Genomic DNA, 118310 nt, shown 5'->3' with positions numbered 1-118310 from the left:
CTGGGCCACCTCCTCGCCCCTTTTTTCTTTTTTTTTTTTTTTTTTTTTTTTTTTCCTCACTCGGAACCAACTGTCGACAAACACGGGACATGCAAAGGACAACAAACAAAGGTGTGTTTGTAAGAGTGGGTTTTGGGATTTGGTCATTTTCATTCATGCACCTCTCAATACCGGAGCCGCGGTTGGACGCGCTTAGGCGCATGACTCTTTTGCTTGTAGCTTGTAAATTCTGCACTCCTCCTTTTTTTTTTTGAGCCAGCGAGGAGTAGCCCGATGCGGCCGGGCGACATCCCCATTCTTGGCAGCATAACTTCCGGTCCGAGGTTATCCAACCAAAAATGCAGACAGATCAAACACTGTTATGGACAGAGTATGGATGTTCATACTTTGGTTCGAGTATCGTGCAGCCGCTGTGATGACGACGTTTCGGGGACATCTGTCGTTTGCTATGTATGCCCAGCATGCACGACGTGAATCGCAGCAAAAGATTATTACAGACAGTGATAGAGAGTACCAAGTGTGTACAGAGTAACTACTGGGAAGAATTTCTGGGCAGAGAAAGGCATCCACTGGGATAGTTAACAACCCTGAGCCCAGAAGCTAGAAAAGATTCACTAAGCCCTGCCTTTTGTTTATTAAAAAAAAAAAAAAAAAGGAAAGAAAAAAGAAAAACACCTTTTGCTTCCATCCCACCCCCCACCACCATGTCGTGAGCAAGGGTTGTTCTCGTGCGGCTTGGCCGCCCGGCCGCCTTTCTTTCCACTGAACAGCGCCGTCTCTCACCCGTGGGCGCTAGCGAGGAATAAGCGTGCATCGGCAGACGGAGAATCCGCCGATTCCGCTAGGCCCCAGGCCGCTTCTGGGCTAGAGCCAACTCAGTCTGCATGATTTTCGGGTTTGCCTCCGCTCTTGAATGCCCTTTGCGGGCGTAACTGGACCTTCACCCATCGATACAGACAGCGGTGTTTGTGGCTTGGGATAACCATTGCGGTTTCAAGACCCCTTTCCAATACCAACAAAAAGAGAATGTCCTTCCGAAGCAATACATGGATATTCCCTCAGATAGTTACATGAGAGAGTCGCTCATCGTAACGACAGCCGTGGTCTCCTGAATTGATGACGTTGTCCAGGCATGGAAGAATGCCGTGTGCAAAAAGAAAACCCTGCCTTGATCTTTCAGGGTCCGCATACGGTGTAGTATTCCTTGGAGCAGCGGCCTTTTGTGACTCGTCAATTGTTTCTTCACCGTTTCCCTGTTGCTTGGATGTCCATCCCAACTCCGTATCCTTGTTGGGTGGTGCGATTTGTAGGGTGCATGTTTCTGCCCATGTCCTGACTTCTGCTTTTAGCAGCCGCTCACACCTCGCAGGCAGCGATTGGAACCCCGTGCCCTTTAACGTCGACCGGACACGGCCATGGAATGATCGCGGATCTGTCATACCCATCTTCCCCGTTCTTGAGCACCTTTCAAGTCAAGCAAGGACGAAAACAGTGGCCCGGCGCTTTGGGACAGGTTTCGTTACACAATTCTAAAAAACGTGCACAGCTCGATTTCTGCTCTTCTTCACCAGAGGAGTCATTCACCTTTGCGAGGTCGTATTATTATTATTCTTCTTGTCCTTTCCTTTAAACTTCTGGTCTGAATGCAGAACTATGGAATACGGACTATTAGCCCTCCAGGCGTTTCATCGTCCGACCCCGACCATAATCCGCTCAGGATATACCCACCAAGGGTCCACTAGGTTAATAGGGCTTTCGAAGGATCAACCCAACCCCCGAACGGGAACCCTAGCCCGTGGCCATCGCTGAACTGCAAATGCTGTCATAGTGCAGGTAACGCGACGTTTCTCCCAAGAGCATTGTGTGTCAATAAGAGGGACAAAAGGGCCTAAAGGGCCTGTCCCTGAGAAATGGTTTCGTCCAGATGTCCCATTGCTTTTTCTGCATTTCCACCATTCACCCATGCAAGTCTCCCAATGTGTATCGTTCAAGGACCCCGCCCCTGAGCGCCCACTGCCATGCAGAGATGTATGTACTCATTATCCTGCACAGAACCTCGAATACTTATGGCTCATGTACCTTATGGACACAAGCTATTGATCCACGTCTGATCTCCAATACCCGCAAAAAGCAAAATACCCAAAAGGCCACAAAAACAAAATGCCCCCCTCTCAAGCATCCGATGGCTCACAAAGCCCAACAGACCATAAGCCGAATACTTCTGTCCTACCCTGTTTCAGTAGTGTAACAAACAAGACCGGCAAAATACCGAAAGGGCCAGAAGACGGTTAAAAAACCAACTCCACAGGAGCTGCTGCAAGCTGCCCAATATTCGATGTACATTTCATAATGGCCTCCCAAACCTCTCAGCCCCTCTATCCATAGCAGCTGCGGCGTATCCGTTAGAGTGCCATCAATGATTCAAGGGGATCTCAGAAAACCTTCCCATATCTCTTTCACCGTTTCACATATTTTGTTATGTTTTTGTTGTAGTGTATAAGTTATAATGGATGTACTATCCCGCGCTTCCGTTGAACCCAGTTGTTTCGATAACCTGAGGAATCTTTTTTGGGCCCTTGTTCTCTTCGCGGGATGATACCACGATTCTGTTCCGCGCTGAGAGCTCCCGAGGCTCTTGATTATATGCCAACGTTACCTGGCATATGCATAATTCCGCAATTTCAGATCAAGGACCAGAATCCTCAGACCAAAATCTCTCGTTCCCGCCATACGTGTGTTTCCAGAGCCCTTCGCCCCGACTCCTAGTTCCTTTTTCTTCTTTTTTTTTTTTTTTTTTTTTTTTTTTTTTTTTTTTTTTTTTCCCGCAGATTTAACCGTCCCCCCTCATTTTTTTTATTTCTTTTCTTTTCTTTCCCCTTTCCTTTCTCCGCTTTTCCCTTGTGCTATTTTCGTTTCGCAGGATATCGGTATTGGTTCGGATCCAATAGAAGCTTTAAAAAATCGAGAATTGAAAAAAAAAAAAAAGAAAGAAAAAGGATTGGTTCTTTAATTTATTAGTTTATTTCGAGGAGACTGTTCACGGGGTTGCAATCGATAAACACTGAAAGAATTGGTAGGTACCATCATTGAGGAAACATAGGTGGCTGGGAGCCTGAGTATGAGATATGAATTGTTTGGGTATTTAACGGGACACAGTGCCTCACTTCGCAATGCCAATCTCAGGCACCCGACCAGCGTGGAAGGTGCAGGTCGCCAAGAGTAACTCAAAACCAGATGCTTCAAGAAAAAAGAATTTTTTGTGTTATCTGCAATCGTAAACCATACAAAATGACTCGTGATTGATCTGGACACAGAACAGTCTGTTATTCAGTTTTCCGTACATTGCATGCAAGTGCAATGCAATAATCCGAATTCCTTTTTGGATACAAGCTCACAGCCATGTCCAATAGAAGAGTATCTGAGCGGGTTAACGGCATGAGTATTGAACGACCGGAAGGCCCTTTCGGGTCGACGCATTGCTGCCGCCAGTCGGTCAACGAAGCGGTTACCTCCGTCTGAACCAATCATCCCTCCTTTCTATCGGTTCCGCGAGGAATTGGCCCCGTCTTTCCCAGCACTCCTCGGGATAAGGGTATTTAGACGGCCGGCGCATAGAGACTAGTTTACATAACCATGCTTATCTCTTTATAATTGTGACTGATAGTACAGGTTAGCATAGCGAAGTTGACTCGAGATTCGGGGACATTGGGTAGTAGGCGTACTGATATCTTCATCTTCGAGTTGGTGGCTAAGCCCTACTCTCTGCGGCTGATGCTTTACAGAACGACCATAAACGATGGCATGCTTGAACTGCTCCACTATAGATTTGTGGATGGCATTGCACTGCAGTAAAAATAAAGGATTAGCAAAGTGACTCGTTAAATCCGGGGAAGGAAGATTCTTACAAAATCTTCCACCGTGCAATTGTTGGATTTCAGGACGACAGGTGCTGTATAATCTGGAGCTTTGCCCTTGGGCTTCGTGTAGATCCGCTTGAGGTTAAGCTTTTCCCACATTTGCTCTAGAAGCTCATCGACGTTCCATCCGTGCTCTGCACTGATCGGGCATGCATTAGGGATGCGGTAAAGCAAGTCCAATTCCTCAATTGATATGGAGTCAATTTTGTTCAAGGCATATATGACTGGAATATAGCTTCGACTTTTAGCTTCAAGGACGTCTATTAGATCATCGATGGTCGCATCGCAGCGAATGGCAATATCCGCGGAGGAAATTCGATACTCGCTCATGACAGCCTTTATTTCCTGTTATCGGTCAGCACTACCCCACAAGCGATAATTGGTCGGTCCATACTTACATCATGATCAATGTGAGTCAAGGGCACCGTGCTGGTAATCGAAATTCCACCTTTATCTTTCTTCTTGAAAACAATGTTTGGTGGAGACTTGTTTATTCTGATACCAAAGCCTTCCAATTCCGCTTCAATGATCCTTTTATCCGTTAAAGGTTTGTTCACGTCAAGAACGATAAAGATAAGGTGACATGTCTTTGCAACGGCAATAACCTGCCGCCCTCGTCCTTTACCATCCTTTGCACCCTGAATAATTCCGGGGAGATCGAGAATCTGGATTTTTGCACCGTTATATAGGACCTGACCGGGAACCGTCGTCAGGGTTGTGAATTCGTAAGCGGCGGCTGTAAAATGTAACGTAAGCGATATTCCATGATGTAGAATATGAGTAAAGTCAACATACCTTCAGAGTGTTGACCAGTCAACTTGCTCATCAGGGTACTTTTGCCGACAGACGGGAAGCCAATAAAACCACTACAAGGAGGTGAGCTAGAGCTCATCCCTGCGCTAGACGAGGGTCCAAAACTTACACGCTTGCTACACCGGTACGGGCAACATCGAAACCGGCTACAATCAGAGTGTCAAACGCGGCCTTTGCCGAAAAGTCATACGATCATATCACGCACCTCCGCCGCCACCACCACCCCCGCTCGGTGTGAGCAGTTCTCTTTTTAATTTGGCAAGCTTAGCCTTTAACTGTCCTATGTAGCAAGTATTGTCAGCGCCCAATCGCCCGACCTATGAGTTGAGCGGCCGTTATGCCAATTTCCGGGACATACCCAAGTGAAAGGATGTAGCTTTGTTCTTCTGAGTTCGCGCCATCTGTGAGAGGGTCAGATTAGCGATTCACGGAAGTGAAGCGGGATAAGGTAGTCTAACTTCGGCCTCGATCTCCTTGATCTATACATTCTCAATCTGTTAGCATCGTCGCTCGACGGTAACATCGCCTGCAGAAAACGAGGGCGCGCAAACCTTGTCCACGGTAGTCGCCATGACTGCTCGGTTTTGGGTGTTAGCCCGATGGGAGATTGGAGATACGAGAGTGCAAATTAAATGCAAGAAGGATTAGCGGTCTCTCAGCGCCTCGTTTTTCTTCCGATACTAGTTAGTTGAAACAGCAATCAACAGCTGGATTTGGGACCACCGACGCTCTGAGAGCCTATGGCCTTTGTGGGGTTTGATGTTGATAACAAATTGAACAAGGTTTGATATCGGAATAACATTTCTTCCATAGAGGCTGACTAACAAGCTCACTAGCGCGCCGCCGGCAGATAAACTCGCTGGTCAAATTTTTGGATGCCGAATCACCCACAGCACGACCCAAAACCATGACAATTGAGACACACAAACCAATAAGTACTACTATTTTGGGGCAAGAGTATTGTTTCAAAGGGCTCAACATGCAAATTCCGAACCGCGGATTCTTCGCAGTGGCTTGGCGGCCACCAGGGTAGTAGTGAGTCGCCAAGTCGCGAGAAACGGATGCCACTGAGCAAACCGTTACGTAATCGGCGATAAAGGTACCCGGCGAGGCGGATAAAAGTTGGTCATAGTAATCAAGAATCGCAGCTGCGCGGTCTCGTGGCAGCGAGTTGACTATGTAATTGTTCTAGCCAAGTGTTGCACTTCCTCCGCCCAACCCCGATCTTCCTCCACAGAACCACCCAATCTCCCCCAACCTCGTCCCTTTTGAAATCAACGGCCATATCCTCAAAACCACCACCTTTCTCCCAATTCATATTTCTTAACCTCACGTATTGTTATCCTGATAGGATCATTCGATCTTGGTAACCACACACGACACCTAATCACCTAAAGTCATCTTCGTCCAGTCCATCAGTCTCCCGAACCCCACTTCACACAATGCCGTTCCTCGACAACGAGTCCCCAGAGAGGACACCTGTCGTCAACAAATTCCCATCCGATCCCTTCCACAAATTGGTCCAAGATCTCAGCGACGTCCTTGGACCAAGCTCGGGGCTCGATTCAGACGATGTAGATCCCATGGACATCCAACGACTGATGGAAGGGTACACCTCCAACCATAGCGAGTGGTTGCACTATGCCTTGGCGGACCCGAGCAGAGCCTATACCAGAAATCTCGTCGACGAAGGCAATGGAAAGAGTAACCTAGTAAGCACTCCCTCTCATCCGACCCGAAGACATGACTAATGTACGGTAAAGCTCATCCTCGTATGGTCTCCGGGACGGAGTAGCCCGATCCACGACCATGCAAACGCACATTGTGTCATGAAGGTAAGACAGGATAGCATCAGCGACGGTCATCGAGCATCAATTGATGGATCCAATCGTAGATATTGAAAGGATCCCTAAAGGAAACGCTGTATGATTGGCCGGATCAGGAGAAGACGGACGCCGGCGAGGCCGCTCCCATGAAGGTAACCAGAGAGAGGGTGTACGGTGAGAACCAAGTCACCTACATGTCTGACAAGGTAAGTGTAGTGAGCTTGCTCCAGTGAAACAAGTGCTCACTCCCGGTTAGCTTGGCCTGCACAAGATTACCAACCCTGATCCAAATGAATATGCCATCTCACTCCACCGTAAGTCTCGAATCACCATCGGTTGCTATACCAGTGCTTTGGTCTAACGAGATATAGTTTATACCCCGCCGAACGCAGCGCATTTTGGATGTTCTCTCTTTGATGAGCGGACAGGCAAGTCGCGCCATATCAAACAGTGCACTTTCTTCTCTCGAGGAGGACAGAAACTTTGAGGCGGATTCGCGGCTAAAAGTGCCCCAGATATGCCCCTCTCGACGGGACGGGTCACGTTAGTACTCAGTTGTATTCTGAAGTGTTCTTTGATACCATATGTAGCCGTGTTGTTCAGCAAGATGCATCTTCCTTCGATGAATTGATAGTTTGTGCACCGACTGAATTTGTTCTCCTTCCTTCATTTATTTTTAGGGGGTAGGAAACACTCCGCTCAGGCATGAAATGAAGGGTCGTTTCTTGAAAAATTCTTCCGCAATTTGCATGGAGGATGAAAGTCCTCGTGTTTTCAGGGCCCCGGGGGGCTTTTGTATGATATCGCCCATTTTTGTGGGGTTAAGGTTGAGCACGCAATCCGCGCTAAAAGCACGTCATCCCGACTAGTAAATTCTAAATTTTCAATGTTCACACCACCACCACCACCAACAACTGGCTTCCATGACGGGAATGCTGGGCTGGATTTTCCGCCGGATGGCTTTGGTGAATCCCTGAATCTTCATTCGTGGGCTTGATGGGCTGTTGTTGGATGCCCAACCCCGCTGGGCGCAAAGCGTCCGAAAGCTTCCAACGGGATCTTAAGTCTGTTGCAGGACATGCCTTCCTTTGCTCTTGGAAGTCCGCAAAGCTTTCTTCTGAAACCCAAGGAGCAGCAAGGTTAAAGGGAACTTGCGGAGGTTTTGGTTAAGGAATGTGGTCCAGCACACTTCCCGCTCAGTGGAGAATTCATAGGGCTGATATTGACTCTTCGCCTCCTACGGAGTAGATGGCTGCAAATATTCCCACTTCTCTATCCAAGATCCATCTGCGGAGGACCAAGCATTCATTTCTTGAGAATCATTCTCAGTCTTGTTGCTGTAAACGACCTGCAGGGATTGCGGTTGACGTGAGCAACGCAACGGTGAAGCCATGTCGAGGGCACCAACGAATGTACTCCGAATACAGTTCATACAATACATACACCGCGAGAGGATCATGGGTTAAACAGGTCGAGTAGTCCGATCGGGCTGCCGCACGTATTGAGAAACAATAAGAACATGATGCTGCACCTGTCTTTCACACACTTTCCGATAAACATTCATACATACAATCAGCTTGATCATAGGTTCTAGAGAGATGATGCCATGTCTAAGGTAGCATATGCCCATGAAAAAAAAAATAAAAATAAAAATAAAAAATTCATTCCTCAAGAGCATCTTCAAGGGCTTCGAGGAATTGATCGAAGTTACGCCATACGTCACTTCATTTCACGCATGGAGTTTCCCGACGTGCTTTGTCCATGCACGGCTCGCGGAGAGTTCTGTCGCCCCAGAGCGTCCTCTGCTTTTATGGAGAGTCCAGCCCAATTGATATTAATAGAAAAGGTATCCGTGGGGAAAAGGAGCCGCAGGCTCTCTTAACATTGAAACTCAAAAGAGCTGTTGCAAATCGCATCGCACTGGAGCAACGTTCGTTGAATGCCTTGGGATCTCAGACTCCCGCCCTTGGCGATTCTCTGAGCGGCTCTTGATTGGTTTGGCGCGGTTAACGAGTCTCCCAAACCTTAATTCGCCGTGCTTCCAGACAAGGCTTTGGACATTTGCGAATTCTCTTTGTATCTTGAGGTTTTCCATGTCCTCCTTATTAAGCAGGCAATCTTTAATTCCCTGAATAACGCTTTTGTCTCAAACCACTTGCGGGAGAGGCCCGTTCCTCTCGGTCAGATTCAGGCGACGCGCGTCCACGTGGTTGGTTTAGTTAGATAACTCAGCATCACAGCTGCCGCATGGGTACGGAGTGGTTTCAACCCATGAACAGAAAAAGTTCCCTGGAGGTGAGACCGCAGCACTACTCTCTCGCAAGCTCAATCCGAATGAGTGTGTCACAGCCTGACACTATATGGGGTCGTCTACCTTCTATTCACAGGCAGCGTTGGGAATGCGATTCCACCGAGTCCTAGCTCTCCTGGGACTTGCTGTCCTTGTCTGGATTTCCCTTTCGTTGATACGCACGAAATCCGCTGCGCCCGTTATACCGGCATCCGGCAGTACGCCCAAGCACGATGAGCCGCTGCGACCCGCAAGCCCTCCCTCCCCAGCTGATAAAAAGACGCATCCAATTGCCCGGCTGATCAACCAATCCAAATCGTCGTGGGATGGTGTCAGGTCGCGACAATCGAAGACACTCAAGGAGGCTGTTGAAGAGTATCGGCGCCGATACAAGCTATCACCACCGCCAAACTTTGACGTTTGGTTCGAGTTTGCACAATCAAAAGGGGTTGAGCTGATCGATGAATACGACACAATTTATCACTCCCTACTTCCCTTTTGGAGTTTACAGCCAAAAACGATACGGGATAGAGTCAAAGAATCTCTTGGGTTCGACAATGCTCTCATCGGAGTTTTGATCAGGGACGGAAAGATCAGTCTGGTTGATGGCGGAGGAAACTCCCAGCAATGGAAGCGAGATGCATTGACTGGAATGATGCAACAATTCATACGATACCTTCCAAACATGGATTTGGCCTTCAACACCCACGACGAGCCCCGGGTGGTTTTACCGAGCGACGATCTCCAACGACTGGTATCCAATGCGCTGGATACGGTCATTCCAAAGGTCGCCAAGCACCCGGTGGACAACGCCTGGACGAGCCCTACCGATCTTAACAAGGGCGATAGAATCAACGAGACAAAAACTACAAGGTTCAATTGGTTCGCCCACCAGGCGACTTGGACGACATCGCGCAGCTCATGTCCTATCGACACACCAGTTAGGGATCTAAATGAGAACGCGCGAGATAAAATTGAGGCATACCTGTCTGGTGATTTGGGTTTCATCTACAACACCACTGCTTTCTCAGACATCTGTCTCTCCCCGTCTCTAAGATATACTTTTGGAATGTTCGAGCGGCCGAACGCCATGAGCGTTGTCCGTGATCTGTTTCCCATTTTTTCTGAAAGCAAAGTATCAAGCTTTCAAGATATCCTCTATCCAAGTCCATGGTACTGGTCTGGAAAGGTAACTTACGACCCGAAACTTGATGTCAGTTGGGATAACAAAAAAAGCCAAGTTTACTGGCGTGGTTCCACCACGGGAGGATTTTCTCGAGCCGGAGGCTGGCGGAGGCAACATCGGCAGTTATTCGTAAAGAATATCAACGCCGTGGATGATGTGAAAGTTCTTGAGAACAAAGAAGGAAACTGGACTATGCACACGGTCAAACAAAACACCTTCACACATCTGCTCAACGTGAGCTTCAGTCATGTGGGCCAGTGTGACCCGGAGGATTGCAACGCACAGTCGCACTATTTTAACATCGTAAAGCCAGACAGCCAGCATGAAGCCTGGCGTTTCAAGTATCTTGCTGATGTTGATGGGAATGCCTTCAGCGGGCGGTTCTATGCTTTACTAAAAAGCAATAGTTTGGTCTATAAACTTGCAGTTTTCCGCGAATGGCACACAGAGTGGATCCAACCCTGGGTTCATTATGTTCCATTGAGTCTCAGGGGTAACGAGCACATTGAAGCCATACGATATTTTGCTTCCGAAGAAGAGGGACAACGTCACGCCAAGTTTATTGCTCAAGGAAGTAGCAGTTGGGCCAAGAAAGCACTGAAAAACGATGCTCTTGAGGTTTGGTTTTTCCGCCTGTTGTTAGAGTGAGCATTGGTCCCCTTCCACTTATGTTCTCGTTTGGGTTCAGTGAGATTGACTTTTACTAGGTACGGACGAATTGTCGATGATAATCGGGAAAAGATAGGATTTTCATTCGGCTCATCCTAATTACGAACCGGTTATGCCGCATACGGAGTGGCGCTATGCGCTGCATCCATGCATGGCGATAGAACAGCATTTGGGATAACGTGCGCCGGCGTATGATCCTTCGATTTTTCCTTCTGGTTGAATGTATTATACTGCAAGGACTCATATTTCATATGGAGCAGGAGCATGTCAGTTATGGTCTTAATGTTGAATACATACACACATTTGAAATGGCCTAGGAGGCAGGGGGATGTCGAATGGGTATATTTCATCAAGACACTACCAGCAGTTTGCATTCATATGCACAGAGTATGCCACACAATAAATAACCCTTCGACATCATACTGTTGGCGGGATTCGGCGCGGAGCGCAGAATCCTTCGTGAGCCATCAATTAAACTTTCGATGTGCTGATCGTCGTCCACAGATGGCCAACTGGCCCATGAGCGTTTTAAGGACGTTAGGGCATGACATCAGCATCGCATCTTGGCCAAGGCGAAAAAAAAAAAGGCCCAGCTTGGATTGCTGTAGCAAGGTTGCGGACTCTATTATTCATCCTGGCACGAGCGACGGAAAACGCCCTTGCTTGGAGGCAAATGTGGATTATCCGACCAACGTCGAAAGGAAGCGAGGAGCGACTCAATAATCCCTCTCATTTGCTAGTATGGGCGTTACTTAAAGGCTGGCCAGTCCCAGAAGCCTGCCTGTTTCTTGCAAAAGAGGTGAGCATGTGAATTGACACTGGTGATCAAAGATCAGTTTGTCGCCTGTTGTTGTTTCAACTATGAAGTCGGGGACGGATGCTCTTACAAGCAAATATCGATCCCCAAGGCCTGCGTTTTGCTGAGTTGTAGCCTGTGCTCTGCTGACAATCAAAATGTCCATTCTGGGGTATTTGGGCCTGTTTCTGGTGTTAGCTTATGGGGTGTTTACTTTCATATTGTATGGGATTACTGCTATTTGCAAAGGAACGTTCTTTCACAGACAGACTGAAAAGGAGAACCTAGAGCTGGTATTGGGTAGGTTGCGTGAGGGCTCTTACATCCCTCCATATATGTTTGATGCCATTTGTTCCGACATGTGCTAATAGGCATTGAGCACAGCAAGAGATCGATTCTGGAACCTCTCGAAGCCATGGGCGGGTCTCTTTCACCGATTCCTCACCCTGAGGACAGGGTTTAAATTTCACTACATCACGAGCGATGAGCCGGGAACAGCTGGACGTCAAAAATCCGACAAGCCACTTGTTATTTTCTTACATGGTTTCCCCGATAGCTGGGCCATTTGGCGACACGTCCTCGCTTCTTCCTCGATCCGCGAGTCAAGCACAGTAGTTGCAGTTGACCTTCCAGGATACGGCGGAAGTGACTCGTTAAAGAAGTATGGAGCCACTGAAGTTCTGGAGGCTTTGACAGAGTTTATTATCTCGCTCCGAGAAGAGTGCGGCGTGGATAGTCCTGACAATGAGCACCGTTCAAGAAAGGTGTTTATCGTTGCGCACGACTGGGGTGGTCTGCTGGCTTTTCGTCTAGCTGCTGAAGCTCCACAGGTGGCCGACAGATTCATCATTGTCAATGGGCCTTTGGTAAGATATGATATATTGCCTAACACAAAAGCCCTGACGACTAACTCACTAATGTAGATGGCCTTGGTGAGATCTAACATACGCCTCCTGACTGAATCTTCATCGAAAATGTTCAAAATGTTCCTACGAGAGCCGTGGCACTCCAGGTCACTTTTGTTGAAATCAGTGCAAACATTGAAACCCGTGATCCACCAGTTTTGGTGTTCTGGATACATCTTTGCCTTCCAGCTACCCATGCCTCTTGTCAGATATATGGGAACCGGCGGAAACTATTCCTTTCTGAAAGCAATCCACCGATTATCTGTCGGTGTAGCCGGCAAGTTCACACTTCGAGATGCCCAAGAGTCAATGGCGAGTACCCTCGGCCCCGGGGTACTGGAATGTGAAAGTATGACAAATGAAGGAGAAAAATACCCCCCATCAGTACTTGAGCGCGATAAATCTGGGAATTTTGGCGCTATAGTGTCATATTATCGCCATGGGGCGGCCGACGGAGTCTGGCACAAGTCACTGGAAACGATCTCGTCTGTATTCAATATATGGCCGGACGGACCACGACGAACTAGTAGCGGAACGGGCATGTTTGATATTAAGAATGGCTCACTAAAAGCCAATGCAACAGTTTTATGGGGCCAATCGGATGTTGCCCTCGACTCTCATCTTGCACTGGAAGGGATCGCGGACTATCTTGTCCACGGAAGTCAAGTGATTGTGCTTCCCAGAACTGGTCACTTTCCGCAAGTCGAAGTTGAAAGTAGGGTGGCTCTCGAGAAAGTGATCGAATGGGCCGTTCGTGGCGAGAAGGGTGATTTGGAAGCATTCGTGCGTTCTAAATATCCCGATGCCAAAGCCGTAGTCCGAAAATAAGCCGATAGGTGGACGTTTTCTTTGCAGCTTATCCGTCCTGATGATGCGCAGCATGCTAGTGGACCCTTCGCATTTCAATCAGATTGTTTCCTGCAATTATGAATGGCGCAAAGCTAGCAGTTTGTCCCTTGACAGGTGTATTCTCTGCAAATTTTCTTTATATCCTTGAGCAAATTGTACGCTTGTCCTTGAGTCGGCCAAGCAGGTTGTAGGGAAAGGAGCCTCGCGCGCTTTTAACCGGTGCTTTCTGATCACCTGTACCCTACTTGGTTCAGCACGCCTGAGGTCCTCAATGTACATGGTTCTCTTGCTTCTTAACTTGATGGCGTTTTCTCCGGTCTAGTCGAGAAGCAAATAGAGGCATTATACCTTATCAGGTGTCACAACCGCTACCAATATCAACCACGACACTTCCCAAGGTCACATCAGCCAAACCACATTGGGATATTACTTGGATCACTTGCAATAGTCAGTACTCTGATCCCTTGAACCATTGCATAAGGGTTGAACACGCATAGCTGGAGCCAATACTCCCTGCCTTGGGTCTGGTTTCAAAAACCGGGGGGCGAGATCTGACTTCCGGGCCAACCATTATTCTAGATTGATAGTCAACTCATTGATAGAATAAGGAAAGGGGCTCCGGATATGCCGTAAGGGAATATCTATCGCCGTTTATCGCGCTTTCTGAAGAACCTTCGTGGTCTCCGTTAAACCGTGGCACTCTCCAAGGCCATTATCTCGCGCGTGTTTGCCATCCCGTTCTTCGATGCGGTGCACGAATTGGAAACCGATACGGAAATAATCGTAGGATCTGGCTCGGACCAAGGCCCTTGGAAGAATTCCTTGATGCTGAAGGGTACGAGAAACAACCTTTCAGAGCTTTCCCTCTTATAAAGAATGGTTGTCACACTCGACGCAAAATATACACCTATAAGGGAGGAGAAGGTATAGTGAAAGTATCTTTTCGTTGACCTTTGATTCTCCCGTCAAGTATATGCTATTCTCCTTTTATTCGACTAGGTCAATGAACCTCATCGGCGTTTCGAAAGTCTACAGTCTTTTCCCGGTTGCTACATTTATCAAATGCGGAATACACACGCTTAGGGAGGACTAGGGGTGTGTGGGAGAAACACAAACCAAGTGGCTATGAGGTTTTCAAGGCATAATGTGGCATATTACGACACCCACAGGCCTGTACCTCCCCGCAGTGTTGGGGATCGTTACATCTGGTCAATCTAACTGGATAACCCGTGGTTCCCCGAGGGCGAGTTCGAATATACGAGGCTTTTACCGATAGATGGAATCATGATACTCCCCGATAAGTTGAGCTAGGAGTGTACCCCGGACGAAAAGGCATATTTATACGTCTACTTGTATTCGTTGGCTTGCCGGACTTCGCCAACCGTTATGTAGATAGTACGGTGGGATCTCCAATCTTAGCACATATCTTCGCATCGTCAACGGTAGAATACATTGATCCAAGGGATCTATGCTTATGGATTTCCGCCCAACTATTGCGACTTTAAAATTCAAGCAGCCAGAATCTAACCTTCAGGATCGTTCGTGAAGTGATTTCAATGCACTGGTTCCGGCTCTGCTTATCGTGTCACAGTAATTTATCACTGGTGGTGGTTGAAAATAGAAGAGCGCTTGGTTGAAACCCAGCCCGGTTTCATTAGTGCTCTTCCTAAGGGTGAATCTTTCAGGTGCCGATTACAATCTATGTACTCCGTAGATGGAGTAAGAAGGCCGATGAATAGATAGTAATGTAAGCTGGTAAGGAAGAGTTGAAGAGATGGGAAAAAAGGGGTGAGTTGCACGGATTCACAACTCGACTTAGGTGCAGTAACTACGGAGTAACCAGTTAGTACCCCATAGCTACTTTATCCAGGGCGCTGAACGACACTCCGGATTTCAAAGCTGCTTATGTCTCAATTTCGTTCTTGGCCAGCAGGGCTTTGATTCGTGCTTCTTTGGATCTTTTATTTTATACCAGACAGCGGGAGTCAGATCCTGGGATACCTTTTTTTTTTTTTTTTTTTTTTTTTTTTTTTTTTTTTTTTTTTTGGGGTGCGAGGAACGATTGCAATTCAGAGGGATGGCGGCGTTTTCAGGAAGTTAAAAGAACGTCACTCGGTTCACGGGTCGACCAAGGGGAAGGCTGATGTCACACGGTTCCTAGCCTGTTCAACCTTCAGACTTGGGCGCAACTCTCTTGACAACACCCGGTTAATGCCCCGGGTAGCTTCTTTCATGCTCCAGGCTTCCTGGAGCTGGACTTGAGGTTTTATTGTCAGCTAGGAAGGCCCAAGCAAGGCTGGATATGATTGTCCAACATGGCAGATACCAGGGAGGCTGTATACTGTACGGTGAGTGCGAGAGGAGTTCTGCGCGGGGTTGTCATCTTTGCTAATTTCTTCCAGCTCTTAATGAGTGACAATTATCTTCCAGGTCGATATACTCCCAGCTAAACCGCTCTATAACTCTACTCTTGCTAATAAGCGCTAGGCGCCATGGTCCTGGCCCATTCGTTGAGGGATAATGGCACACGGGCGAAGATCGTGGTGCTTGTCACCCCGGATAGCTTGCAAGCCTCAACTATCGAGGAGCTCAAGGTGCGCCTTGGATATACAGAGTAACACTCATTCCAGTGAATGAAGAATGGTAATTAAAGCATTGCTTTAGTCCCTTTACGATGAAGTAATCCCGGTTAGCCGGGTGGTCAACGTATCTCCAGCCAACTTGTACTTGATGGACAGACCCGATTTGATATCCACATTCACGAAGATAGAGCTTTGGAGACAGATTCAATATAGACAGATAGTCTATATTGACGCGGATGTCGTGGCCCTCAGAGCCCCAGATGAACTGCTCACACTTGATACCCAGTTCGCTGCCGTTCCAGATATCGGATGGCCGGACTGTTTTAATTCCGGGGTCCTCGTCCTTCGCCCAAGCCTACAGACATACTACTCCCTCGTCGCATTTGCGCAGCGAGGGATCAGTTTCGATGGCGCCGACCAAGGTCTTTTGAATATGCATTTTAGAAATTGGGATAGGCTGAGCTTCGCGTACAACTGCACGCCCAGCGGGCATTATCAATATATCCCTGCGTTTCGGCATTTTCAAAGTAGCATTAGTCTTGTACATTATATCGGACAGAAAAAGCCATGGAGCCTCCCGAGGCAGACTTTCCCTGTCGAAGGCCCCTATAATCAGCTGCTTGCACGATGGTGGGCAGTATACGATCGCCATTACCGACCAGCACCTCCAATGGTATGAAAGTTATCCAAGAATAGTATAGTAGTTAAATACCTAACTCAATTGATTGCTAGGCTATACCTGCGTCGATACAACCTGACTATCTCTCGACTGAGCATGGCTTGAGCCAGCCCGCTTCAACAGGGATTACAGAACCTTTCAGCCCCCCAGACAGCGGCTCTATCGCATCTTTTGGAAGCGCTGGTCTGAAATCGGCAACTGCCTCCGAGGTTTGCCCTTCGGAGATCACTACAGAATCGATGAGATCACAGGAAGCCCGGAATGCTCAGATTCCTACTTTTTTGATACCCAGATCCGCACCGGCACCTGATCTCACATTTGGTCCTGAAGGTGGGGACTTATGCCGTGCGGGCCATGAAATCCCCGTTGCAAAATTTGAACCTGCCTCAAATGTCATTCCGCAAAATATGCGGCGTGAGCAGAGCGCTTCTATCCATCACCCTCAAATTCTTCCTGTGAGCAAGCCATCTGCTCAGCCTGTTGAGTCTTACGCTAGTCGTGAAACCCCAGCACCATCCGAACCTGCTTTAAGTGCTGTTCCACAACATGCACGTGGTGAGGAGAATATTTCTGTCCACCGTCCCCAAATGCCTCCCACAGACCAGCTGTCTACCAGGTCCCAAAATGGCCCATCCCAAAACAGCAATAGAGCTTCCTTTACAGCATCTGATCTTGTTCAAAGTATTGTTCCACAGTATGTCCATGGCGAGGAGAATATTTTGGTTCACCGCCCCCGAATATCTCTTGTGGACCAGCCATCTGCGCGGTCCCAAAAAAGCCATGCGCCTTCTTTTATGATACCTGAACCTGCCTTAAGTGTTGTTCCACAATATGTGTATGGTGAGGAGAATGTCTCTGTTCACCGTCCGCAAATGCCTCCTGTGGACCAGCCATCTACTAAACTGGCTGGATCCTATACTGATATCGGCATACTGACGCCTCGGACTACTGTGCATCGCCCTGTTCAGCTTCATCAAACTTCATTGCCACCGACAGAACCTGCACCTACTGTGGATGGGAGTGGCCTGCCCAGATTTGTATCTGTGGAAGCAAAAGAAACTGCAAACAATGCCAGCACTCAACCATTGCGTGCTGTCTCTCCTCCAATGATGATCTGGGATGCCGCACGGTAGGTGCTCCGGTTTATCTGAATTAATATCGTTATCTAAAGATTTGTTTCAGCGCACCGCCGCCCCTTGACTCAAGGCCTGAAGCTGCGAATTTTCCATCTCAGACGTATGCAATGTCCAATAGCACACAATTATTCCGTCCCCCCAAGTCATATCCGAAGGTCCCGAAACATATGTATTACGAGGTTCCACCGAAGCCGCCCGTGTCGGAAGCTTTAGCTCGGATTTTTCCTTGGGAAAGCCAGGCTCCGGTCCCCTCTCGGGTGTTCTCTGATGAGGTGCAAGATAATGAAGCACCTCATCCAAGAGCTACTCTATTGGGAAAAACTAAAGGTGGGCCGTTAAAAGGCACCGGCAGAGTCCCAACAAACCCCTGGGATACACACAACCAAACGAATGCCTGGGATGAGATACCTGAGATTGAGCAGTACATGCGGTCTTTTCAGGGATCTCGAAAGGGCAGCGTTCAAGTGATTTCGGGGGCAGAATCTAGCGGAAGGAGACCTAGTTTGCGACTAACCGATTTTCCAACTGAAGCTGAGCGCCCAAGTCTTCCAGTAACTCCCGCACTTATCCGGAGGCGGTACCTCAAAGGATCCAAAGATGGCACGGAGGGTTTACGGGGCGCCAAAGGTGTCCCGCAACAGGACGAATGGGTGTGTCTTACGGTCAATGCCTTTGCGAATATCCTTCGAGTCACGTACTTATACTGGCGTTTTACAGAACCCCGCAGAGCAGCTCGAGAGGCTTCATAAGCACCATTGCAAATTTCTTGACAGCGCATTACGAAACATTCAGAAGGAGGAGGATTGACGAGACGTGACCATTTGCCAGTTTTGAAGATAATTTCTCTTCTGACCCTCCTTTTGTTTCTTCTATCTTATAGGAAAGGAAACTGATATTAGCCCTTTGGTGCAGCACAACAGCCAGATTTTCTTAAATAATTTATTTGACTTTCTCAAAATATCACCAAAACATGCAATCATACTTGCTTGATGTACAGCACATACAATATCTTGTCCTGATCCATTTCAGAGCGAGATTGGTCCTGGGTAAACAATCATCCGACCAATCCGAGCTGATATTTAGCCTTCGCTTTAGCTTTGAGATACTGGTTAAATAGTTAACGTGTTTTCTATTTTCACATCTTGGGTACTCTCTGTCTAGTTGACCTTTTTTTTATTAAAAAGACAAAGCCAGTATTATTCCACCTTTTCTTCAGTAACCTTTGCTTCCACTCCAAGCTTTTCCAATCGCATACCAACTCACATCCAGCACGTAAATGCCCACCGCCTCAAGAACATACCTCCTCACATATATAACATGAAAATACGCCACGGCGAACAAACCCATAACCATCACCACATGGCCAACATAAAACTGCCGTTTTGTGAGGCTCTTCCCTCCAGAACTCATAGACCAAATGATCCAAGCCAGAAAAATCCCAGTCACACCCCATTGCACATCTGCATCATTGATACGTTTGGAAAACAGCGACTGAAGAATGAAGAAGGCCGTATAGAGTAAGGCATGGGAGGTTAGGAGTGGAAACAACACAATACGGCCGTAGAGTCGGTGGTAGGGGGTCAGGATGGATTGCGGGAGTCCCAAGAGGCGAAGTAGAGGATTGGTGCGAGTTGAAAGCTTAGGTGAGAGGATTATTTGTAGGGGAACCGTGGCCATGGTGGTGTGTGCGAGGGACTTAGTGAGGTGAAGATAGTCTAATGAAACCCATTAGGATATTGGTTAAATACTGATTTCATATCATCAGGGTAGTTTCTTTCTGCAGAGGTTATTGATGACTCAATGTTCATCCGCAGTGTCGCCATGAGACAATCCCATGAATAATAGGGAAATTATATGGATGGCATGAGAACCATCCAAATGACCGCGAAAAACAACACAAGATCCATAAACAATCAAACCTACCATCACCAGTCCGCCATGAAGACAATCCCACAAGCCAAACCGCCCATACGATCGTAAGCAGACACTGCCTCCTTGTCTCCCTCCATCCTTTGAAAGGAGGACGATCAAGCCAAGCTTTCTCCCCTTTCTTCCCGCGAGAGGTACCCGAAGTGCTCCCCAACACCGCGTGTCTATACAGACTTACACCCACCAGCACGATCAACGCAGAAACTTGAGCAATGATGCCACGGTGATCGAGGATCTCCCGCCGTTCCTGGCTTTGAGACTGCGAGAGGGAAACAAACCGATATGGCCAGAAAGAAGATTGCATTTCTCCCCACCCCCCCTTTTCTCCTTCTCTTTTTTCTTTCGTCTCCTCTAATCTCCTGCCAGCCCTGCGAATAGAAAGTATGCCAGACAATCAAGCAACAAAATCTGGGTATCTGGAGCTGGGGCAACCTTGTCGCTCGTCTAGTCAGGCAAGTTTTGTGATAGATTTACACAGCGCACCCTGAACTGCGAACTCAGGCGATATCGCACCGAAAAGGAAAAGGACAGAAAAAATGCAAAATGAAAGGTATGAGGGTTACACTTGCTCAAAAGAAAGAATTGTGCGCCTCGACTTGCACCTTTTTAAGTAGGAATAATGTAATTATGATGGATAGGGACTTTAAAAAAAATTCCACGCCTTTGGCCCAAGTTTTTATTATTAAGCAATCCGGTTCGCATTCGCCAGCTCGAAGACGGCAACGCAGCTAATTATGTGCAGATTCACTATCCCCACAGCGCTCCCTACAGACGGCTGTTTTGAAAGCATGAGGGTCCAGGGCCAATATAGAGATGAAGAGCTGCCTATGCAAATAGTTACGTCTCTAATCTGACAAGGTCACACCTGTGTCTAAATGATGGGCCCGATCTCTCTCCGATAGGATCGATTTCCAAGACCAGGATCTACCAATGAGAAAAAAAAGGAAATAAAGGAGCAAGTGATCATGGAGACGTTTGCATGGCTTCTCCGTAATTCCCTGCTGCTGTAGTGGCAAAGTATCGCACATCTACGTCCTCATCCTGCTTAAGTTGTTCGAGATGGGGAAGGATCTGATGCTGAATGATGGATTGATTTCGTGGAGACGGGCTTTTTGCCTGATCGGATTTTTCGAGTTCGCTAATAGTGCCCTCTTCCGGTAGTCGCTGGAGAATGTCGATTAGCACTGCATACGACTTTGCTACGTTAAACCTGATATTTGGAATATCGTCTTTGGAGAGTCGGTCCAAGATTGGCAGGATTGAGCCTTCAATCATTTTGAGAGTGATGACTGGCGCAAGGGTCTGGACAATAGGTTAGCGAGGTACAAAGCAGAGTCCAGAATCTTCTTTCACTTACACTAATGGCAAAACAGGTCGTCATTCGGTACAAATAATTCGGATGCTGACCCATAGCAACAACCTTAGGGATGATCGATTCATTTGCCCAGTCAACTCCGAAGAGCTCTGTCAGTTTTTTGAGGTTCTGAGTTGCAGCTTCTCGAATCGAGAACACAGAGTCACCGAGCCAGCCAAGGCAGAGACTGTTAAGTTGTTCATCGAAAAATTTAACGCCAAGCTGGCTGGCCAGCAAGGGAATGTATTCGATAATCGCCAAACGCACACGCCATTGTTTGTCCTCAGCCAACTGAACGATTGCAGGCAGAAGGGATTGAGAAAGCAATTCAATACCAATGACTATCGCCCACCCATTAATTACAATATTCAATTGTTTTGGCACCTGGGAGTGAATTACCTTTGTTAACTAACTCCAATTTTGATATGATGTGGAGTCGGACGTCAGGGAAATCATCCTTTAGCATTTGCAAAAACATAGGAAGCAAATGAGAGATAGTCCTATCCGGTGGGTTAGACATATGGGAATGAAAATTTGAGGCAGAAAAATGGAGGCATACTCTTCCTTGCCGAGGATTGGAGCTAATCCACTGATCTGCGTACCCAATGCTGCACGAACATGCTGAGACTGGTCGGAGACAAGGTCTTCTATGCTTGTCATGATCTCATTTAAAAGTGTCTCACGATCAAGCAGAGAGCAAAAACCTAAGGACAAGTTAGACATCGCATATCGCACATATTTCTCGTGTTGAGGGTGTATACCAGGAATTTGCCCTGCTATTGCTGTTCGAACTTCGGCTTCTGTATCTTTTAGGAGCTTAACAAATGCTGGGACTAAATCACGATTCACAACTTGATCATCGACAGCTTTCGCAATCTACGAGGACTGTTAGCTATATGGTATATATTACGCAATAGGGACTCGAATTACCTTCTCGAATCTGTCAGCGACCATATATCTTACTCTCCAGCTTTTATCCTCAAACAAACTCCGAAGCGATGTAAGGAGAACGCCGTGACTTGACTGCTGTTCCTTGGGGATCTCCTCAGCAATTGAGATCAGAATTTCGACAGTAAGCAACCGGACGCTATCCTGGTCGTCGTTGGCAAGATATTGAAAAAGAGGAATCATTTCTTCTATAATAACTGGTGTTTGCATCTCCTTCACGAACTTGGCAAGATTGTTGGCCGCTTGACGTCGAACCATCGGCGTATCATCATGAACCAGCTGTCCGAATTGTTGACGCATGGCTTGCTGATGCGCGGGGGAGGCGGACTTATACGGGGCGCAGTAAAGGCCGGTAGCAGATATCTTGGAAGTAAACCAGTCTACTTTTGAAAGGCGGACGGTCAGGGGTATAAAGTGCTCTTCGATCTGCCTTGGCGACAACTGCTCGCATATCTTGTTCAGGGACTCTACGGCCTAGACAGAGAAGCTCGTCAGATTTCCATCTTCGTGCTTTGTTGAGTGAATAAGCCTTTGTAGAAACTTGTAATTCCGCACCTTTTCCCGAACCAGTGGTTCTTCAATCGCAGCCAAGTTTTCGAGAGGAGAGAGGAGAACGTGCGCGTACTCCGGACCGCCGACATATTCGACAAACCCACCTAATTCTTCGCTGAGGGCAGTCAAGACTTCATCCTCATCCTCTATGGATTCTGTCAAACAAATACGTTAGAATACGCTCATTGGCTTTGGTTTGGTTTTTTTTGTTTTTGGGTTCGTCGACGGTTTCGCGGGGAATGACGCACCGTCAAGGAAGGGAATCAGCTCGTCGCGAGTCCTTTCCGGACCGAGAGCCAAAGCAATCGTCGAGAGTCTGTGGATAGCATTTAAGCGGAGCAAAACATCATCATGCTAGATGAGATAAGGAGTCAATATCACACCATCGTCCGGAGTGCGGGGAACGGGCCGATGGACGCCAGGTACCTTGAGCTCGTCGATCAACACTGCGATAGGGTAGAGTTCGTCGTTTTCGGCTTGGCCTTCCATGATTAATGGGTGTTCTGACGCCACGATGAATACGCGGGGGGGAAGGAAGGAATTAATGCAGGAAGGGCGGATGTAAGGGGTGAATGAGAAACGAAGAAGTTAGCGCCCTGTTCGGATGTAAATACAGGGAGTCAGAAGGCGAATTAAAACAGAGAAGTCATGGAGGCTTTTCCGAACAAGTATATTCGGCCTGTTCTGAGGACAATCGGTCAGTTCGTGTAGCTTCAAGTCGCGGGCGTGGGACCGAAAGTGTTTTGGACAAGGATTCGCAGGAGAGTCTCGTGGGGTTCCCAAGGCACGAAACTGGTCAAGATCAAGCGTGCCAGTGACAATGAACGTACCTCAAGAGACCACAATTCCAAGAGGTTTGTAGTTGGAGCAAAGACAAAGCTGAGGAATCAGAAGGCAAGCTGGTGAGAAACAAAGACTGGGGGCATCGAGTGGCTGTTGGCTTTTTTTTTTAGGGGGGGGGGCGGTTTTGGTTGTGGTGGTGACGACGAAGAGAGGCAGATGGTTAACGGAGCGAGCAGGCGGTCCCAGGCCTTGCTTAGTGAGTGAGTGAATGAAGCTTTCGGCGGGCACCAGCGACTTTCTGGCGGTGGCCTGCTGTGGCTGGTGGGGCACGAACATGTGGCGGTGATGTTTGCTCGCCGGACAAACATCGCTACTGTCTTTCGTTTTGTGACTCGACGGCCGTCTCTGCTCCTTTCGCCCTCCCCGTCCAGCACGTTTTGGCCGGACTCGTCCCGTCGACAAGCTTCACAGTCAACCCAAGCTGAAAGCCCTTTGTCCCGCGGTGCCGGCCCCTGTGTTCCTCTTGTCGCATCGACGACCTTCCTCCGTCAGCGCCCAACCCCGCCAACATGCCCACTATATCCGTGGATAAAGCCGCTTTGTTCAAGGCGCTAGGTCAAGAGTGAGACATAGCCAATTGCCATTATTGCTCTGCAGCCTGTTTTCTCTAATATCTTCTCTTTTTGCTTGGCCTAGGTATACGACAGAGCAGTTCGACGAGCTGTGCTTCGAATTTGGTGAGCCCGATCGTGTGCCCCGCAGCCGGGAGCTCAGCCGCTAATACGCTATGAAATAGGTCTTGAATTGGACGAAGATGTATACTGTGCCCTCCCGTGACCCTTTGCTCGCATTTATCCGTTGCTGAAGCGTGATAGACCTCGAACTCTGAGCGGCCAATTGTCAATGGAGTCCAAGAACCCCCTCAGCTAAAACTTGACATCCCCGCGAACCGGTCCGTCAAGCTCTACCTTATTTCCGGCCTCCTAATAGCTAATTCTTTTTTATAGCTATGACCTCCTATGCTTTGAAGGCATCGCTTTGATGCTAAATATTTTCCGAGGCAAGACCGTATTACCTAACTACCGGCTCGTGACACCACCGAACGGTGCGCTGCAGACAATTGTAGTAAAGAAAGAAGTGAGCAGTGATCACGTTATTGCACAAGGATATTCGCTGAGAGAACTGGAATAGACTGCGAATATTCGGCCGTATATCTCGGGAGCGGTGTTGCGGAATATCCACTTCGACAAAGCCCGCTATGACTCTTTCATTGCTCTACAGGACAAACTGCACCAGAACCTTGCGCGGCAGCGGACGTTGGTGTCCATTGGTACCCATGATCTTGACAAGCTGCAGGGGCCCTTCAGCTACGAAGCTCTTCCCCCGAAGGACATAAACTTTGTGCCCTTGAACCAAAAGACATCCATGAATGGGGAGGAGTTGATGAACTTTTATGAGGCAAGCTTTCGTCAAACCCTACTTGATTAACATTTTCTAAAGCTGCTATAGAAAGATAAACACTTGGGCAAATTCCTCCATATTATCCGCGACTCCCCTGTATATCCGATTATCTATGATTCAAATAGAACAGTATGTTCGCTGCCTCCAATTATCAACGGCGACCACTCCAAAATTACCTTGGACACACGGAATGTCTTCATGGAGATCACCGCTACAGATAAGACCAAGGTTGAAGTTGTGAATAACATCATGGTTGCAATGTTCTCCCAATATACGTCAGAGCCGTTCACGTGAGTCTGCTTTCCGGTGTCGCCCTTGGTCTGCCTCTTAACACTGGCGCTTTAGGATCGAACCTATCCAGGTTGTATCCGAGCACAACAATGAAACTCGTCAAGTTCCCAACATTAAACCACGTTTAACTCAAGCGAGCATTTCATACATTAACCAGTGCTGTGGTCTAAATCTCTCTGCACAAGAGATCTGCGACCTCCTAAAGAAAATGGCATATATCGCGAAACATTCCAAATCATCAGCAGACCTCATCGACGTCGAAGTACCCATTACTCGTGCAGATGTGCTCCATGAAGCGGACATTATGGAGGATGTCGCTATAGCCTATGGTTTCAACGAGTTGCCAAGATCATTCCCTAGCAAATCCGGAACGATTGCCCAACCCCTGCCTGTAAACAAACTGACAGATATCATTCGGACCGAGGCTGCCATGGCAGGATGGTCCGAAGTCATGCCGTTAATTCTTTGCTCCCATGACGAGAATTTCGCGTGGTTAAATCGCAAGGATGATGGCAATACTGCAGTGAAGCTTGCAAACCCCAAGACCGTGGAGTTCCAGGTGGTTCGGACCAGCCTTCTTCCGGGACTTTTAAAAACCATCCGCGAGAATAAAAGCCACACCGTGCCAATGAGAATCTTTGAAGTAAGCGATGTGGCCTTCAAAGATATGACACTTGAACGCAAGAGTCGAAACGAGAGACATTTCGCTGCTGCTTGGTACGGAAGGACTAGTGGCTTTGAGGTTGTCCATGGTTTGCTCGACAGGGTGATGGCCATGTTGAAGAGTGCATTTATTGTCGGCGAAGAGGGACTTGATAACCCGGACGTCAGCGGTTCGCGATATTGGATTGAAGAACTAGAAGGTTGGAGTCTCACTCTTTCTGGTTATCTGTTACGATTTGCTAACGCTGTACCTAGACCCTACCTACTTCCCAGGACACGCTGCATCAATACACGTCTGTATTGGAGGCAAAGAACATGTCATCGGTACGTTCGGCATTTTGCACCCTACTGTCCTTGAAAAGTTCGAGTTGAAATATCCTGTGAGCACGCTTGAAATGAATATCGAGGTCTTTTTGTAAGACATAGACGTATTCGATTTTTTGTGTTGATGGATAGTTTTATGGAACGTGAAAAGAATAGATCGTTAGCTAGCGCTCTTGGGTTTTATGAACTGAATGCGATGATGAGAAAAATAGAACATTGCATTATTCCTGACGCTTGCTCATGATGTATTGTTTCCTTGGATCAGGAAAGCTCTCAGTAAAGTAATCGGACTTTCAGTCATTCACCAGCAGTCTGAACGCTTCCTTGGGTAGAAGTAATCTCTTTTGTGTTTAAACTACACTCCTAATCGCCAAGTTTCCGTCCATTCAGCAGAAAACGTAGAAAATTGTTGCATATTCATGATGCCCATTTTAACATTCCTAGGACAGTAGAAGAAATGTGGGGATGAAAAAGATGGGACTAGAAGAAAGGAGGAAAAAAACAGCTAATTAATTTCACTCCTGGGGGACAGCGGCAGCTTCTGCGCCTTCTTGACCTTCCTGCTCGGCCAATCGCTGTTGCTCAGCAGCCTGCTGGGCAGCAGCGGCCTTAGCACCGTAGTCCTGGCTCATGGGTTGGAGGACAGGCTGCTCCTCCTTGGGCTCGATGATGGTGACGGAGTCTGGGAGAGATTTCTGAGGACCGGACTTGCCCTCTGGGTCGCTACCGCGCATGATCTTGACCTTGATACCGAGCACACCTTGACGGAGGAGAACGTGGCGGGTGGCGCTGTCAATGAAGTCTTTGGCGGGTTGACCGGAGTGGATCATGAAACCATCCTATAAAGAAACCCCTTGTTAGCCACCAATGTAATTTACCATGGACTGTTCCCAATATACGTCGCAATGCGAAAGCGATAATCGACGGAAAGAGTCCCCCTTAAATAAACAAGAACGGCGGGCCCAAACGTACGGTGAACTTCATGCTCTTGGCACGAGCAGCTCTCAGTTTTCCAGAAACAACGACCTCGCAACCCTTGGCACCGCTCTCCATGATGAATCTGAGGACACCATAGCAGGCTCTTCGGACGGCCAAACCGTTGAGCAACTTGTATCGCAAACTTTCGCACTGAGCAACGGCAGAGAGACCACGGTTCTGGACCTTGGCGGCATAAAGGGAGACGGAGTTTTCGGGGAACTTGAAGCGCTTCTGGATGAGGGAGGTGAGTTCACGGATGCGGCGACCTTGCTCACCCAAAACTTCCTGGGTATGGGTAGCGCGGATGACTGTCAAAATAGCGAAACAAGTCAGTTATCTTGATCTTTATCCAATGTCCCACGATAATGCCATATCCTATCCCTGTCCCGAAGTTCTCTGAAAATAGCTCCTCCGCAGGAGAATTTGCGATTGGCCCTAAGAAACAGCCCAAAAATAAGAAAATCACGTACTGATATCGGTTACGGTGGGAGTAACTCTGACTTCGACACCGGAGTATCCCTCCTCAGCCAGCTCGCGCTGGAAGAACTCGTTCAATTCGGCATAGAACACACCGTCAGCCACGAACTTGCGGCGCTTGGAAATCGTTCCCTGAATAGCAGCCATATTTGCTGATTATGCTGACCCGATTGTCGAGAAATCCGCCGGGGGAACGATAAAGTCGTCTGTCGAGTGCTGGTGAGAGAGCTTCGGATTTCTGGGCAGTCGGTCCAAAAGATTGGAGGTTGATTTCGGATACCAATTTTAGTGGGGTCGACAAGCTGGGAAATTAGGGTTTAGGGTTTTCTTTCGTTGCCAGCTATAGCGCTAAACCGCTTTCGGCTGGCATCAAGTCCATGGGATTCAGGGCCATCCATCTTCTCGCGATGGTGGTAATTACGGGGGATTTGGGTACAATAAATTTCGGATTCATGATATATTTGCAACTACCATCTCTAGTCCCTAGAGAATCCTCGTGTAGCTATCTTCACCAGAGAGCACAACGCCAACCAATGAAACCAAGTCCCCCAACAAAGTCCAACTCCCCGTCCCGAATGCTGGCCCAATTCCAAAACACTGAAAGCCGTCGCTGATTTTTAAATAACCCATCGTAGTCTACCTCATCGTTACCCGCAACATGGCAGTGGAAACAATAAAATTCGCTATTATTGCATCTCTACCTCCATTTCTTTTGGTTGAACTGAGGGAGTCCCTGTTCCAGGTGTCCCGTCTCTTCCTGCTCGAAAGCCCAATCCAGAGAGCTCCGCAGCTAATGCGGCAAGTCCCGATGACGGCGCAGGGCTCAAAGAAGGCTTACTCAAGGCTCCACTACCAATCGCCTGATCAGCCGTTTCCACGCCGGTCAAGACTGGCGTTCGAATTCCACTGGACATGGCTCTGTCGCCCCGAACACTAGTGGTCCGCGCATGTGGTACATTCATTTCAGCATCTTGTCGGCCAAATGCCTCGCTCCACCACCTCACCTCGTTAGTTCGGGGAAACAATAATCTCTCCTTGCCTCTCTGGTTGTCGTCAATATTAGGATCATAGTTGGGATTCAAGAACTGCTCCCTTCTCGCGAGGAAGTAATCCCATACACTCCGCGTCATCTCTTTTGCCTTGGAGTTCACACGTTCCTTTTCACTATTGTAAAGAAATGAGCCATACTGGCAAGCGTAGAGATGATAAAGAAGCCTCCTGAGGAAACGCTCGTTGAACTGGAATCGGGTCGGATGTTGGTAGAGTAGCTGGTAGGTGGCATCGAGAAATTGATGGAAGACAGGGCTCGTCTCCTTAACTTTGGTAATTTCAACGTCGTTGGCCGGAGATTTTGAACGTGGGATGGTTCTCCTAGGATCACTGTCGGATTCCAAGGGGACGATTTCTCCGTCAGAATCCCCTAATGAATCCCGGCTAACGTTGTCCCTGTTGAAGAACCCCTTGGCACTCAAGAAGGCGTTTTCAATTGCTTTTCCCGCAGCACCGGCGTCACCAAATCCGCCCCTCACGTCACCACCAATTCGATCATTCTCAACTTGAAACCACTTTTCGCTATTCAGATGCCCCGACCTATGGCGGAACATATGGCCAAAAGAAAGCCAATCTTTCTCAACAAGTACCATGAAGCCTTCGAGTGTCCTGTAGTAAGGGTCGAGACATAATTGGCTGAGCGCACTAAGCTGGCTTGTCCTATCCCATCCATCTGAGCAATGTATCAAGACGTGGGAGTGCTGCAGTCCAACCTGTCTTGCGATTAGCGCAGCACCGTCTAGGAGGCCCGTAATATGTTTTAACCATCCGCTGCGCGCGAGCTGGTCACGATTGGGCCCCAAGGATGTCACATCGGAGTCTTTCAGGGCATCAATAACCCTATTAAGTGAATCTCGCATGACATGAATATTGTCTATACCCAAATAAACTTTTGTAGCGAATTTATAATTATCCATATTTTCTGAGCCCAGGCCGACCGCTTGCATCGCAAACGCGTTCACTGTTGGGCGAGCATCAACGATGAGATTGTGTTGCTGGGCACCGTAAACTTGTGGTTTTGGTTCTTTTGGAGCAGATTGCACCGCTGATATCACTTCATCTTCCAATTCTTCCGCGTTCGAGAAGTCAAAATCAGACTGAACACCATATTGGTCTTCTAAGCTCGAGTTCGATGATTCATGTTCCAGGGAAGGCGGCGTCCCGTTGGCAGATTTTTCTTGTCTGGAGGTAGAGAAGATCGCAGCGAGGAGCTTCTCGTCTTGAATACTTCGGTTATTGCGGACGCCAACAAGCGGTTGTGACGATCGTGTGATTGAACAATTATTTACGGGATGTAAATAGGTTAAGACCGGTATTCGAGCTCTCGAGCGATATCGACCAGCATAATTAATGGTATTATCCGATATATTCGTGGGAACAGGTAATAAACAAGGATAGGTTGGTGAGAACTAAAAGCCATCAGCGTCACGTCCAACTTCAATAAAATAGCGAATGTGGCAAGAGTGCCCACATTGTAATCTGAATTTATAGCCGATAACCTCCAACCGGACGGGGAATCCGGGTTTCCAACTCCTAGGCGTGCCCATTCTTCCCGAGGATTGTAAAGATCCCAGCCGTTGAAGCTTCGCTCAGGCAGGGGAGGTTGATACGTGAAGGCGTAAAGTTTCTCAACACGCCCAATTTTACACGTCCAAAGCTTTATACTCTCGTACGCATCTCTTGCTTGCGCTTCGTTGGGAAAAAAGAAGCACACGAATGTAAAATCTCGACATCGTATACGGATCGACGACGGCTGGCGGGAGGATATCGTTGCCGGTCTAAAGGTGCAGAAGCAAATAATCGGATACGTGATCCACAATTCGCGCGGCTTTACTGGGATATTGGCGTCTTGCGATCCTTCTGGGGCAGGAGGAATATGCGAAAATATCAAATGATGGGGAGTAAGATGAAGCGTGCCTTTAGCCCGTTCACCGCGCCTGGACAAGGTGACATTTTCCACCTAAATGCCCAAATGTCAAGTTAGCTAATATGCGAGAGACGGTGCATATATATGTCGAAGCTCAAACCTTAGCAATCCGTGTCTTTTCCATATCTGTTTCCTGGACTCTAATTTTTATTTTTCAGCCTAATAGGAGTAGTGGCTTCATGGTCTTTCAAGGAGCTGAAAGTTGGCAGAACACAATTAAGAAAGTGCTAGAAGATGAATTCTTAATCAGAGAACGGCAAGACAGCGTCAACAAAAAGCAGACCACTGTTGTAATCAGATCTTTTGAAGTCTCATAACACTGGTGTGGTAGTTCGTTACTGGACCAAGCCTGGAAGTCTCTCTCTCTCTTCGGGTCGGCCCCTCGTCGTTACGTCAGTTTAGACAGCCTCAGGTTCCCCCACAAATGTGTCAAAATCTCTGGTGATTTAGAAACAAAGGATCTTTGCTCGCAAAAATATACAGAGTTCAATTACAGCGAAGCAGAGTCTCCTTCCAACTCATTTTAATACAATAAACTTTGTGTAGCTTTCATCATTTATCCAGCCGGAAATAGGAGCTAGAATTCATGATGTCTGCAGTACAAAGTACTCGGTACTGACTTGTAGCGGCCTCCGATGGGCAATAGGCTTTGATGATGTTGGCAGCAGGGCTGTCTGGGGAGGAGGTGGATCTCGGGCTGCAGGCTGTGGATTTCTCGATGGGTCTCGAAAGGATATCACCAAAGATGGTCCAGTTGTAGTTCCACGAAATAAATTACTTTTCACCTAATAGAGACCAAACAACCATCATGTCGCATTATTATCTATCTAATGTTTGCCAGGATAAAGTGTTTTCCCCAACTCCAGAACCCCTTTCTGCCCTTATAAATTACAGCACCTCATCCTATCTGAATTCCAAAGATGCACATATATGTCTGCCATATTGACCTGCTTATAAACGCCTCACCTGCAGATAGATAACATGAAAAGAATTCTTTTCAAATCAAAAACGGTCTGCTTCATTCAGAGTCATCTGTGTTGTTCTCTCTATGTGCACTCAATTCAAAAGCCAGCTGGCATGCGCGGGTGTACAAAGGCGGGAACAGCAGCCTCAGAGATTCCCTACCCATCGCGGGAGGCGCTGAGCCGCGATTCTCTCGAGAAGCAATTAACGGTCGTAACTCATCGTCAGACCGGCCAACGGACAGACTCATATTGATGTTTTGAATTGGAAACAGAGGCCCCGTTCTTGGGTTGGAGAAGCTGAGCTCAAGGTCTTTATAATTGAACCTCGCAATTCTTGCAGCCGTAAGTGAACGCAGAGGCGGGAAGACGTACTCGCCTTCGATAAATTCTGTATCCCGAGCCGAGCCTTCCGCACCTCCTTCGGTTTCGCCCTTCTGGCCCGACGACGATTCCGACATTGCCAGCAACTTTTTGGGGAGTGAAACCTTGCAAAACAAAGGCATCGGAGGTTGATGGCGAGAAATCGGTAGCAAGTAATTCAAGCTCGCTACGCACTGTAAGAGGGATGAGTGCGAAGGATGTTTGTCGGAAATGACGGAGGCGAGTTGACTACCCTCGAGAAGGTCATAGTGAACGGTCCTGGTAAATCGAATATCCAAAGCTGTTTCTGGCAAAAGCATGTCGGCATGGTTCTCTCTGAGAATTGCGGTCGCTTTTCTAAATACCGCAGTGGCAACGAACCCGCGCCATTCCTTGGTCTGAGGAACTTCCATTTCTAACTCTAATACGGGAAAATTAACGTCATTGCTTGGAGACGGCAAAAGACGAATTCGATGAATCGCTGCGTCAGTGTCAACTGGTGAAAGTGTTTTCAGAAAAGACCAAGTATTCGGGACGTCTGCGATGAAGGTTCTCTTTGGCAATGAAGATTCAATTTCCGAGAAAGTAATCTCATCAGCCTTGAACTTGGGTTCCCTCTGGAAAAGACACTTGCCGACAGCGGCTGTAACGGTTTCGTGCGTGAAAGGCTCGATGCTACTTTGCACGGGATGGTGTTCGAGGAGTGAATCGCTGATCCTACTTTGAGGAGCGGTAGGCTCTTTGCTGTAAATATCTGCCGGCGGTCTCCTAGCTGCTCTTCCACCTTGTATGGAATTTTCGAGAAGAGGCTTGGCCCATCTAAACCAGTTTTTGTTGCGATCCGGAAAGGACATATATTCTGGGTTTATCATGGAATAGACATTCGCTGGTTGATCGCTTGGGAAGTATGTAAAAGGACGATTGGCCTGATCAAGAGGCAAAGATGTAGCAAGAGATATGCTTTTGCATACTTTTTCAGCATCCAATTTGTTTTCATCCAAATAATAGCAGACGAATTTTTTCGAGTCTTTATTTATCCGGCAAAACAATCCATGTTCCTCTTGCAGTGCCTGTATGAAAGCCTCTTCGAATTCCGCATTTTCTTCGCCTGGAAACAGGGAACCATGTTTCGGGAGATCAACTTCTTTGGAGCGAATTCGAGCCACCAACTGTTCCACAGCATTGTAAGCCTGGAGTGCGTCGGACTCGGGGCCTATTATTCTAATCCGGTTAAAGGCCTTTGTGACATCGATCTTCACGTTGTGCGCTTCCGCAACCGTCCTTAGCGGTACTGAATTGGACAAGAGAAATGTAGAGAGACAGTCGGACTGTACGTGAAGATCCGCGTGCCCAATTTCATTTCGGATCAAAAGCCCCCAGCAATCCCTCATGATCTTTTCGGCCAAATAAGCTTTTCCTTGCACATATCTTGTTTTCTTGAGTTTTGGTGAAAGGCCCTCTTGAGCTTCATGAGGTGTCCCAACTTTCCACTTCCACGTTCTTGGTCTGTCCGAGGGTACGATATCGCCGTTGGGTTTGCTCTTCGTCTTGACTTCCTCATTAGCTTCATACTCCTTAACATAACGCGCCAATTGCGGTTGCGTGAAACCATGTTGAAGAACGTCTCGGAGCTTGTCCCAGTTGACTGGAAATAGGTGATCTCCAGGTTTATGAAGCGAGCGGAGGTACTCGAAATTCGCCGATACCTCAGTCGCTCCAACTACTCTATATCGCTCTCTATCCACCTCCTCCAAGACTTCAGAGGGGCGGTTCAATCGCGGATTTTCGTCCTTCTTTTCCGTCACTTGCTTAGTGCGCTTGGCCTTTTGGTCAACGACAAGCACATGTGAAGGGTTCCCAAGAGTTATCGAATCAAGCTGCTCTATATGATAGCCCCGGCCCTTGCGACGCGTGGAGAATTTCGGGCCTTGGCTTTTAGTTGTCTCTGAATCTGCATTCTCCTCGTTGCTGCAGGCGGTCGTCTGGAATTGTCGGTTTGGCGACGGGGCGAGAGAAATGGGAGTTAAGGGTCGCCATAAGGGTCGGAGGCAATTCTGGCATCGTAGACAGAGTGCCGCATCCCTGACTGACCTCTGAAACATATGTATCGAAGAGACCGCGCTGCTAAACAGCTCGACATGCGTGTAACAAGAGCTCAACAGCTCTTAAAATTGTGCTTTTCGAGTTTTGGCTTGAATGGATGGCGCTGACGGCGTTAGGTTTTCCCGGCCCGCCCCACGCCGGAAAGTTCGCTGCCCATTAGTTAAACTCTAAATTCAACCAGCGTGAAAGGGGGCAAGGAGTAAAATTGGAGAGCGAAAGAAACAATTACGAGCGTGGGCCATGAGTATAGCAATATCGATTGACGTATGGAATGGTATTAACAACCAGATCTGCCATTAGTCAAAGTATGCATTAAAATCCCTTCAACGCCAGCCAGAATCGCCTACCATGCCATCCCTTTCGCCGTCATGGTATCATACAATATGAAAGAAAGCAATCCCAAGGCCAATGCAGAAGATTTCCGACAGTAAAAGCTGCTGAGTGAGGCTAAACTTAGAACGTATGGCAAAACAACCAATTTGGCGACCCACCGTAATTTGGAAACGCGCAGAATGAATGCAGTCATTTTGCCCATGAGATTTCCCAGCTTCTAAGATCTTCACGAACTTCAAATTCGTCCACCTCACGATTCTTTCGCCGTTTTCCTTTTCCTTTAAGGTCCTTACCGCCGACGTCGGAGCTGAAAGAGAAGTCTGAATGTTTGCTATGGCTTCGTAGATGAGTTCCCAGCGAGTCTCCCGATCTCGTACTGCGTGCAGGAGATTTATTTCGAGTCGTGCGTCGAGAATAAGTATCACTGAGATATCCAGTATCCTCCTCGTCATCATCACCGACCTTCAGGCTCGGGCGTCCCGATGCCCAACCATCCCCTCCGGCGAAAATGTCCTCGATCACTTGGTCCGGCGGCAACTCTCCAGCCTGCGAGGCCCAGGACGCTGCAAGATTACGGAAATAAAGATCATGGAGCTCGGTAAACTCCCGGGTTCTGTGGTGAAAAGAAGGAACGCGACCTGCATCCTCAGAATCTCCTTTCGCTGCATTCATGAAACCGGCGATCCCGCTGAAGACTGTGGCTGGCTTGAGAGGGGGTCTGGGAGTGTATATTAGCGGCAAGCACCCGCAGGAATAGCCCGAACGTACGCAGTGAAATTGCTTTCTCCCTCAATCTGGTGCATCATAATGCCGATCTTCACTGTAGCATTGATCTTGCTATTCTGCATCAAGTAGCGGCGGACGACACCTTCGTCTGCCTCAGCTTCTTCCACATATTCAGCAAGATTCAGATCGATATTTCCAAGCAGCGATCTATCGCTGCGGCTGTTGGGTGAGAATTCCTGGAGGATATCAAAGCGAATCCCACACTCTTGAAGCATATGGTTCCGGTCAACCATCAATCTGACGGCTAATGCCTTTTCGTAACCCCAGGTCGCCCTATGGGCCTGGAGCTGCACCTTGGCCGTTTCCCCAGAGTGTTCAGGAGAGGCCGAGGATGGTAGCTGCCATTTCACATAGGCAGTACCCACCCCAAGGGGCACATTGATGATGTCGATCACCTAGCAAGATCATCAGCACATCAGGTCGAGGAGGCACACTATTCTTAGCCACTTACGCGTAAGGTCAGTGAGAACTTGGGCTAGATCAGACAATATAAGTCGAGACCACAGATCTGGAAAACGGGGAAATGGGGCATACCCGTCTGCTCTTGGGGACTGAAAGCACATTGGTCAGCTCGCTGGCCGCAAACGCCACAGCTGCCAAGGGATTCATTTGTCAAATCCACGCGAGAGCTGCACAAGATGGAGCCGAAAGGAGAACGTGACTGGGACTCACCAAAGGCCTGCATCTTCATGCACAAAACCCAACTTTTCCCCTTTGTGAGCTAATGTTTGCTCGGCAGGCACCTGCTTCCCAACGGGGCTAGTGCTGTTTTCCTGGTGTGAGCCGCAGGATGAGTCCGGGACGCTCTTTTTGTTACCGCAAGGCCCATTACCCAAGGGCGACAGCCGCTTTCGGTCAAGATATTTGGTTGGGTTTTGCCGGTCCTGCACTTGTCATTGTGGAAGGGTGATGTTACGGGAACAAACAACAACATCAAGAATAGGAGATCTACAGACGCAAGGTTGAGCCTAATCGTGGACTCACGTGGAGACAACCAACCAAGCCCCAGAAGACTGGTACGCTAAACAGGTGAGAAGCTTAACAGCACTCTCAATCTGGGGGGTACACGGCCATCATCATTAATTTGACCACAGAAGACCTGTCCATCTAAGCACTTCAGTATTATCCACATCCGTCTCTCGCAATGAGCCAGCTGCCACTATCCCCTCCGCCGGAGCCACGGTTGGAGCCTCAACAGCCGGTCCCGCTCACTGCGAGTGTTCGTATCACCCCGATCCACGAACTCCTCCCCGACATCCGCGTGCCTGCCGAACCGCTGCCGCCTCATCGATACCATCCCGTCACCTGCGCGCCGCTCGATGTCGTCGAACTCAGCTTAGAACTGCAGCAACTTCGAAAGGAACACACCACACCCGTTGCTGCTCTGAAGGCGCAGAGGGAGCTCGCCAAAGAAGTTAAACGGCGGATGGAACAAACGGAAGCGAAAATGGACAGTATCCAAAAGCAGATGAAGAGGAAGAAAGAAGAAAGAGATACCGAAAGACGGGTATTCTCGAAAATTAAGAAGGAGAAAGAAGGAAAGATGTGATTGCTTTAAGATGACGTATTGCACCCCCTGACGGCGTTACGTTGATGCTATGATCGAGCCTACTTTATTTACGGCGGAGGCATTGTGCCAGTAGCGTCACTCAAGCCTGCGATTCGTTCGGGGTATGATTTCAAGGACCACGAGCCATCAATTCCATGGCACACGTGGGCCTGTGCAGCTCCTGGTTGAAGCGACAGCTCAGCCATCTCACCGTCGCATCTGAACCGCCAGTATAATGGCTATTCCATAAGATGTGAAGTGAAAGTACGACTTGAAGGCGTGAAGACCCGAAATTCACACAAATCCTCACCACCAACTGGAATCCTCCGAGCCTCCAAATGGATTGCTCACCACCTATGCAGACATCGTATGCAAGCGGGCTTCAGATCCGAAATCTGGGAGCGAATATCAAAGTACTGGTTGTCGGTTGACGATTTGAGCGGATAGTGCAAAGGGAACTCCCATGACTCGGTTTCTCATACGCTTATGGAGTTTCTTTTGTTGTATCTATCCATGTCTCTCCTGCACGTACGCGTTACATTTTAATCATCTCACAAGTATAATTTTGCTTTAAAGCACGTTGCAGGGAAAACAAACAAATAAATAAATAAAAAAGACAGCTACTCTCCATGTAAAGGCATGTTCCCAAGTCTTGTATCTTACCGTTTAGATTCAAGGCTGGAAACGCCTTGCTTAGCTGTCGAATGTTGGAAGAGGAAGTTTGAGGATTTGGGTGCGGTATATCAATCATTGGACTTGGTCTTGCAGAATAGATTTTTTTACTCGAGTCCAAAATCCCGGTTCTCCCAGTCATAATCACACAAGCAGATGGTTTGGACTGGAATACCCGCTTGAATGTTTCAATTTTTTTGATCCCATGCACCATACTTTGGTTCTTATCAACTGGGAACGCCAAACGGGCTTCCCCTCTTTCCCCGCCGTATAATTCAAGAACGGATGTTTCAGAAGGGATCCTACGTTTCAAGAACAGCCGGCATAACTACGCCCGCTAACATATACGAAACAGACGCGCTCGTTGACCGCCTGTCGCGAAAAAGCTTTGGAGCGCACTGCAAAAACACGCTACCAGGTGACCGCGACAGGCGTAGACGCGAGCTCCGAAAAACCTAGCGGGTAAAAGAGCGCGCGAGACAAGACGCTTGCGGCGCGCGGTTTTTTTCCCAGACCGATGATGCAACATCGGGACGGAAATGTGCGATTCCACAAGAGTTGGCCAGTTGAAACTGGAGAGTGGGGTTCAGTCGGTGAGTAGGAATCGAGACGGTGAGGGAAACCGAAAATCCACACTCGAGTCTCCCAACATTCTGCATCGCTGGGTGCAGCATCCATCCGCAGGTGGCGATATAGCCCGTAAAATAAAAAAAAAGGAAAGGGAAAAAAAAAAAAAAAAATTCTGGTGGACGCCGGTGTCCTCCGAACTTCCCTTCACCGTCTTGCTCGATGTATGGATTTCTCCAAGTGTGCCGAGGTAGCTAGTGGAGGAGTTACATAGGCAGCGCACCGCCACGGGTCGTCTGGTCAGCAAGGCGTTTTAGTTCCGTTGGTTGCATAGTTCACTAGTTATCGATAAGACACTGTGGCACACGCGTGAGGCGCAGCACTTCTTCAAGGCGAACTCACACATCGACGTGGACGAGGGCAGCGGTGGCAGCTTTTCTTTCATCCTCGACCGCAGAGCAGCCCTCGCTTTCCATCGGAAATTTTGATGACGTCTATATCTTGAGTCCTTCAGCTGTCCCTTTCCCTGCCTCCAGACCGCTTATGGTGAATTTTCCTCAGTCCCGTAAGAGATTGGTCCTGTCTCAAAAGTCGCATGATGCTTGCCATTAGTTCATTGTTATTCTCCGGGCCGCTCCTCTGGGCAGATGTCGCTGTGTCCCGCGTCACAGCTGGGAATTCGGCGACAAGCGAGAGTCACAAGCACCTCTACGCCGCAACACAGTAGCACTGGACGTAGAAGAGCCGCCCATCACCTGACTGCAGCAGATCTTGGCAGCTGAGAGATATGCAGCCTCTCAAAAATCCAGTCCATACGGAAAATGCTTTGGCGAGATGCAAAGATTGATAGACCGATCGCAGTTTAATGCTTCGGTCTTTCCGCCTGCAAATTGATGCGAAGCCCTTCAGATTCGCTGTTATGATTGATTTCTCCAGATGTTTACACGTTTGTCCCTCGTGGTGGGCCTTTCGCATTGTGTGCTCTCCCCTTTCCAGAAAGTCTGATCATAACTTCGCCACCTCCAATCAGCATGCAGAACAGGGATTTCTTGGAGTCATCGATTTTAGTCCGATAATGGTCGGCGAATCCGATGCCCAAAGTGGCCCAAGACCGCTACCCTCCATCAGCTGCGCCTTTGTGGAAGGGCAAAGTTCCTGTGAAAGGTCTTCCCACCCAGGCCCAGACTGAGCATCGATATGCCGCTTTCTGCGGCTGCTCATACATTCCAGACTCCGTATTACGAGTATGTTTCGAAACCTGGAACCCACTGGGCCATTCAGAACTGCTTGGTACAGACTCTCCGTCGACTGTTGAAGCAAGGTCGTTACAGATCTATCCATCGACGCAGCAACATTCGGTTTTCCCGACTCGGGGAGAAAGATGATGGGATCGTCCAGCCTGGCGGGTGCTGAGCCGGGTTCCTTTGTCTCCATCCGGAGAATACCTGACCGAGACACAGCACAGCGTATACATCGCGACTGTGTACCCCCAGAGGGGTAGCGCCGTTGGAGACTAGGGAAGAAAAAAATTTTTTTTACTTTCACGGACTCCTGCCGATTTCCACAACCTTTTTGGCTTCATTATTTTGTGATTCCCTTTTCTCTTCGTGTTCACATCAGGTCTCTGATCATACACAGGTAGCTTGCCCGGGCACTCAATTTCCAGGACCCGCCCTGCTGGGATGTGGGTTGCACCGAATGCCCTGTGTGGTATCTGATCACCCATAACAAAATTTCCCCTCGACCAGGAGATGCTGTCGAACACGATTTTCGCCTCTGGAGTCGGAGTTGACCTTCACTTGCCGTGTTCGTAATGTTCGGTAAATCCAATTAACGTAATTCTGCGTAACCGTGACGGCATGCTCGGCGCCGTCGAAAACGCGCGAAATGACAGGTAATTTACCCGTTAAGTGACTGTATATTACAACTATGACGCAGGCACCGTCCTGTCAATTCTCGAACAAAGTCCATGCGGCCTTCTGCGGCCGGGTGCAGGCATGGTCAGAGTCGCCAGGAAGAGTTTGCGATGGGGAACATGCAGTTTGCCCAGTTCGAATCAGCAACACGGGAGGCGAAGACCGCGCACCCCTAGGGCCACCAGCTGTGAAAATCTCAACCAGGAGAAGTGCATGCATTGTACGGAGTGCTCTGTGCTCCGTATGCATTTCCTAAAGAGCACGGTCCAGAAAAATGGCTGCTCAAGGGATCAGCTTGACCCATGCCGTTGTTTCTACGGAGAAACGGGTTTTCGTTTAGTGAATATCCTTTTTTTATTTTGTACTTTTTTTTTTTTCCCCTCCAATGACTTTTTGGCATGCAGAAAGGTTATTCTTATACAGTCACATCCCCACCCTTTTCCCCTCCGCCGACCTCTTCTGTTCTATATAATGGTCGCTGAGAATTGAAAAGGGCGGCACTTCCCTTTCGGGCTCCTCGTCGCCACTCCCACTCCCACCACCTCCGCCTCCTACTCTTCTTCCTCTTCCTCTTCTCCATCCTCTTAATCTACTTAATTCTTTGATCTCTCTAATTTATTTTCTCTTTTATTTTTCCCTTGCTCTTCTCCTCGTCTTCTCTCTGGAATCGCACCCCGAACTGTCTTTTACAGCCGCCGTCGTCCTGCGTGTGCTTCTTCTACTATACTTGGAAGTTTAGCAAACGCGCACGGCTATACGAGTGTGCTGAGCTACGTTCGTGCCATACCTTACCAATTTCGATTATATATATTTTATTCTCTTGTTGAAGACACATCTTATCATAATGGTGACAAGTCTATTACCGGCCTCCGCCGCGGCCTTTGCGCCAAGATCCTCGCCAAACGTTGTCCTACATTCGAGGGTAGAACCCTGGCTAACGATGACACTCAAGAGGGTTAACCGGGTCAAGCGCCCTTTAAATAATGTCGGCCAGCATACCAGATGTTTGACGGAGACGCTCTCATCGACAAATGCCATCTGGACTCTCTGCTCTATCATGCTACCCAAGGCACCGGAATCTGATCTACCCAAGGACGACAACCCTCTCGTGGAGGCGCTTTTCAACTACCAGCTTCTCCACATAGAAGCATACGTGGTACATGTCGACATGGTCTCTCAGAGTGAGGTTGCGTTCAAGTTGACCCCAGAGACCATCGAGTCTTTGGTTGAATACCATAAGGAGGTGTTTTCCGTGGACACTGCTGCCAGCACCTGGAACTGGGCCGAGAAAGAGATCCAATTGAAGAAGCTGCAGGAAGAGTTCGTCCAGGCTGCCAACCGGTTCGTATTCCGCACGGGCGTTCGTGTGCTTGAAGGAATGGAGGAAGAGGGAGCTGGTGAGCTCCTTGGCGGTCGGAGTGACGATGCAAAGGCGGCGGTGATGGGATTGTTTGTTCCGCTGCTTCCACCACCACCACGAGTCGTCGATGTGGTGCAACCAACTCCGCTTCTCCCAAGCTCAACCGGTCCTCAAGATTGGTGGAACAGCCCGATCCCACAAAACCCACCCGTGCCCGTTGAATCGTGGCAGGTAGTTCCTTCGAGCCCCAGCACGGCATCTTCATGTGACTCACATCAAAGCCTATGGGCTAGCATTACGATGAGTGAGATGCACTTGCCATCACCTGCTCCCTCGCAAAGTCCGCCGTTGTCTACTGCTTCGTACACTGCTGCCGAATTCTACGACCCTTCGGCCACAACTGCAGCAATGGCTCCTTTGCTCTTACCGAGTATGATTGCACAGCAGCAATGCAGCGCTTCAGCTGGAATGGGTGGCTTCGGGTGGAATGATCGCATCGTGGATCTCGCATTGCCATATGGCACCACGATGTAACTACACTTGGAGGCATGGCACCCTCAACCGTTCACACCGCAGAATGGGGTGGCCGTTCATCATATCTACGACCCAGATCACCACCCTGACACTCCTTTGACCTGCATTTACTACACGGCATGGCTTTCCATCTGGGCGAACGACCGGGTCCTCGGGGACAATGATCTTGGTTTTGAAGGCATATACCTACTTGCATGGCTTTCTTTGACATCCCTCTATTGGTGCATTTTTAGCAAGCGTTGAACTTCCTTTTTTTTATTATTATTATTCTTTATTTTTGATTTTGCATGAAGAACCGGCGGGTCGGCTGTTTGCCCTTTCCTTTTTTTTGCATGATATACACTCCCAAGTGGATGATTCCTTTCGCTTTTGTCTTACATCCGGCATTTGATGTCATCAAGACCTTGATGTGCCTCGCGGCTTGAAACGTTTTTCCTTTTTTTTATGCCTTTCATTTCTTGCGCATTATAGACTGGGCTACATATGGATGGGCATCGTGGCGGTGGTTTGGCTGGTCCTATCATCAAGCGATGACTACTCCCTGATTGCCTTTCTATTGTCTAACCACTTACATTCGGTACAGGCTGCCGAACTGGCGATCCATAATATGGATTGGGTAAGAGTTGGATCTGCGACAATGCGGCTCTGCATACATCTGGTATGGTATTGTATTCCGCAATTTGAGTTCACTCTGGTGCGCAAAGGGGCAAACCGTCATGGCCGAGGAAGGGAGAGGTGTGTCACGCCCGCTTTCTAATGTCCATCCGTGATGGCGTCTGGAATGGTGGGAGTCAGCGCTTCACAGGATCTGGGATCCCTAGTTGCTTGTCTTTCACGGGGCAGAGGCCGCCATTCTTTCCCGCCCCTGACTGTTTACCTGAAGCTATCCAAGGCCAGGCTCACCCTTGTTAGGATCATCCTCCTTATCTCCGGGCTGGTTTTGTTTTTGTTCATCGTTTTGATTGATCTTTTTCCTGGAGAAGCCCAGCTCTTGTCTTTCCTCTCCCACTGGATGGGGATGGATTCGGCAAAGCTGGGAATCAGATGCTGGATTTCCTTGTGCTCGTTTCGAAGCTCTGCTTCTGATCTCTCTTTGTCAAATCATCTATGCATGTTAAGCTAGTTTGTATAGTTCGAAATATATAATTCATTACATTCTAACTTGACCGTGCAGCCATATCATGCCAAAAGGAGAGTTTTCGAGCTGCTAAAGAGTGCCTATGGTGCGGGCGATGGGCCGTTGGGTGTGTTCCTCTCTGGGCAGAATGACGTCACTATTTAATCCCCGAACCTCTCCTCAACGGCGGCATCCCAACATTTAGCGGGCTCTTGGAACCCGTGCTCAAATCGACCATGGGCGTACCCTTTGGTTAGTCTAGCAGAGTCTGGAGCAAACAAATAACGCACGAAATTTGCAAAAAGGAAGCCAACTGCCAGTTTGATCCTACAAAAGTGTCCGCCCGCCTGAGCACTGTTTCTCTACAGGGCAGTGGAGAAAGACTGCTCTCTGCCAAAACGCTGGCTCAATGCTAATTTAACCGAAACAAAATAAAACTTATTGATAGACCTTCATCGAGAGGAAAGGAATCAAGAGAAAGAAAGAGGGAAAAAGATGGCGGCGTTACATGCAGCGCTTCAGTCGCTACAACCAGTTTCGATTGAAGAGATCCCTACGAGTAACGAAGGACTATGCACGTATATACGGGACCTTCTCATTCAAGCTCGGCTGATCGTTGAATCAGTACCTGAGACCCCTTCTCCTCCAATCACTTCCAATCTTCCTGCAGGCTCCAAAAGCCCAACGAATGGTGAAGATAGCTCGGAAACCCTCCTTGCCTCGACGACATTACCGGCTCTCATAAAATCTTCATCCACACCTGCATTAGGACCCGTGGATATACTCTCATTACGGAGTGAGTGGGGTCAACCCATCAACAGGGTCGATAATGCGAAGGAAAACCCGTTGCGTATCCCCGTATACAAGCTTAGGAGCATAGATGGGAAAGGTGCCTGGTTCGCTCGGCGGAGTGTTCATGCCGGATCTCTTCCGTATAGCAGATTCGAAAAGAAGCTTCAAAGTGAGCTAGCAGAGACTATGAAACTCCGGGAAAAAATAGGTAAGGAAGTGAGTATCAGGGGGGTTGGGAGCGAGGGGTGTCTAGAGAACCTGACTGTCCCGCTGCACTCTGCTCAAATGGATACAACTAGCGGCAACAGGAACCTCCTGGGGAATATTGAGGTGCATCACCTATCGGCTCATTTTCCCGGGCCCTCAGCTTCGAGGGACTTTGTTACGTTGTTGGTCACCTCTAAAAAGGCGTTAGAGGTCTCTTGTCAAAGACGCGACGAAGGCGAAAACGAAAACTCCCCTCCTCCCAGAAATTTCATTGTTATATCAAAGCCGTGTGCGCACCCCGACGTACCTATACGCAAAGGTTTTGTCCGCGGTCAGTATGAGTCTGTCGAGATGATTAGGGAGTTACCAGCCCCGATAGAGGGAGATTCATCTGGAGCCTCGGAAAACAAAGGAGATGCAAACCCTGTGGAATGGATTATGATCACGAGAAGTGACCCAGGAGGAAGCATACCGAGATGGATGGTGGAGAAGGGCACAGTTCCAAGCATCGTTTCAGACGCGAAAAAATTCATAGATTGGGCGTCTCAGGACCAACCAAAGAGTGAGAGCACAGACGAGGATTTCTCGACTTCCCAGCCTTCGCATGATTCTGGAAAATATGAAGAGAAGCAACAGCAGTTAAAGACAGGACCGGGTGAGCGAGTATCAACACAATGCACCCCCGGGAGACAGGCACCAGCAAAGGAGAGAAGGAGCTCGGAAGTGAAAAGCAGCCATGGCGAGGTGGATTCAATGCCATCGCACGAAGTAGGCTTCGCAGCAGGTATAGTTCAAGGAGTCTCCTTAACCCTAAAATCGACCGCACCTAAAGGGCTCTTCGACTATATCGACCTGCCCACAACCTCTAAGCACCCGGGAGATGAAACTGACGAAGGTCAAGTCAACGATGGAATAAGGGATGGTGGAAGCAATGTTACCAGAACAAGCACAGCTTCGCGAAATATGAATAATGCCTCGCCATCTTCATCCACCGCTTCCTTTGTGAGTGCTGATTCGCAACTAGGAGATATGCAAGGGAACAAGGAAGATAGCATCCCTAGCTCGTCCGGGATCGGGAATAATAACAGTCCCGTCATGTTCAACACGAAGGTAACCAGTAGCACTAGTAACAGCATTTTCTCGCTCAAGCAGGAGTTTACGCCGCCAAATGCCTATGACAAGGAACTAGCCAGAATTTTCGACCGCAAAAATAAGGTCCTTAGGGATCTTGAGCTGAACCACGCGCAGCGCAATGAACTAGTGAGCCAGGTCTCACAATCACACGCCCCCGACGTCAACGCGAGCGATGAAATCCAAGAACGCATCGCATCCCCAAGCAAAAGGGGGAAGGATGCAACCTCGAATAAAAGAAGCCTAGCAGCACTAGAACGGAAGGAAGCGAAATTAAACTCTCAGCTGAATAAAATTGAAGCGCAGCAGCAAAAGATTGTAGCAAAGATAGAGTTAAAACGTCGCAAAGAGTTAGAAAAGGATGAGAGAATTAGGCTGAAAGTGGAAGTTGAAACACTAAAGAAAGAAATGGATCGAATGAAGGTAGAAATTAGCAGGTTGAGACAGGAGCGAGGACAATGGGTTAGTATAGTTGGAAAGTTGCAGCAAGAGAATACCGAGCTTGCTGCTCAGCTTCTGAAGAGAGGAGGAATATAGTGGACAACAATGTAAGTGATGTATGAGTGAATTGAACATGTATACTCTGTAGACTGGATGGGTATTTGATTTGATGTCTACATACATAACAGCACAGCTATGTGTATTGTCGCTGCAGATGGATTTGGATAAAGATAGCATACAAGGTGACGCCTTAGTGCAAGGCTGTCTCTCGTCGTAAGTGCTAGGTGTTTGTTTCTTCACACCTTCTTGTTCTTTGAGGGACGTGCGTATTTTCTGCCGGTCATTTTCGAGCTAATCTCCATCCCGAGGCTAGACCAAGGGTAGTAGAAATGCTGCTTTAAGCAAGTTTGGGTCGTCCCTTTGCTTGCACCAGCGTTCGACCTTTTATCGGTTTAATTTCCGGCTGCAGGGGTATCGGTATGCCAACGGGGAGCAATGATTTCGCAAATGTACGAATTTTCGTTTGCCTCGTAGGAGGCACGCATCATTATTCTTGTACCTATCAACGCGCATTAGCGACCAACCGTGGCAAATACAAGGGCATATCAATCCATTTGAAAAAAATATATGTGGCCTAAGAGTCTTTGGGGCTCACCTCCGGCGGATCCCCTGCTCCTCTAACCATCTTCTCCAACATCATAGCTCTAACTTTCTCTTTGGGCTCGCCCATTCCGATTGCCATGTACTGCAAGAGTGGTGGGTGGCCAACGTACGACGCATAGCTATCGCGAATGATATTCGAGGTCCATTCATACTTTGTGGTATCCGCGTGGCCGGTTCCGACGTAGCGAGCTTGTAAAGCCTCAAGATTTTGGAGAGTACGAAGTTTATCGGCCATGTTTATAGGTTAATGAAATCAGAGCTTGAGGGCGAGCGACAAAAGGCGACGAGTGAGGTATGTAAAACCGGTGGCTCTCAAGGGCTTCCGGGGTTGATCACGTGACTGCTGGTCATGCGCGGGCCGATCGCAGAAAAGAGGAGCTGAAACATCTGGACAACGGTGGTTATTGAACCAAAGCTCCTCTCCAGCGGTTACAGGGTTTCAAGGTGGGAGCCGGGTTTCTCATGGGCTCTAATGACTCCCGCATAGAGTATCGCATTGCGTCCCTCGTTCACTCGCACTTCAATGCTCTTCCTCAACGGTGTAAGCCAACCATCCGCCCAAATGGAACACCGGAATGGATCCCCTTGAGTGGAATTGTGCTCGTGACGAGTAAGTAAGCCGCTGTAGCAGACTTTGAATGTACCTAGTTCTGTATGAATGTATCCCGAACTTTTACTGTGATGCTGTAGACGGTCAGTCTTTAAAATGGCGATAGAACACCTGCTAATATATTCAAAGGGGAGGATACCGCTGAGGAATCTCTGACCTGTGTTGCTCTTGCGTAAGGAGATACACCCTGATTGATAAGCTGATATCACTGAAGCTAAATATTTGCGGTAGAACGGGCGCGAAATGCCTTTCGTCGTCTCAAATTCACCTTTGCCAGGGACTTGTGCTTCATGACAGTCATGCTGAGATCCTTGCGCTCCGTGCTTTCAACCGATGGCTCCTTGAGGAGTGTAAATCGATGTTGACGCACAGTCAGGAGCTTAGTTCTCGCGATAAAGAAGGAATCGGCTGTCAGCTTCGGAATGATGGCAACGGCCAGATCTCCCCGTTTCTGGAGTGGAGGGTTTCCAGGCTCGAGTCTACGAGTGCCATTCCTGGCAACCATGCAAAGGAACTTCTATGGCCGCCTTTCAAATTGAAAGAAAATATCAGGATATGGATGTATTGTACTTGCGCCCCTTGCGGAGATGCCAGTATGGAATTATGCATGGCAGCCCAAGATGATCCCACTCCGTGGGACGTTCGCGCCCTTGACGACGCAGCCACTGAAATTGAATCCGACCTTACGAAAGGTCTCCTAGACGGCCGTGCGCACTTCTCGGTGCTAGGCGCCGTTCGCCGTAAACCATCTCGTGCTGATGCAGAGCCGACGCTAAGCAAATCTTGTTCAGACAAACTTGCCGCGAAGCAAATCACATCATTGCTCTCTTTTCCAGCGAGTCTACTTATCGCACCATCTCCTAATGCATATCTGGCCAACCTCATTCTTCCGGAAGATGAAATCAGCCAGGTTGCCTGTGAGCGATCATTCGGGAATGGGCAAACCGGCCGTCTTCGAGAGCTTAATGGCCGAAAATGGCAGGATTTTGGAGCGTCTGCTCGTTTGGACAGTTATTATGCCTTCTTTCCGTTCACTGTTCGGTCATTACCAATGGAACAGCTGAGTGCCCTCTGGCATTTTTCCAAATCAAAAGACGCCGGTTTGCCAGCTAGTAAATCATCCAACAAGTCTGCAGTCTGGACAGCAGCTTCATCTTTTGGCGCCAAGCCGGCTTATACCTCGTTTCGCCAGAAGCAGTCGACAGGTCGGGCTTCCAAGTCGATTCCGAAAACGTTTCCTACCAATATTATTGAGACCATTTTAAATGGTGTAAAGCAAGGATATCGGATCACCTCTCCAGATGCGCGCAAGGCCAGTGCTTTATCACGAGCTAAGATGTGTGAATTGCTTTGTGATATTGTTAAACTTCTACCAGAAGTGAGCATCGGCTATTACCAAAGTAAGGACGGATGTCCCGTTAACGAGAATGAAGCCAGCCGTAAAAGGTTGGATGATAGGTCTGAGATGGGGGAGCGGTTTGCACACCTGAAAGAATGCGTCGTCTCCTCACCCACGTACTTCTTAATGAAGCGCAATGCCGAAGGAGCAAGGCTATTGCATTTGCGAAAGCAAGCTCTGGAAGATGTCCGACAAACCCTAGGCAATTGGATTGAAAATAGAGGTGATGAACAGTGGACATTGGGGCCAGCCAAAGATAAAAATGTGTGAGCAACTGAAAAGCTGCCAAAGTAACCACTAGATCAGTTTTCAACTCTAGTGTTAATTGTCATAGATTATTATTATTATCTAAAAGCATTATAAGTATATAATTTGAAGCATTAATACATTTATGAAGTTAGAAAGCGATATCAAGGGTCGCTTTGATCCATCCACTATAAATTCACCCTGCTAATAGAGTAACATGCGCCCCTGGTCACCACACAGCCTTTTTAAACATGTAAGAGCTCCAAACAACCCTAATAGATACCTGGAATGATCCTGCTCTTCACTTTCGAGGTATACTTCGCCCAGTCTGCACCATATTTGTTTCTGCACTTCTCCTCGTCTCGTCTTTCGCGATGGACAAGCAGGATTCCAAAATACACAATGTAGAAATAAGTAAACACCATCCCCCAACCGCGAGACTCTTCTGTTTGCACCGCACGTACCTCACTGGTTCCCGTCAGAGGATTGAGTCTCTCAACCATGGCGTAACCTGCGATACCAGTCGGTAGGCACGTTGTCCATGACATGATCCAGTCGCCCAAATAATTTATGTGACGAGCGGCACCCCACCATCCGGACGTAATCAGCTTCGAGCCCCGAGAAGTCTGGATATATTGAAGATGCTTCACTCTCGGGTCGTTTGGATTCTTGCGGAAACGGTCCTTTTGGTTATTGGTGCTACGGAAGATATAGTACCCAAGAGATTGAACCCCAATCACAAGAGCAGCCCCATAGATACCCAGCTCGAAGGGGTATATGGCCAGGTATCTGGTGTGAATTGAGTATGTGAACGGGACCCACACAAGGTCACCGAAAGCCAGCATAAAACCAAATCCGTCCATGATAATGTCCATAGTGGTGCAGATCGCCGGTTCCATGTATAGGCCATCGAGGACGTAGAAGCCCTGAAACGCGGTCACCAAGAGGATTGACGACGTGAGGCTTCCGTTAACTTTATACTGGTGTGCCACATTCGACAGGTTCAGAAGCCCCCAGCCCAACAATCCCGGTCGCAATTCGCAAAAAACCTTGATATCGATTGTTCTAGAGGTGTCCTTCACGAAGGGAATAGGGAGTTTGACTCTGGGGTTCAGTTCGCGTCCAATGAAGAAGTTATACAAGGCACTGCGCGTTTGCCCGCCAGGAGCTAACTCTCGAAGCATAGGATTTGGTGTACCTGGTGCTGGGACAGTGAAACTATAGAGGCAAACAAAAATAGCAAGGATAGAAGAGATCAAGAGGTTTGCAGTCAGAACCTGGATATAGTTCTCCCAGAGAAATGTCCATAAGGGGAAGTCGACCCCATAAATATATGTCCCGGCACCGCAGCCAAGAAGGATCAAAACAGCGGAGTTAAATGCTAAAGCGGAGTGTGAGTCGAGGAGTAATACATGTACTTGGCGGTGAATAGGAGAGTCGTACCATTGAATTTATATTTCAGTCGACCTCCACAGGCCAAAACTTCTCCCTGGGTCTCAGTGCCGGGAAGAAATATCTGCAAGAAAAGACTGAGAAGATAATAACCCAGCACATAAAGGGTGACATGGCCATCGTATAAGCCCTTGATTCCACTCTCCGGCCAACCAATTTCCGTCTTCAGCTTGTCAAGGGACAAGGTGGAGGGATGGAGGAGTGACGGTGCAGGACATCCCGAGATATCATTGCAAAAGAACGCAAAACTGTAAACCAGCACCGGCAAGCCGAATGTCAAAACAAATGATCCGATTCTGCGTTATCTCATTAGCTCCGTTTCGCCCAATTGGACCTGGGAAGCAAGCTTACGGCCCCCCGAATTCGTATCCTCGATGATGTTGAGCCTGGGAAACGACCTTCCCGCCCTTTGAAGCCATTTTTTCTAATAACTATCGGTCGCAAGAATATTCGAAGATGAGGGCAAAATGAGCGTTCAATTGAATTCCAGAGCAAAAGGGACAAAATCCCTTTTTGGTCACCATTCGCATAGCTAATCTTGGAAGCTCCTATCGCTCACATGACAACCGGTGGCTAGGTCGGAGCCAGGACACAGATAACTAGCCGAGTTGCTGACTAATACTTAGCTCAAGTACGAGATGTATGTATCTCAATCTGGTACTCCGTAAGTTGATACCGAGATTATCGAGGTTGAACTCTATAATCCAACAACTGGCTCGATGAACAATGGCCAAAAAGACCCGCAGCCTTTTCTATGGGGAGATCATATACTCCTTCGCCAAAGATGAGGAGGTCAACATTCTCCATTGCCTAGGATATGTCAAGCAATGTGCAAAGTTCTTTGATGTCTTGCACCACAGGCGCCTGGATGAGATTGATTGTTGCCCACCATCTTGGTGCATCTCCCAATGCTTGCTATGTGGCTGGCCCTGAGGACTGGATCTATGGCAGCTTCAATGTCTGTATTCCAGTCACTGTCTCCTCAAGCTGGAGGAGGAAAAGGCAAAGACTGATGCTCTGGTTTCCACTTCCATATTGTGTCAGTGACCACTTTTGCCCGGGAAATAGCGATGAGAAGCTTCGATGTGAAGCTGGGACCTATGTGTGGCTTCAGCAGAATGCCACGGATATGGTCGTTCAGCTGACACAATACTCCACAAGTAGACGTCAGCTTCAGTCTTGAAGAAATCACCAAAACACGGAAGCCTAAAACACCACGGAGACGAACAAGCAAAACCTCATGTGCTCTTATCTAGCTACTGACTCATGACGACAAAAGAAAACCCTGCAAACCTGCCCGCCCAGAGGAGCTGAGGGCCTAACCGAATGAGGACAAGGCAAGCATTCGCAAACAAACCCGAGGATTTAGGTATATGGTGTAAATTCGCTTCGGAGAGCGGCCTTTTCGGTAGCTTGAAAGAACCTAGCAACTGAGTATCACACACACCCATAGAGCAGTAGATGTAGTAAACCATCATGTTAGCCTGCTAATAAATAAAGCCTACCCAGTGCTCATGTTAGGCAAACAACTTTCTACAGAACCATTCACTTCATGGAACGGACACTTGACTGGACCACATCTTTTTATTAATCCTCTTCGACAAGATGGGCCAGAAACTCGAATGCAACTCATTACGCATGGCAATTGCTGTGCTTTCACTTAAACGCCGAGCTTCCACACCTTCATTGCCTCCTGAGACACTTCCAAATATTTCAGTAACAGACAAAGTACACATCGAAACTGTTGAATGCTTGGAGAGGATGTACAATCACAATGTCAAAATCCTTACAGACAGAATCAACAAACTATCCAGCGACATTCAATCAGTAACAGAGGACAACAAACAGCCTTTTGAAAAAAAACTTTGACTGAAATAAAAGGCTCCCTAGACAATATGCGCCAGAATCTTTTGGAAGTAAAAGAGGAAATGCAAAACGCACACAAGATGAACTGCGATTTGCACCAAGCACTCATCGATTCTAACACGCAACAAAAGCAGGTCAGGAAGTCAATAGAGCGATTTTACGCCGGGTGCAGGATTATAAAGAAACATTAGCTCGTCTATGCCAGAAAAACGGACTCGACATCAATGAGATAATCAGATCCAGGAACAGACCTCAGTGAAGCAATCAGATTTCTTGGGTTTCAGGCTTTTCAATGCACTTTGCTGTGTTATTCCCAGGATTGTAAACAACAGGGGCGCTGGCTTGGGACACCCCTCAAAATTTGTTTTCAACCCCTTCTCGAGCGGCGTACTTAGAAGTGTAGAATGGGCAGGCGATACTGGCTCCGCGCTGGGTTCTGGAGTTAAGATGCTATGATGCTTGTGAGTTAACTGGTATATGAATAGTTGTATTGATATTGGTACCTTACCATTTGCAAATTATTCTTATTCTGAAATGGTAGACGATGGTCCTTGCAATAATACTTGTAGTTCATAGGCTCAAGGACGTAGGCATATCTCACACTCGAAATCTGGCGTCCAGTGATTTGTGTCGTTCATATGCTGTTGCAGGCATGACAGGTTCAGGTCTCACACTCATGAGTAGACACTGTTATCTCCTGATCGGAAATATTTCATCCTCATTATATAACATTTGCTCCCAGCCATGCAATGTACCACAGGAGAGTAAGGATATATCTTGTTGGCTTCTGGTTTTCAAGACAAAAGTCTTGGCGTTGTCACGAGACTCGTGAGGGGTTTAATCCATTTTTGCTGATGGGTTCATTGTTTGTTGCTACAAGGAGGAATGTTGCGCTGGGAATCCAAATGGCTCAAGAATCTGACAAGTATCGACTCCTTTTTGAGGAACAAAAAAAGCTCCGAGAGGAAACTGAACAACGCCTGCGTGCCACACAACGAGACCTACACACTACGCAACAAAGTCTCCACGACGAAAGAGAACAGATACGACCGACCACCATCTTTGAGTTCCTTGATGGCTGTCACACCCATTTGTTCCGCGGACTTACCGTTCGTAATGCCAAGGACTCGACAAAGGGTGACTTATCGAATCCGGATGGCAAACTTCGCCCCGAGAGAATTCGACAGTGGCCTGACTTTGCTGCAGAACAAGGGCGCATTTGGAAAGATCTCATTGGGATGGATTTTGTCCTAGAGCGCCACTTCAAATCACTACATGGGCTGGCGGAATCTGGAGCAGAATTACGGACCGAGAAGACAGGGTCTGAATTGGACCTTCGACAGTTTCAGCATGAGACTCTCACTCGCCCGGTTCGTTCGGTGGTCACGAAACTGCACTCAAACATACAAATACGCCAGCACTTCCGCCTCTTGGGCAGCATCACCTTTGAGAATCACGGAAACACACTGAGTGAAGAATCTACTGAAACCAGGTCACTCGAGGGACCACCACGCCCCACAAAGCTTCGAAAAACTGGTCGAGCTGATGCCACGCCCGTTACAACACCGCACTCTTCCCGCCCCCTGGCGGATGAGTTCTGCATATATAACAAGGGTGACGGCGAAAATGTGCCCGCATATATTGTGGAGCTTAAAGCACCGCATAAGCTACCACTGTCGACAATCAACTCCATGCTGCATGACATGGACCTTGAAGATGTGCTCCTGCATACACCCGACGAGCCTGAAGAGATTGCATGTCGTCGTGAGATGGCCGCTGTGATTACCCAAGCATTCTCCTACATGATCAAGTCCGGAGTGGGGTATGGGTATGTGTGCACAGGAGAGGCTTTCATCTTTCTTCACGTTGGCAAGGACCCAACAACTGTATTTTACTACCTCTCCACCCCGGGCAAGGATGTGGGGGAGACCACTGGGTATACCGGCCGAACGGATTCTCCCAACAAGCTGCATTTGACGGCTGTTGGCCAGGTGCTTGCCTTCACCCTCAAGGCGATGCAGGTAGAGCCCTATTGCCAAACTTGGCGAACAGAGGCGGAAGCCCAGTTGAAGCCGTGGAGGCTCATATACCAGGATGATGCCATTGTTTCTTCGCCACGGACGGTGACCACGCAGGAATACACACCAGAACATCAAAACCGAGTGGACTATGCCAGAAGCTCACCCATTGTGACAAGGTCTAAAAAACCTCTACTTCTGCGGTCGTCGCCGTGCAATCCATCGCAGGTGTCGTCGCGAAGTCCGGTGGATAGCAGCGATGAAGACCCCACGGACGTGATGGACTCCCCGAGCAAAGCGCCGCGTAGCTCGGCAAATGTTATGGTTGTGATCCCATCTCGCTCCAGCGACCGGTCGTCGTCCCATAGGTACTCCGAAAACCAGGGTAGGTCGCGGCCGTACTGTACCCACAAGTGTCTTCTCGGATTATCCAAAGAAGGGCCATTGGACGAGGCATGCCCCAACATCGCTGACCATGGAACCGGCCAGCATCAGATCAACCTGTCTAAGTTTTCAGTTCTCCTACACGAGCAGCTGCTGAACAAGGCCAAGCGCATCTCTGATCCTTACGAGTCCGATGGGTGCGAGTCGCTTCACATCCATGGCTCTCGTGGGGCGCTGTTTGAAGTTGTGCTCATGCCGTATGGATATAAACTGGTGGGCAAGGGGTTCCCGCCCGGATTGTCAAGTTATTTACTGCATGAGAATGCTGTCTATGGGCGTCTTCGGCCCATCCAGGGTCGTCATATCCCTGTGTGTCTCGGGATCCTGGATCTCTCCAAGCGACCTCTCTTCTATGATGGAATTGCTAGGATTCCTCGCCTTTTACTTCTCAGCCATGCTGGAATTCCTCTTCCGCGCTCTGATGTTGGCAGCAAAATTATCCATAATACGGCGACATCGTCACTTCAGGCGATTCACCAGCTTGGGGTGTACCATGGCGATGCCTTTGTCCATAACATGTTCTGGAGTATAGAGAACCAGAGTGTGATGTTTATTGACTTTGAGCGAGCTCAGATCTGGAATTCTAGGCCCAGTCTACAGGTCACGTCGCTGAACCGAAAGCGCAAGAAGCTGGATGCAAAGCAGGTCACCAAGATGCAGTTAAAGTCCGAAATGCTAAGAATGCAAATCAACCTCGATGGCTAGGGATGAGGTTTCTAAACCTATATTTGCAAATAATCGCATATGAATGCAAAGTGATTTCGCTGGAAGGGAATAATTGTTTGGATTCGCTAAGCTACCTAAAGGGGGATTTCGCCTACCTAGTGGGTCATGTGAGTGAGGTGCTAGTTGGATTACCTAACACCCCCCATGCAATGAGCTCCAGCAGCAAGTGAGAGCCACAATAGATCCAAAGCTTCCAAATTGTCATGGGCCAAGCTGAAGTTACTAGCTAAGGCTCTATATACATGAATGTATTGCTTGAGAAAGAAGAGAGGAGAGAATAGGCAAGCATGTGTATAATATATACACAATGTTCATGTGTGGCACTAGGCCAAAAGAGGAAGTAGATGCTAGGCCAGAAGAGAAATAGTGTGGAGATCTCTCATACAGCATAGCATCAGAGAGCTCAGCTCAAGAGAAATAGAGGTTCAACCCACTACATAGAGAATCATAATAGATACTAGATTAAAAGAGAGTGAATAGTGGAAGTTTGAACAGAACTTTATATAAATTATATAGAATTAATCTTGTCGCCGGGTCCCAGAGCCGGCTCCGTTTACAAGAAACAGCCGAGTTATTTGCATCCTAACATACGCAACAGAACTGTGTATATTTCGTTGGCCTTAGTGTAGTATGACTTAGGCGTTCTAAGAGTCCTTCACATCCGTTGAAAACGCATCACTAAGAGACAACCTGACCGACAGCCGATGGCCACTGTTGAATCTGCTACCGTAAAAGTTTCCGGACGAGACTGTGGAGGTAGCCAAAGCACATTCTGTCCGTTATTCACAATCCATATGCCATTGGTACTTATGCCATAACTGGAACGGATAGAATCGTAGGGTGCAGCCTTCTCGCTATCTGACTTAGCCGTGGCAGAATGGTAGTCCAGGTGAAAGGCTCCGATCTCTGTAGAAAGCCGGAAAATGTCTGTTAGATCGAATGAAAGTCGACCTACAGTCCTGCCAACAAACAGAGTCTGTAGGCAATCACCCGAAGTGGGATCCCAGATCTTGACCGTCCGATCATTGGACCCTGATGCATGTCGCTGGCCGTCATTTGAGAAGACCACTGAGTTTACCACAAATGATAGTGTCTTTTGAGGCTCCTGCTTATCAGTAATCCTACCCCGTCCAGATATGATCACCGGGCTCGAAAACGACGATGACATGACAAGCAACATCGACGGCGACCACTTGCCCCATCCGGATGAACCATGCCCCTGGATATGGAACAGCGGCGATCCGGACGATCCATCAGAAATATACCCTTTCATTGACTGGGTAGTCTACGGAATTTGCACCGGCCCACCATCACACCACAATGGCCCATCCCCTGAAGGACCCGCCCGATCGACCGAAAATCGCCGCCGACATCGGTCCTTGGTTAGACGAGCTGGTCGATCACTACCATCACGCCTCCGTATCCCGAGTTGAGAAACTACCCGAATTTGGATGAAAAGGCCAAGGAGTATTGGAAAGATTGTCTTTCCTCCCAATCATACCATTTCCTTGATACAATAGAGAATCAGTCAAATGGCCAACAGCGCTCGTACTCAGCCTTTTCCTCGTCAGTTTCAGCCAATTGCTCCAATATCAGGCCTTTGACTTTGTGGAGGGCAGCTTTGCACTCATCGTATCGCTCCTGCTCGATGAAGCCTTTCTCCGGCCACAAATCGCCCATTCTCTCCTTGACCTCCGCAACAAGCTCGGTTCCTGCCACTGCACCATCGCTATCCAGTTTAATACGCTCGAAATCTGCTTCTGAAAAGTCAAACGGGAATGGGGTGTCGCTGGTAATGGCAGGTAAGTCCGTCCACGTGTCTTTCAGGTCAACCAGGAGCGATTGGAAGTGCGCCTCGCCGTATTCGAACATTCGGTGGGCAAGAAATATCAGCCCGTAAGCTGCCGTCCTTCGGAATTCGACTACTTTGTATAGGTCTGGGTTTTTGGCATGCATGAGTTTCCGCCATCCAATGAACACGTTTTGGATGGTATACTCATGTACAGCCGCGGACTGTTCTTCAGGCGAAAGCCCGGAGAGATTCGGCCGTGGTGCCAGATCAAGCGTCTCAGACTCAAGGCCATCCCAATCAAGGAAAGCTGGATCGGGGTTGTGGTTAAAGAGGGGCGAGATGTGACAAGACTGCCAGTCAATAATGCCGGTGATCTTTTCGGGATTATGCGGGTCTACGAAGACGTTGTCATCATGCAAATCATTATGCCAGAGGCTGGGTCTGGTAATGGCTGTATCCTTTGGGATAAGGGCATCGACGACTTGTCGGTACCATGCTAAAGCAGTAAGTTTCTTTTCCGTGTCTGGTCGGTAAAGCTTTGGGCCACAGAACAAGGCAGTCGATTTCGGAGGTTCTAGAGACTGGATTGCCTTCACCTCTCGCGTCCCGACTGCTTGCAGATACTGCGTTAGAGAAGCCCCTGTAAACTTATTAGCAACTGTACAAGAATGACACGAACCACAACGTACATGGCCCTTTCTCGATGTCCAAATTTGATCTGCCTGCGTCACACCAATCCCGGCCTGTAGCCGGGCCAACGGCAAACTCCGAATCTCTCACAGCCTTGCCATTCTTGACAAAGTGGTTACCTCCTAGTGGCTGCACGTCTTCCGTGTAATACAAGCTGCCATAATGCGAGAATGAAACGCTCAGCCATTGTTTCTGGAGGCGTGTCATAGCAAGAAGCACTTGGAGCTTTTGCAGTAGTTTCATTGTGCTCCAAACTTGGGACAGAGGAACACCTTCAGTTTTATCCATGATAATAAATTCAGCCCCAACAGGGTGCGATTTGGCTTGCGAGTTCCATGTGTATACACGAGGCGCTGGTGTGTTAAGAATTTTCCTGGCCTCCCAAATCAGACGTGTTAGCAAAACTCGATGTTGATGGTGTTCAGGAGAAACTTACGAAGTCCATCGTGGCGACTTCACTGGCAGTAGTAAAGTGTGGAAAGCCAGCATTCGGGTTGGGAACCTTGGCTATAACTTCTCGGCCATCGTCCATAGACATGAGGAACGCTTTGTTGAACATGCCGTCAGGGTACTTCTCGATAGCAATGCATCGAGCAGCCCCGACCGAGTCTGCTGCGACTCTTGCGAGGCTATTCATGTCAAATCTAATCTCTCGCTTCCGAAGGTTCTCTACCTCATCGACAATAAAGCGGCCACGCGTGAATTTAAAGAATTCATCGTTAGAGTTCCAGTCTGACACGACTGAGTAATATGCTGAATCGCGCTCCTATGGGCGTGCATACCTATCTGAGAAGAGCCCATGTCCATGCTCTCAGGACGTTGATGGTAGGATAAAGGCGAAGCTTTAGAGACTGAGCGGCAGTGTTGTTTCGGGCTTGGTAGTATACTCTGAATATAACACCAAGGACGCGCGGATGGGGATCGGCGCATTTTTCACGAAATGTAAGTCCCTGGAAGATCAGGTAGCACTTGATCACGCGAACATCGGAGTGTTGGAAAAATCAAGGGTAAGAATAAGACCAATTCAGAGGATGCTTTTTGCTGCGCAAACCGAGAGATGATAATGCTGGTGTTGTGGAGGAAGATTGAGGCCGTAGTGTGGCAGAGCGATACGGATCATCCCCGACTGGCAAGGGATAGTTGACGGTCAGGCCAGGGCATTTTTGGTATAGCTTATTTGTCAGCAAATAATCCCGCCTGGTTCGTGATGGGGCGCCACCCTTTTTACTCCTGAAACCACTTAAGGATTTTGGTGATTAATCAAATTACCGTAGCTAGTTATATGTTTATGTTCATAGCTTGCTATTTAGAGCTGATAGTAGATTTTTAATCTGAATTATATTCTCTCTTATCTTATTCTGTATTCTTTTTATTATATTGATCTCAGCTGCTAGCTTCTGTGCTGTTGATATATTTCTGGTCTTCTCTATACAGCTCTATACTGTCTAGTAGAACTCTTATTATACTTTATATTAAGTTTCTGTTCTTATCTAGTATGTTCAATCAGAATTTCTTGATAGCTTTGATATCAGCTTGCCAGAGCTCTAGATATCACCCAATACCAAGAAAGTATGGCAAACAGATTGAGCCACCGTGTGAGCTGAATAGAAAGGTGGTTGTGGAGATATTTCAAAAATTAAGTCCTGATGGCTTGAGGTTGTTTTCGGAGCAGTGGCGTTCCGAGATCCAGATAAGATAAGTAGATCCCACGTGACACTGCTATATCTCACCAAAGCCAATAGATTATGTAATAAAGGTACGCGACTGATTGGCCAAGTTGCATCATCGTCTAACGGCGCCAGTGCTATGTCGAGACGGATTTACCAGCAGCAGGCACTGTTGATTCATATATTACAGCTTGATTTCGTCTTTTGATTTGATAGAACGGGCTTGCTGTCGATTTTCCAATGTTCCTTTCTTGAACCAGCCACATAACTACCGCTTTCGACGATTACCGGTGAAGCCGCTCCTCCAAAACCCCATACTTCCTCCGGATATTGAAAACGGAATTTCACTCCCTCTCGAGGTGTGCGCTGCTTAGCGCTACATAGGTTTCATTTTCGCTAACTCCCTATCATGCATATGAACAAAGTTGGAACATTAGCCTCTCTTCTTCAGTTCGCGTTGCTATATCCATCGTTATCCCTCGCAACGGACGACACGCCGGAAGCGAAGCTAAAGCCATGTACCATTTATTCGCCCAACACGGGCGCCTACTTTGATCTGAAGACCATATCACTGCTGCCACCAGAAATGAAAGATGGCAAAAAGATTCGACCTGATGACAGGGAAACCAGCTGGCACTCAAGGGGTTACGATTACGGAGCCAATTTTACAATTAACGTTTGCGGACCGGTAATTGAGAACCTGGAGGATGTGGTTGGGGTAGACAAAGAGAGGTGGCAGAATGTGAGCGCATTTTACAATATGGACGGGAAAACGTATTCAATTGGGTACGAACATTCATCCTAATTCTCGCGCAAACGATTTATGTGTTAGAGACTCGCATTTGACATTTGATATACAGGCAGCAATCGTCCGACTTAGTTTTCCGCGGCCGCAAACTCGTTCTCAACTACACCGATGGTTCCCCATGCCCAACATCAGGTGAAACCCGTCGAAAACGGGATCTCGTACCTCGAGATGATCGGGATCATGACCAAGACGATGGCAAGAATGATAATAAAGGCGGCGATAAAGACGAAGATCGAGATTCTGATACAAAATATCGCAGAAGAAAATCTACTTTAATGTCGTTCCTTTGCGATCGTGACCTCGTAACTCCAGCAGCAACTGTATCGTATGTTGGCACGCTCGACTCATGCTCCTATTACTTCGAGGTGAGAACCGCTGCGGCTTGTGGTGGGGTGGCTGCAAGTACAGATGGCGGGCTGAGTCCTGCAGGTGTGTTTGGTGTCATGTAAGTTGAAGATCACAGTGACAGCGGAGTAGATACTGATAACATTATAAAGAGTCGGCATCGCCGTGGCAGTGTATCTCATCGGTGGTTGTGCATATCAGCGAACGGTCATGCATCAAAGGGGTTGGAGACAATGCCCCAATTATGCCATGTGGAGTGGGATGGTTGACTTTCTAAAAGTAAGTGTACTTACTTTATGCTCGTTTTGCTCGTTCTCCTGGATGCGTCGTCGGGGAGGTATGTCGACTTATGAGTCCGTCGGCAACCGGTCACTTCTCCCCGCCTCGCGGCTTGATTAACGCAGTGGGCTGCATGCCGCCCTTTACCATCATGCCCAACATTTCCACAGTAGATATCCTTTAGAATCCCTCACCTTCGAGATATCACTGTTGGCCTGCCCTTTTTTTTTGTTTTTATTTTTTTGGGGCGACTCGACTACTCCAGGTTTTCCCTTCTCTCGCGCTATCCATCTAGAGCCCTTCCGGTCTACTCATGGCGCTTTCTCATTTACTACACGTTCTGAATCCTAGATTTAATCCCTTTTAATGAAGATGCCGTTTGAGTCTAATGTCGTTCCTCATCCGTCGTTCTGCTGATATCTCGCGTTCCCTTGCCCCTGCCCCTGCCCCTGCCAAGATCCCTGGTTCCGCTCAGCCGAACTTTAACTAATCCACTCACTCCACTCGCTCTATCATTCCTTGAACCCTGCTAACCCGGGCGATATATGCATAGGACATGGTGATTATCGGATTTGCTTCCGTTCTAAACTGTTTCAAGTCCCGAGGAGGATATGCACGATTATCTCTAGGACAAAGCAACGGGGATTCCCCACGCCGTGGACTTGTCGGTGCCATCGGTGGGAGGGGGCCCAGGAATTGGAACGTCGGCCGCGGGGGTAGGCCTAATGTTGATGAGGAGAATAGGCTTATCGATCAATTAGATGAAGAGTGGGACGATTGATTTCTTTCTTGCTTGTATAACCCATGTCACCATCCTCTTTTTCAGCCTTGGGAGTTTAGGCTTCTATGAGATGAAACTTTTGCCGTATTTATATACGTATGTAACGACATAGATATGATCGAACTGACCGGTGAACGATAAACTTTTACTTTCCTGAGTCCGGGGGGATTACGGAGAACGGAGTACGTCAATAATGGGACCTTTCTACGGAGTTAGCAGGCTTCGGTGGACCTCCATCACCGGTGGGTCTGATGGGCGTCCACACCCGCAAGGGGGGTAGAGCACGTCCCATAGACATCCTGAACCAAACAAACAAATCCGGACAGACTTGTAACTTTTTTTTTTTCTCTTCGATCGGCACACCCTTCCCGCAGTTGCAGCAAATGCCAACACAATATGCCCTATTGAAACACTTTGCGGGGGTCTTAGAAGATAATATATAGGTCACGAGAGTAGCTAACTGCGCCAGATATATGCCCAAAAACAGGGGGGAAACAGAGATAGCATCATCTAATCTGTCGCAATGTCAAAAGATCGAGCCAAAAAAAAAGGCGAAGATGAAACGATAGGAATACTCCTCCCAGGCGCGTAGAGGTATCTCGAAAACTATGCAACACAACAGAAGGCAAATAGATGTTGTAGAGTAGCGTCCCAAAACTAAAAGAGGAAAAATGTAGGGCTATCAAAGCTTTCGCCTCCCCGGCCCCGAAAGACTATAAAAAAGAAAATAAAAAATAAATAAAAAATAACGAACAAACATCGTATTAACTTGCACATGCCCCAAAAAAATGCATATTCATGTAAGGAAAACTTTAACTCGTTTGCCGCCGTGCCTTAGAAGCCGTCAGCCGCTTCTTGACGCGCCGCCACCACTAGTATTAGAGTCTCTGACTCCTAAATTGAGGTCACAGCCTTCTAGGCCTGAAGGGCTCCCGAAAAAGGAGCTCCCATTTCCCGGCATCGGATTGGAATTCGGCTGAGACGCTGCCGCGGCCGCCGCGGCCGCAGCTGCAGCTGCAGCTGCAGAGACATCAAAGTCACTTCCGCCAATTGGGTCAAGATTAAATGGCAAGAACCACGCGCTGGGTTGCAAGGATCCACCCGGCCACCCCATTCCATCCCCAGTGATATCGAGCGGCATATTCCAAAACGAGTTGCTATTGTTATCGGGATGATTGAGTTCGGCCGCTGGGTTAGTAGGGCGGGACGCAATGTTGTTACTGCCGCCGGCGGCTGTTGCGGAATTAAGGGGGTTGGCAGTCATACTAGGGTCGATACCAGAGTATGCGCCGTAAACCAGTTGACGATCGAGATGAGGTAGGTCAGTGCTTAGGGGATATTTGAATGTCGAAGGGTTGAAATCGGTAGCGTCGGTTGGGGAGAAGACGGCTGAATTTGGGAAGTTCGAAAAATCCTGACGAGAATTCTGTGGTGAAATACCTTGGGTACTTGTGACCATCACTGATGACGGTTGCGCCGGAGGCGAAATCCCAGCTACCCCAGGGCGAGACTTCGACTCCTTTGCCGCTGTGTTACGACGGGCTTTCTCTGCAGCTGTTGTTCCACGTCGCTTTACCTCTTTGCGTGGCTGATCGGCATGCGACGGAGGAGATAAACTCGCGAAAAACTCTTCGACACTTTGGAGATCAGACTGTTGGCCCATAACCGCTTCCCCACCTGGCTCACTCCGGATTTCCGGGCTAGGATCTTCCCAGTGGAGCCGCGAAACGCCGTGAGGATACTTGTCGAACCAATCTCCATACTGGAACATGGATGAATCTTCCTCCTTCACACCCACTGGGGGACCTTTAAGCGCGGCATCGGCGAAAGAGCGATATCGCTCTTTTGCGCTTTCGACCATGTAATGAAACATTCCCCAATATTGTTTCATCCGGTTCAAATACCTGTATGTATGCCGGAGGTTCTCTTTGGATGTCTTCTCGAGTTGTTCATTCTTGGAGAAAATCCCCCATATATGCACTGTACTAGCTGCATATGCGCAATAACCAGCGAAGGGAACGGTCAGGAGGTACCCAGAGGCTTGACTGATCAACATCGAAATATGGCCAGCAGCTTCAACCGCTGAACGACCAGCGTCACTGAGGAAGGGCTTCGGGATATCCTTCGGTGGACGTCCGCCCGGAGAGAGCGGGATAGCAAAACGATTTAAAAAGAGTACGTTTTGATGCATGATGATATGGAGAAAGAGAAACTGGTTCGCAATCTTCTCAGCAGCGTGATTCCGGAGATTCTCCAGCGTGAAAACGAGAGAGTTTGGTAAGGAAGCAGAAAATTCCTCGATCTGTTTCTTTAGCTGTGCGTAGCCAGATTCCGGAGACCATAACGGATGTGGATCCTTCAGCTTTCCCCCAAGATTGAGGTAATCGACGATGCGACCCCATAGAATTACCCCGCGAATGATGTAGGCAGAGACGCCCATGTTATCCTTGGGATTGGAAAGTTGTCCAATTCCTTCGGCGACGGGATTGGGCACCGATCCATCCAGATTTTCCGTAGGTCCAGGAATCTCCATCTGAAAGTGTGATTCTTTAATAGGCAGCTGAATCTGCAAGTACTTCTCATTACCAATCGGCGGTCGTTGGCTGCCAGATGAATTGTATCGATCCATTAAGATGCACGCCCACATGGTCCGTCGGCGAATTTCACGGTCTGTAAAGCTCAGCTCAGAGTTTGCTGACTTATTCCCCAGAGGGTCGTAACCGAGCTCTCGATGGAGCTGTAGAGCATATGCCATTCTCAACGCTTGCCCGCCGAAAGACCAGCTTTTGCCACCATGGCAAGCGCCAAACTCATGAAGCCCAAGTATGAGAAATACAGTCAAGATCATGATGTTCGGCTGGTCGTGCCTGCTCAGTGCAATCGTAGCAGCGGCATCAGCCCAATTTTCACCTCGTAGAAAAGCAGGCTCGGTGTTGATTTGAGGGTGTGTCGAAAAGCGGGCCGATACCGCACAGATAGCCAATATTAACACTGGCGGGACGGCTCCAGACTTCAAGCGCCTGATAAAGCTCGGCTTGTGCAGCAACAGATATGATTGCCCATAGACGCAATCAAAGAATACCTCTGCAAGGTGCTCTTGAATCTCCATCGAAGGCAAAAACTCCGCTCCTTCAACCAGAAGCTTATTCTCGTCCCCCACACGTGGCTGCCAACTACCCGGGAAGTTGTCCCTCAAAGCGGAAGCATTGCTCTCCCGCATCCATTCGTCAATCTCAGCCCGAAAAGCTTCATCCGCGGATCTCTTCTTATTCAACGCCTTTGGCGCTCGCGGGGCGTACCCCGGCGGCGGCGGCTTCACGGTAGCCCGACCGATACCGGCCATATCCCTCGCGACATCCTTCGGTATGATCTTGATAACTCTCTCCTCCATCCTCTTCAGCCTCTTGTCCAGCATCGCCATATAGTCCGTCCTAGGCGCGGCTTTTCTCGTCGTAACCTTATACACACACGGGATCCTCGATCGAAAGCAATGCTTGCACGCCGGCTTCTCCCCGGAACACCGGATCTTCTTTCTCCGACACACGATACACGCCAAAGGAAGCCTCTTCCTCTCCTTCCCAGCCTTCGTCTTCAATTCGCTCCATGGCCGTGGATTTTCCGACCCATCCTGCATCGGGGGCTGTCCCTGCTCGTCTGTCTTCACGTCAACCCCACCATCGTTAACCAGCGGCGGGACGGCCGCAATCGTGTCCAGGCTCGTCGATTCGTCAATGGAACGGTGCTGCTCTCCCTGTTCCCTCGACGTCGTCGGGCTCAAAGAGATCCTTTCGTCTGAACCGTCGTCTAGAAGCGATACGTCGCCGTGGAGAAAATCATGGCCGGTTGAGTCCATCTTGAGCTGTTTGGAAACCGTCTCATTCTTTTCAGTCTGATGTCATCTAGCAATAGACACATGAACGCATAACTAGCGCTGCTCTTCTTTGCCTTCTTGCCCTTTTTCTTTTTTCCTTTTTTTTTTTTTAAACCTATTTTCTGTCGCGTGTAAGGGAAACGCCCCGCGAGGTTCAAAAAAAAAAAAAAAGAGCCGTGGGTTCTGGGCGGGTGGCTAAAATAAAGCCGTCTCTGGGAAACAAACTCGACGGTTCGGCCAGTGGAACCCCATCGAGCTTAATTTCATCGTTTCTCCCAGATGGCTGGTCGGCGGTGGCACATCGCAAAACCACCGAGACGGGCGAAGCTCAGTTGGGCTCAGCTACTCCGCGTCTGTGGACGAACTCATTGGATATCGCCGGGCCAAAGCTACGGATAGATGAGGTTCCCGGAGCTGTGGCCTGGATAGAAATGGCAGCGTCACTCTTCAGGAGCACAACAGCAGGGAATGATGGGGGGCGGCGAGGGCCGTGCTTGGCGGCCTTGGCGTTTGATCTCGCGGGTTCGGCGGGCGTGGGCACGACGCCTGAGATGAAGATGAAGGGGTGTTACATTTCGTGGGCGAGCTCTAGAGCTTTTGGTACCTTGTACTTTTTTGATTCGTTAATCTTCCCCTAGTGGGCTATATCGTCATACACACTGCTATGCGGGTTACCGGGTCGTGCAGCGCTTCCTCGGGCCGCCAGACCGGGGGAAAGGGGGAGCAACACGATTGATCAACAGCTTCTCTCTCCATGGCTTCATCAAAAACAGAATAATGGCATTGAGCGTTATTTCGCACCCGATTTCCTTTTGAACATCTGTCAAATAATATGTAGCTATGACGCATCCCACCGCGTACCTTGGAGGCACGGAATCACGGATGCAAACCTCGTATCTACAATCTCATACCCCTGGCGGATCGATGCGCTCGAGAGCTTGGCCTACGAAGACGGGGCTAGAGGAGCGGATAGAGGCTGATTCCTGGATGAATTTCCCACGTAGATCATCTTGGGATGGCTCGTCACCACCCAGTTCTGTGTCACAGGATCCCAGTTGGAGATATCACGTCGAGTCAGGGTTGTCTGCCAGACCGTGTTCTCGCCAGGTCGGAGAGTGACACGATCGAACCCACGCAAAACTATCTTAGCGTCGTTCGGGCCACCAAGTGATAGGTACTGTTTGTTGTCAGAGGTTTAGTTGATTAGCAAATGGCCACAACGTAGCTGACCTAACAGCTGAGGTATTATGTAGGGATCCTTACCAGCTGTGGCACTTCATCTCCTGTCACGCTCCCCGTATTTGTGATGGTGACTGATACTCTGTAAAGCTCCTCATATAGGCCCGGGTTCCCTCCTGGCCCACCTCCTGCTGGGAGAAGCGCCTGTGGGCCTCCATCCGTTGCTCCTGGTGGGACATACTTTTCGGTCGGTAGCCCATAATCGCGGTCCATAGAAGACTCCTTAAGATCGGTCGAATTCAACCACGGGTAGATGTAGAGGTGGACATGGTCAAATCCGGCAGGAAACTGGAGATGATCGGTCGAGTTACCAAAAACCGGGGCAGAATCCGTGAAACCGCTTGTGGGAACATACGGGTTGGCCCGCAGTGGCTGGACTTCGAGGTCAGAGAAGGTGAAAGTCGTGTAGCTCAAGCCAAATCCGAATTCATAGATTGGCTTTGTGTTTGACTTGTCGAAGGCGCGGTAATCAATAAAGATACCTTCCTCAAAAACAATCTGCGGAGCCTTGGTGCCCGCATTGGGCTCTTTGAGGATGCTGACACCATAGTCCTCCGAGGTCGCGGCCCATGTGAAAGGAGATTTGGCCCCTGGATTGACTCGACCATAGATCACGTCCCCCAGGGCGTTACCGCTTTCTTGCCCGGGTAGCCCTGCCCACAAGATAGCAGTGACATTAGGATGGTCGTACCACTTGTTAACCAAGACGGGCCCAGCAGTGTGCATGACCACGACAGTATTGTTACACATGGAGGCGACTGTTTTAATTAACTCATCCCCGTTCTTCCAAAGAGTCAAGTTCTTTCGATCGCCCTCATTCCCGTCAACACTGATAAAACCTTCTCCAGCGCCTGCGTTCACAAATACAAGCGAGACAGTAGCTTGAGAAACAACCGATTCTATCTGAGACGTTGCGTAGTTGTCAAACACTGACATTACTTCTCCAACTCCTTTCGTTATTACTTCATTCTCAATCGCCTGCGCTGGTGTCACAAGGTACGGAAAATCCGCCGTACCGCTGCCCCAACCCATTGCTAGAGTCCCGTTAGCACAACCTCGATCAGGGCAACCATTTGGTCCCCATAGATTCGGTCCAGCATCTTCCCCGATAACTGCAGTGAGCTTCTCTTTGCCTTTTAGTGGAAGGACCCCTCTGTTCTTAAGAAGCACTGTGCTGGCGCTTGCAACTTTTCGAGCAATAACGGCATGTCTGCCGCGTACGTTGACCATTTGGTTCACCCTGCCATAACCTTCCTGGCCACCAGCATGCAGATATCCAAATTCATCACGCGTCCAGGAATTGAAGTTGATCGGGACTTGGGTTTGGTCACGCCGGACTTTGTAGTAAGCTGCCATGATGCGAACAGCCATATCATCCAGCCTCCACTGGGGAATAGTCCCATTGGTGACAGCGATAGTCAAATTCGGTCCCCAGTATGATTTTCCGGTGAGGAAAAGAGTGTCCCCGGGCATTGACATGTCCAAACCAGCCAATGCATCTCCGACGCCGCTGTGATGCGCTTGCCAATCGCTCATGATGAAACCTTGGAATCCGAGTTCGCCTTTAAGGAGCTTATTCTGAGTGTAGCTGTTGGAGCACCCATAGCTGTTGTTGATTTGGTTATATGAACACATCACAGAGCCCACTCCGGCTCGCACCGCATCGGCGAACGGCCTACTCCTGATAAGAAATGGATGATATCAATGCTGTCATATGCGGACGTGAACTCACCAGAGATACAGCTCGTGCATAGTGACGTCGTCCACGTTGGAGCTGGAGCTCTCTGAGATGTTGAAACCATACCCTTGAGCTTCAGGCGCTTGACGAAAACGCTCCTGTTCGTTCACTATAAAATGCTTGACACAGGCGATCACTCCAGCATCCTGGATTCCTTTTATCGTTTCAGCGACCAGATATCCCGACAGCACCGGGTCAGGACTAAAGCCTTCCCAGTTACGACCTCCATCGGGAGACCTGCCCAACGGTCCGACAGCAGGTCCCAATTGCACATCAACTCCTTTGTCACGGTGTTCTTCTCCCATCGCCTTTCCACGCAAGTATGCCAAACTTTTGCTCCACGTCGCTCCTACGTTGATACCCGCCGGAAAAGCACTGACATGGTCCGCTACTCTGCGTTAGCACAGCTCATATTGTCTGGCGATCAGAGGCGAAATAAATTCATACCGAAACGAATACCAAGAGGTCCGTCCTGCATGCATAATGAACGAAATCCTAGTCGAGGAATTGATCCTACATTGCCAACACAAGCTTCTTGCATCCACCTGTGAGAAATCAGCGAACTGCTTTGTTGATAGGAAATAAGGCACGCGAGGATCTACCCAACGCCGGTCGTGAGGTTCACTTTCTCTGTGAGTGTTAATTGAGAGACGAATTCGCGCGCTTTGTTATATGCCTCGCTCCATTCTCCCTGGCCCGAAGCCCAAGGTGAAGGATAGTATGGAGGTGAGAAGGCCCATTCCTGTCAGTACCAATACACGTTAGTAATAGAACCTAGCGCGTATGCGCATCAGTTAATCAGGAAGAAATGCCATCTGCAAATCAGCTTTTATCGGTTTTACCTTCTCCGCAGCCCCGCCGGCAACAAGTACAAATACAGCCGGCAGCCAACCTAACCACATTGTGAGATAATAATGGAATTTCTCCGGAAGCAGTTAATTCTCAAGAGCGGTGATCGCCAGGTTGGAGATAGGCATCGGAGAGATCTGGCGCGTCGAGAATAATCCAACGATTAAAGAACCGTATCCCGGTATCAAAAGATATAACAGTGCGCAGAACTCCAATCTGTGTTTAGAGAAAAAGAAACAAATAACAATAATGCAACACTGAAGTACGCCCTCTATGAAGCATTCCACTGGTTAGTTCGATGAAGGGTAGTGGTCTTTTAAGGAGAAGCAGCTGGAGGGATCAGGGATGACGGTTGGTCCCCAATCTTTCTTGGAGGATTTATCATGCATTCATCAACCTCGCCGATCCAGGTGGAGATATTGGGAAAGTACAAAGATGTACCTCCCAGTTTGCCTGGTTTGGATGGCGCGACCGCGGAGCTCATTGGTACCCTGAAGTACCTCCATGTACATACGTACGACGTATGCATGTAAGGTTTATAAACATATGTAAATAAAGACCTGTCGGTCTACTGGTGTGCCGGCAACAATGAGCATCAGCGTCACCACAGCTTGTGTAGCTTCCCCATCACAACCACACAACCGGGCAAATTACTCCCTCCTGTGCAGCAATCGGCAGGGATCAAGGCGGGCAGCAAAGGGCATCAGATGATGCCCCGAGAAAGCAATTTCCGGAAACCCTCCCCTCGCCGAGAAGTCAAGGCTCATCGCAGCGAGACTTAGCCCAACAACGAAAGCCATACCGTCCTCTAAGATGCTTGGTAAAAAACTGAAGTAGGAAAGAAACTCACCGTCACGCACTCCGTATACAGGGTCGATCGCAACGTTCGTTGTGGCACAGAAGAACAAACACAACACACAACACAGGAGACTTTTTCCAGTTTGGTGGATGAACTCACTATCAGCATGGCGCCAATAGTTGCAGTTCGCAGGGCAGGCCTATGTCACTATCTCCAGCCAGCTCCGTTCGTCCAGAGTGGTTTGATGAAGTGACAAGCTTCCTATTGGGTGGCTTGCTCTGTCTCAAAGCCAATGCAAGGATCTGCAGCGAAGATCATGTGGCGCCTTCATTGAGCCAGAGCTTAGCAACCCGGTTGCAGGGAATGCACGCTTGGACAGACTCCAAGGGGGACGCACGGGATGGTCACTGGACGTTCGCACAGTACACATAGGCACACATTCGTTATCCGTAGTACTCTTTGTATAGATAATATTTAGAGTGGACGACTGTCAATAGAGGTCTTGGAGATCAGTGAGATGCCACTGAAGTGGTCTTAAGATGAACACATGTCTCTCCACAAACGTAAGAACCGGACAGTCACAGGGGCAGCTGTGGCCCTGCCGGGTAATCCGTAGGCTCCGTAGGCCCTCCGCATGTCTTCCGGAACAATGTGTGTGGAGACCATGCGGACCATGCGGGAACTTGCTGCACCACACCGAACACAGGCTTTCGGCCCAAGGACAGGCGAAGTGAGACGAGGTGAGAGCAAAACACACGTCGATGGGCGGACACGCTTTGCCATATTTCATTACCCCACACAGTCTTCAGTCCGTTTTCGCTATCTAGATACCGCTCACCAGCAACGAAGCGCGACGACTACTAAAGTCCCGCGACTTATATGGGCTCACAGCTTTCGTCATTATTCATTCTCTACCCCATACTCCGTGCCGAGAACAGAATACTCCTTATGGGAAATAGGCTACAACCCGGGACCTGAGGTTCGGATTTCAGACCAAGCTTCTTATTCCGCGCGGGGGACCCGGAAAGGCTTGGAAGGTTGAGTTACGGAGTCCGGAGCGGACGGAAAATTAAGCAACTATTATGTGGCACGCTGCGGAGCCCCGTGACAGCTGGAGATAAGTAGCGGGTAACTCATGTTTAACTTTGAAGCTTGGGTTCGAATGAACCACCAAACTGTTCGAGAACCATGAGGCATGAAATGGCGCTGATTGGAGAGGTTGAGAGAGAGGTAGGGACTCCTCGTACTGCTTCCCCGCACATTTGACAGAGGCCAGGGTGCTTGGTGGTGCTTTTGTTCCTTGACTCGCTGTTCATTTGACAAGGCATGGTTAAAGAGAAGAAAGCTCTATGTTAAACTTGTTCTAGCAAGAGGGGAGGAGCATTCGGAACCGTATGGAGAACACCTCATGTTTCGATCCCTTTTGGGTTTGTGACTTTTCACACAGGCCGATACAAAGTGCGGGGCCAGGTCAAGTATTCCCGGGGTTAGACGGAGGGGCCCCTAATCAATGTGAGAGAGAGGTACTGCGAACACAAAGATATGTTGGTTGGGTTATTGCCACCGGAGGACGACGGATGATCCAAGATGCTGCTGATTTGACGGTTGGGTGTTTGATGAGCAAGCAAACATCCCACAAGAGAAATCGACCAATAACATTTCTGTTTCTCACGTGATCGCAGTCATCGAATTACATAATCTCTGGATAATCTGGGCACGCCTCGACTCTGTACTCCGTGCTTGCCGAATTACCAAAAAGGTTGATGCGAAGTATTCGAATACACGTGAGGAACTAAAATCAAAGCTCTTTATTGGAGCCTCTTGGATGTTGAAGATGTTGTCTCCTCTCCGTTTGCCTTCTCGTGATAATATTCATTATATTTGTTGATCTACCAAACCATGTATATACATGTGCAAAACCACTGAATTTGACAGGAGCATATGAATGGTGATATCAGGGCTGATGTATACATGGAAACAGCTCCTACCACCCAATTAACTGCTTCAATGCAGGGTCGAAAGGAATTCCATCTTTAGAAGATGGTAACCAGCTTCTTAAGCACCTCAAAGTTAGGTGTTCCCAGCCCAGTGACTGGATCCCAGCCCTTTGTGGCATTCCAGCTAGCATAAGGCACGAACGGCGTTGGCAGGCCACTGTACATGTCCTTGCCTGTGCATCCAGTCGAGCCTCCATGCACGATATCCGTGAAGCCAAAGCGCCCGACTGTGTAGAGGAAGGGGTTGAGGAAGCCAAGCACAGGCTTGCCCTTCTCCTGCCGAATTGAGTTGAGGTTGGCGACAATGGCGGCGAAGACCGGCGCAGAGGCACTGCGAGAGTAGGGCATGGGTCAGCACAAAAAGCCACGTTCAAGGATAAAGATCAAGAGATTTCACAAGGGCACATGAATAGAGTGCATTAAAAAAATGCCAACCGACCTTGTTCCAGATACCCCGATGACTCTGTCATGGTCCACCACCGAGAAGTTGAGTCCCTGAGCCGCCACGTCTGGGAATCCACGGCCGGCTGGGTTATATAGGCCCTCCCAGCGACTGCCAAGTCGGCGGAGATAATGTCCCACTGCATGTTCTTGGTACCACGGGCGTCGATACCTATCGGAGAATCCTCCAGACGAGAAGAAGATCGCCCTCTCTGGGTTGATGTTGTGTGTGGCACCGACCGAAGTCACGAACGGACAAGCAGCAGGGAACACGGGTAGGAATCGAGTTGTGTTCTTTCCGTCATTTGTCTGGCAAGCGCAGCCCACACCGGTATCACCACTGCTGAATATTACTGACACACCTCGGGCTCCGAGACGGGCAAAGAGGTTACATGTCATATCAGTGTATTTCTTCGGCACGCTTTGCTCGTTTTCTCCGTAGGATGTGGAAAGCACCGATGGGAGTTGGTCGTCAGGCAGCGATAACAAATAATGAAGCTGGTCCAAGTAAGGCTCGTTCGAACTCTCGTTGGCGTGTGGCTGATCCAAGTCAGGGATAAGTGGTCCACGCCCAGCAGTGGTGTAATACACCGATTTAGCGCCAGAGAGACCAATGGCGTAGTCAACGTCCAAGCTGGCCTCTATACTGTTCAAAGAAGAATTCTGGTCGTTACGACCCCCATTGATGGACACCACATCAAAAGTTGTGCCCTTCAATTGTGGAGCGTAAAGATCCAAGAAGCGGGCAAAGTCGTCGTATCTGGCAAACTGTTCAAGATATCCCGAGATACCAAGTTTGTTTCGTGAGTCAACTTTGGCACGGAAGTCTCCGAGCTTGTATAAGTCTCGGAGACAGTCTGGAGTAATCGTTCTATTGCAATCCACGCGTGCATTTCGCACTCTAGGGAGGCCATGTTGTTCAAAAACACTGTTGAACTGAGGTCGAGGTTCGCTGAATTTTGTCGTCGGCTGGATCATGTGGACATATGGAGCGATAATTTTTGGAACAGAGTACTCCAACGTCCGCAAGACCCGGGCCTTGTTGACCTTGTTGTGGTAGTAGTAGAATTGGGTGTTGAATAGTTCCTCGGCCTTCTTAACGGGAATGGTAAAGTGAAGCCAGTCACTGTCCAATTGGATGGACTTCTCAGAAACACCCCCTTCGAGCAACCACGCAAGCACTGCATCAGAGGTATAGGACGGTGGCTGCAAGAATGCCTGCACCTCATCACGGGTCATATGCTCGCCATAATGCTCGTTTCCAGGCGTGGAAATATCGAGAACGCGTTGCTCAAACTGGTCTAATACGTCATTCTGCATCGCTAGGTGCAATCGGAGGGGAGCGTTGGGGGACGGAGGCTCGCCTCGCTGCCATGTCTCAGGAATTCGATCGAGATGCTCGACAACCTGAAAGGATTGCGAAAGATGGGAGGCCGGGGCGCCATTGACCAAAAAGGGCAAGCTGAGCAAAGCGCCAATGGCACGAAAATTGAGGGCAACCATGACGAATGATGAGTAGGGAGAAGGATTAACTTGTCTACGAAGGCTGCTCCAGGAGGACCACGGCAACCGGATCACAAGCGAAGAAGGTTTCTCTCCTAAATGGGGAGTGAAACCTTTTTAAACAATGGGCACCCTCCATGCTGTTCAACCCGACGGAGAGACAGCTCAGCAAGTAATCAAGAACCCCATGCGGTGCCAATCAAAATCGAGGTGGGGAAGGGCCGAAAGGTTACAAACCCATTCCTAGAACAATACGATGCCTTGAAAAGCTCTGGTAGCGGAGGAAAATACGGGTTTGTGTGGGGCGAAGGCCTCCATGGCTGTGTGTTCTCGAAGCTTTACCACGGATCGAATATATGACAGGAGTAAGAGCCGGGCCCTTAGGCGATGGAAGCTCCTGAATGCATCAAGAGAGTCCAGCTTCCCCTCACATGGGGTTACATGCGATGGTTTGCATTATCGTCGTCCCCCTGGTAAGCAGATCCGCCTTTCACCAATCAAGAGGTTAGCGGAGCCAAGGTATGCAAATCCTGTAAGAGCTGTTGACTGCTTATGCGGAGCAAGGAGCCAGGGCCGAGTGTGTATATATATATATTTATATTTGTACATACTCAACACAGTTGATGTTCGATTTGTCTCCTTTCAACAATTCTAAATCGTTATGTTAACGTTGGTTGGTGGCACAAACGAGGTTACTCCCAAGCGTCCCGGAGGCTAACTAGTTAGTTCCTCAAAAACAATGACAGATATTGTTGGACCACTTTTTTGCTTCCCGCATTTTTCCACTGATTGATAGGGTCAGTATCCTGGTCACTGTTGCATCTGATTCTCCCGAGCCCCATCTCACTAGTGCAAGCGAGAATGGGAGGATTCGGTTGGGTGCTTCATCCAAAATTATTTAAGCATTCATGCCAAGGAGGCTTGAGGATGCTTGATGCTCTAGGAGTCCTTCCATTGAGCCAACCCAAAAAAATACTTGTTGACGAAATGTCCGTGGTCGAGAACTAGCAATTTGGTCTGCGATCGTGCTGAAATAACTTACGATGGATAAAAACAAGGCCGTCAAGGGCTAGCTACCTACCTTTTGGGGGTTCCAGGACGTTGTGACGATACAATTTTAATCCCGACCCTCCCAACAAGGTACCCGCTCGGATGAACCGGAGTCTAGTTCCTACACGGGCTTCGCACGTGCAGGGTGTAGGAACATGTAGAAGGATGCGTCGCTTCGACAAACGTACTTGTTGGTATATTTGGCTAGCTGGTACGGAGTAGCGTGGTATGGTTTTTAACTTGCGGGGTCACGTCACCCTTCCAACAGTGGATACGATCTATGCCACCGCGACTGTACCCATGATCGTTGGTTAGAGCTACACAATGGCACTTACTTAAGTCTTTGTACGTTTTCGACATTTCCGAACGGTCCATGGGAAAGAAAATTAGCGAGGGAACCCCGAATTTGCGAACATTATATTCCAATCGAGCCGCGATGTCAAAAACTCAACTGAAGGCTAGATGTCCACCCCCTCAAAAACGGTAAATTGGATTTTCGGTTAGCTAATGCGACGTCGCTATTGCATGAGAAAGAATACGCTCCTTATTCCGTACATCAAAACAGCGCAGCAGAGAAATGGGGTTAGTCAAGGCTCCCCGGAGAGCCCTGCTCCCTACGTCGAACCCTGGACGAGGAAATAGGCAGTGCAGGTATTCCGTCGAGTGTCTAGTGTTTGAATCCCTCATGTACCCCAAGTAAAACTTTTCGTTTGCTAGCTTGTCAACGTGGTCACCGCATGTACCTATTGCACTCACACTTGAGTTTCGTTGAGGTGTGATCGATGCTCCCGAAATTCCGAATGGACCTATGAAGAAATTGTGGGCAGGAAAATACCTAGATGTCAAACACTGCCCCTAGCTTCAGAGGCAACCACATGACAAAGCACTACCTTGCAAACGGATGCGGAGAGCAGAGAAGCTTTCCTCGTCCTCTTGTCGACACCATGGAACTGACACTCAGTCCTGCCTGCTGAACATATTCTTTTCTCCAACGTTCTTTCTTACAGATTGTTCCGTACCACGGGTGAGAAGAAAATGGTCTTATCCAACCTTTCAGTCCTGTGTAGATTGTACACAAGGGTCCGTTCACCATGGCAGCTCCGAGTTGTCTTTGGTAATGGGAACATCCTCGATTGACATTCATTTTCCTGCACTTTCATCGGCGAACTCCTTTTCGATCCCGAGTTCCAGGGCTAATGTGCACCTGGGCTCTGAATGCCGGGTTTATGTTGACAGCATTATAGCATGAACCTATGTAAGGAAATGTTGGAAAGCTGCAGGTGCTTCAAAAGATCACCAAGAAGAAGCTTATTCAAGCCAGCAGAGATATCTTTCTTGCCCAAGTTTCTTGACAGCCAAGAGTAGCCTTTGTGTGGCGTTGTCGCAGGCTTTGAGAGCGGAAAAATGCACCATGTCGGATGTCCTGGACTAAAGCAGGGACATGTGGAAAAGGGGTGCTAATTCATGGCTATTACAACAATCTTTGTAAAAAGCAAAGTGTAATACGGAGCAGAGAGAATGAAGAAGCGGCATTACTCCAGAATCCGTAGGAATTGCTCCCAGGAAAGGTAATGTCGCGTTAAGGAAGTGTGTATGTCCATGTGTACATACATAGGCACTCCCAGGCTTGCAACCACAGGCGGATAATGATAGAATCAATTCAGGCAGTGGCCATTCACCGGACACCTCTCCAACCGAGCGAACCCTCTAGCCTCAAGAATGAGATGATAGGCTTATCATTAGTCAACGAAACCAACCTTCTCGCGTCTACTCACGTGATGCAGCTTATTTCGATGACGCGGTTCGCGCCGCCGGCAACAGGGGAGGGAGCGAAACGTTGCGGCAGTTCCTGGGCTTGAGAGACGTCGAGCGGAGAAACGACCGCCTGAAGAGCAACATTCCAACGTGTCCTAGCTAGCGAACTTGATCGCGTTTCTTGAACCACTTGACGGCCTCTAGCTCCACTGCCATTTTGCTCACGAAAGTTATTACGTCATTGGCAAAATTGACCGCTTGAACGGTGTGAACGACTGCTACCGATTCGCAGCAATTCTTGAATTGTCAAGTCTGACCGTCGAATTAGCCGATTTTACGCTCGAACAAAAGTCCGCCATGGTGACGACACGGCACCATCCGCAGGAGTTTCCTCCTCCAGCTACTTCCGCCTCAGCGTCGAAGCAAGCTATATCGAAACGGGAGCATTCCCCGGCTGTCGCGGGCCATTGGATGCATATTCCGTCGACACTGGTAATTCTATGGCTGGTAGCCTCGATCCCGTTGGTAATCTGGGATACTGGTTATGTCCTCTTGAGGCCTCATAGCATGCCCGGTGGCGCATTGCATTCCGTATGGTCCCCGTATGCACTCTACGGAACGGTAGACTACATATATGGCTGGCCAGCATACAGGGCTCGAAACGGCTTCACGGCCGCACAGGCGTCTCTCAACGTTGTTGAGACAATTGCTTATCTATTTTATTTGTGGACTGTTTGGACACATGGAAAAGCGCTCGGATCCCGTGGAAAACTCAAAGCGCCGACGCGAGGCATAAGCTGGTTTTTATTTGCCAAAAAGCATGTTGGTGGAAGAATGGGCGCTGTTGCATTACTGGTTGTCTTCAGTGCCAGTGTGATGACCCTCAGCAAGACCATCCTCTACGGTGAGTGCTTGTCCTTACCCTCCCGGGCGAAGAGCCCGCCTTGCCCACCAAAGTTTATTTAGCGTCATTCCATCAGCCTTTCAGGTTCGTTATGGATATGCTGTCTGATTACCAACGTAAATGAAGGCCTAAATGAAGCATTCTCTGGGTTCGATAATGTTGGACACAATAGCTTTTCAGCGCTGGTCTTTCTTTGGATCATTCCTAAGTAAATTACAAACACCCCCCCACCCCAAACCAACTCGCAAGAGGCGATTGGTCCTCGAATTCCAGTGTCTAATAACTTCAATAGTGGACTTTGGATTGTTTTTCCAAGTTTAGCAACGTACTCTCTCGGAGCAGAGATTATCGACGCGCTTGAAATAGTCAGTGGTGTGTCTCACAATACGGCTGAGAATACAAAGCCAAAGGCTTCGTAATCATGCTTGGGCCCGTACGGAGTATTGGACATATATCTATGAAAACGCATTTCATGGTACCTGCTCTTTGACCCTTGCGCTGTTCGCACTTTTAGCTACTTTGACTGGCTAATCATGTATTTATTATCCTTCTATCGAAATTTCCTTTCCCTTTCCCCACCGATTTCCAAACTGTCCCTGTTCAAATAGAAAAGAGTCAACCTGGAACAAATGTGGATAGGATATACTAGCATACATATCCGCTATGTGATTATCAAGTACTTCGTTTTGACTTCAGCCGCATTGCTGGCCCTCTACGCACACAATACGGGTTGCCTTTCCATGAGAACGGTGGCCTTTTGCTCGTATCCTAGCACGATATCAGGTGGTAACTATCACTTGCCGGGTGCCGTCAAGCAAAACCCGGTCAGATATAGAGTCATTAACCGTTATTTCTCAAAAGCCAAACACGGAGACTAAAGAGGCTTTCCCGAATCACCACTTGAATCCATTGAGGAGAGTGCGAGTCGACCTTTCTTTTTCCTTGGTTTCAGCCTTCATTCTTAGGCTTTCGGAACCCAGTACATGCTTCCGCGACAATCGCTTGCATTTATCCCCCAAGGCTGCCAACTGCTCATGCTTGTTGATTGGCTCGGGGAACTGTCATCCTGTTGCCTCTGACCAGGCTGTCGGGCTCATTATTTCTTTTTCGCCTCTTTCCTGATGGATTGTCCTGCCTGGAGCCCACAGACAATGCAGCCAAAACGCGGGTCATTCGCATTCTGTGCCTTCGCTCCCTCCGTTTGGTTCTTTTCCCAAGGACTAACAGATAAAGCGCCCCCGAGAAGGTTTGATCTCTGCAGCCAACGCATCAAATCTTAACGATGAAATGGTGGACACGTGCTAATTCCTTTCGTTTCGCAGCATTCCAGAGAAATAATTAAGAATATGCGCTAGTGTTCGCAATTCTGCAAAGCATCCTGTGCTTCAACTCTGTCTCTGTACGGGCGTAATGTTGAAAACTCAAATGCCGTTCGTTTTATAGTCAAGCATCCAGGTCAGGCACGGAAAAGCCGAGAAATCGTCTGAGTACGCCTGTGGCTTTTGCATCTGCTAGAAAATAAGACTCTGCAACATTACCATAATTGAACAGCAGGAGGTACGCTAATTGGACTAGCTGAATGATGTGTTGAATCGTAGCCGCGGTATTCGGATCGACCGCGTTCCCCCCCGCTCCCGATACCTGAAGGTATGACCGTTTTTTTTCTGCATTTCTTTGTTCATGAACTTAACTCTAATCCTGAAGATCACCGAGTCTGGGAATTGGTGGGTTGGCCGCGGTCAGACATATGAACGGAGCACAGCGGGCCCACACGCTGGGCTACGATTTTAAAGGAAACTGGCCGAGGAGGTCAAAGCTACAAACATCGGAGCTGGAGTGCCTGGTTCCGGAAATGAAGCCGAGCCACCAAGGCTAGGCGATCGGACGAGGATACAGGCTTTCGCCCTGTCATTTCGATAGCTCATTTCTTGCGCCTTGCTTCATTCCGGCAGAAGGTAAAATAAGGCGATAAGCCTGACTTGCTCTTAAGTCGGAGCCGTCGTTATGCAATTTCGGTCTATTAGGGCTCCCGGTGGCTTCTTCAGTAGCATGCAAGTCAGAGCAGATTTTCCAGCCACTGAAGAATTCGATGTCAAAAATGCATGCATATGTGACCAGTACGAAAATTGAATCGGCGGTATGAAACTCGGTTGGCTTGACTTCGCAGTGCCCGGCTGAGGGAACCAGGTCCACATGCTGCACTCCGCAATTTCGAACCGCAGATACATACAAAAGTACACGCGAGCGTGCGTATTCTGTGGCGGTGAGTGACACAAATATCGCCCCCCAACAACGCGAATGCTTGGTGCGTATACCGTATAATCGAGGCCACTATGATCTATAAAGCCTCAAGGATTCAGAATATGTGACGGAGGTACTTACATGCGGTGTCTTAAACCGCCTCGACAGCCTTCTATTGCCCGGCTCAGAAAGTCTCTTGTACAACCAACCGAAAGGAGCCCCCCAGTCACGCAAGTGGCAAAGTCCTCGGGATACTCTCATCCTAAGTCATGTCCTTAACGACGGATAAGCCTCTCGGCAATATAGAAGAAAAGACAAACAAGCCGACCATGGATTGAATTTAGACCCATCCCTTCTTCCGCGACCAATGTTGTGTGAGCTGTGTAAGGGGTTGGATCTGAAGATTATATACATCAATGACCACATGGGGAAAATCTGATGTATACTACGGAGTAATCCACGCGTAACTTCTCAAAGGCACTTCTCACATTAAAACGGACTACTTTCCGCCCTGATCAACATTGCTTCCGCAACAGTATTCCGTCGGTGCCCAACAGGCCCCCAAACGTCAATCTCCTGACTCAAGACAATGACGTATGGTCTTCTGCCTTCGATTTGTAGTGGTGTTATTCTGGGATCCTCTTTGCGTTCCCGTGCTGCAGCCCTGAGTGGCAGCGCCTGATTGGCAAATCTTTACATCGTTACGCCGCAAAGCTATCCAGATCATTGAGAAGCCTTAACAGATACTATTTCAACGCAAATCGTCATATCTAGAATAAGCTCAGTGGCTATATCATCAGCGCCACCCCATACATATCAAAATAACCATACCAAGGTACGACCGCATTTTCATTTCAAATGAGTAACCGGTCCTTTTTAGAATGCGAGTCAAGCCTATCAACTGCCCAAATGAGCCTCGCAGAATTGGAGGTTGAAAATTCTTGGCGAATAAATTGAAAAAAAAAAAGAAAAGTTATATGATAAACTTGATACCATCGCCGACAACAGGGAATCCGTGATAATGCATGAGAACAAATTAGAAACCAAGTTCACCGCCTGATCGTAACGACGCCATGACAATTGAAAAAAGCACTGGAATTAATGACGTGGGATTTCGCTGTTCCGTAGCGGGATGCCGGAAAGACAATGCGTGGTCCATCTAGCTCCAACGCACGACCAATGCTTTGTCATTGACCCCAAAGGTCATTTTCACTGAAATAGCTATTTCCTAGAATAGCTTGGTACGCTCTGTCACCTAGCGCGTATCCATCATCGGATTCTTCTGCGCCCGCAGAGTCGCTCGGTGAATATACATCCGCATCGGTTGTTTCCATGGGGGAGCTTGTCAGGACATCAATAGGGAAAAATGATGGAGCACACATGCGTATCGGTTCTCCAAATGGGGAAATTCGAGGACCGAGCACCTCCTCTAGCCTGTCCGGAATTTTTGTGGCTAAAAATGCGCGCTCTTCAGAATTAGGATCCGTTCGCGCCAAGTCTGAAATCATTTGGCTGAGCCCAGAGAGCTTTTGGCAGAACTGTCGAAGGCCAAGATGTTGAGAAAGCCAAAATTGTTTTGCACTCTCAAATGTGATCTTCGGGATTTCAGCGTCAAATGAATAGTTCGGATCGATCAATAAGATTTCGTCCGTCTGGAGTTCCGATCTAAGAACATGCCAGTATGAACCGTAGCGGATATGGCTCGCGCATATTCCTGACAACTCCTCCGGACTATACGCCGTTGCAATCCGAGGGTGCCGTCTCTGTAACTGATTAACAAAAAAATTTATCGATGCTTCCAATGATGTTGTGTTGTGCATCAATCTTTGATGTTCTAAAAAGATCTCGAGATACATTTGGCGCCTGCCAAGAGGGGTATCTGAGAGGTCTGGCACGGGGCAACTAGAAGATCGAAATATGGCAGCAAATGGGTCGGGGTAGACCCGAAAGCATTTCATATTTTGCCAGTCGATATATCTAAGGTATTCGAACAGTCCCACCCAGGGGGATGGCGTGGACACCGGCCTTGAAATAACGTTTGACGTTTGCGGCTGGGGCCCCATCGGTAATGCCTGGGTTACGCCGGATTGGTAATAGAACTTCGCATGAGGCATGCTCTCTATCAGACAACCTGGGGTCCGTGCCGGGTCGATATCCTTCTGCGATGACCGCCGGGCCATCATATTTTCAGAGCATTCGTATCCGTAGTTTTCGCAGCGGTCGCATTTTGGCCCTGGCCAGGGTCTGTTGTCGGGAGAGCACTATGAACACATTAGCCATCCCTGAGAGGGCATCATAGTTACATAGCTTTCAAACCTTTTTGTGATCTCTGCGACACCGCTGGCACTTCGGCACGCCTTCAGAAGGCATTGAATCGGCTATACAGAGTAAACAGCGGGGTTGTAGGGCTTCAAAATGCGAACAGCAGAGAAGGCAGAGAAATGGGAAGCCAGTCTTAGAGGGAAAGAGGATAGACTTCTCTCGTAGATAAAGTTAAGCAGAGATGAGAGTCTCTCTTGTTTAAATAATGGTATTCACCGAACTGGAATGCTCATGAATGATAAACTGGTGCCCGGCGGTGCTTATGTACCCCGTACGGAGTTAGTTGATGATTCTTTTTTTGGTATTCGCTTTTTCTTTTCTTTTTAACAACCCAGAAAGTGACAGTGATCCGTGCGCCCTACAGATTTCAATGTGGTATTTAGCCCTGCAGGTCAAGCCGTTGCGGGGAACCAGAAAAAGGCGGTTAGTGAAGAATTTTTGATGGGCAATCCACTTGAAGTAAGGCTGAGTTGTCCAGGACACCCGAGCGTCGTTCTGGCGCCCTCTAGAGTAAGCTCCTCTGGAATAAATCCCCGGTGAATATTGCAAGCGGTCAGTAGTTGACTCAAAAAAGTTTTTCTAAACATTAGCCTAGGATGGTTGCCGGATTACTCTCCTATAGGCGCCATCGAATGCTTGGTCGGCAAAGCTGGCAATCCACTTGCGGAGAGAAGACCGTTCCACTGCGGCCTGATAGGTAAGGGGTCGAAACAGTTTCTGGGTTTCAGACCCAGCAACTCGATAACGCTGGATAATATTGACAACAAATATATCAACGCCAGGTGGTCTCTCTGGGCCACACCTGCATAGAACACACGCCAAATAAAAATATCTCAAACACAGAATATGGAGTTGGCGTAACTCTGAATACCTGCAAGCAAAACATTTACAAATCGGATGCATCTCAACTGCGGATTGGGACGCATTCTGCTGCGTGGAACATCCAGTAGTAATAAAGCTGACTCGATTTTGAGTCGAAAACGGTGCGGGATCGACCTGATTCGGTCACTCCTTTTTGGTCACAACGGATGACCCACAGTCGTTGGGGGGACGCTGGTAACTAGAGAGCATGTGGACATAATGAAACGATCAAAAATAAGAGCCTAAAGCCCTAATGACCTAGTCAAAGTACCACATCTGGATCCCTTGCACAACAAGGGGGCCTTGATACAGACCGATCTGCTGGCGCTGTGTGCTACCTTGGCGACCGGAGAACAAGGAAACTCCATGTAATTGTGGATAAATAGAATATGTATGATGAATTTTGGTTGACGGGAGGAAGGGAGGGCGACTCGTCAGGGGCCACTTGAGTTGAGATCATGACTTACTGATTACTCGGAGCCGTTAAGTTTAAGCTTTGGCTTAAGCCGAGCAGGAAAGCACGGGTACTTGTAGTACACCTAACTCAGGTTGTTTTGTGGGACAAAGGAAAGGAATGGTAAAAATCGTAATTGGAGGGTATCTCCACTCGGGTAGAACTTTGTTTGCTCTGGCTCGAGGTAAGAGACAACGAAATCGGAGGGCGTATGTAACTAAACATGAGCGTTGCCGCCTTTGTCGCTTGATGATCACTTTTGTACGCTCAATGTCGGTCGACGGTCATAAGTCTTGAGGAGCGCTCTCTGCAAGGGGCTAGCTCTCATGGTAGTACCGGGTTAGGCGAGGAAATGGGGACTGTTTGTTTGTTGGAACCGGTAGAATAGTCGGCCCCCGAATACTTGTTAGTTCCTCGATATCTTATTTCGCAAGCACTTTCTTCTTGAACATCGGGTTTCACTTGTGAAGCATCTTATCCGAAGGCATGCTGTATCGCGGGGAAGAACTGCAGCAACAAAGTTTTGCTCCCTTAGAACTGTTAGCTTCCAATCAAACTCAGAGCTAGCATAGCATTTCATCGTTGGGGAGTTTACGGTTTGGGGGCTCTTCCTCAGTTGGAGAGGTTCGGCTCCAAGAATGTATACTGCGACCAGACACCCCTTCATGTAATGCCATCCCGACACTCTTCTTATGGAATCTCTCGCAATTCGCTCTCTAGTCAATGCAGCGCGCATCTGACAGCGCCCATTCCACAACGCCGGCGAGAGTCTTGCTATCGGAGGCGCTGCGGGTTGGCTTGATGTTGATGTAGAGCTAGCTCTCTTATATAAGCAACGCGAGCCGCGGCGGAACTTTTGTTAGTGTGCACTACTCCGTACTCCATACGGTAGTTAACTATTTCACGTGAATATCCGTTTCCGGCTAGCGCGCTCTGCTAGTCACACCGACGTCATGCCATCACATCGTCGCAGCTTGAAAAGTGTTCAAAGACGCTTCCTCGGCTGAGAGTAGGGCCTGGGGAGGCTTGAGGGTTAACTGAACACAGCTTACGATGATCACAACATTCCTTTCGCTCTCTATTTCCTGGTCGTGTTCCTAATTGCTTCTCCTGAAAGCTCACCAAGATCATGCCGTTAGCTGCAGCTAACCCTGTCCACCAAAGGACGGCGAGTTCACCTCACTCGTCACATCTACCGGCGGTCGCTTTAGCTATCTACCCAATAACCCTACTCCTTGGCTCGTTCTACTCTTTAATATCTCCCACTGCGCGGCCGTTGACGCCTAATCTTTCCTCTGCTACCTCTGCTCCCCACCACCCACCCAGCCCGGTCAATTATTTTGCCCGGAAAGGCAATATTTTCAACGTTTACTTTGTCAAAATTGGATGGCTCTGGACAACTGTTGCCTTCTTGTCAATACTATCCACGCAACCGGCATTCGTCAGCAGGCGCATCGATCCAAATAAACGACTAAGGAGGATATACCAGGCTCTATTTCGGTATGCAGTGGTTACACTAGCCTGGGTTCTAACCACTCAATGGTGTTTTGGTCCGGCCATCATAGACCGCAGTTTCACTGCCACGGGAGGAAGATGTGAAAGGATCCATGCCAGCGGGATGAAAGAAGCAATATCGGATTCTATTATGACTGCTATGGCTTGTAAGATGGTGAACGGAGCTTGGAATGGAGGACACGACGTTAGCGGACATGCATTTATGCTTGTTCTTGCAAGTGCTTTTCTCGTGTTTGAATTGCTAGGGTCTACGGTTTCGGTGGATGAAAAGAACGACGCCGAAGACGCAACCGATGACGGAGCACGAGCAGAAGTTCCCGTGAATGAAAGTGGGCAGAGTCCTGCCGCAAAATTATCGCGAAACTTTGTTTGGGCAGTTGCAGGTCTATGTTGGTGGATGTTACTCATGACAGGGATCTGGTTCCATACTTTCCTCGAAAAGGTATCTAATCCCAACCGCATTAGCCCAATCAAATATATACGTATTGCGACTAACCGCTTGTCTTTACTCTAGGCGTCTGGTTTGCTTATTGCATTAGCTGCGGTGTACGCGATATATCTACTCCCAAGAAGTAGTCCCTCGTGGAGAAATGTTATTGGCATACCTGGGCGATGAAGTTCCGGTTACAGCGTACAGGGATTATTGTATAATATTATATTTTCGATAGAGCTCATTCCAGCTTGGGGCTAAAAAGGTATGTAGTTGTACAGTTGATTTGGAATACGCAAAAGACTGGGACCTTAAATCTTGGTCATGATTTTCTTCCCTTGCAAGCACCAGGAACAAGAGCTTTTTTTAACTCTCGGGGGCCGCTCAGTCTATGATATCCCTGATAGGCTCAGGGCCAAAAAATCCTGCCTTGAATGCTAATTCAAGATGTGAGCACATTTCCTCGGGCCGCCAATTAACTGTTCCCCAAAAGCCGACTGTGTTATCATGTTACTTACCGCCAGGGATTAAAGCTGTGGAATACATGACTCTCGTGATAGGCTTCAGATCTTCCGGGGTCAAAGCCGAAGATATATACCTTTCCCACTGGGAAAGGATCTCATCTGAACGCGATCTCAACTCAAGAGCGCCATCGGCCTTGCTGTCTGGGTCAAAGATACAACCTATTCCGAGACACGTCCCGAACTCTCTAAATGCAAGGCGAAAGCGCACCGGCGTTTCGAGATACCTGTCAATGTTGAAGAGGTTTCCTGCAGCAGATAGCGCAATACGCAGAAGCGGTTAGTCAACACTGTTAAGTCTGTGTGAGACAAAAATAGATCCAAATAGCCATTGTCAGCGGAGCGTACGCAGTTGGGAGATACATCTCTTCGCCAAATCGGCTGCCCAGTCTTCTTTTATAGCGAGCCAATGGGCTGTCCACAGAGTCATTCCCAGGTCCAGAGCGTCGCTAGATACGTAATGGCTCCCTTTACGAGCCATCACTCTCTCGTAGTCGCTAATTTCTTCCTCTAAAACCTTGCCATCACCATATTTCTCAGCTGATGATTGCAGAATCCGGAAGACGACGAATCCATCTATCGGATCTAGGTTCCCTTCGCTCGCCACAAGCGGTCGAGATAGATCCATTGCTACCTTCCAAACCATTCGTGGACGCGCCGATGTTCGGTCAAGGAAGAAGTGCGGGTGTATGGCTTTAGCCAGAGAGACGGCTTGCCGATTAAATGATGGATCGCCCGTAGCCATGGACAACCGATTCAGTGCAAACATCCACAGGGTTAGATAATGGTGATATTGGCCATCACCGTCGGGTCCTGTTTCTGATTCCTTTCCGATACGCAGCCCGCCTAGAAGCGGCTCTTTGTCGGTGGCATGTGGGAGGCGCGCCCGTCCATCGCGAGTCCGACCCAAGACATCGTGGACAGTGTAAACAAGCCGTTTTGCAAACGTGAGATACCTTTCGTCATAGGTTTGATTCTCCTTGTGCAACGTTAGGAAGTTCAGCACGCCGAAAGCGTCAGTCCATAGATAGCGCCCGCGATGGCCCCCAGACTTTGGCGGGGGTACCCAGGCCGAAGCGTCGGGCACTTCAGAGAATTTTCCATACACGCTTTCCATTGAATCCTCGAAGCGGTGAAGACGAGACATTGTGGCTATTGAAGCAAGTCTTCTGAAGAAAATAGTTCGAAGTGTAGTTGGCAACATGCATTAACTGAGTGGAATACTCTCAAAGAGTCCGTAGCAGGTGTTTGCAAATCTGTTCCGCGCCCCGATGTTCCATAAAGCGTTAAGCTACGGATGGTTGAGGAGTGAAGTCATAGCATCCATCATCCGTACATTGCGGTGGCGGATTTAGCTAATCCGATCTGGCCAGTTTTCGCCATAAGCAGGTTTTGTGTATATAAGTAGCTACTTTGGCCCTGACTCTGCCGTATGATTGCCGTTCATTCATAATTAACGTACAGTTGCATTCAAACTAGTTTTGGCGAGTAATCATGAGCTCGCGACTCGTTGATATCATCAAGACGGCTGCAAAGCCTCTCCCTGCCATTGCAGATGAAACATTCGGATCCTATTTTGATCATCTTAAAAATTACAAAGTTGTTTTGCTAGGTGATGGAAGCCATGGCACATCAGAGTTCTACCATGCTCGAGCAGAAATTACAAAACACCTGATTGAACACCATGGATTTGACACGGTAGCGCTGGAGGCAGACTGGCCAGATGCAGAAGAGCTAGATAGATACGTGCGGCAGCGACCAGGCGTTAAGGGTAAATTGGAGAAAGGAAAAGACGAGCCATTTCAGCGATTCCCGACGTGGATGTGGAGGAATAAAGAGATGCAAGACCTCGTCCACTGGATGAGAGACCATAACGCCAACCTTCCCCCGCAGAGAAGAGCTGGAATCTATGGGCTTGATCTTTACAGTATGGGAAGGTCCATTGACGCCGTAATAAAGTACCTCGACACAGTTGACCCAACGATGGCAAAACTGGCGCGCCAGAGATATGGTTGTTTGCAGCCGTGGGTGGAAGATCCAACAGCCTATGGGTTCGCGAACTTTACCAATACAAAAATGAAAAGTTGCGAAGATCAAGTCATCACAATGCTGCGAGACTTGCTCCAGAAACGATTAGAATACGCTACCCATAAGAACAATGGCGAAGAGTTCCATAGTACAGCGCAAAATGCTTATCTCGTGGCAGATGCAGAATCGTATTATCGAGCGATGTATTCTAGCAGGGCCGATTCATGGTCATTGAGAGACTCACACATGTTTGAGACGCTCCAGCGACTACTGAAACACAAGCCACCATCCTCTAAGGCAATAGTGTGGGCCCATAATAGCCATATTGGCGACGCAAGGTATACTAGCATGGGCAGGCATCGTGATGAGCTCAACATCGGGCAGTTGTGCCGTGAGAACCTTGGGCGTGAGAACGTAGCATTGATCGGCTGCGGTACACACACAGGCACTGTGACTGCTGCGCACAATTGGGATGAAGATGCAGAAGTTATGAAGGTGCGGCCGTCTCGACCTGACAGCTGGGAATATCTGGCGCATCAGACTGGCATCCCGTCCTTCTATCTCGAACTTAGGCAGGGACTAGTCGATCCACATGTGCGGCAGGAAATTCACAAAGCATCGCCACGACTAGAGCGCTTTATCGGAGTGATATATCGCCCAGCAACCGAACGAATGTCCCATTATTCTGCGGCTGATCTTGCCAATCAGCTAGATGGATATATCTGGTTTGATGAGTCCAAGGGTGTCAGGCCTCTGGAGATGACGCAGCCTAGGACTCCTCTCGGAATGGATGAGACTTATCCATTTGGCTTGTGAGGACATCACAGCAGACTATTTGACTGGCATTATTTGTTTCATCGCCTTGCCGGTAGGGAAGGAAAAAAGTGTCTGGTGTTGTTTTGGGGCTGGAGATGACCAAACTGATAAGATAAGCTGAGGTAGTGCCGATCACGTGATGTGATATCATCCGATTGGTTAGTTACATAATCTTAATGTTTGATTACATAACGTTTGTTTACATTTGCCTGCCTGGTGACGGTTTGTTTACGCTCACCAAAGTCTCTCCGTCACATCCTTCTCGCGCGGACACATGGTTTGTTGATATCCGGCCAGAAGCTGTAACTCTCTACGCAAATTGATCTTACATATCTCTGTTCATCGATTCTGAGACTTGTGTGTTTTGACTCCGCATACGCCGTCGACCCCTGCGACTCTGTAGCGTTGCTACATCAACATGCCAGTAACCCGCAGGTCCGCCCGGTTGAGGGGTGAGACTCCAGTATTCGAGGTTCGTTAATATTCCTAGGATAAAATATTCCCTGTGGAGGCTTACTTTTGTAGTTATCCCATGTAGAAAGGAAGCCTTCGCGCTCAGCTGCCAAGCTACCATCGCTTACCGAAGGAAACGACGAAGCACTGACCTCTCAGACCAAGCCCACCTGTCCAACAACTCCTACAAAAAGCATGGCTTGCACACCCGTGAAGAACTATTCCAGCTCGAAGCCATCTATTAAAACACCTGGGAGTGCTAGCCCTCCGAAACCTGCACTCGAGGAGATGCATCCGAGCAAGGTTCAACAGAGCACCTCGAAACAACCAGATAGTGCGCTCGTACTTGGCTTTCGACCAGTCCAGATGGATCCCAATGCGCCAGGCAATACCCTCTTGACATTATCAAATACACCCTCTAAGGGACGGCTCTCGCATCCTGATCAGCTAGAAGCTCTTAGCTACGACTTCAAATTTACCTGTGAGAATTCCGAGTTTGGTGCTGAAGCACGAGAAATTATGAAAAGCGTCCGAGAAGATGCAGCGAGAATTAAAGCGGAGATGATCCTGAAGGCAAAAGACCAAAATCTTGACGGTGAAAAGGCGAAACCATTAGAAGATAGGAAGATAGCGACCGCAAAGGGCAAAATTGGGCGATTTAGTGAAATTCATATGGCGCAGTTCAGAAAGATGGATTCTATAGCCAACCACCCTTCTTCATTTAGAGCTCGCCCAGACCGTGTCCAGCCCCCCGTTTCGAAGGGCCTCAAACGTACCATTTCGAAGGCTCAGCTGGATGCGCCAGAGAAGGCTACTCCAACTGGGGTGAACCCTGTGACAACTACAGGCGCATCGGCCAATTCGGTCACAAAGCGTTTTAGAAGCAAAGACAATGAAGATACTTCGACTCGTCGCCCACTTTTCAAGGATGACCAGGTTGTCAACAGAGGTCTAAAAACCGGCCCAACAGTCTCCAAAGACCTCAGCACTCCACGCAAGCCAACAACTGCCTGTTCCACAGGTGTCAAGCATCCTCAAACCACAAAAATCCCTTCATTGTCTTACTCCCCTTCAAAGTCTTCTCTCGCGCCACGAACTCCCCAGACGGATCTCAACCCGAAAGCCAAAAAAACAACCCCAGGTTTTGGAGCCCTCAAATCAATTCTATGTCGACGCCAGCCTCTTTTCTCTAATGACCCCGTTAAAATTGCAGCTGGAACCCACCAGGCTTTTCCTGATGCCGATCTGGGTAGCAAGCTCGTCTCTGCCCCCGATACTTCCGAGCAAAGTCACGCAGTCCCTTCCTCGAAAAAGCGTGTTGGCTTCTCCGACAGCACTAAGCTCCCTGATGTATCACCGGAAACCCCTCGAACACCTGACTTTGGTCCTATTGCTGAAGGTGCTTCTGATGGCTACATAACATATCCCACTCTACCACCTCTCAGTACGCCGCAAGCTAATAAGCAATATTCGTTCTTTTTCGAGCCTTATCCTGTCAGTGCCCGTAAAGGCGCAACAATGCCCAGTTCGCAGCAAATGCCCACTTTCTCCACCCCCGGCGCAATTCCGCACGGAATAGCAAACAAGAAACGCCAACGTGAAGACGCTGAGAATAGGGGACAGGGAAATAGGGCATCTCCAAATTATTTGAAGGATGGGCAGCGAAGCGCTAAGAGAGTAAAGACTTCACTCGCCTCTCCGTCAAAAACTTACACCCCAAGTCCAGTCAAGAAGCGCCTGACGCAGCACACAACTCCGCGAAGTGCTGTTCGGACTACACCCAGCTCAACGCAGCACAGAACCGGCCTTAGCTTGAGCCGATTAAGTTTCCTTGCAAGACCGAAACAACGACGTTGAAGATCCTTGCTACTAAATCTGCAAGTCAAATTCATCTTCGGGGTACAAAAGTCGAAACCATGGTAAATACATACTTATCCTCTTCTCCTTTTCTTCTCCGGAAATTGTGAAATCGTTTTTTACTAGCTCAGGTTTAAGTTGCTCTATTTCTTTGGCTTCATAATTGAATAAGTTTTTGTGTGTACCCTGTATTTTGGTTGGGAATATCTGGAGTTTTGATTTTCAATGTGGCAGAGCCGGCGCAACACCCTATGAATGTTGGGAGGCTATTTCTCTCTCTTTTTGTTCGGAAGTCAATCGTGTGGCGCACTTGGGTTATTTACCGGATATTCTATGCACAAGATTCTTGCCCAAGTCCGTCATGTTTTGTGATACAAATGGCTGTGTACAAGTATGAAAAGGCTAGTATGTAAGGATAGTTCCTGAATGAAAGTTATCTACGGGGACGGTTTTCTGTTGTATCCAATCATAGGACGGAGCTCAATGGCATAGCCGAGTCTTCATGTCAGTTCGTGCTCCTTTTCAAGGATGACAGACAGCCAATGATAATGTTGATCATGGATCTCATGGCCAATCCTTTCTTAATCTATGTAACCTGTCGTCTCGGTCGGAAACAACACCTATATTGTACATGAGAGCCCAGGAGCATCAGGGCATCAATTCAACATGACAAAACCTATAAAGAGAATCAAACATTGGGAGTCCATATTTATACATCATTGTGAAGAGAAGGGCAAAGTTCAAGATATGCAGCGAAGCGGAAAATAAGAATGTCGAAAGGGAGAAGATCGTGTAAGCAAAATTGCCGAAACATGGCCAGCTGTGGTTCTTTTTGCGCCCAAGAAAAACGCAGAGAACTCCGCTGAATGCACAACTAGGATGTGTCCCTGCTATGAGAAATCCAACAAAGAGGACTTTTCTGTTGCTCCTGACCATGAACACCTGCCAGGCCGCCTCTTGCAAATGAATAGACAAAAGGAGGGGAAAAAAAAGGAAAGCAAAAATCAAAACATAATTAACAAGGAAACCGTTTACTCAGTCCAACTCCGCTGATTATCAATAACCATCTTTCCCCAAATGCATGGAGTCTCAAACGGAATACCAGACGCCTCACTCCAGAATCACCCCTTCATAGACGCCAAGAAGGAATCAAGGTTGTACTCCTCTTCGTACTGCCGGTTATCCCATAATTCCCCAAGGTCGTCTAGCCAACCCTTTTTACCCTTTTCCTTAACTTCGCCATCGATATCTACCATATCAACTTCATTGCCGTTAAGACCAGCATCCTGGCTGGGTTTCTCTGCAGTCTCGGCGGTTTCGCCTAGATTGAATAAGTCAAGGAGCTGGTCCGTGTCCATTGTGCTTAGGCCAGCGTTTTGCTGATTGACGACAGTAGAGGCGACATCGATTTTGAAGCGTTGGAGACTAAAAAAGAATGTTAGCATCATGACAGATAGCTGGAGCAACGAAAATGTTTCTATGAATGTACATACTTCAAAATTTTCTCCTCTAGTGTTCCTCGAGTGATCAGGCGGTATACATTAACAACCTTTTTCTGGCCGATACGATGAGCTCGGTCCATAGCTTGTATATCTTTTTGTGGATTCCAATCATGCTCGACGAAAATAACGGTATCCGCTCCGGTAAGGTTGAGACCAAGGCCACCAACGCTGGTCGTAAGGAGGAGAACGTCATAGCTAGGATCCGTGTTAAATTGATTGACAATGTTTTGTCGTTTAGTTGCCTCTACGCTTCCATCCAGACGGAGGTATTGAATAGACGGAAGCAGCTTCTTGAGCACATCATTTTGTACAATATCAAGCATCTCTTTCATTTGGCAGAAGATCAGCGCACGATGCGGACTAACGTAGCTTGCAGCGGTATTAAGTTCTCCTTCGGCACTTGGGTCCACGCCAATACCACAGTCTATAAGCAAATCGCGAAGCGCCGTAAGTTTCGGAGCATGCGAGATATCGCGAATATTCGAATTTTTATTCGCAAGATATCTCTGAACTTCCTGGTATTGCCTATGTCCTTCTTTCACGACAAGAGCAGGAGAATTGCAAAGCCGACGCATATATTGCAAGGCTTGGAAAATATGTTCTTTGGCCTCCTTCTCTGTGCTTCCGAGCTTCTTCGCCAACTCCTTCTGCTCTTTTTTGGTGAAATCTTCAAATAATTTCCGCTGGAGTTCGCTTGGATCACAGTAGTAATTTTGAAGAATCTTCGGAGGTAAGTCATTCAAAACCTCCTCCTTCAATCGCCGCAATAAGAACGGTAGGACTTGTTTGTGCAAAGCCTCGATAGCTAGGGCCCCAGCTTCTTGCTCCTTGGAAGAGGACTTGCTAAAGCGACTGGCTGCAATTGGTTTTGCAAAGCGATCCAAGAAAACCTTTTCAGTTCCCAAAAATCCTGGCATCAAGAAGTCGAACAATGACCACAATTCTAAAACGTTATTTTGAATCGGTGTACCGGAAAGTATTAGACGATGATTGCTTTGAATGCGTTTCACTGCCAGAGTAATCTTTGCTCGTGGATTCTTGATCAGATGACCCTCATCAAGGACGCAGTAGTTCCACGCCATTGGTGCAAAAATATCATTGTCGTTCCTGCAAATATCGTAAGAAGTGATCACAATGTCCACTTCAGTGAGCCGCGGCCGATGTCTTGCTCTTTCTGCTGGCGGGCCCATATAGGAGACGCAGGTAAGGAAAGGTGCATATTGTTGAATTTCCTGCTGCCAGTGACCGGAAACACTAGGAGGACAGATAATTAAGGATGGTAGCCGCCGAACTTCAGGGGCCTGCGTGCGAGAAAACTCCTCTGCTCTCAGGTGATGGTCACTGGCAACGATACAAAGTGTCTGTAGAGTCTTGCCAAGGCCCATGTCGTCGCAAAGGATTCCATGGAGATTGTACCGATTAAGGAACGCAAGCCAATTAACACCTTCCTGCTGATATGACCGGAGTTCAGCTTTGATACCAACTGGTATCTCAAATGGCTCCACCTTGCGAACATCTAGCATTTGCGCCATAAACTTTCTCTCCCGGTCTCGACCCTGGAGCAATTCTTCAGAGAGCCCTGGTGGATCAGGGATTCCGGCCTCCAATGGAACAAGCTTGACAAGGGTAGCAAATGCGGTGGTTGCCAAAAGCCTCACATCATTATCAGAATCACTCATTCGGCCGAGAACAGGGACAATCAGGAAAATGACATATGGAAGAATTTTATCTTCCATAACGTGAATCAAATGGTATATGCACTCGATGGCTCCCTGTCGACAGTTGACATCCAATGCATTACTGATAGAAGGCAAAACTTTCTCCACAAGCATGGTCATGCCCTCAACCGGCATAACACTACACAATGTGGCAAAACATTTGGCCGCCGCATATCGAATGACAGAGAGTTCGCATTGCAAAGCCTTCACAATGACAGGCATAAGTTCGGTAACCCATGGGTAAAGTCCAGGATGGAATTTAGGAGACAGGGCACGCAATATCGATAGGCCATCCACCGTTTCTTGTCCTAATTCGTTAAATGGGTCTCTAATATTCTTTGGGAGGTCGCCGGACAATGCCTGTTTCAAAGCGTTTTGGATAAGAATTGCGAGATTTGGCACCTTTTCCAATAACTGAGCACCAAATCTAGTTGCCAACTGCTCCAGAGATTCCTTTGCTCCACGACGCATAATCCTAGCCTCTCGCGACTCTCTCTCGAATTTAGCTGCATCGACCGGGTCCTTTTTATCTTCCTCTTTGCGAAGCGATAATATGGCTTTCTCTAGATGTGCATTATGATGGAATTCGGGTGTCTCTGACGTATCGACGCAGCAAAACTTAACAAGGTTCGCAATGACCTTATCTACCGGACCACGTTTGGCGGCCGTGGTGTAATATTCCACTAACGATGCGATAGCAGATGCCGATCGCTGTTGCAGCTCTATATTTTCTTCTTTTTTGACACTGTCCATCATTGCCTTGATAATATGGCTTGGCTTCTTCGGTATATCTTTCAGTGCAACCAGCGATCCAGCAATAGCAGCCCGAATCCGCATGTCACGCTGTTCCTTAACTTCTTTTGCTTCATCGACCGCAGCTTGGGCGCTTGCACGAGAGTCATTCAACACTTGAAGTGCGGTGATCCGCTGGGTTGGCGTTAAGTCCCTCTTGAGCCTTTCAAAATCCGAACCAACAACATTCTCAGCATCGTGGATTGAGAAAGCGTTAGGCCCGGCTTCGGGATCACCTTGAACCACTACTGCTAAAGTCGGAAGTCTTGACTGAGAAACATGCGCATGGTCCCTGAACGCGTTGAGAAGTGAATGGCATTGGGCTCGTGCAATATGCAAGTAGCATGAAATGTCGCCATACCATGACGGTCGTTCATTCTCTATCAATGGATTGAGCCATTGCGAAAGTAGAGAAGCATGCCGAGAAGCAGGACCCTGGCGCTTTGTATATTCTTCGACCACCATGGCGGCCACCAGTTGGGAAGTAGAGCCAGGCCAATTTAAAGCAGGTAAAACGCGATCCCACAAGTTGAACTCATTAGCAGAATCCCACGTTGCCAAAAATTCACCGAGAGCGATGGCAGCGTAAATCTTCGATCTTACCATCGTATCAGTACCGACCAAGTCGATGTCTCCTTGGAGCATGTGGCCGTCCACATTATGCACCATCACAACGGGCGCTTCTTTCCTTTCCGTCTTTCTTCTCCTGCCTCGCGGTGCGGGTTCGGTGGGTGTGTGAACTGACGGTTTTCTTGGGATAGAAGGCGCAGATGTGAAAGCTGATCCAGAAGGTCGAATAAAGAGAGACAGATCCATTGGGATTGGATAACGTGGAACGCCAAACGGATTCATAGTTGCCGAAATGAGTGGCTGAACCGGAGTGACAAGTTGGTCTGTTCTGAATATGCCTTGAGCACCAAGTACTCGAAGCATTTCTGACCAGACTTGCAGGGATAACTTGAGAACACTTTCATGCCGCTCAACAAGAAGGTTCTGGAAAACAAGTCTTAGTGCTTTGCCGTCCACCCATGAATCCTGACCTTCGTTCTCTAGTTTTAAGAATGTAAGAAGGGCGCGAAGGACAGCAGACCGTACGCTGGAAATAGTATGTCGAAGGAACGGGAAAAGTCGAGGAACAAGGTTGCCAAAGGAGGATTCGGGATCGTGAGCGGCGTTCACTTTCATGGCTTCCAGCACCTGTGGGAATGTACATAGCCTTGCGAGGAGGTCCATGACTGAGCCGGTACTCGCACTAAGGTCGTCTTGTAAATTGGAGAGGCAATTCCATACAATATCGATTAGGGAATCTAGGGCTCCTGGCCGGAGTTTCACGAAATCATCGGCAATTGGAATTAGGGTGGCTGCGCTAACAGCACGAACGTCATCATCAAAGTCGCCCAGGCCTTTCATCACAGCCTCAATTACGCCATCCAAAACGGCGGAGTCTTCGAATAAAATGTCGTTTCGAACGGCAACCAAATATTTTAACCCGATCATCCCTCCATGGCACACTTCCCAAACGGGCTTGATAGTGTCCAGATCTTTTTGCATGATGATTCTGTACAGAATATGATAGACCAAAACGACCGACTTCGAGGGCAAATGGGACAAAAGTGCACCGAGCGTCTGACCAACCGTTTCGCGAATTGGAGCTACAACATTATCTGAGATGTAGTCGCCAAACCGGTCAAGCATGAATACACAAAGAAGTCGACACGCAAGGTCATTAAGCCAACAATGATTTAGTTCATCATTCTCAGCTCTTGTTTTGCCCCATAGACGGCCCGCACCAGCTCCCTGAACACGGATTACTTCCCGGAGGCCCATGGCAGCGCCGTGTCGAATCTCCCAAGTATGGTCGAATAGGTCAACCATGAGGATTTCACACATGCGTTCGTAAGGCCATTCTAGATTTTGTTCCTCAGCATCGGTCTGTATAAACGATCTCTCGGGCACAACGGCCCCTTTGAATTCGGTGACTAATTTTGAGTCGTCGTCAGGCCCTTCTCTTTTCAGGGAGAAATAATCCACCTTTTCATCCTCGTTTTCCTCGCCGCTTTCCTTTTTGATGGGATGAGGCGTAGTCACAGACGGTGTCGCAACGATATCAGAGCCTTTTCTGACCGAGAGGTCAACAACTCTGACTTTACTGCCTCCCATTCTCGCAGACTGCTTGTTCTTTCGTTTCAACTGATTCAACTGGCGCTTACTAAGTCCATGTTCCTCACCGTTCATGGGCGTTTGAGGATCATTAGGGGAAGTTGCCGATTGAGGAGGAATGTTTGTAATGCTATGTTGACGAGCAAGGGTCGAGACTGACGTATCCAGTTTGGGCACGCATCCCGTTCCGGACGAGCCTTTTGGGACGGTGCCGTCATTGATGTCGTGATCATTGATCAAGCTCTCTTCGATATACTCACCCGCCAATCCAAGGCGCGCAGTCAGCGTTCTCTTCTGTTTCTGCATTCTTACCGCTGGGTCCAGGCCAGCAAGGGAAAACTCATACTCCTTGCCAGCACTTCCGAGCAACTTTTGGCCATGCTTGAGGATTGATACGATATCCAGAGTTTCCAAACTTAGGAGTTCATCCGCAGCCTCTGATTCGGTTTTCAGCTTTGCATTTTCAGTCTCCTCCTCCTTGAAAGGTGAACTGTCATCCGCATTTGGGTCGAACTTGGGAGCATAGCCGACTATGCCGCCAATTGCCTTGGCAGCTGCTGTTCTGGTATCCCATGACCGCGACCTAAGATATGGTAGGATGCGGCCAAGCAGGTTGAACAGCTCCTCTGGATGCTGCTTCTGAACATCGGCCAGCTGCTGGGCCGCAGTGTTTCTGATGACTGGAGTGCTCCCAGTCTCTAAAAGACTAAAAGACGGGGACGGACGTTAGCTAAATTCTCCAGCGCCAAGAGATAAAACTTCACAGCCACCACTAGGGCTCCTTACATGACTAAGCGATCGAGCCTGCAAATGCCAAGACATTAGTCACCAAACGCTAGCGATGAAAACGGCCTGACGCGACGTACCTCGACCCCATCACGGCTTCTTCCTCGTCTCACCATCAAACTCCCCGGTCCATCAACGCGTTTGCAGGGGGAGACCAAAAAAAAAGACGCTTTTGTTTTTAAATTAAGAAAAAAAAAAAAAAAAGGAATCAAGGAAAGATCACGACACACAAAGGTTATCAATAAGCATTGTGGACCGACAAATTTAATTACATAAAGTAAGGATTGTAGGGTGAGCGAAAAGTGCCTGTGTGGCCAAAAAGGCAAAAATAAGGGTAGAACCAGGGAAGGTCGCAAATGCTGTGTGAGGCTGGCCCGGTGGATTTCAAAGTGGTTAAGGTCGGGTTGGGTGCTTGGGTTGGGGGGGAGGGAAAAGTCGAGGTTGCAGAGGGATGTTTATATCATTGGGACAACTTTCACAGCAACGCGCCTCTCCATGTTCACGCCAAAGCCGCTTGTCCCGATTTGGCCTAGTTTATTGCCATCCCTGGATTTAGCCTCCACACGTGACAGTTGCCCCAGCCCAAAGCCGCCTTCCTGTTGGTGGCTGACCGCTTGGCAGCGTACTCACCAACCGTGCGTCAATATATCTCGGGTGACCCTGGAACGCTGGCTGCAAGCTGCTGGCTGCTGACTGCTCGAACCGCCCCTCTCAATGGAGGTAAGGTGCAAGGCCACCGACAGTCAGTTGGGAGCTGCTCTGGACTTCGGTTTTAGGATGACTCGAAACTTGTTACTAGATGTTTGAGGTCCCTAACTACCCAAGCACAATTCACAAACAAACTAGGTGCTTGTTTTACCAAATGTGCCTAGCCGAGCGTCTGATAGAAGACGCTTGCCTTTCAAAAAATATCAGATTGTCAAAAACAATAGAAAAATGTTTCGGGTCACCAAGATTGTGTGTATTTAAGTAGCATTTGTGGATGTCCTGAATGCCACAGTGTTCAGCCACGAAACACCCCGTGCCCAGAGACATACAGTACATGGTTGGACGGTGATAAGTAACATACCGGCTTACGCATTATGAAGTCATACATACCTGTACGGGACTGTCGCTACCGGATCATTCCCTTGTTTCAATGATATGTACTCCGTAGTCATGTGTGTGGTACGGGAAGACGATGCCGGCTGAAGGAATTACACGGTTTTCCGCGGTCGTCCAACTTCTGCTTGGGGACTGTGTGGTGGAGAGCTTGATACTCGAAACTGGCCTTTAAAAGGCCCCTCCTACAAGAGCACTCCGACACATTGGTGATGAGAATAAATACAGGGACGATGCCAAAGCTCACTTCGTTGGTGGCAGCGGTGAAAATGGACCCAAGGCGGTAGAAGATATCCAAAAAAGCCAGCTGATTTTTTTTTTTTTTTTAAAAAAATTTTTTATAGCAGACAAGTGCTAGGCCCTGTATATGCACACGGCGCTATGGCCAAGCGAAATTTCCTGCATCGATCATAATGTCCAGAATCTCTCCATTGAAATCGTTAAAAGCGGGGAAAAAGAGAGCGAAGGTCGAGGTGATATACACAGAGAAAAGAGAAATGCAATAGGTGGAAATCGACTCCTTCTATTTCACATAATCGAAAAGATAAAACTCCGTTACCGCGATTCTAAAACCAACTTTGTATCTTCCTCTTTGCCCAACAAGCCCAGGGAACTGATCTGCTCTGCTCTCGGGACGTTTTCTCGCGGGTGGGCGGCAAGGGCCTTGCGGTAGGCATTCTGTAGCGCTCTCGTTCTGGCAGCCTAAATCCCCCGACGACGCATTTAGCTCTCAAACTCTGATCAACTCTCTCCAGAGTCCGGAGTCCGGTGTTGGGTGTCCTTGACGCACCTCCTTTTTGTGGTGTAGGCACTCGTAGTAGTCCTCCATTACCGGCACGCACTTCAACTTTCCATTTTCTCCTTCTCCCGAGTTGACGACGTAGCAGGCGAGAAGCTTCTGCCAGAAGGGAAAGCACCGCGACGGGCCTGGATTGAAAACGGCGGAGTTAGCATCACGGGCAAGATTGAAATTGGCAGTCGGTATGTCTCATTGAAAGAGAGTGAAGAGAAGAAGGGAATTCCATCCATACCACCAGAGGTACCGTATCCCGAAGCCATTGCGTCCTGGTTTCAATTGACTGATACAAGCTTTTGAACTGACGGACTGGTGAAGGGTGGTGTTTCTGGCGATAACGATGATGGGTGATCTGAAAATGGCGGAGATTGATTGGCCCACGGAGATGGGACTCTCTCAAAATTCCAGGTTAGACGAGATAGTAGCAGTCGGAAGTCGGCAGGGCGCTTGGTTTAGTGGTATAACATATCTTTCGCATAGATAGGGTCGCCGGTTCGATTCCGGCAGCGTCCAGAAGTGTGCTTTTTTTGCTTTTTTGCCTTGTCATCTTTTGTAATGCTGGTTTCTCGTGATTCCAGCGCAACTTTGTACATAATTCCATCCGAAGCATGTACGGAGTGTGTATGCACAGAAATAAATGCTGAGCAAATGACTGCTAGTTCAGTATGGATAAACGTCACACTCCCATAGTACGGAGTAAACACTTGCCCCCTAAAACCAACCTTTGGCGATTATCTGCCAACCTCGAGGAGAAGACAGAGAATAATACTTCAGGAAGATGACAGGCACGCAACTAAGGACCTAAATCCCCTGCGGAAGTAGTTAGTATCACCCAGATTAGATTCAAACTAGTTGTCATGACTTCCAAAGGCCGGACTCTGGCCGACAGGCAAAACCGGTGTTCTGTACGGAGGAGCGACAAGCCCCGGTGAGCTGTAAGGTTCTCGGTCTCCAAGTGCCACATCAACAAACCACCTTCTGTCAACCAGACACACTTGTCCATAGATCATGAGAAAGCCCAAAATATGACGGTCTTATTAGGCTTATCTGACGCCCATCTGGTCCTGCTCGTCGTCCAGCTCTGCTCGATTGGCGATATTTCACAGCTTCCCGGTCTCCTCTACCACTTCCGCCATCCACCTTCACCAGACGTTCTTCTCCGCATTATCTTGACCTTTCTCCCAGAAAGTCTTGAGCCTAGCCGCTATACCTCCGTTATCAATCGCCTCACCCTCGACCCGTCGACTGTGCCCACGGAGTTGGACATCGATACCTCCGCCATTGCAGAGCTATCCTGTTCCGAGGCCAGAAAACAAGTTCGAAAGCTACGACTTCTCCCTCTCCAGTACCCCGGGTATCCTAATGACCTTCTGGACACGCCTCTGACCCAATTCCTTATCCATCGTGCATACAGAATAGACAACGAGTGTGGTGTGCAGACTTTCATCGTTGACCTTATTCGACCGTTCGTTGAAACGTCTGACTTCCTTCGCAATTGGCTCATTTCTACGATACTGCCCTTAGTTCGATTCAACTACGAATACCATCCGGACAGAGGGAGCGCGCTGTCCCTCGAACTTCTCGAGTCCCTAGACTGCAAAAGCGCGGTCAATACACTCCTATCCAACGCCGAACGACGTGAAAATGGAGGCAATGTAGATCGGGACTTGCGAGGTCTGATTGGGCCCTGGATCTACGGACATGGGAAATTAAAAGGTCACAATGTGAATGGGAATGCTCAGCTGGCCCCAAAAACGAAGCCCCAAGCCTCTCAGGACGATTTCGAGTATATGGGTTGGCAGGACGTTAATGAGTGGTTGCTTTCTACCGGAATTCGAGACTTTGCTTTAGCTGTCGAGACAGTAATACGATGGGCTGGTCCTGGAGATGTGGACTTGGGTGGCTATGATGACCCAAAATCGACAATATCGGAGGATATAGGAGGGGAATTGATTTCAAGTTACGGGCAAGCCGCTATCGCAGCTATATACACCATTTCAGAATGCAATAAAGACACTTTGGAGGGCGCCTGTTGTATTCTGTCAAGAATTACGGGCCTTCTTGAGATCGAAGGCCATTCTGCACTGCAAATACAAAGCGATGAAATCCTTCCTCCTCCTCCTCCTCCTCCTCCTCCTTCTCATATAATACCTTCTAACATTTGCCGCCGGAATTTCCTTCATAATGCCCTGCTGCAACCGTCGAACCCTCTTACCTATCCCACGCGAGAGTCAATTGCGTTTCTAGATGCCATATTAGTTTCCATCCGCATGTTAAATTGCTTTGGCCACTCTATGACCCCTAGGCATGCGGCCGAAACATGTCTTCTTGGCGATGAAGAATCCCAACTTTTTGAACTGCGTGAAGTTCTCGGAATTCTAAAACGAGATTCCAAACAATCGCGTGATTGGGATCAGGCTAGAAAGCAGCTGCTCTGGCTAAAAGGTTGGGGAAGCGAGCAGACTTCCATGCCCTGCAGCGCGGCCTGCGAGTCACACGCGGGCTTATTTTGGCGGATACCCCTTGCTCTCTTTGAGAAAGAAATACTGAATGCAATGCTCATGGCAAAACGTAAGTTTTACTACAAGCCAATCATAAGGAGCTCTTCTTGTTCGCCGCTTACATGGCATAGAATGTGCTCTAGGTTTATCCGTCTACACTTCTCTATCATCTCCTTTATCTCGTGACGACGTGGAAGCTGCTGTGGCTGAAACAATCTTCGTATCTTATGACAATGCGTCGAATGGAAACAAAACAAGGGGTGGAATGAAACGGGCAACCGAGATGTGAGTACTATATTAGCTATTCCTCTAGGCACTTGAAAATGCTAATAACTTCTGATAGTCTTGATTCATTTGCCCCTCATTTTCCGCATTCTGTAGCATTCCAGCAGATAAGGTCTCTGATCTCAGCGACACACTCGCTGTCCTTCTATTCTCTTACACTACAGCACGGTGTTCCTTTTCAACCCGTTAGCATTCGAATGCATCAAGACCCGCTGTCGTTGATTGAGCGGGTGTTAGAACAAAATGCAAAGGCCTATACCGAACTGGATAATATTTTGAAAATCGGTCGCGACCTCATCGCCGCTGGCCTTCCACATGGCATTCAGGATGACGATCTTCCCGATACAGATTTATCAGCGCTCTCTCAAGAACAAATTCAGCTAATCTCGGCTCACCGTATCACTTCCCTAGCAATATCGTCCGCTTTGAGCGCAAATGATTTCGACACGGCTTATTCATATACAACGACGCGACTAGCCCACGGTACTAAACTTCTAGGGTCGATGGACACCAGCCCCGTCGTGGAAGACAATATCTCCTGGCGCGCAGCATATAACGCAGGGCGGCACCGCTCAACAGCACCCGAAGCCGAAAACTGCTCTCTCCAATCCCGAATTTCCCGCCTCTCTCAACAAATGGAACTCCTCTCTCTCGCCCTCATCCTCTCCCCATCTCCGGACAACCTCCCCGAGATCCTCGCCGTCTGGCGCCGCTGCGACGAAGAAATGAACATCCTTCAAACCCAGGAGCAAGAAGAGGCAGAAGACTGGGACACCCACGGCGACACAACAAGCATGTCCTCCGTGCCAGGTGGCTTCGGCCCTTCAGATGCCGAACTCGACGCCATAGACACCCAGCGCGAGCGCGCCAAACGTCTGCGCGCCTCGCATCGGAGTAGGAGGGACTATGAAGAAGCACCCATGGGCCTGTTTGACGTCGCGCGCGGCGCGGCCAGGGCCATCAGCAAGAACGCGTTCCCCCTTACCACTGCGGCCCCTTCGTCCAGACCGGGGAGTGTGACGTCCAGTCGGCCTCGGCAGAGTATTGATATTTCTTCTGGAAGCGAGATGGCTGCGGCAGGATTCTATGACGGATCTGAAACGCCTTCAGAAGCTGGTGAGGGCTCGGGGAGGGTTAGGAAGAGAGATGTTGTTAGTAACATGGTTACTGGTGGACTTGTCAGCGGGTTGGGATGGGTGTTGGGCGCGCAGCCGGTCAATCAGAACACGAAGTGATCTATTTCTTTCCCCCTCTTTTTTTTTTCCCCCTCCCTTCTTGTAAGTTAGCTGGGACTAATGAGATATGCCTATTGGAACATGTCAAAGTGTGGATATCGGGGAAGGGCGTTCGGGAAAGCATGGATTCGCATTCTGCTCAATAAATTTTAGGTATGCCCAATATTTGCATATGTATATGATGGTTGTTGCTATAACGAGAGATCTAACGGTAGTATTCCCCAAACATTTGTTTCTGACGGCTTTGAGCTTCTAGCTAACAGATATCTGTATGCTATTCCTTTGATAAATTTTTTTTTTTTTTTTTTTTTTTGTTTCCTTTTTTCCTTTTTTTCTGACTCTCATTCATATATCATATGTATATCCCTTATATCCCTTAATAAAGTAGAAAGGCCAAGGATGCTCACGAGAAAAGAGGTAAAACTAGAGAAAGGATCAGAGCACTCCGCAGAGGCATGAACCCAAAAAAAAAAAAAAAAAAAAAAAAAAGGGCCAGGAGAATAGGGGACTTCCAATAATGCATCACAATGACACAATCAGATAAAACAGAGTCATTATTCCGCCACATTATCGAGTACTCAAGCTGCTAAAACCAAAAGGAAAAATGAAAAGAAACATATCCTAGAGAACTCCATATTTTTGCAGAAGCAATCATCGAAGCGGGAACAGAAAAGGGAGAGAGATAAAAACAAGATGAAGTAGAAAGATGCCACTTGAAAAAAGGAGCAAGCTGGGAAGAAATAAAACATGCGTTACAAAGGTGAACATAGTAATAAGCACGGCCAACGACGTCCAGACATCAGCAGGCACACGATGTGATAAATTCACGCGGAAATGTGAAAAGAGAACAAGGTATAAAGGGCATGCAGATGTATGTTCTTATGGAGGCTGGGGAGGGGAATGAGAGACCATGGGTTCAAAGAAAAGCAGACTTGACGGCTTCGCCGGTTCTTTTTTTTTTTTTTTTTTTTTTAAAAAAAAAAAAGAAAAAAAAAAAATCTACTCTTTCCAATCCCAAACCTGCTTCAGGAAATGCGCCATATTAACCTTCTTATTTTTCATTTCAAGCATCCACGGATGCTCCAACATCCGCCACGGCGTTGCTCTCCGAGGGGGTTCTTTCTCCAAGCTGAATGTCGTATTAGCGCTCGAAATGGCGAGAGGTGATAAAACAGTCTAACTTACCAGCACTCAATGAAGTATTTAAAATTATCACTCCAATATATCCCATTCTCTGGCTCATCTTTCAGCTTGGGAATGGGCTGCCTGACAATATATGTCAAGAGGTCGATCAGGCCTGCTCTTGGCTGCATCACAGTTCCGTCTGCCGGGAAAGGAAACCGATGCTGGGCAACCTCGAGAAGAGTCACTCCAAGAGACCAAACATCAGAAGTTATAGTATATGATTGACCGGTGATCCGCTCAGGAGCCATGTAATAGGATGTGCCAATGAAAGTATTTGCGTCGCCTTTGGTTCCGAATTCGCCGCTGACGCCGAAATCACAGAGCTTGACTTGACCCGTTCGACAAAGCAGGATATTCGAGGGTTTGATATCTACGTTGACTCATTAGCACAACTATCTTCATTGTTGCAGGAAGGTAAATCAAGATGTTAAGACCATACCTCTGTGGATAATTTTGCGCCCATGCAAATAGGTTAAACCGTTTAGTACACCTTCCGCGACTTTTCCAAGCACTTTCTCCCCCGTTCGGCCACCAAGTTTCTTGACTTCCTTGTAAACGCTATCGAGGCTGCCGCCTTCACAGAATTCCATCGCTATTGAAATCGTACTTGACGATCTATCCATAAACGCACCGTAGTACCGACAGATATGCTCTGAAGCGCAGTCTTTATTGAAATTCAGTTCTCGGAATATTTGCTTCTTCACGTCAGGATTAGGGTCGGTCGTAATGACCTGCATATCGAGTTAGAATAGACAATCTTTTTAAAACCAAAAACGAAGTGTGTTCAAAGATATACCTTCAAAGCAAAAACAGTCTTTCCACCTTTCAGTATGCATCGAGTAACCGCTCCACCAGCGCCTTCACCAAGACTGTCAAGCTCAATGATTTTCCTTTGTTCGCTTGCAGCGGCCCATTTCTCATCATCGAGGTCCTCGACGTCCAAGGGCCTACCCAACTCTTGGCTCAACTTATCCAGGTCGGGTAGAACGCCATTCATACTATTTTCTCTTTCCATAGGTAGCCCGCCACCACGGTCGGAGTACACTGAGCTGATAGCGGACGATGGATCCCCGGCGCCCCCGAGAGGATCCCTCATGCCCATGGCAAAAGAGAGGGTTGAAAATGACGAGGACGTAGCGGATGCAGGGCCACTGTTCTTGCCATCATGCATTGTGAAGCTGCCCGATCTCGAGTGGGCTGAGAGGTCGTTCGATGAATTACTGTATGGCTGTGGTATCGGCCGACCATTGTGATATGAGGTGTCTTCCTGTTGTATCATTCCCCTGCTGCCCATCGGGGTTGCGATCCTCAACTCCGGTGGCAGTTGGCGCGAAGGGAGATGCTGTGCTTGTGGGTCATTCTGCGAGGTAGTGCCAACCTGGTTGACGGGTCGAGCGTTGGGCGAAGGGGGGATTCCAACTGTGAGCTTCGGTGGTTTACGGTTACCCGGCGTGGGGATCTTTAGGAGAGGAGCGGGGGAAGTCATTATGACAATCGAATCGCTGACGGACCTGTTAGTTGTGGGAGTTATCAGCGTGAGACCTGAAAGGTTCGAGCGGGAGAGCAATGTCATCACGAGACTCACTGGGTGTCCGTGCACAAAAAAGAATGTCAAGAGGAACGGGCGAGTTTGTCTCAGGAAGTTTGAAACCCCAAATGCAATATCCAGCTAGGTTCAACCGGTTGCTTGTCCGCCTGGGGCCAGGGAGGTTGCAGGGAAAGTCGAAGACCCGGCGCGTGTCAAATAAATGGGAAAGGGTCGGATGGGGGGAAGAGGAGAGAGGGAAAGACGGCGAAAATATAAGAAACGATAGCAACCGCTTGCAAGCAAACGAAGGACACACGTAGAAGATGCTATGTGACTGTGATACAATGTCTCAATGGGTGCCCATCAAGGTGTCGAGCAGTTCTCCCCGCTGTCGAAAGCACGGCGCCCAACAATTAGTGTCCAGATCGAACGGAGCTGATTGGAACAGGGGGGGGGGGGCCGGTGGTCGAACCCAAGTACCACTCTGCAGTTCGATAACTTCCACGCGGATCCGCGCTGATGACACCGATAGTATGGCAATGAGTATTAATAGCCTGTTGAAGAAAGGAGTGGCAAGCGTGTCTGTATTAGTAGATATGGCGGAGGGAATGGAGGCGGATGGAGAGTCAGGGAAACGGGCGCCTCGAGAGTTGGCTGAGTGCCCTCCGCACCGGCGAGACGAAGGGCGATGTGGTGGTTCTGCGGTGGGTCCTGTTTCGGGGGGACGCGAGCGGAGGCTGATTCGATCGAATGACCAGCGGTGAGGCTGGCGTTTCGAGAAGCGCCGGCGCGAGCAAGCAATGACAAGGCTGAGTCGAAGAGAGAGAGAGAGAGAGATAGTGTGTGTGTGTGTGTGTGAGAAGTAGGCACTCGATCTTCCTGCGTGAAGTTCTTGTTATGTTTTTGTGGTTATTCGCGAGGACACCGAGGCCCGGAACAAGCTGTCCACAGGCACCACGGGAAGATCAACTGCAACGTCGTGCTGGAAAGAAAAAGTCTACGCAACTCTCGTGGAGGAGGAAGCCTGATGTCATCCGGTGGGACGAGGAACCGGCCAGCCTAGTTATACCTGAATCTGCGGGTTGATGGAGGAAGCGAGTGTTGACAGGACTAGACTACGCTTTGTGAGATATATATATATGTATATGTATATAAATAGTGCGGGCTTTCGTGCTTCGGGACGATAGACCTGGAAGCAGGTGCAATTGCAGGTGAGACCGCCCGTCTTTAATGTGTGTACATACATGCCCGTCGAGGGGAGATGGCCCGAAGTACGGAGTACGGCTGCAGTGATGTATTTTCTTCGTCGCCCTGAGGCACTGAGGTGCAGGCAGACAGAAACACTGGTGGCCTGGCTTTTGGGGGCCAGAAAAGATCCATCTCTACAGACAGTTCGTGGAAGAACCCACCCGCGCTCGGAATCCCTCTCTCTCCCCCACTGAGAGCGCAGAGACAAGAGAGAGGTGGTGGGCTGGTGTCGTCTCGCGATTTGCATCAAAGACCGACCAATTGCCTGTTCGAGCACCCTTCACCAACCCCCCGGAGCCAGCATTAATCTGCAACACCTGGGAGTCCATGAACTGTACTAATAATAATTTCTCCAGACCAGTCGATTTGCGAACTGGCCAAAGGGGTAAAAATACTCGAAGATAAAATAGATAAAATAAAATAAACAAAAATTTTGCCATTGAAAACCTACCGGGTCTTTTGCAGACAAAGAAAAACTTCAGTAAACAAACCGCTCAAGTTTCATTTCACGGCCACTCATGATCTATCAAGATCTCTGACGAACATGCACCAAAAAAAAAAAAAAAAAAGAAAAAAGAAAAAATTCTGAAACGCAGAGGAAAAACATAACTCTGCTAAACATAGAAAAAAGCCTGTCTGAGCGATGCAAATCGGGCTGTAAATACGGCGCGCAGGCCCTTCGATTCAGCCAATGCCCGTGTCTCCCGGGGCTTCTAGAGCGGGAGCCAAGCCAAAATAGCGAGGCGATGATCGGGTTTGTTTGGACCCTGACAACATCCCCCACACTGACGGCCCTCTTAGCTGCCGCCAACAGCGATAAGAATAGCTCAAGGAACGTGTCTTTCTCAGCGTGCATGCCTCGTCTGCGCAAGCATGCATACACATATCCACCGTGCTTGAAGCCACCTACTCATACAGATACATGCGATTGCGGGCGAGCAGGTCGATTGAGACATTTCCCCCCTCCCTCCCTCCCTTCTCGACACACCCATCCTCCTCCACCTTGCCGTTCTTGATGGAGGGCTCTCACGTGGCAGCAGTCCGAATTCCATGTATAAGCTTTTGCGCAGCATGGTTAAAGCGAATGCTTGCTCGCAACAAGGACGTGTTTGTTTAGCTTGTTTGCCAGCTAGCCTGTTGCGCACGTTTATGTGCCAAACTCCGAGTTTCACCGCAACCACTCGTTTGATAACCGTCGGTAATTTCGTCTTCTTCTTCCCTAGTTGCATCACAATGTCACCTTCCGTCAGATATAAATATAGCCGACCGGTAACACTCTTTGTCATACTTCAACATGACAACCCCCGGCGTCGAATCCGTTCTTCTTACTTAATAGAAAGGCTCTGAGGTTCCGGCATAGCGAGAAGCAGGGAGGCTCCGATCAGGTTTCCAAATGATTTCCTCATTTTAATGCGAGGGTACGAGAACCCAGGCACTCCCTGTGAAAGAGGAGCCAGGAGTGCGGGACCTTTTTTTAATTTTTTTTATTTCTTTATTCTTTTGGGGGGGCAGGATTTCAATGGTGAATGGTGAACTCATCTGACAAGAAGCAAACTTGGTCGCTGATTCTTAGTGGGCCAAGAATGTCTGGGGACAGACAAGAATGTTCATCCTCCGCCCCCAAAATAACTTGGCTCTTTGGGAGCAGACTTCATCCGAAACCCCAGTTTTCCCGAGTTTGTGGTTCAGATCCCTTGCAAATTCCGCCGCTCAAACCGCCGTTCCCAGTCGTATATGGCCACGCTTGAGGGTCGATATCAAAAGACCTTGCAGGGACCGCATAGGGCCCCAGATCCTGTCCCATTTTTGAGGATGGCTTCTGGGGGGGACGATGCGAAGAAAAATGGGAGCCCGGAGGACGGAAAAGAAATAGCGAGAGAAGAGCCTCGCCGAAGCCGGAGGGAATCTTCCACTCCCCACAGACTCGATCGAGAAACGACATCATGCCCGGACGGGACGCGGATGGCGGATGCCAACCGTGGTTGACGGTGGTGCTCTCTGCTCGGCTTTCGGACTCTCGCTGGCACTCATCAGGCGACGAGCCAGGCGTTGGTCGCGGCAACTTCCGACGGTGCGCGGGAGGATTCGGGATCGTCCCCAATGACTCAGCGAACGCGCCATCGTCCAACGTCCGCGCGCCGCCAACGCTGCACACCAAGCAGCAGCCAAGGTGCGCACGCTTGAGCATTGTGCCCTTCACGGCTCCTCGCAGCATGAAAATCATCTTGGCTTGGTGAGCTGTATGGTAATAAGAGCTGCAGGTGTGTTGCGGCTTCCCGGGAACCGAACCTCGATGGCGAAACGATGTTGCAATAACTTTCACGCTCTCCCGTCCTGGGGGCCCTGGTCTCTCTTATCGAACCCTCATCGATCGCTTCCTAAGCCGGGCCAATAATATGGCCCGCTTTGCAAAGCAAACCCACCTCTTTCCGGGAGCCAAGCGCTTGTCTCGTCAAAATGGCGATTTTCCGCCCTGCTAGCTTTCGAATCTTGGCCTGCGGAACCACCCGCGGTGCCAACGAAGGCCCTTTTTTTTTTTTTTTTTTTTTTTTTTTTTGGCACACATGATTCCCGGCATCCGGGCATGCTACTCTCCACATCCGATTTATGTCTCCGCGTGGGTCTGTCCGCTTAATGGGCTTTGCCCTAAGGCTTGAGATTCCAAACGCATTTTGCTTAAGGTACGGAGTATGCCGCTCCGGTCTGGTTTCAATCTCCGCGGAGCGACAGCTTTTCTTGATCGAATTCTGCTTCGAAATTTATTCACACTATCGCATGGTCTTTCGAACCCCCAGGCCGGTGGATTCGCATGTTGTCTAGACCCGTCACACGGCTAACCCCAGGAACGAACGTTGCTCGAAGTGGCTCCAATGCCTTCCCCGGATGACGTAGTCCCAGCCAGAAGTATTGTATATAAGATCTTTCCTCCGGCTCTTTGAAGAGGATTTGTTTCTTATTCCTTTCAATAATATCGCATTATCAACAAGCAAACTACTTTACCAGTCTTAATAACTTTAGTATTAAGACCTCGATCATCCCTCTGCAGCTATTTTCAATGTTTTCCTTTTTCTCCAGACAACAGCCACAGCAACCACAACCAGAGCCGGCCAAGGAAACAGCTACAATGACATCCATTGAACGGCCACCGATCCAGCACGTCGACGAGGCTTCCTTCAAAGATGTGTCCAGCCGCGTCGCCTATCTCAAAGCTTTCCTCAAATTCACCGATGAAGACGGCGCTGCTCTGAACGCTGCGAAACCCATCATCGCCCCCGCCGTGCCCGCGGTCCTCGATATCATCTACACAAACCTGATCTCATTCGACGTCACTGCGAAAGCCTTTGTGCCTCGCCAACCCGAGCAGGACCAGAACGACACAGAGGCAACTGGCGTCGAAGACCTCACACTCACGCACCCCAATATCCTCCACCGCAAAGATTTCCTGAAGCTCTACCTTGTCAAGCTCGTCAGCAACACAGATTGGTCGGACAATAGCAAGTTCTGGGATTACCTCGACAAAGTCGGCCTGATGCACACGGGAGAACCTGGCTTCAAACACCGTGCCAAGCGGCCTCAGCTTCGCGTCGAGCTGATGCACTGCAGTGCCTTGCTGGGATTCGTGGAAGACATTGTTCTCAACGCTGTCATGGGCGCGCAAGATGTTGACCTTCCCACAAAGACGAAGATCATCCGCGCCTTTAACAAGCTCCTCTGGATCCAGAATGATCTATTCTTGAAACACTACGCTCCAGAACCGTGGAGCGAACAGGAGGAAGAAGTGGCAGCCAATTGAAATCGGAGTCTCCTGCCGTTACGCACCTTTTCTTCTTTAATGACAGAAAACATCCAAATGGATAGATGACGTGAAATGACCTGTTGACCACTTTCCACTCTGGGGTTCCGGCGTTGGGATATTATTGTGTTAGTACGCAGTGCTTCGCTTTTTTCACTTCACCGTTTTCGTTTGCGAATACCAATTGCCCGCATTTTTCTTCGAAGCCATTGTCGAATTTTCGAAGATAGAGAGCATTCAGGTGATCGGACTTGTAGTGGAAATAGCATCCTCTTAAATAATTCTAAGCTAAGAATCCTCCTATACTTTCTTCCATTATCTACAACCACCTTGGGTAATACCCTAGGAGCAAGCACGAAAGCTTGCTTACGAAACCGATGCGTACAAGGTTGTGGCTGCCGACTGTTTTTTTACGGATGAAGAATTGCCGACAGAAGCTTCTGCAAAGACATTTATGTACACCTGTGACCAAAGGGCATTGCTGCAGCAACGTTTTTTTACCGTAAGATTTGGGCTTTGCAGATGAGTAATAAGCTGGGCTGAAGGTATCGCTGCGGTGGGTGGTCTAACGGCCACTGTTTTTCTACCCGCAGCAGATGTCGATATGGTGGATGTGATGGTCAAATTCGAAGGAATTTTCGCTTCTTTTAATTGGAAATTTGCTGGCAGTGGCCCAAGAATTGTCCAGCCTTCAGCTGTTCCTTTAAATTCCTGCGTCATTCGTTATCAGTATGGTCGGATTCGCCTGAGTTCATCGTTTGCGGGATCATCTTGGAGTCGCTGGTGAAGTACACGTCGTACTAACGACCATGGAATCGGGGTTTCTAGGAAGACTGTTAAGACCGGTGAAATGGATAAGCAGTCGAGGAATACGCAAAGACTGTAGTTGCGTCTCAAGTTTCAATAAATGACAGATGGCGTCTGCTTGTTGAGGAATTGGGAGCAATGATCTCATACTATGACTCCAGACGTACGCGCCTCGGAAAGCTCGAGCGTATCCCTAAATACAGGCCAAGATGATGTTAGCGGAATAGTTTGCTCGGCAGGTCCAAATATGCCTTCTTGCACATATCCCTCTCAACTCCTCATCCACCTTAGATTGGAGGACTAGTTTGTTCCGCGAACGACGGCACGCATGATCAATCGCTTGGATCCGGGAGGGCGAACCAGGGGGTCGAGAAGGGAATTTTCTTGACATTCTTTACGTACAAATGCCAGCGACGGCCGGATGAATCAAGGAGAAAGTACGTGGATGATCTGTGCAGTTGACTGTATTTGGTTTTTGGGGTCTTTGAAGATGTTATGGTAAGATGACGAATCTCGGGGGTGGCATAGAGACGAGCGATCATTCTCCATGTTTAGCAACAAAACATCCACAACTGAAGCACATCCTATGCTTGAGAGGTTAGAAGAGTGTCTGAGAGAAATTAAATAGGCGATGCAGCGTTCCAGAGGCTTGCTTTTGATCGAGTGCAGGACAAAGGAAAATGTCTGCTGCGAGAGAACTGATGACGCGTTGGTCTCATGGCATGGTGCTCTAGGACCGTCGATGCCTCGCTAGGAGCGAATACCAGAAACACTGAAACTTGATTAAAGGCTTGGAACAGCTGCCAGTTTTATTCCAGAAATGGAAGTGCAGCTCATAGAGTCCGCATCAGAAGCCATCTGCAAGATTATAAGTCAATCAATGACTGAGGGACATTATGTATGTCCGGAGGAGACTTCACATCGAAGTTTTCCACCAGTCTGCGTTTTACTTGGAAATTTTCGTCGCCGACGAGCTACGACTAGTTATGCATCGTCATGGATGTTAAACAAAGTCTCCGAGCGATCCGGCCGCCACAGGTCGATGCATCGGTGCTTCGAAGATGTGTGGCGAATCTCTGCCAATGGGCACAGCTCTGTTACCTCGACTCCAATCTGGAGTTCAAGAGGACCGGCCGCATTACAGACATGGAGAACGATCGACAGTTGCTCCAAACTTGAGTGGATTCAGGAGATCGCGTGTGTCGAAGCGCTGTGCTCACTTTCGGTCCATACGGTCGTTTCCTCGAGAGTCAAGACTCGGGCTCCGAACACATTCGGTGAGAACAGCCGCCAGATAACAACCATTCCTCTCGAGCAGCAAAACAGTGCCGAAAAGGGGCACCAACCCCTTTTTATCATCCATCGAGCCAGGCCAGATAGAGCACGAGACCGCGAGGCAAGTCGCCTTTCGGCTTGGGAGGCCAGGCGATGTGGGACGCATCTCCATTCCCAATCCACACCGGATTCGGCGCTAAGACAGCACAGGGAAATGGGCGGCACGAAGAAACGCGCGTCGTCCGCTTTGCCAAGCATTGCTCATTGACAGGAAGGCCTTGCAAACTGGCATGTTTCAAGTCGGCGGTGGGAAAGTGGCCATGTTTGCTTTTGATGAAGAACCATGAATGAAAGTGATCGACGGCTCCCGGATTCTCCGTGCCCTTTCTCGAATACATGATATTCCTCGAGATGACTTTGTTTACATTTGTAGGATAATTCAGGGCTCTTTCAAAGGACAAAGACCAATAACTTCCTCAGTAACGACATTACCAAAGGGGTTTGTGTCCTTGCAACGGCGCCCGTCAACATCCAAATGCCCCTAGAAAGCTTTCACTTCAAAGTTGCAAAAAAAAATTTTAAAGCACGGGCCCGCGAGTTAATTGAGAGGGATTTTGGGGACGGATCGATCATAAGTACGGGGTTGATATGTATGGCTGAGCGACTTTCTCTGGGCTCTGGAGTAACTGCAAATGTTCTCCACAGTTACAAAGTACGGAGGGCATAATAATTATGATACATACGGAGTACTCTGTACGTGCGATGGACACTCCCGTGCTCCGTCTTTCGGAGTCCTATCAGCAAGCTCCCTACACTATTTGGGGGCGCTTCGGCGACTGCGAAGTTGACAACTCAACCGGCCTTGTCTAGAATCCACAACTTTCGAGCAAGGCGGGATTGATGTGGTCGAGAAGCGACAAGCTCCTGGTAGCAATGCTTGTCGCGCCGATGGGCAATCTGGCGTCAAAGCCCCTCCCGTCCATGATAGTTAATTTGAGTGGGCGGAGGATTTAAGAGGAAAACCCACCCTGTTATTCCACGGCCGTCCCCCAGTCTCCAGTGTAACTATCCTTTCTTTCGTCTAGGCTCTTGTCGGAAGGATATTGACGGACATGGAGGTTAAGATGAACATGGTATGAACACACAAGGGAACAGTGATCAATCAAAGCGCGAGTCCACGGTCGCGTGGCAGATATTATCTCATGCTTTGTGCCAATTCTGAGGAAGACAGCACAGAATCGTGGCTTGATTGGCTTGACGGATAAATGTCAAAGCCAGGAACCCGTGCCCTCACGCACCAATTAGAAGACGGGATGGTGATGGGTACCTGCAGAACACTCCAACCCTAAATTAATGGCCATGTCCATCGAGAACGCTGGCAAACGTGAAACATCGGCTTACGCGGGTTGCGTCGCTCTTCCGAACGCATTTCGGGGGATTCAGCAGTCAGGTAACAAATAGATTCGATGAGCCCAAGTTGCGTTTGTTCGTTTTCATTTTCCCTTTTTTTTTTTTTTTTTACCATGAGAGAGAAAGACAAGAGTTGATGGATTCAAGATGAGATCCTTTAGCATATTATGATAGGCTATCGCATCGTGTACAGTACCGCATTTCCAGCACAACCTCTGCTGGAGGAGGCCGAGGGGCAAGCCCAAGCGACGATGAACTATGGGCGACCAGAGGGAATTAGCGGTGCGACTTCTTGTGGGCGGGCCCCACCGGCTGCCACCCCAGCGGCGAATCACGGGCGGCAGAGAGGGTGCCGCCAAGGAACGCCCCCTGAAGGATGGGCGAAGGCCGGTGGACTTTCAGGCTTCGTGGCGCCCGCGACAGCAAAACAGTCGCCTTGATTTCCAGCCGTCCATCTGCACTAGTGCTGGGGCCATGGGGGTACCCCCTAAACTCATGCCTAAGGCACTCCTCGTTGTCCAAGTTGCGCGCTTTGTTGGGTCAGGGGCATGATCTCCAGCGTAATCTCCCGGTTGCTACAAAAGTTGGCGGTCGTCCCCTGGTGTTTCGTGTTTCCTTTCTTTTTGTTCCGTTTCTTCCTCATCCACACTGATCTTTTTTTATCCCTCAAGCATATCGCTTGCAGCTTTTTTTTTCGACTTCGGTCGCCGACACTCTTTTATCCAACTAATATCACTCTCTTTTTTATTTACCGCGCAAATCGCGATAATCCACCCTTCTACACCTTTTTTCGCCATTTTCTCCAGTTGAAAGTTTGATACTTTTAATCAGTCACAATGCGTTTCACTGCTGCTTCCGTCGCTCTCTTCGCAGGCGCTGCCCTTGCCCTCCCCGGTTACGAGCAGACCGTCTATTCCACGCGCGAGGTCATCGTCACCGACTGCGGTCCTGAGGTCACTGACTGCCCCGGAAACAACCCTGTTCCCACCGGCACTGGCATTCCTCAAGAGCCCGCCCCAACCGAGTACTCTACTCGCTACATCACCGTGACCGACTGCGGCCCTGAGGTCACCGACTGCCCAGCTGAGTCCACTCGCACTGAGACTCTCGTTCCAACCGGCAGCGACGACAGCCCAACCGTCCCAACTGAGAACCCCCCATACCCAACCGGCGGCAACCCAGGCCCAAGCACCTCCATTGTCACCTACACCACTTGCATCCCAACTACGACCACCTCTGTCGTCACCCTCCAGCCTCCGGTCGTTCCAACTGGTGGCGTGCCAACCGGTGGCGTCCCATCTCAGCCAACTTGGCAACCAACCGGCGGTGTTCCCTCTGCCCCAAGCGGCTCTGGCGTTCCCCCACCACCAAAGGGCACCACGTACGTCATGATATTCACTCCAAAAAAAAAAGAAGGATCGTTGCTAGTCATTCAGTTTCTAACCCCATTTTTCTTTAGTACTTCCCCACCATTTGAGGGTGCTGCCAGCACCTTCGGTGGCTCCTTCGCCGTCGCTGGTCTCGCTGCCATTGCTGCCGTTCTCTTCGCGTAGATTTCTTTTCGTTGACGATACCCACGATCTGTTCCATTGATACCCCCTGTCGTCATGTTTGCAACATCAGGACGTTGGGCGTGCTATTGGAGCATTCTCTCTGGGCTTTTGAGGCGAGGAGGTTGAACGGGGTTGGGTAAACGGCGGTGGATGTCCCCAGCTTCGCTGGCGGTTGACTTCGGAGACATTGTCAAAGTATCTTCTCAGGCGTCGATCTCTAGCAGAGAGCGCACGTGCTGCTTTCAACTGTGGATATCTATTTACTCAAGAAGACAAAAATTGCCCTTTTTTTCCATCTCGAAAGCTCGGCGGCCCCCCGTTCGTGCTTCCGTCGAACCGTTTTTGGCTGATGTCCTTTTTTCTTTTTTCTTTTTTCTTAACATGTAACAATGCCTTGCTTGAAGAAATATGAGTATAATTTTTCTTTTTTCCCTTTCGCTTTGAGGTCTGGCCCTGTGCATCGACACGATGGGAAGGCTTGCCAGTGATGAATCTTTTAAAGATACCTTTAGTAATCAAATACATTTTTTTACTCTTCACATCGACGTGGAAGCTCTTGTCCATGCTGTACTTCTGCGTAGTACGCTTGCAGGGGTTGTTGACATATCATCTTCGTCCCATATCCTTTCAACGTCCCTCATCACAAGAGTTCTTAACCCTTTGGGCTTGTCTCGTCTGTAGCCAGGCTTCGGATATTCAAACCTCCAAGCCTACAAAGCTTTCAAGCCATTCCCACATCCAAGCACCGTTCCGGTTCCCGTATCGCTATCCCTTCTCTCAGGCAACACTACCCGCAGGCACATTTCCACAAAAACCGGTCAGCAAACGGCCCCGTCGTGTAACCCACCATCTCGATAGCCCTAACGGAGCTTCTAACACCACACGGCAGAGCCTTCGCAAGTCGTGCACACGTAACCAACAATTATATGTACCCTACCGCATCCGCCGTGCGTAAGAATACCGGCGATATTTTCTTTCTGCAAATCCTACCGCCTCCACCATGTGTCACCAGCGGCTCCAGGAAAATTACTTCCCGTTGAAAATCATAGCTGCGTTGCCAACAATAGTTAGTCGACCCCTTTCAGCGATCCAAAGACTCCACTCGGCATATGTATGGACGCGGTCACTTTGAGCAAACACAGCCTCGGAGGGATAGCAGGATCGGTCCCCACTATCGAAATCGCACGCATGAAGTGAGGACCCGTTGCGAGAGAAGGGCTGTGACCCCGGGGAGTTACTGAAAAGCAGTCAAACAGATCTGTTAGGTAGGAAGGAAGCGTGTTTAACGCGGAGTGATCCCAGATCTACGGAGTTACCTTCTGGTAGATCCTCAACTAGCTCGAAGCAAATTCCTACTGAGCATGGCTTGTGAGAAGACGGAAAAGCCGCAGGAGGGAGTGTTAGTCGCGACTTGATATAAATATCCGTCGAAGATAGAATGCAGCTATATTTATACGGCTGTGTTTTGATGGCTAGTTAGTGCTCCATACTATTAATCAACCAAACTCAGCCACGGCACCGAGAGTTCTGAGCCACGGTTTATATTTAAAAAGATCGAGGGCGCGCCGTCATGAGTTATTTAATTTGCAGGATTCGACATTTAAACCAAAAAATATAAAAAATTTCATCAGTTTTTTTGGCGGCCAGTTTCTATTTTCCAGAGGATTGTTGGAGTTATTGTTATGGGTTTGAATCCTTTTCACGCGGCTGGAGGTCAGACCGGACAAAGCTGTCCAATGGCGGTGTGTCCACCAGACCTGCAGCGACGCTTGAGGCCTTTTTTCTGATAGATATTCGTTCAGAAAAGTGGCCGTTGACCTAAATGCAGGCGTTTGCGAGTTATAACGCTTTTCTACTCTCGGTTGATTCCCTATTTTCTGCTCTCTGCCTTGCATTTCCACCGGGGGGGCGTGTGCGATTCCTTCAGCTTTCGGGGCAGACAAACTGGTTATCGCTGCAGAGGAAAGCCTCCGTTGGATCAAAATCC

The 118310-nt window shown here is 48.7% G+C and overlaps 41 protein-coding genes and 1 non-coding gene across 45 annotated transcripts; 22 read left to right on the top strand and 20 right to left on the bottom strand.

The window, feature by feature from the left end:
• Positions 1–945: 945 nt before the first annotated feature.
• Positions 946–1802, top strand: D8B26_008419 (uncharacterized protein). The gene is made up of 2 exons (XM_066125865.1): positions 946–1311; positions 1370–1802. The coding sequence occupies exons 1-2, from the start codon at positions 1117–1119 to the stop codon at positions 1628–1630; spliced, it is 456 nt and encodes a 151-aa protein (XP_065980206.1). The 5' UTR covers positions 946–1116; the 3' UTR covers positions 1631–1802.
• Positions 1803–3026: 1224 nt separating this feature from the next.
• Positions 3027–5461, bottom strand: RBG1 (GTP-binding protein rbg1). The gene is made up of 10 exons (XM_003068362.2): positions 5282–5461; positions 5189–5209; positions 5089–5131; positions 4936–5010; positions 4840–4876; positions 4713–4783; positions 4316–4653; positions 3906–4262; positions 3723–3843; positions 3027–3657 (listed from the first exon to the last, which is right to left on the bottom strand). Exons 1-10 carry the CDS (start codon positions 5300–5302, stop codon positions 3638–3640), a joined length of 1104 nt encoding a protein of 367 aa, XP_003068408.1. The 5' UTR covers positions 5303–5461; the 3' UTR covers positions 3027–3637.
• A 711-nt stretch (positions 5462–6172) lies between these two features.
• On the top strand, positions 6173–6631 carry CDO1 (Cysteine dioxygenase; the record flags this gene model as incomplete). The annotated part of the gene is made up of 2 exons (XM_066124128.1): positions 6173–6442; positions 6494–6631. The coding sequence occupies 2 exons, from the start codon at positions 6173–6175 to the stop codon at positions 6629–6631; spliced, it is 408 nt and encodes a 135-aa protein (XP_065980205.1).
• Positions 6632–8712: 2081 nt separating this feature from the next.
• CAP10_1 (capsule-associated protein CAP1) lies at positions 8713–11110 on the top strand. Of its 2 annotated transcripts, XM_003068364.2 has the most exons (3): positions 8713–8851; positions 8944–10676; positions 10740–11110. In XM_003068364.2, exons 1-3 carry the CDS (start codon positions 8804–8806, stop codon positions 10798–10800), a joined length of 1842 nt encoding a protein of 613 aa, XP_003068410.1. In that variant the 5' UTR covers positions 8713–8803; the 3' UTR covers positions 10801–11110. The 2 variants fall into 2 exon arrangements, with proteins under 2 accessions (XP_003068410.1, XP_065980204.1); XM_066124127.1 differs by having other exon boundaries at positions 8713–10676.
• Positions 11111–11283: 173 nt separating this feature from the next.
• Positions 11284–13593, top strand: D8B26_003378 (uncharacterized protein). The gene is made up of 3 exons (XM_066124126.1): positions 11284–11797; positions 11882–12363; positions 12421–13593. The coding sequence occupies exons 1-3, from the start codon at positions 11656–11658 to the stop codon at positions 13228–13230; spliced, it is 1434 nt and encodes a 477-aa protein (XP_065980203.1). The 5' UTR covers positions 11284–11655; the 3' UTR covers positions 13231–13593.
• Positions 13594–15432: 1839 nt separating this feature from the next.
• Positions 15433–18655, top strand: GLG2_1 (glycogenin glucosyltransferase). 2 transcript variants are annotated; one of them, XM_066124124.1, is made up of 7 exons: positions 15433–15599; positions 15654–15681; positions 15739–15845; positions 15916–16506; positions 16566–17641; positions 17695–18298; positions 18366–18655. In XM_066124124.1, the coding sequence occupies exons 1-7, from the start codon at positions 15567–15569 to the stop codon at positions 18453–18455; spliced, it is 2529 nt and encodes an 842-aa protein (XP_065980201.1). In that variant the 5' UTR covers positions 15433–15566; the 3' UTR covers positions 18456–18655. The 2 variants fall into 2 exon arrangements, with proteins under 2 accessions (XP_065980201.1, XP_065980202.1); XM_066124125.1 differs by having other exon boundaries at positions 15654–15845.
• Positions 18656–20213: 1558 nt separating this feature from the next.
• D8B26_003376 (uncharacterized protein) lies at positions 20214–23392 on the bottom strand. Its single transcript, XM_003068367.2, has 10 exons — positions 23262–23392; positions 22858–23115; positions 22680–22785; positions 22435–22586; positions 21862–22353; positions 21693–21807; positions 21491–21635; positions 21331–21431; positions 20935–21272; positions 20214–20879 (listed from the first exon to the last, which is right to left on the bottom strand). Exons 2-10 carry the CDS (start codon positions 22918–22920, stop codon positions 20541–20543), a joined length of 1851 nt encoding a protein of 616 aa, XP_003068413.1. The 5' UTR covers positions 22921–23115; positions 23262–23392; the 3' UTR covers positions 20214–20540.
• Positions 23393–23783: 391 nt separating this feature from the next.
• Positions 23784–24702, top strand: FRS1_2 (phenylalanine--tRNA ligase subunit beta; the record flags this gene model as incomplete). Its single annotated transcript, XM_003068368.2, has 6 exons — positions 23784–23836; positions 23911–23951; positions 24011–24030; positions 24090–24166; positions 24222–24351; positions 24406–24702. The coding sequence occupies 6 exons, from the start codon at positions 23784–23786 to the stop codon at positions 24700–24702; spliced, it is 618 nt and encodes a 205-aa protein (XP_003068414.2).
• Positions 24703–24873: 171 nt separating this feature from the next.
• On the top strand, positions 24874–26048 carry FRS1_1 (phenylalanine--tRNA ligase subunit beta; the record flags this gene model as incomplete). The annotated part of the gene is made up of 3 exons (XM_066124123.1): positions 24874–24965; positions 25021–25829; positions 25885–26048. The coding sequence occupies 3 exons, from the start codon at positions 24874–24876 to the stop codon at positions 26046–26048; spliced, it is 1065 nt and encodes a 354-aa protein (XP_065980200.1).
• Positions 26049–26468: 420 nt separating this feature from the next.
• RPS3 (40S ribosomal protein uS3) lies at positions 26469–27659 on the bottom strand (the record flags this gene model as incomplete). Its single annotated transcript, XM_003068369.2, has 3 exons — positions 27402–27659; positions 26926–27239; positions 26469–26792 (listed from the first exon to the last, which is right to left on the bottom strand). Exons 1-3 carry the CDS (start codon positions 27553–27555, stop codon positions 26469–26471), a joined length of 792 nt encoding a protein of 263 aa, XP_003068415.1. The 5' UTR covers positions 27556–27659.
• Positions 27660–27851: 192 nt separating this feature from the next.
• D8B26_003372 (uncharacterized protein) lies at positions 27852–30808 on the bottom strand. Its single transcript, XM_003068370.2, has 3 exons — positions 30486–30808; positions 29930–30418; positions 27852–29867 (listed from the first exon to the last, which is right to left on the bottom strand). The coding sequence occupies exons 1-3, from the start codon at positions 30507–30509 to the stop codon at positions 28095–28097; spliced, it is 2286 nt and encodes a 761-aa protein (XP_003068416.2). The 5' UTR covers positions 30510–30808; the 3' UTR covers positions 27852–28094.
• A 377-nt stretch (positions 30809–31185) lies between these two features.
• Positions 31186–33852, bottom strand: D8B26_003371 (uncharacterized protein). The gene has a single exon (XM_003068371.2). The coding sequence runs from the start codon at positions 33810–33812 to the stop codon at positions 31404–31406; it is 2409 nt and encodes an 802-aa protein (XP_003068417.2). The 5' UTR covers positions 33813–33852; the 3' UTR covers positions 31186–31403.
• Positions 33853–34074: 222 nt separating this feature from the next.
• Positions 34075–35893, bottom strand: D8B26_003370 (uncharacterized protein). The gene is made up of 5 exons (XM_003068372.2): positions 35605–35893; positions 35467–35483; positions 35384–35407; positions 34915–35327; positions 34075–34864 (listed from the first exon to the last, which is right to left on the bottom strand). Exons 1-5 carry the CDS (start codon positions 35621–35623, stop codon positions 34336–34338), a joined length of 1002 nt encoding a protein of 333 aa, XP_003068418.2. The 5' UTR covers positions 35624–35893; the 3' UTR covers positions 34075–34335.
• Positions 35894–36076: 183 nt separating this feature from the next.
• D8B26_003369 (uncharacterized protein) lies at positions 36077–36714 on the top strand (the record flags this gene model as incomplete). The annotated part of the gene is made up of 1 exon (XM_003068373.2): positions 36077–36714. One exon carries the CDS (start codon positions 36077–36079, stop codon positions 36479–36481), a length of 405 nt encoding a protein of 134 aa, XP_003068419.1. The 3' UTR covers positions 36482–36714.
• Positions 36715–39910: 3196 nt separating this feature from the next.
• Positions 39911–41530, top strand: D8B26_003368 (uncharacterized protein; the record flags this gene model as incomplete). Its single annotated transcript, XM_066124122.1, has 2 exons — positions 39911–39964; positions 40589–41530. 2 exons carry the CDS (start codon positions 39911–39913, stop codon positions 41528–41530), a joined length of 996 nt encoding a protein of 331 aa, XP_065980199.1.
• A 769-nt stretch (positions 41531–42299) lies between these two features.
• On the top strand, positions 42300–42653 carry D8B26_003367 (uncharacterized protein; the record flags this gene model as incomplete). Its single annotated transcript, XM_066124121.1, has 1 exon — positions 42300–42653. The coding sequence occupies one exon, from the start codon at positions 42300–42302 to the stop codon at positions 42651–42653; it is 354 nt and encodes a 117-aa protein (XP_065980198.1).
• A 489-nt stretch (positions 42654–43142) lies between these two features.
• D8B26_003366 (uncharacterized protein) lies at positions 43143–45314 on the top strand (the record flags this gene model as incomplete). Its single annotated transcript, XM_003068375.2, has 1 exon — positions 43143–45314. One exon carries the CDS (start codon positions 43143–43145, stop codon positions 45312–45314), a length of 2172 nt encoding a protein of 723 aa, XP_003068421.2.
• A 44-nt stretch (positions 45315–45358) lies between these two features.
• On the bottom strand, positions 45359–46163 carry D8B26_003365 (uncharacterized protein). Its single transcript, XM_003068376.2, has 2 exons — positions 45874–46163; positions 45359–45777 (listed from the first exon to the last, which is right to left on the bottom strand). Exons 1-2 carry the CDS (start codon positions 46114–46116, stop codon positions 45766–45768), a joined length of 255 nt encoding a protein of 84 aa, XP_003068422.1. The 5' UTR covers positions 46117–46163; the 3' UTR covers positions 45359–45765.
• A 141-nt stretch (positions 46164–46304) lies between these two features.
• D8B26_003364 (uncharacterized protein) lies at positions 46305–48186 on the top strand. The gene is made up of 3 exons (XM_066124120.1): positions 46305–46491; positions 46621–46663; positions 46723–48186. Exons 1-3 carry the CDS (start codon positions 46344–46346, stop codon positions 48158–48160), a joined length of 1629 nt encoding a protein of 542 aa, XP_065980197.1. The 5' UTR covers positions 46305–46343; the 3' UTR covers positions 48161–48186.
• Positions 48187–48264: 78 nt separating this feature from the next.
• On the bottom strand, positions 48265–50072 carry ERG24_2 (erg24, C-14 sterol reductase). Its single transcript, XM_003068378.2, has 3 exons — positions 49940–50072; positions 49580–49884; positions 48265–49517 (listed from the first exon to the last, which is right to left on the bottom strand). The coding sequence occupies exons 1-3, from the start codon at positions 50005–50007 to the stop codon at positions 48409–48411; spliced, it is 1482 nt and encodes a 493-aa protein (XP_003068424.2). The 5' UTR covers positions 50008–50072; the 3' UTR covers positions 48265–48408.
• A 2236-nt stretch (positions 50073–52308) lies between these two features.
• On the top strand, positions 52309–54852 carry D8B26_003362 (uncharacterized protein; the record flags this gene model as incomplete). Its single annotated transcript, XM_003068379.2, has 1 exon — positions 52309–54852. One exon carries the CDS (start codon positions 52309–52311, stop codon positions 54619–54621), a length of 2313 nt encoding a protein of 770 aa, XP_003068425.2. The 3' UTR covers positions 54622–54852.
• A 445-nt stretch (positions 54853–55297) lies between these two features.
• Positions 55298–55915, bottom strand: D8B26_003361 (uncharacterized protein; the record flags this gene model as incomplete). The annotated part of the gene is made up of 1 exon (XM_003068380.2): positions 55298–55915. One exon carries the CDS (start codon positions 55913–55915, stop codon positions 55298–55300), a length of 618 nt encoding a protein of 205 aa, XP_003068426.2.
• A 251-nt stretch (positions 55916–56166) lies between these two features.
• D8B26_003360 (uncharacterized protein) lies at positions 56167–57931 on the bottom strand (the record flags this gene model as incomplete). The annotated part of the gene is made up of 4 exons (XM_003068381.2): positions 56167–57074; positions 57124–57502; positions 57561–57856; positions 57907–57931. 4 exons carry the CDS (start codon positions 57929–57931, stop codon positions 56167–56169), a joined length of 1608 nt encoding a protein of 535 aa, XP_003068427.2.
• Positions 57932–58974: 1043 nt separating this feature from the next.
• Positions 58975–61141, top strand: MRL1_1 (Cation-independent mannose-6-phosphate receptor CI-MPR). Of its 2 annotated transcripts, XM_066124119.1 has the most exons (4): positions 58975–59577; positions 59652–60044; positions 60097–60223; positions 60777–61141. In XM_066124119.1, exons 1-4 carry the CDS (start codon positions 59201–59203, stop codon positions 61002–61004), a joined length of 1125 nt encoding a protein of 374 aa, XP_065980196.1. In that variant the 5' UTR covers positions 58975–59200; the 3' UTR covers positions 61005–61141. The 2 variants fall into 2 exon arrangements, with proteins under 2 accessions (XP_065980196.1, XP_003068428.2); XM_003068382.2 differs by lacking the exon at positions 60777–61141 and having other exon boundaries at positions 60097–60380.
• Positions 61142–61848: 707 nt separating this feature from the next.
• On the bottom strand, positions 61849–64857 carry D8B26_003358 (uncharacterized protein; the record flags this gene model as incomplete). Its single annotated transcript, XM_003068383.2, has 1 exon — positions 61849–64857. One exon carries the CDS (start codon positions 64855–64857, stop codon positions 61849–61851), a length of 3009 nt encoding a protein of 1002 aa, XP_003068429.2.
• A 616-nt stretch (positions 64858–65473) lies between these two features.
• On the bottom strand, positions 65474–68979 carry D8B26_003357 (uncharacterized protein). The gene is made up of 6 exons (XM_003068384.2): positions 68695–68979; positions 68455–68594; positions 68300–68397; positions 67847–68240; positions 66139–67789; positions 65474–66052 (listed from the first exon to the last, which is right to left on the bottom strand). The coding sequence occupies exons 1-6, from the start codon at positions 68752–68754 to the stop codon at positions 65819–65821; spliced, it is 2577 nt and encodes an 858-aa protein (XP_003068430.2). The 5' UTR covers positions 68755–68979; the 3' UTR covers positions 65474–65818.
• A 2343-nt stretch (positions 68980–71322) lies between these two features.
• On the bottom strand, positions 71323–73506 carry SED4 (vesicle formation at the endoplasmic reticulum). Its single transcript, XM_003068385.2, has 2 exons — positions 71937–73506; positions 71323–71828 (listed from the first exon to the last, which is right to left on the bottom strand). The coding sequence occupies exons 1-2, from the start codon at positions 73439–73441 to the stop codon at positions 71534–71536; spliced, it is 1800 nt and encodes a 599-aa protein (XP_003068431.2). The 5' UTR covers positions 73442–73506; the 3' UTR covers positions 71323–71533.
• A 2826-nt stretch (positions 73507–76332) lies between these two features.
• Positions 76333–77850, top strand: D8B26_003355 (uncharacterized protein). Its single transcript, XM_003068386.2, has 4 exons — positions 76333–76511; positions 76575–77150; positions 77277–77358; positions 77443–77850. Exons 2-4 carry the CDS (start codon positions 76604–76606, stop codon positions 77567–77569), a joined length of 756 nt encoding a protein of 251 aa, XP_003068432.1. The 5' UTR covers positions 76333–76511; positions 76575–76603; the 3' UTR covers positions 77570–77850.
• A 2294-nt stretch (positions 77851–80144) lies between these two features.
• Positions 80145–81761, bottom strand: D8B26_003354 (uncharacterized protein; the record flags this gene model as incomplete). The annotated part of the gene is made up of 2 exons (XM_003068387.2): positions 80145–81652; positions 81708–81761. The coding sequence occupies 2 exons, from the start codon at positions 81759–81761 to the stop codon at positions 80579–80581; spliced, it is 1128 nt and encodes a 375-aa protein (XP_003068433.2). The 3' UTR covers positions 80145–80578.
• Positions 81762–84025: 2264 nt separating this feature from the next.
• Positions 84026–85361, top strand: D8B26_003353 (uncharacterized protein). The gene is made up of 2 exons (XM_003068388.2): positions 84026–84985; positions 85058–85361. The coding sequence occupies exons 1-2, from the start codon at positions 84158–84160 to the stop codon at positions 85157–85159; spliced, it is 930 nt and encodes a 309-aa protein (XP_003068434.2). The 5' UTR covers positions 84026–84157; the 3' UTR covers positions 85160–85361.
• On the bottom strand, positions 85247–86768 carry D8B26_003352 (uncharacterized protein). Its single transcript, XM_003068389.2, has 3 exons — positions 85843–86768; positions 85492–85743; positions 85247–85410 (listed from the first exon to the last, which is right to left on the bottom strand). Exons 1-3 carry the CDS (start codon positions 86696–86698, stop codon positions 85358–85360), a joined length of 1161 nt encoding a protein of 386 aa, XP_003068435.1. The 5' UTR covers positions 86699–86768; the 3' UTR covers positions 85247–85357.
• A 208-nt stretch (positions 86769–86976) lies between these two features.
• D8B26_003351 (uncharacterized protein) lies at positions 86977–88338 on the top strand (the record flags this gene model as incomplete). The annotated part of the gene is made up of 1 exon (XM_003068390.2): positions 86977–88338. Exon 1 carries the CDS (start codon positions 86989–86991, stop codon positions 88336–88338), a length of 1350 nt encoding a protein of 449 aa, XP_003068436.1. The 5' UTR covers positions 86977–86988.
• Positions 88339–88756: 418 nt separating this feature from the next.
• On the top strand, positions 88757–90648 carry D8B26_003350 (uncharacterized protein; the record flags this gene model as incomplete). The annotated part of the gene is made up of 2 exons (XM_003068391.2): positions 88757–88810; positions 88864–90648. 2 exons carry the CDS (start codon positions 88757–88759, stop codon positions 90646–90648), a joined length of 1839 nt encoding a protein of 612 aa, XP_003068437.2.
• Positions 90649–91769: 1121 nt separating this feature from the next.
• Positions 91770–98160, bottom strand: MOT1 (TATA-binding protein-associated factor mot1; the record flags this gene model as incomplete). The annotated part of the gene is made up of 4 exons (XM_003068392.2): positions 97687–98160; positions 97607–97624; positions 92142–97526; positions 91770–92073 (listed from the first exon to the last, which is right to left on the bottom strand). The coding sequence occupies exons 1-4, from the start codon at positions 97695–97697 to the stop codon at positions 91770–91772; spliced, it is 5718 nt and encodes a 1905-aa protein (XP_003068438.2). The 5' UTR covers positions 97698–98160.
• A 1102-nt stretch (positions 98161–99262) lies between these two features.
• On the bottom strand, positions 99263–99766 carry D8B26_003348 (uncharacterized protein; the record flags this gene model as incomplete). The annotated part of the gene is made up of 3 exons (XM_003068393.2): positions 99263–99409; positions 99498–99634; positions 99739–99766. 3 exons carry the CDS (start codon positions 99764–99766, stop codon positions 99263–99265), a joined length of 312 nt encoding a protein of 103 aa, XP_003068439.2.
• Positions 99767–99944: 178 nt separating this feature from the next.
• D8B26_003347 lies at positions 99945–100016 on the top strand. Its single transcript has one exon. It is a non-coding gene; the product is annotated as a tRNA-Ala (tRNA).
• A 505-nt stretch (positions 100017–100521) lies between these two features.
• D8B26_003346 (uncharacterized protein) lies at positions 100522–103831 on the top strand. The gene is made up of 3 exons (XM_066124118.1): positions 100522–102074; positions 102136–102289; positions 102348–103831. Exons 1-3 carry the CDS (start codon positions 100529–100531, stop codon positions 103522–103524), a joined length of 2877 nt encoding a protein of 958 aa, XP_065980195.1. The 5' UTR covers positions 100522–100528; the 3' UTR covers positions 103525–103831.
• A 692-nt stretch (positions 103832–104523) lies between these two features.
• Positions 104524–106195, bottom strand: MKK1 (Protein kinase C signaling pathway involved MAPKK protein; the record flags this gene model as incomplete). Its single annotated transcript, XM_003068395.2, has 4 exons — positions 104524–104653; positions 104710–105079; positions 105149–105440; positions 105506–106195. 4 exons carry the CDS (start codon positions 106193–106195, stop codon positions 104524–104526), a joined length of 1482 nt encoding a protein of 493 aa, XP_003068441.2.
• Positions 106196–107917: 1722 nt separating this feature from the next.
• Positions 107918–109709, bottom strand: D8B26_003344 (uncharacterized protein; the record flags this gene model as incomplete). Its single annotated transcript, XM_066124117.1, has 2 exons — positions 107918–108704; positions 108774–109709. One exon carries the CDS (start codon positions 109707–109709, stop codon positions 109137–109139), a length of 573 nt encoding a protein of 190 aa, XP_065980194.1. The 3' UTR covers positions 107918–108704; positions 108774–109136.
• An 837-nt stretch (positions 109710–110546) lies between these two features.
• Positions 110547–111579, top strand: D8B26_003343 (uncharacterized protein). Its single transcript, XM_066124116.1, has one exon. It carries the CDS (start codon positions 110610–110612, stop codon positions 111276–111278), a length of 669 nt encoding a protein of 222 aa, XP_065980193.1. The 5' UTR covers positions 110547–110609; the 3' UTR covers positions 111279–111579.
• A 4027-nt stretch (positions 111580–115606) lies between these two features.
• Positions 115607–116323, top strand: D8B26_003342 (uncharacterized protein; the record flags this gene model as incomplete). The annotated part of the gene is made up of 2 exons (XM_003068397.2): positions 115607–116151; positions 116230–116323. The coding sequence occupies 2 exons, from the start codon at positions 115607–115609 to the stop codon at positions 116321–116323; spliced, it is 639 nt and encodes a 212-aa protein (XP_003068443.2).
• A 264-nt stretch (positions 116324–116587) lies between these two features.
• D8B26_003341 (uncharacterized protein) lies at positions 116588–116887 on the bottom strand (the record flags this gene model as incomplete). The annotated part of the gene is made up of 1 exon (XM_066124115.1): positions 116588–116887. One exon carries the CDS (start codon positions 116885–116887, stop codon positions 116588–116590), a length of 300 nt encoding a protein of 99 aa, XP_065980192.1.
• Between the last annotated feature and the right edge of the window lie 1423 nt (positions 116888–118310).

Source organism: Coccidioides posadasii, chromosome 2 (genome assembly GCF_018416015.2).
Source record: "Coccidioides posadasii str. Silveira chromosome 2, complete sequence".
Classification (NCBI taxonomy): domain Eukaryota; kingdom Fungi; phylum Ascomycota; class Eurotiomycetes; order Onygenales; family Onygenaceae; genus Coccidioides; species Coccidioides posadasii.
The sequence above is the reverse complement of the archived record's forward strand: the minus strand, read 5'-3'. Positions and strand labels throughout refer to the sequence as shown.

What these genes read in the sequence shown, in the direction of transcription:
- D8B26_003376 (XM_003068367.2), bottom strand. Translation starts at nt 22,920, where the DNA reads ATGGAAGGCCAAGCCGAAAACGACGAACTCTACCCTATCGCAGTGTTG. An exon ending in TGTTGATCGACGAGCTCAAG is followed by an intron (nt 22,786 to 22,857) that starts GTACCTGGCGTC and finishes TATCTCATCTAG; the next exon opens with CATGATGATGTTTTGCTCCG. An exon ending in TCGCTGACAGATTCGAGAAG is followed by an intron (nt 21,808 to 21,861) that starts GTAATTCGAGTC and finishes CAGTCCTCGTAG; the next exon opens with ATTGCGAAAGCTGTCGATGA.
- GLG2_1 (XM_066124124.1), top strand. Translation starts at nt 15,567, where the DNA reads ATGGCAGATACCAGGGAGGCTGTATACTGTACG. An exon ending in ACCGACCAGCACCTCCAATG is followed by an intron (nt 16,507 to 16,565) that starts GTATGAAAGTTA and finishes ATTGATTGCTAG; the next exon opens with GCTATACCTGCGTCGATACA. An exon ending in ATGATCTGGGATGCCGCACG is followed by an intron (nt 17,642 to 17,694) that starts GTAGGTGCTCCG and finishes GATTTGTTTCAG; the next exon opens with CGCACCGCCGCCCCTTGACT.
- MRL1_1 (XM_066124119.1), top strand. Translation starts at nt 59,201, where the DNA reads ATGCATATGAACAAAGTTGGAACATTAGCCTCTCTTCTTCAGTTCGCG. An exon ending in GGGAAAACGTATTCAATTGG is followed by an intron (nt 59,578 to 59,651) that starts GTACGAACATTC and finishes TTTGATATACAG; the next exon opens with GCAGCAATCGTCCGACTTAG. An exon ending in GCAGGTGTGTTTGGTGTCAT is followed by an intron (nt 60,045 to 60,096) that starts GTAAGTTGAAGA and finishes AACATTATAAAG; the next exon opens with AGTCGGCATCGCCGTGGCAG.
- D8B26_003364 (XM_066124120.1), top strand. Translation starts at nt 46,344, where the DNA reads ATGGGCTCTAATGACTCCCGCATAGAGTATCGCATTGCGTCCCTCGTT. An exon ending in TGGAATTGTGCTCGTGACGA is followed by an intron (nt 46,492 to 46,620) that starts GTAAGTAAGCCG and finishes ATATATTCAAAG; the next exon opens with GGGAGGATACCGCTGAGGAA. An exon ending in CTGACCTGTGTTGCTCTTGC is followed by an intron (nt 46,664 to 46,722) that starts GTAAGGAGATAC and finishes TATTTGCGGTAG; the next exon opens with AACGGGCGCGAAATGCCTTT.
- D8B26_003357 (XM_003068384.2), bottom strand. Translation starts at nt 68,754, where the DNA reads ATGTGGTTAGGTTGGCTGCCGGCTGTATTTGTACTTGTTGCCGGCGGG. An exon ending in CCGGCGGGGCTGCGGAGAAG is followed by an intron (nt 68,595 to 68,694) that starts GTAAAACCGATA and finishes TGGTACTGACAG; the next exon opens with GAATGGGCCTTCTCACCTCC. An exon ending in ACCTCTTGGTATTCGTTTCG is followed by an intron (nt 68,241 to 68,299) that starts GTATGAATTTAT and finishes AACGCAGAGTAG; the next exon opens with CGGACCATGTCAGTGCTTTT.
- D8B26_003352 (XM_003068389.2), bottom strand. Translation starts at nt 86,698, where the DNA reads ATGTTGCCAACTACACTTCGAACTATTTTCTTCAGAAGACTTGCTTCA. An exon ending in GAGATGTATCTCCCAACTGC is followed by an intron (nt 85,744 to 85,842) that starts GTACGCTCCGCT and finishes TATCTGCTGCAG; the next exon opens with GAAACCTCTTCAACATTGAC. An exon ending in CACAGCTTTAATCCCTGGCG is followed by an intron (nt 85,411 to 85,491) that starts GTAAGTAACATG and finishes ATCTTGAATTAG; the next exon opens with CATTCAAGGCAGGATTTTTT.
- D8B26_003378 (XM_066124126.1), top strand. Translation starts at nt 11,656, where the DNA reads ATGTCCATTCTGGGGTATTTGGGCCTGTTTCTGGTGTTAGCTTATGGG. An exon ending in GAACCTAGAGCTGGTATTGG is followed by an intron (nt 11,798 to 11,881) that starts GTAGGTTGCGTG and finishes CATTGAGCACAG; the next exon opens with CAAGAGATCGATTCTGGAAC. An exon ending in TCATTGTCAATGGGCCTTTG is followed by an intron (nt 12,364 to 12,420) that starts GTAAGATATGAT and finishes TCACTAATGTAG; the next exon opens with ATGGCCTTGGTGAGATCTAA.
- D8B26_003365 (XM_003068376.2), bottom strand. Translation starts at nt 46,116, where the DNA reads ATGGCCGATAAACTTCGTACTCTCCAAAATCTTGAGGCTTTACAAGCT.
- RBG1 (XM_003068362.2), bottom strand. Translation starts at nt 5,302, where the DNA reads ATGGCGACTACCGTGGACAAG. An exon ending in AGCTACATCCTTTCACTTGG is followed by an intron (nt 5,011 to 5,088) that starts GTATGTCCCGGA and finishes CTTGCTACATAG; the next exon opens with GACAGTTAAAGGCTAAGCTT. An exon ending in GACTGGTCAACACTCTGAAG is followed by an intron (nt 4,654 to 4,712) that starts GTATGTTGACTT and finishes TACATTTTACAG; the next exon opens with CCGCCGCTTACGAATTCACA.
- D8B26_008419 (XM_066125865.1), top strand. Translation starts at nt 1,117, where the DNA reads ATGACGTTGTCCAGGCATGGAAGAATGCCGTGTGCAAAAAGAAAACCC. An exon ending in TGGGTGGTGCGATTTGTAGG is followed by an intron (nt 1,312 to 1,369) that starts GTGCATGTTTCT and finishes CACACCTCGCAG; the next exon opens with GCAGCGATTGGAACCCCGTG.
- D8B26_003370 (XM_003068372.2), bottom strand. An exon ending in AGTTCTCACTGACCTTACGC is followed by an intron (nt 35,328 to 35,383) that starts GTAAGTGGCTAA and finishes TGATCTTGCTAG; the next exon opens with GTGATCGACATCATCAATGT. An exon ending in GGAGAAAGCAATTTCACTGC is followed by an intron (nt 34,865 to 34,914) that starts GTACGTTCGGGC and finishes ATACACTCCCAG; the next exon opens with ACCCCCTCTCAAGCCAGCCA.
- CAP10_1 (XM_003068364.2), top strand. Translation starts at nt 8,804, where the DNA reads ATGGGTACGGAGTGGTTTCAACCCATGAACAGAAAAAGTTCCCTGGAG. An exon ending in ACAGAAAAAGTTCCCTGGAG is followed by an intron (nt 8,852 to 8,943) that starts GTGAGACCGCAG and finishes TTCTATTCACAG; the next exon opens with GCAGCGTTGGGAATGCGATT. An exon ending in TTTTTCCGCCTGTTGTTAGA is followed by an intron (nt 10,677 to 10,739) that starts GTGAGCATTGGT and finishes GACTTTTACTAG; the next exon opens with GTACGGACGAATTGTCGATG.
- D8B26_003372 (XM_003068370.2), bottom strand. Translation starts at nt 30,509, where the DNA reads ATGGAAAAGACACGGATTGCTAAG. An exon ending in AAAAGACACGGATTGCTAAG is followed by an intron (nt 30,419 to 30,485) that starts GTTTGAGCTTCG and finishes TTGGGCATTTAG; the next exon opens with GTGGAAAATGTCACCTTGTC. An exon ending in CTATAAATTCAGATTACAAT is followed by an intron (nt 29,868 to 29,929) that starts GTGGGCACTCTT and finishes GATGGCTTTTAG; the next exon opens with TTCTCACCAACCTATCCTTG.
- D8B26_003353 (XM_003068388.2), top strand. Translation starts at nt 84,158, where the DNA reads ATGCCGTTAGCTGCAGCTAACCCTGTCCACCAAAGGACGGCGAGTTCA. An exon ending in TCCATACTTTCCTCGAAAAG is followed by an intron (nt 84,986 to 85,057) that starts GTATCTAATCCC and finishes TCTTTACTCTAG; the next exon opens with GCGTCTGGTTTGCTTATTGC.
- D8B26_003343 (XM_066124116.1), top strand. Translation starts at nt 110,610, where the DNA reads ATGACATCCATTGAACGGCCACCGATCCAGCACGTCGACGAGGCTTCC.
- ERG24_2 (XM_003068378.2), bottom strand. Translation starts at nt 50,007, where the DNA reads ATGGCTTCAAAGGGCGGGAAGGTCGTTTCCCAGGCTCAACATCATCGA. An exon ending in GGATACGAATTCGGGGGGCC is followed by an intron (nt 49,885 to 49,939) that starts GTAAGCTTGCTT and finishes GAGATAACGCAG; the next exon opens with AATCGGATCATTTGTTTTGA. An exon ending in ACTGAAATATAAATTCAATG is followed by an intron (nt 49,518 to 49,579) that starts GTACGACTCTCC and finishes ACTCCGCTTTAG; the next exon opens with CATTTAACTCCGCTGTTTTG.
- D8B26_003371 (XM_003068371.2), bottom strand. Translation starts at nt 33,812, where the DNA reads ATGTTTCAGAGGTCAGTCAGGGATGCGGCACTCTGTCTACGATGCCAG.
- D8B26_003346 (XM_066124118.1), top strand. Translation starts at nt 100,529, where the DNA reads ATGACGGTCTTATTAGGCTTATCTGACGCCCATCTGGTCCTGCTCGTC. An exon ending in TGCAATGCTCATGGCAAAAC is followed by an intron (nt 102,075 to 102,135) that starts GTAAGTTTTACT and finishes TACATGGCATAG; the next exon opens with AATGTGCTCTAGGTTTATCC. An exon ending in ATGAAACGGGCAACCGAGAT is followed by an intron (nt 102,290 to 102,347) that starts GTGAGTACTATA and finishes AACTTCTGATAG; the next exon opens with TCTTGATTCATTTGCCCCTC.
- SED4 (XM_003068385.2), bottom strand. Translation starts at nt 73,441, where the DNA reads ATGGTTGCCCTCAATTTTCGTGCCATTGGCGCTTTGCTCAGCTTGCCC. An exon ending in ATCGGGGTATCTGGAACAAG is followed by an intron (nt 71,829 to 71,936) that starts GTCGGTTGGCAT and finishes CTACTCTCGCAG; the next exon opens with TGCCTCTGCGCCGGTCTTCG.
- D8B26_003355 (XM_003068386.2), top strand. Translation starts at nt 76,604, where the DNA reads ATGGTGACGACACGGCACCATCCGCAGGAGTTTCCTCCTCCAGCTACT. An exon ending in CAGCAAGACCATCCTCTACG is followed by an intron (nt 77,151 to 77,276) that starts GTGAGTGCTTGT and finishes ACGTAAATGAAG; the next exon opens with GCCTAAATGAAGCATTCTCT. An exon ending in TTTCTTTGGATCATTCCTAA is followed by an intron (nt 77,359 to 77,442) that starts GTAAATTACAAA and finishes TAACTTCAATAG; the next exon opens with TGGACTTTGGATTGTTTTTC.